At 38.5% G+C, this 144,179-nt stretch overlaps 2 protein-coding genes across 4 annotated transcripts; one reads left to right on the forward strand and one right to left on the reverse strand.

Annotated features, from left to right (window-relative positions):
- The first annotated feature begins 44,948 nt into the window (after positions 1-44,948).
- Positions 44,949-48,507, forward strand: LOC139688229 (serine/threonine-protein phosphatase 2A catalytic subunit alpha isoform). The gene has a single exon (XM_071585676.1). The coding sequence runs from the start codon at positions 45,103-45,105 to the stop codon at positions 46,030-46,032; it is 930 nt and encodes a 309-aa protein (XP_071441777.1). The 5' UTR covers positions 44,949-45,102; the 3' UTR covers positions 46,033-48,507.
- A 21-nt stretch (positions 48,508-48,528) lies between these two features.
- Positions 48,529-103,687, reverse strand: LOC139688228 (fatty acyl-CoA reductase wat-like). Of its 3 annotated transcripts, XM_071585674.1 has the most exons (10): positions 77,260-77,314; positions 77,034-77,154; positions 72,513-72,893; positions 60,628-60,876; positions 58,795-58,940; positions 55,153-55,262; positions 54,106-54,364; positions 51,373-51,684; positions 51,019-51,276; positions 48,529-49,139 (listed from the first exon to the last, which is right to left on the reverse strand). In XM_071585674.1, exons 3-10 carry the CDS (start codon positions 72,813-72,815, stop codon positions 49,040-49,042), a joined length of 1,737 nt encoding a protein of 578 aa, XP_071441775.1. In that variant the 5' UTR covers positions 72,816-72,893; positions 77,034-77,154; positions 77,260-77,314; the 3' UTR covers positions 48,529-49,039. The 3 variants fall into 3 exon arrangements, with proteins under 3 accessions (XP_071441775.1, XP_071441776.1, XP_071441774.1); XM_071585675.1 differs by lacking the exons at positions 77,034-77,154; positions 77,260-77,314 and adding an exon at positions 75,939-75,959 and having other exon boundaries at positions 48,531-49,139; XM_071585673.1 differs by lacking the exons at positions 77,034-77,154; positions 77,260-77,314 and adding an exon at positions 103,567-103,687 and having other exon boundaries at positions 48,532-49,139.
- Positions 103,688-144,179: the final 40,492 nt, after the last annotated feature.

Genomic DNA, 144,179 nt, shown 5'->3' on the forward strand with positions numbered 1-144,179 from the left:
CATCCGATAACAGAACAATATCCAAATAATGCGGGAACATTGTTATAAAAATGGGTCCATCCAAGATGCATGCAGGACACAATCACAAAACACATGAACACTACGCACCAACACCAATTTTAAAGGGAATAATTTCAGGGCTGGGCGACATTCTCGCGGTCGAGAATGAAAAATGACCTCGTCTCGGAAACTATAAGGAGTGAAAACGGAAGTGTTGCGCTGATCAGTTTCAAGTTTAATACGATCAGATCGGTTTTAAACGACCACAATTTCCCGAATAATGCCGAACGATAACGACACCAATCAAATATCACGCTAACAGTTGGGAACATAACAACTCCCGCCACAGAAATCAGTTTATAATGATTTGGGTTCACATCGTCGCCTTTTCTGTGGAGTATATTAAGCTTAGTTTCGATATATTATTGATTTTCATGTAATTATTTCATGTTTGATTGATATGCTATGGATTTGCATGCCACCTGACTCTTTATATCTGCACATGTATAATAATGATAATTATTACACGCACATGTAGCGACTTGAAGAGTAAGATGTGCTGCGGATGGATATAAATATTCGTCCTTTCCTCGGACGATCCAGAATCATAAAAGTCATCAATCAAAGTCAATGTCGTTCCAAGCGGATTTCATTTACTTGTGTATATTTGTTGCTTACATATGTATTTGTATGTATGAAAGTTAAATTAATTTTTGTACGTCTATATGGGTGTGCCTTAGCATGATTTTAGTTGGTACTGCATGTAGTGGCACTCTATTTTTTACTGTTAGTATTCATCTACATCTACACATCTACATAATACCCCGCAAGCCGCCGTAAGGAAGTGTAGCGGGTGGTGTTAGGTCACCACCCGTTAAAGGGAAAATAAGCACACTCAAAACCAACACATTCATGCAAATCCATACCCACAGTGGCGTATACATTCACGCAAAATTACTTTCATTTTACACGCATGCAAATACATATACTGTCATCTAACAAACAATTGCACCTTAGGATGCAGTAAGAAATTTATTCAACAACGTGCATGCCGGAGTCAGAAGAGCAAGAAAGTGAAACTCCACTACCACATGAACACGCAACACACAACGGTCTCCTCCTCAAGGATAATATTGTTCTAGCACTCCCCCCCCATTCCGCGGCCACACGTCCATGCGGCGGCTTGCGTGGTATCTACATCTACATAATACCCGCAAGCCACCGCAGGGGGGTATGGCGGGGGGTGTTTGGTCACTACCCATTAAAGAGAATAAAACCACAGGCAAAAGCAACATATTCATGCAGATATACACCTACAGAGGCGTATATATTCATGCGAAAATCTTTTTGACTTACACTCATGCAAATACATATGATATCAACTAACATACACCTGCACATGCACCTACGGAAGTAGTAGAAATCTATTCAATAACGGGTATATTAGAATTGAAAAGTAAGAAGGGGAAATTCTGCTTTCACATGGACATGCAACTCATGGTCTCCGCCCTCAAAGTAGGGAATGCGCTACACTGCTAGAGGTAGTGGAGGCGGCCCCTCAACAGAGAGAGCCAAAGTAAAGAAGTCCGAAAACAACAAAGTAGGGCAAGCGATGCTGCAACTAGCACTGAATTCTCCAATAGCAGTCCCATGCGGTTATGCGGGAAGGGTTTTTGACAAAACAACAAGAGGTTAGGAAATGCGCATGCCTGCATTAGAGTAAAACTAATTATTCCCTTGAAGCCGTGGATGGGAAGTGGAGGGTAGCTATCTCTATCCGTAGAGTTGCTATCCCGTATTGTCCGTTTGCCATACCAATTTTATTAGGCGTTTGTGGAGAAGTTTGTGTCAAATATCTTTGAGGATTAATACCAATGTTGCCCGTTTCTTCTCGTATATGGTTATTAATGATTATATCTCCGCTAGCCGCACTGATATTGGATTTCCTCGAAGTGCAATACCTACAGGTATACCTGTATGTTTTTTTGATTCTGCAGCAATGTAGAAGTTTATGGCTTAACATTGCAATTTCGAAAATTTACATTGAATTCCCTATTATTTTGCCTACTCTCTAACCTACAAAGCATGCTTAACTCTCGAAGCGTGTTCTTGTAACCTACGCGCTACCAACTGCGATGCCTCGACATTATAATGGACCACGGAGCGATTTAGGGGTAACAGAGACGAGGAGAGGAGAGGTATTGTGTAGGAATAGGTAGATGCAGACCAGAAAATACATGAATACCGGGAATTGAAAATGTAAGGATTTAGTTGAAATAGACGGTTTTTAGTGAGACAAAATTATGGCTTCTTTTTCTGCTCAAAGTGGGCAGTGGAATGTAATTCCTAGTGCCGTCACTTTCCCGCTAAGAGAATTTCCCGCGTGACCCATTGTAGCGCGCTCGCGCGTAAGGTAGCCAATTCCGTCTCTTTACCAGCGACACATTCACAACTATAGTGTTGATAGCTTCTAACCATCGACCATTTAGTCAGTGGTGATCGTTTTACATAGGTCAGGAAATTTCACGAATACGATAGCATTCTTTGTTACTTTGGAATAAGAGATTAACGTTTTTATCAAAGATCTAAGTCCCTCCCGAAGTTTGCGGGAACCATTGTTCGACGTGTGGACTCCGCACCGCTCCGCGTTATTCGTTGATGAAAGCGAAGACCGGAACCGCTCCAGGCTATACGTTGATGGAAGCGAAAACCGGAATCTGTTGAAACCTGTTTGCACCGTGTTGATGGTTAACGAAGTTGAAAGTCCAAACGAGTGTGACGGGACATCTCGCTTTCAGTGATTACGCGGAGGAATTTAATTCGTTTGTATGCACATACTTCGATCACTGATAATTGAGAGTGACGCCACACTGTTATGTTCTTCATAAAAATTTCCTTCAAACTTCAGACCACTTCAGGATCACCCCCGCAGAGAGGGGAGAGTTGTGGAAGGGGAGAGCTTGAATATACAAAAAAGGCGATTAGGGAGTGTTTTAGGATGCACTACGTTCGATGCTATTTCATTCCTACTTGGTAATGTGGGAAGGCATTTGCTGATAAAACATAAGAGATCAGTGTAGCGTATGCATATTAATAAAACTGCTTACTTCTTTTTCGTATAAAAAAGAACTAAATGATTGCGTAAAATAAATACTTGTTTGGTTTAAGTCTTGCCATAGTAGGCATGCATATAAATTTGCACGTTATTTGAGATTTTTAGGGACTATTTTTTCCCTTTACCCTTCCTCTCCCATATTCCCCCGTGCCCGTGCTCATCCCTCCTGGTACTTGCACCCCCTGCCACACACCTTTTTGGTGGATTACGGGGTATTTATGTAATATAATATAATCTACGTAATACCCCGCAAGCCGCCGCAAGGGTATGCGGCGGGGTGTGTTAGGTCACCACCCGTAAAAGGAAACCAAATCACATGAAAAATCAACACATCCATAAAAACCTATGCCCACAGTGCAAAAATCCTTTCATTTTACACACATAAAAATACATATACTATCATTTAACAAACAATTGCACCTTAGGAAGAAGTAAAAATGTATCCAATAACATGTAAGCTAGCTAGCGTCAAATTATAATACACGTGAGCTAGCATGTAAGCTAGCTCACGTGCATTATAATTTGACGATGGCATCAAAATAATCGTATTCATCAGTTGACTTGAAGGAAATAATTAAGTTACCAGCTTACAGTGCATAAATTTCTACTGGTTTGCAGACAGGGTCAGTGCGAGCGTTAAGGAAACGAAAATTTGACCATGGGATTTATGGGGACGAGGAGGTCAAAATAGCAGAGATGAATGCCCGTATCGAGTAGTAAATTTTTATTTACGCATCTGTAGTTTGTCAATTTCGACAAGAGTTTTAAGACTTGGAGCGTAAATGTATTGACTCTCTAAAGTGGAGAAATAATGTTTGCTGCTTCCAGACGAAATGCCTGTCGCAAATGCATCTGCATTTTACTTCATGTCTTGCAGAAGGGCGGCACGTAGTATGACGACCATATTTTCGTCTAACAGATGACTTGCTTATTTAAATTATTTTGCAACTCGCGGGTACAAACCCAAGTGAGGTTGTTGTGCAGTTTCGATTGTTTCCAGCGATATTTTGGCATTATGCACCCTAGGATCCGTACCTAATTGCTCGTCTCTTTTAATTCCGATGCTGATCAAATTACTCATTTACTCAACATACGCACAGAAACCTTGCCCTATGACCTATATATATACGACCTATACGATACGATAAACGATACGATACGATATACGACCTATTTTGGGAGAGCGGGTAATCTGAATGGTGCGGTGGGTAACGTACTGGACCCGGGTTCGAATTCTGGAGACGACATAAATTTTTCAGCGGTATCCCGATCCCTACTTGAGATGCTTTGTAGATAGCACTTTGAGTGAGTACGACGTCCGTCGGATGGGACGTTAAACTGCGGACCCCTTGGCACCTTTCGACAAGAGCAGGCTAATGCCGACGGCGGGCTTCTCTCCACCTTTCCTTTCCCATCCATCCCTAATGGCGCAAATTACCTTAGCTGTCGGTCGCCTCCCACAAAAACTACGAGTAGGACTGAATTACATCGAGTGCATGGCATCCTAAAACACTCTCTAGCCGCCTTTTGTGTATATTTAAGTTTCCAGTTCCATCCCTCGACCCTCTCCGCGGGAGTGATACCGCTAGCGGTCCACTGCCAACAGCAGGATGCCACATTTTCTTCCTGTGATATCAGGGGTGAGGAGCTCAAGTTGCATGACCTTATGTAAATAGAAGTCTCACCTTCTTGCTTTCCAGTTTTGCATGAACAGTCTTAATTTGGTGCCGGTCTATCTTATAAGTAGAGGATGTTAAATTTTATTTCCTCCTATTTAATATGCCCGAGAACTCCTGTGCTGGTTATTTGTAACACTTATTTAAAACTAATTTTTCCACTAGCATATCTATAGACTTGTAAACCTACATTAGTATTTTTTTTCTTTTCCTTACCCTTTTACACATTAATTCTCCCTCATCCCTTACGCTTTCCATCTGGTGCTTGCACCCACTGCCACTCACCTTTTTGGTGGATTTGTGTAGAAGTAGATGAAGAATCACGCCCTGCACACATTTTTGCGCACTGCCGTCTCTGAACCGCCTCCGCTCACGCCGCCCAAAAACCTTCTTTCCTTTACTTTCTAGGTACCTCATTTTTATATTATTATTCATTGTATTCACAATACCCATGGCGTCCCATGAATATGAAAATGAATGCGTGAGAGGTCAAAGGGCGGTAGGCGTCGTGGTGGGCGGGAGAACTCTCAGGGGTGGTGTTGGAGCGGAGACTGAGGGCTTTTGAGGGCTGAGGACACTGACATTTCCGACCCACGTCGCCCAAGGGAAGGGCCACCGCTGAGTGCGTCGACGAACTACAGGATGCCGCGTCACCCCTCTGCGCCTCCCTGGTCACAAAATTAACGCCCGTCGTCTGATTAAAAAAACACTCGTTGCGCGGTATGGGCGTTCTTAGTCCTCCTAGTTAGGAGGGTTATAATAGCCACGTTCTAGGGTGACCCGTGACTGCGATGATCGCTCTCGTCGGTGGGCGGGCCCCTTAGATTGATTGCTGCGGGCATTCTGATAGAAGGGATTGGGAAGCACATCCTTGGTATTTGCGGGATTTTATTGGTAAAAAACCTTGACTCACAGTACTGTATGTCCTTTTGAAAAGGCGGAAGGAGTACTGGTTAATACAGGTCCAGGATTGCTGCTTAAGCTCTTTTACTCAGTATTCGGGCACTCAAGTACGAGAAATAAGGTTTATACAATGACATAAAAGTATTCTACTTGAATCTGTAGTGAAGTAATGGAAGTAACAAACATTACATTATCGTATTTGGTTATATCACAAACGTAAATCAGGAGGGTCAATTAGAAGTATTTGGTGGTTTAATAGAGTGCAATCGTGCATATGTCGATACCTCGTACATGGTACACTGACAGACATCGCTAGGATGTGTGGCAGGGGGTGTTTACACACCAGACTACATTCGATACAAAATAATTTTCACCCCTAACGCGATCGGATAGGTATTCTGAGCCACTATCTTTCACGCAAAAAATGGCGTCATAAATCTATCTGTTCTACACTTGAATCTCTCTAATTTTATTGACGTGATCTCTTTTACCGTATTAAAGTTTTGTCTAATAAGACATTTTCCACATCACCGCTCAAGAAAAATCCTTCCAATTAATGCAAGAGATTCAATCTCTAATTTAACCTTCGCTCCTTGAGTTATTCCCAAACTAGCTCCTTTGATAATTTTAATACACTACTTAGTTTATCATAACAACGTTTCACGAATATAGCTCCTCTATACAGCGGCAAACCCATTTAGACAATCAATTCAACTTCATGAGGATTCCATGTCCTAGCAGCATATTCTAAATGAGACCTAACCAGCGAAAGATAACATTGCTATCAATAATAATAATTCGACATTGTTAAGTAAATTACTCCCATTTACCAGTTTTGACCCCTTAATAATATGGAACATAGCCCACACGATGTCTTCAATCATTAATGTGTGGATGAAATCTTCTTGGTTTTTTAAATCAGGCTACTTACTCTATTCCGCTGAAGGCAGGTTTCAAAGGGGGAATTTTGGAGCGATTTTCCAGCCATCTAACTAGACTGCCCTCGACGAAACACGTGATGGAGAGACAACATCAGACGACAACGATATGAATGAATAAATACTATTTAAATGCTATTCTCATTTTATGGATCGTTTACAGAACGATGTTGAATTTATCCACTGAGAAAGGATACGTGTACATCTACACAATACCCCGCAAGCAGCCGCAAGGGTATGTGGCGGGGGATGTTAAGTCACCAGCCGCGCATGCACAATCGCAATAATGTCACCTCTACACAAATATTAGTTTGATCATTCCCTCGAAAAATTTTAAATATGCGAAAGAAAGTACTTACATGCAATAATATTTGATAACAGGATACGGCCATTAAAATCTTGCGGTATAACTATTAAAAAGATGCGTCTACTAAATAAAAAAAATAATATACAGGAAAGAACATGTAGGATACCGATAAAAAAATACATTACCAATTCTACTCATCTCCTTCACGCCTGTGGTCCTATCTATTTTTATGGTTTATCGTACGAGGAATCGTACGACATTTCAAATCTACCCGTCCTACGATCTATCTCCCTAATTTTACGTTGGTGGTCTGATCTACCATAGTAAGTTGGGACCTGTAATATGTTTTTAACATGCTTAAAACGTACCTATTATGTCGTTGAAATTGTAATTCTTCCTAAGTCTCTACTAAGGAAGTCTCTACATTAGTGCAACATGTATAAACGACTCTCAATATCGAATATACGCGACCTTGGGTGACAACTCGCTGAGAGGAAAACAATTTTATAGGAGGTCCCCAAAGATTAATAGCTCCGTGAATTCATCACCGGGGAGGGGGGGTTGAGTAATCGACATCGGAGCACTGAATAATTCTGCAAAATGGCGAACGTGTCATGATGTATGAGTCGTGACTGAAAAAGGATCTTGACGCTTTCATTCGAAGGCGGTAATCTATTATTATCACCACTTAATCATCAATTTATTTGATGCGATTTTGTCTGCCATTTGTTACAGTTTTTATTTATGACTTTTTTGCTGTTTGTCGAAGGTAATTTACCTTGCGCTCTTTTTAAATACAACCCAAGATTGACTCGACGCCACCCAGATCTTCACCACCCAGATATAGTCTGAGACCAACCAGATCTTCTATCTGCGAACCTTTTTGTGTCTAAAAATGTCTTCTCTTCGGCGTCTGTCAATATTAATTCAATGTATCTCGTGCGGAGGCTTCATCTATGGCAATCTCCAGTCGCAATTCCCTCGACGACTATCTCCATCAGGCCATTGCGTCTGTTCATGAGTCTTTTGAGGTAAACACATAGAGAATCAAATAATGTACCTAAGTCAACGCTCTTCGACTGACTGGATGTAAATTTGTTTGCCTGTAACGTATCAAACGTTTCACGAGGTTCTGAAGTACTTTCATACCAACTCAATTCGTTTTTACCTACATTATTTCCTTCACCAATTCTTTATCTTCTTTCTCCCTTTATTGTGTTAAAATATATTATCATCCTCATGGCACGTCTTCTCTCAGCTAACACTGGTTCTTCTATCTTTACCCCCGACATCCCCAATTAATTTCAATATCTCTTCTATCTACGTTTTCTGCCTTCCGCGAATTATCTTCTACTCCAACTTCCTCCCCTACCTAGCTATGCAAGAACCTTCTGAGTTTGTTTTCCTCTCCAATCAGCTTGCATTCACTATTAAACTCCATAATCAAAGTTCAAAGTATCCAAACTAGGCTCATTCCCTGTCTTCGCGTGCCAAATATATGAACCGTACAAGCCTCGTTCCACGTCAAGTTCTTGACTAATGTTTTCTATATGTTCTTATAATCGTACCTAGTTCTCTCATTGACCCGTACTATGCGTTTATAAATGAATGACTTGCAAATTAATGCTTGATAATTAGCTAATCTAACGTAGAGATCAACAATAAATTTAATTCTTACTTGTTCCGGCCTATCCGTGCCTCTTAAGCGATTTCTTCGGAGAGTAAGATAATGGTAGAGGAATAACGGACAGTCTACTATTACTTTCCTGCTTAATCAGATTCTATTTCCAAAATTCTTAATTTTGCAGCCTTAAGGTAGATTTTAATAAGCCGCTAATCCATCCTGTACAAACTCCTATCCATTCACTCCTATTTTTTTTCAAAATTTCGTTCACTTTTTTTCTCAACTCGGTCAAACGCCTTTTCGACATCCATGAAGGAAACAAAAGGCTTCCTTCGTTCTGTATTCCTTCCTTTTAATGTTATCATTTCTGGTGATTTTATGGCATTGCGTATTTCCCTCCTTATCCCAAGCTGAAACTGGTCTCCCCCTTAATGATCGTTTGCCCTCATTGCCAATCTCCTGGTGATTATTCCTACCGTTATCTTTTCCACGAGAGAAACTAAACTTATCAGAATAGAGTCTATGCTGTATTATTCTTATGTGACGCTGCATTTTTAATTGAGGTAATGAGATTAAAATTAGTCGAACTAAACCTTCTGGCCGAAATAAATGGCTCGATGAAATGCAGAAAAAGCAATTCTTCCGTTTTAACTAACACTTTCATTATTTCTGTGACGATATTATTTCAACTCCCTCGTTCGCCTTGATTTCCCATCAGGAATTTTTTTACCATGCATCTAGTATTGATGGATAAGAATCATTCTATGGAGCATGAAATTCCATTTATGTGTCTGCGTGTTATGTTATATTACCATAAAGTTCATAATAGTATTCTCTCCAACTTCCACGAATCATTTTCTTTTTCATTCACAACCGGTCCTTTCTCGTATCGGGCATAATTTTACGTTTTATTGTAGCTGCCGATTCTTCCATAATTTGCTCTTGTTTAACGAGGCAATGGGTTCTCGCTTACATATTTCCAATTTACGGCAGTGATGTCTCAATCACCTTTCTTATATGGTAGATATCAATCGTTCGTCATTCTTAGCCGTTTCCATTTCTCCTATAGTATTCTTTCCCACCCGATTTTCAGGCTCTTACGAACAACTATTTTTCAAATACTCTTATCTGGTATCATAAACTTGTTCCTAGTTATTTTCGTATTTAGGTTGCCACAGTTTACTCTGAATCAGTTTCATCCCCCTCAAGGTCGTACTCTTTCAATCTCCTTATCTTCTTTAAGAATTTTCACCGCTAACACTTGGTGTCTTTTTCATTTGCGTACTCATCAAAGCTTTGGCATTCAAATAACACGCTCTCTTCACCAACTTGGAGTTTTCTAAATTAAAGTTTCTACTAATAAAAAAATCATCCGAATTTAGACCCTGAAGAGAAAAGTCGCGTGAATCGTTGGCGTTGTTCCAATAATTTTTCTAACCACATTTTATATTTAGTGAAAATTTCCTGTTTACTGAAGAATATTTGTAGGTAACAACTTACTGTGACAATTTTCGGTCTAGGTATTACTATTAGGATCTTCATCTAGTTAATGAGTCGGTTCACCGTTATTATTAATTTTTCTTAAACCATACTCCACTAACTCTCCCCCATGTCTCCCTTCACTAACAACTGTATTAATAACCCGTTATTATCACGGATTTTTTCTACAAACTTCTGGGCTGATTGATGATTACTCGGGAAAAAACTGGAATGAGATAATACATTTATTCATTTTACATTCCTTGTAAATTTTATGAAAGGCTATTAACTGATACCTCGTCGAGGGAAATTTCCAAAGTTGAGTCAGTATGTCAACTTATTAACGACAACGCGTTTATCTCATGTAGGTTCTCAATCTTAGAGGAAATGGAATCATAGGTCTCTGGCAAAAATTAGGAAAAATCGAAAAAGTCAAATTGATTACCCCGAAGGTTGGTTTTTTGATTGTTAAGGATAGAACTAATATGGAACCAAACCCTATGGCGAGAGGAAAAACCCAAATGTGAATCATTAAATAATCTGTGACTTATATATATATAAATATAAATATATATATAATATAAATATATATATATATATATTACTTCTATATTACTTCTATATCTTCCGATGAAGACGGAGTGATTCCGTCGAAATATCAAGAAATAACGTGTGATTGTTTTTCTTTTTTTTTTGTGTTTCTATATTGTGTGTTACTGTGTATTGTACTACTCGGAACTTCCGTGTTACGTCTACAAAAGCATATATATATATATATATATATATATATATATATATATATATATATATATATATATATATATATATATATATATATATATATATATATATATTACACATACATACATACATAATGTACACCAAGACGGCAGTAGCGAACAAAAGCACAGAGAAACACACAAAAATGAAACATACGTATTTCGAATTTTCGGTGGGAAGAAATTTCTCTGAGGAGAGGAGGAACGGAGTTTCTTCTCTCCCTTAGAGAGAGTTACATTATTATTCACATCCGTGAGACTTTCATTCAAATTATATATATATATATATATATATATATATATATATATATATATATATATATATATATATATATATAGAGGAAGAGCGAGCACGATTCCCCTGGTATCCCACTGGGCAGCGTGGCCAGAAGGTGGAGGTCAGAGTTTCGTTGACTTCGCAGTACTATTAGTGGAAGTTGGAGCAAGACTACAACTAAGATGAGCTGAAAAGACTCCTGCGCGCATTGCCATTTAGTTGGAATTGCCATCAGGCGGGAGTTTTCGACCTTGACGCCTAATTTTCCGAAAATTTACTTTGGGAATCCTCTGGTTTAGAAACCCTTCCGTTTAACACCAAGACAAACTTATATTACCACGGAGTTAAAAGTTTCTTGTGGAAATAATATCAACTGTATAAAAGCAGATAAGCTGTAAAAACATATAAACTCGCTCAATCATCGGAATCATGGTCTGGAACAGAAAAGGAATTCCGAAATTCAAAATAATGCCATTAAAACGTATGTTATATTTAAAATATAACTGGCATGCATTCCCGGCTTTTGTATTCCTAGCTATTTCTCGAGATTTTCTCATTATTCAGGTTAGATCCATGATTTCAGCGTGTATTTCGATTATCGATCTGATCATCGTTTTCGGGAATTCTGAGCGGCTTACAAACAAAATGGCGGTTAAATGAAAGACCTTACCCGAGAGATAAACCGGGAAATATTCACCGCAGTCGTACTTTTCTCTGGGTGTAACGAGTATCGGGGTGGATTGGAGTGTCATGTGGGGAGTGGAATCAAGAGAACCGAGATTTTTATTGAGTTGTACGGTAAATAATACGCGAGAATGACGATAGGAAAGTGAATGTTTAAGACAATGTCATACGTCAATTTCAATCTTTCATTGTAATAAAAAATGAAAGATTGTTTTTCGGTCTGTGTGTAAACATGTTGAGTGGGTGAATGATCGAACATTTTTCACATCGAAAATCAGTCGTTAAGAATTCTACAAAATAAATTAATATTTTCTAATAATTCTGACGCCCCCTTGCCATTTATTTTCATTTTCTAATACATCTCCTTTAGTCCATGGATTTTTAAATTTTTCGAATATAAATCGCTCCATACATTTCTTCACAGTTATCAATAAATAATTTAATTTTTTCGTGGCATTGTATTTTTTCTTATCTCCTAGTCCACAATTCTTAAACGTCTGTCTATTTTCCATTCACCCACTACAGCGCTCTAATCTTATACAAATGTTAAGTTTCATATCTAGGTTCACTCGAGGTAAAAATTATTTCAACTAATATTATACAAATGCACACATGGCTGCATAGACGAATTGGAATCATTCTACTATTCCGAAGAAGGGAAATGAGACTAGTGGGAATATTTAAAGAAATAATGCGTTTAATAAAGAAGCGTTTGTAAACAAGGGAGATGGATGACTGAAATTGATGTTTGGATCACTGTCATTTTGTGAAATCCTGTTCTACATACCCAATTTATCATACGTTCCCAATTAGTTAAGCATTAGTTTAAGTTGCGGTAAGCGGGTTTATTTACCACCATATCAAGATATGAACTAGTTCATATAGTGATTACGGCACCACTAGCCTTGAATTAACCCTAATTTAAATTTATGAGCAACTCATTTAAAATCCTGGTAATAATTAAATGAGTTATATTTCGTTGCATTTGACCTAAATATAGATTTACAAACTTTCAATCCTTATACATTTCTCTTTATTCACTATATGTGTGGTAGAATCGACATTTTAATTCGATTGACTATTCATATTTTAATTGTTTCCACCATATGAATCCATATAAACTTGGTTTTATTCAATTTCAAAGATTTATAGACCAAATATTTGAAGGTATTTCAAGCAAACGATGGAAAATACTTTCAGCTGCGCATACTGAGTTTAGCGAAATTGATTTACTTATGAATACGGACGAACTTCCTTAAATGTAACTGAAAAATGTAAAACGTGTACGGGTTTGAACTCGAGTCACTAATTCAAACTTTACTACACGTATCTGTTAATTGTACTTTTACGTCTGTTGCAAATGTCCACTCAACCTGGGTCTTAGTTTTGTCATGAGAGTGGGACAAATGAGAAAATGGACTTTCAGATTTATTTATCATTTATGGATTTAGAAGGGGAAATTTAACTCGAGAAACTACAAAGTTTTAACGATAATGGAATGTGTGCAATGAGAAGAATTCTGTAGAAACGGAAGAGTTGCCAAAGGGTGTGATCAAATTCAATGCGGCAGAAAACAAATCCTATGCCAGAAACGAACATATTGATTGGAAGTGGGATTGGAAAGGCATCATCGATTTATCTGAGAACCTTTTTGCCAGAATCAAGCCAGGAAGGAAATGTTAATTGAACGGCGAAAGTGGCGGTAGGAACTTGGCACTTTGGACGGCACTTAAGAGTGTAAAGAGTACGAGCACTTGAAGAATATAATGGTGAGGAAAAAATGCAAATTATCACATCCCAATGGTTCTGACGGATATTCTCTATTTTTCACGGAAACTCCGAGGATCATAAATATACTAATGCTCCTGTTCGTTGAACAAAACTCACACTTTTAATTTTCACATTGGATAAAATATGAGTCGTTCATGGTCAAGGTAATTTGTAAGTGACATAAGGTATGAAAAACATTTATCCGATTAATTAAGCCCAGTGTGAAAATTAACTTCTTCTTTTTCTTCAAACGTGAAAAATATAAATATAAATGTGATGTTTTTTCGCCAATTACTCCAACCTTTGTGAACGCAATACTAACCAATGAAGTAGACAGAGCTCGTTTACATGGCAATTAACTTTGAAAATCTATGTTATATCCGTTTAGCCCCAGGTGAGTTAACTTCTTCAAAATAAAATCCTCGGCGCCTCGCACCACTGTCCTTGAAACTGGTCACTAATTGGTCAAGGCTGGTACCATGCCAAGGTAGTTTCACGAATGGCGCATAGGAAAGTCTACCTCATGGATCACGCATGCCATTATATATTTTGATAATTTGGTGAAAAATGTTATATATGTGGTAATATAAACATTGTTAATCCACTCCTTTCATAATTTCTTCTTATATCTACTCAATACCCCGCAAGCCGCCGCAAGGGCGTGTGCCGCGGGGTATGATTCAATCCACGTCAAGTGTTACGTGCATTGGTCTTAAAACATACATATTTATATATTCTCCTTCGGGCACTCTCACTTAGTATTGGGCGAACTCTACCATTACCTATTAAATCGACCTTCGGGTTGATAACTGTGGTTTATGGTTAACATATATATGTATGTGCATACATATATTATATATATAAATATATATAATATATGTATGTATATATGTATATATATATATATATATATATATATATATATATATATATATATATATATGTGTGTGTGTATATATATTTTATTTATTAGGTAATCTGCCGGTTAAGGTAGGTTTTTGGATGGACACAGCTACTAAATAATTATTTTGTGACTCCTATTAAAACACAATACTGATACACACACACACACACAAATATATTTTTATATATATCCACCATATCTAGATATATTATCAACTATCACTATCCCATTGGTCTTGATCTCGATCCCTACTTGAGGTGCTTTGTGGAGGGCACTTTGAGGGAGTACGCCGTCCGTCGTATGGGACGTTAAACTGCGGACCCCTTGGCGCCTTTCGTAAAGAGTAGGCTAATGCCGACGCCGGGTTTCTCTCCACCCTTCATCCTTTCCTGTCCATCCCCTATGGCGCAAATGACCTTAGCTGTCGGTCGCCTCCCCTCAAAACTACTACTACTCTTGATTTCGAGTTTAGATATTTTAGTCTTACTCAAAAAAATAGCCATGAGTGACCAAGTAATGAAGTAATGGTTATCATGCTAGGCATGCTGTACACAATCGGAAATATCATTGATTTGCGTGGCAGGATTAACATTAGCAGTTTGATAAACGGTCGAATTGAATCATTTTTAATTTTTTTGCAATTGAATCAGTATTTTAAGTCTCGAGGGATTTTTCCACCACAGATGGAATAGTGTCATTTAACCCGACCATTTTAAATAGACAGATAAAATCAGCGATTTTCATCAAGTCCGAGGGTGAAGGGTGTTTGACAAGCCACATAAGGACCTTGGAGGTCTAGGCTTCTTGGGGCCGCGGAAGTAACCGAATAGAATTGATTAAAATTTTAAAAATATAGAATGTGGCCCAAAAGCTACTAAACCTGTTTTCGATAAGAGACAAAAAAACAAAATTATCCCAGCGCATTCAGTCAAATTTCGCCATTGTCGATTCATCCCAACCCTTTATAGAAACCTTACAAGGTGTTCCTTTTTGAACGGCGTTAATCCTCTTGGGGGAATAGGTGAGTGCCGTGCGAAGGCGTACATTTTTTAATGGCGGCCTCGTTTTCTTTACCTCAGTGGATTGAGTTAGCATTCTTTATTTTATTTTAAATGAAGAAATAATGCGTAGACGTAGGTGAAGAGAGAAGTCTAGGAATGAAACATGCAAGAAGAGGGGGAAATTAATCTGATACATGCCTAGTTTGGTGAAAAAAAGTGTTGAAAAATCCATAGATTTGTAGAAGAAAAAAAATAGAAGGAAGGCCTAGAATGTTTAGCGAGAAACAGCTGATGGAAGATATAAGCTCAAGAAAATACAATGGAATGGTATCCAGGGAGCTTGGAGATCTACAACAAACCAAACTAATCGGTTTTAGAACCAATAGTGATGATTTTAGTAAACTGATTTACCAATTATAATTGTACCATAGTATTATAACTTGGGCATAAAGGCTTTAACCATACGATCTGGAAATATTAGCATTAAAATATTTGTCCAGTTTGCCATCAAGATTGCCCGACGACTCAATTTCAGATGTCCAAATCATTCAGATGGGAAATGCGAATCCAAGGATTCCGTTCTCTAAGTCCAAAAGGCTTTTATTGGATCAACTACATCCAAGCAACACCGTCCGCTTTGTGCTCTTTAGATCCATTCTGTTCGAATTTTTATCACTGTATTATTAGCGTCAATATTTTCCGATCCTCCGGCCTTATGCGGGACTAGGCGATCGATGTTTCATTTGAAGTCATATAATTGAACCCGAATTGATAAGGAATTTAACTGTGTAAAAATCATTCACCAATTATTACTACACCATAAAATTCTCACAATTCTGCGAGAATCAGTTGATGACTTCGTGATACATTACTGTTGCGTTTATTCTTTCGTGGCAAATGTTCATCTACATCCACATAATACCCCGCAAGGGCGTGTGGCGGGGGGTGTAAGGTCACCAACCGTAAAAAGGAACAATGCCACATGCAAAACAACAACGTGGAAAATTACACCCCCTGCAGCGCACACAATCATGCAAAAATCTCTTCATCCAATACTCATGCAAACATATATGCCATAGATCAACAAACAACTGCACCCCAGGATGCAGCACGAAAACCATCCAACAACACGCAAGCCAGGACACAACAAGCAAGAATGTGAAACACCACTACCACATGAACATGCACCACAAAACACTCTACCTCCCGAGGAGACTGTAAAAGGCAGGGAATGCGACCCAACGTCGTAGGTACCAGGAATTTTCCCCGGGGGATTGAAAGGGAGACTTACAAACAGATGAACAGAAAGCTAATGAGGTCATTCGGAAAGAATGGGATATGATAACAAAACACACGAGGTTAGTGGAAGAGCATGCATTTAAGTAGAACTAATTATTCCCTAGACGCTGAGAGTGGCAAGTGGAATTTTTGCTATCTATTACCCTGCAGTTGCTATCCCGTATTGTCCGTGGGAAGAAGGAGTCCTTGAGGCGGCTAGTCCTGGCATCTACTATATTTCCCGAATTTTATATGCATGATCCAAGCGACCAATGTATGTTGGAGTACGAATAATTTGCGAGACCTCGGTGCTGAAACATGCGGATCTGAATTTATTTAATAATTTCAATCTTGCATTGAATCGTCTCTCTTCTAATGATTCCCACCCCAACTCCATGAGCATTTCGGTGACGCTTTGCGTTTTATCGTAAGAATTTTTTACAAAACGGGTTGCCCGGCGTTGAACCTTCTCAACTTCCCGAATGAGGCCTTTTTCACTCGGATCCCACACGCTACATGCGTATTCTAAATGAGGCTCTACAAGAGCTTGGTAACAACGTTCCTTGACCTTCGAGTCACTTTTGCCGGCAATGCGTCCAATAAATGCCAAATGTTTATATGCTTGACCGCAGACTTTACGTATGTGAGTCCCCCAAGATAAGTCTTTTGTGAATGTAACACCTAGGTGTTTTACCGTATCAACTCCTGCTAGGTCAACTCCAGCTAATTTGTAAGCGAATCTGTTGATCTTTTAAAGAAATTTACCACCGAACATTTATTATAATTTAGTGTCAATCCCCAGTTAGAACACCATTTAGTAATGCAATATAAATCCTGTGCCAGAATATAACGATCCTCATCCCCAGATATCTCCCGATAGATCACTGTGTCATCCGCGAACATCCTAATTTTACTTTTCACTTCTCGGTTTAAATCGTTAACAAAAATCAAGAAAAGCAACGGCCCGATTACACTTCCCTGAGGTACCCCCGACGTGACTCAAACGCTGTCGGAACTAGCGCCATCAAGGACTACCCTCTGATCCTGCTCTGAAAGAAAATCTTTAACCCAATTTATTGCGCCCTTGTTTATACCCGCGACCTTTAATTTATGAATGAGTTTACCATGGGGAACCTTATCAAATGCCTTTTGAAAATCTAAGAAGATCGCATCCACTTGCCTACCTCTCTCACCCGATAAAAGTAAGTCATGAATAAATAATCCTAATTGGGTTTCGCAGGAGCGGGTTTTCCTGAATCCGTGTTGATTGTTACTTAAAAAGTTAATGCTATCAAGATGTCTCATTATTGAACTGACAATTATGTGCTCTAAGATTTTGCAACAGATAGAAATGAGAGATATAGGTCTATAATTACTGGCGTCCTCCTTGTCGCCACTTTTAAAAATAGGCGTTATTTACGCAGTTTTCTAAATCTTAGGCACTTTGCATTCTGTGAGGGATTTGTTAATTATAAATTCAAGGTACGGGGCAATGTTTGGAGTTAAATGTTTTATCACCCTATCTGGTATATTTTCGGGACCCGGGGATTTTTAATCCCCGGGATTGATGATTGATAATGTTCATATACTGGGTAGCTTTTCGTGCTAATCGTATGTCTCATCATCCTCGTATCCATATTTTTTTTCGAAAGGGTCCGGAACCCTTAAATATTCTGATTGTCTGGCTCTATTGTCGTACTACATTAACTGCATACATTACGGTATCTGCGGTACATGGCCCAATTTTTAGGCAATGCTGAACTCTATTACATGCGCATTGGTTTATGTTACTCAATCAAATGTAAAATTATGAAAATTGAAAGCAGTAAAATAACTCAGGATGTAAAGTAACTTAAAAAGTATTAATAACTGCAAGAGTCACGCACAGATATCCATTCATTCAATGCAATCTATTCATTGAAATGTAGCTTTTGGATGGTCCCTAACGGCTAATTTCTATACGTCAATATTTCCTTCATTCACTTTTTTGCCTTTTTCGGATTTCCCTCCTGGGAATTCCTCTCTTCGTCCAAAATCTCGGCGTTTGTATTCCTCTCCGTCCAAATAATTTTCTCCATCTCATTCTCTTGCCTCAAAGACCAGGTTTCAGACCCACAAGCCGTTACGCTCCATATTAAAGATTTTAATACAATTTTTAAGTTCAACCTAATACATATTTATGCTGATTACATCTTTGGTGCAGTAGACCACCAATTACAAGTGTAGACACCCACTCGCACACACACTACTACACTACCAGCGCCCAGTGCGAGACCGTAATCTTCATCGTATAAGCAAATCCGGAGTTGATATGTTCGAAAACACATTCAGAAAAACGTTTCAGCACTGCTAATGGGATGGAAAAATTTTCCCTTACTATTCTCTTTTTTCTTATTGTTACCTTACAAAGGAAATAGAAATTTATAAATACTACTCAGCCTTAATATAATGCAAGTTATTTATTTGACCCTGTCGAAATTGTTTAAAGTTGAAATCCAAAACATTATTGCTATGAAATAATCACAACTTACTTAATTTCAGAGATCGGGCCATCAACAAGTCTCAAACCTTGAAACCAGTCTGCCTTCTGAGCTGACACAAGGTAGGAAGCCCACCATCTCATCTGTTAATTTTGCGGATATTTGAGATCTCATAGGTACACAGACATTACGTGATGTTCAACTTACGAAGGATACACGTGTTAAATTATTTCTGCCGAAAAGGAAGGGAGCAGAGGTATCACTATTGAAAAATCAATGGATTAATTCATTCAAACCCAACAGCTATTAAACCGGGGAATAATTATTTAAATGCCAGTGTGTACAATAAATTAATATATCTCGTGCACGCTCGCAGTCAGAAACACCATGATTACTCGTACTTGTACATGCATTTTAGAATATTCCTCATTGTCAGAGTAATGGGTTCGTCCTTTGAAAACATAACGAGGAGAATGATGTCATTACGATTTCTTACGGTGTGGGGGGGGGGGGGTAGCAAGGGATGAGGTTGAGGGGGAAACTTAGGCATGGTTTATTATTGCATCATTTCCGCCATTATTCACGAAGAAGGAATTTTCATTTTCCTTGATCCCAAAAAAAAGGTATTGTAAAAACAACAATGATGAAAACGTCTTTTTAGAATTATCTAACTATAAATCAATCCGTCAAAAGGGAATCGAAATGTTCGTTTCATTCCACCGTATGTATTATGATAGGCTCATTGAAGCCTAACTAAAATTTAAAAAATATGTCATTCATGGTGGAGTAATTTTTTATTTCAAAATTCGTATTATAAGTAATGAATGGATGATCTTAATGAAAAATGGATGTCATTACTAAAGACGCTTTTTCTTTTCATATTGAAAAATGAATCCCAATGTAATTTATTATGATTTATTAAATTACTATTAAACGACTCGTATTCATTGATTTTTAAGTAAAGGGAGAAGGAATGGATTAATATTTTATGGATTCTTACAGAGGGAGGTGTGAAAAAAGGGTCAAAAATTATATTGCATAATTTAAGGACCGTCACCAACAAACAGCATGTGCATTATTACGAAACCTAACAAAAACACGCACACAAGTTTTTTGTCCCCTCGGCTACAGTCCCATCAGCCTCCAGTTAAAAAGCTGTGTGGTTTCGCCGAATATGCAGGGTCCGTACAATAAGTATCGGGACTGGTTCAAAAAATCAAAATTTATTGCATTTATCATTACAATTGCTTAATAATCTTCAAATTACATTCCTCCTGTATCGATACACTTAGTTTTTCGCGTCTGCCAATCGTCAAAAGCCCGCAGGAAGTCGGTTTCCGGAAGTTTCAGTGTTGAGAGCCTTTGTCGTCGCCGCTTGAACCGCCTCGATGGAATCGAACCGATATCTTTTGAGCTCCTTTTGAGCTATCCTTTGAGGTAATAACGTTGTCGAGAAAATCTTCATCTACCTGGACGCTGTCCAACATTTCTTGCGAAATTTCCACCCGCGACAGTTTTTGTCCCTCGCTCAAGACTTTCGGTACCAGCTTCCCTCACACTTTCCTTATCGCAAGATCCTCTGTTGCAATGGTATGGACGGTTCCAACTGAAAGGCCGGACTCCTCACTGATAAGGGTGATGGTTCAACGCCTATCAGAGTCCGAAATTTTGGTCACTTTGACCACCTGAGCATCGGTTCAAGCGGTCGTCTGGCGTCCGACGCGGTGCTCGTCTTCGACGAGCTCTCGGCCTTCCTTAAACATTTTGTGCCACTCAAAAACTCCTCTGTGACTTAAGGCATCATTCCCATAAGCCTGTTTAATGAGTTCAAGGGTCTCCGACGCGGAAGTCCCGAGTTCAACGCAAAACTTCACAGCGTAGCGTTGCTCGCCGGTGCGCTCCATGCTGGCGTGACGACAACACAAACAATCACACGTCACAAAAATCCACCTCCTGTCTCAACGCATGCTCATAGGCGACTGAACTAAAGTGCGCCTGAGTGGTGGGGGATCCCTCTACCGAGCCGACCGGTCGGGCCCCCATCCACGCTCCGTCGAGGTTACAGCGAACCAGTCACGATACTTATTTTACGGACCTTGTATATGGTAATGGTTTTCTTTTTATGAGTGCACTCTCGCAAAAACGAATAATTTGGAGCGCCAGCCGGTTAAAGCGAGACATTTTTACGTATCAGGTAGTTTTGCATGCGTCAATTTTCGACAAATGACATAAAATCTTTACTATTTCCAGCAGACGGTGGTTGGATAAAAAAATCACGAATATATAATCGAATCTTTAGGATATGCCATCATTACGTTTCTGGATATTCACGAGTTGAATTTAGAATGGGCGGATATAGCCATACGAGGTACCTGTAATAATGACCAGCGTGGGAAGCTTGAAATGAATTCGAAGTGTGCATAGCTGGCAACGGAATAGAGACAAGAAGCATTCTATTTTAAGATGCTTCTTTTCTCTTGTCTTAACTGGTGATTAAATTAGTTAAATTATTAGGAATAAACTACAAGAAAGTATATTTGAGAGAAGTCGAGTCATTATAACTAGGACTTGATAAAGAATAAAGTTTATAGGATAAACGAGCAAGGTTATCAATTGCGTGTTCAACATGGTATATAAGACAAAAAAATCAAGTCTAAAAAATTATATAGGCCAAATATTGAATACAGAGTAATCCTCGGCCCTAAGTATAATTTTTATAAACGTGATTAACTGAGATGACCTCTTAGATAGCCTATTTTGATCACGCGTGACAGAAATAGCCTACCATTTACGATACCTGCCCCGATATCGTATGAAAAAATTGCGAATTAATACCTGTTCGTTAAAAAAATTGTTAAAAATTTAAGGTCCAAAATGTAAAGGTTTAATAGAGATATAAATGTCTGAAATATTGGTCAAAAAATGAATTTTTATGTCTAATACATGTCCGCAACGCTACGTCAGCCCCACCCCATTTTGTCCCCAGAGGGTTTTTATTGTTTTAATAAATTATCGTATGACTTTCTAATTATTTTAAAAGCTCGGCGGTTTATCTCTTCTGTGTCCTATATTGAAAGCAAACTGCGTAACACTGTCTCTCTTTCCCGTTAAAATTCACGGGTCGGAAAGTATTTTAATATCTCTCGATTAGTACGTTTTTTCCATTTTTATGTCCTTCATTTTTCTCGTGTATTCCTTTGTTAGATTCTCTGCTTCTGTTTGACTTGATGGGTATTAATTTTCACATCACGCTTTGAAGAACTGTGGCATAAGGCTTCACCCTCTATTCTCTATAACTCGATATTTACAGTTTCTTCGGGTCCTGTGAAAGGCGAGACCGCCATTCACCAAGCCCATTTTCTCAACCCGTAAAGAACGCAAGTCCTGAAATCCAAAAGTATCCCTCCCAACCTTGGTTTCGTTATCGACACTGACAAATGGACAGAGGAGGAAGCATTAAGGCACGGGTAATTGAAATCACTTCCCTGGTAATTGAAATTAATTCCCTAGGACATTACAGCAGTAAACATTTCCTCTCTTCGAAATGCGATGAAATTGCACTCGAGGATTGCCAATAACAAAGTCGTACAACGTTCGGGCTCTTCTTGCGGTTACCCGGGACGCACTTTTCACGTGAAATTGTGCATTATATATAGTAGGTATATAGTAGTAATAAGTAGAATAAATCGGGGAAAAGTTCATTGTAAATCAAAGTACAAATTATTAAATTCTTCAAAAAGGCGCTCTAGTGCATCGAAACACCGATACCAGTGGTTGCTGGGTTGCATTGATGGAAAACTCATTCAGACACCTAGTCACGGCCTCTTTGAGCGAATCCCTTGTTCCAGAATGATTACCTTTCAAGCTCTTATTAATTCAATAAGAAGTCCGGCGGTAGGGTGGCTTAGGCGGCGTTGTCGTGGTGCATCCAGAAGCTCTTTTGACCTAGAAAACTCTGATATGGAATCTCCGTAAAGGCCATGAATGACTTTTCTTAAGTTATTCACGTCAATTTCGTTGAGTGTTTTATTATGATGCTCCTAGAATTAATTTTACTCGAACAGAAGTAAATTAAATGGATTACTTACAATATTTGCATTTCAGAGAAAAGAGAGAGGGCAGACATTAGTAATTGGCATTTGGCATGATTGTTGGGTAATACGTTTCTGTTACGTGAACACTCTCTCGTCTATCTTTGATGTGATAACTTCAACTCTTAGTCTACCGTCACGTACGCGGCCAACTGTTTCATTAGACATGCCGGAGCGTTGGGAGATGAGGGGCGATAAACCATAGCAATTTATCCTTATCTTTTAAAGAAAATAAAACTGACGGAGAGTATTAACGATGGAAAAGTATTCCTCTAAAAAACTCGTACGATATACCGTGTAATGCTTAGACGATTAAGAATTCAGCGCGCTAACCCGGATCATGGCACGTAAGGAAAAAGATTGTCCAAAATTTGGCATAATGTAATGATCACTCATATTCAAGTCCAAATCTCAATAACTTATAACTATTACGATTTCTCGGGGACAATGGGCGACTAACGTGGACGCAACGTTTTCCAGAGATAGGTTAATATATTTAAAAATATGCAGCTATAAAATCGGTGCATCGGTAGCAGAAAAGAGCGCACAGAAGAGGACCGTAATGTGATAGATAGGGACTTTAAATGTTAAAACTTGCCAATGCTAACAGCACTAGGTATGGCAGGAGATTAGAGAATTTTGTTGGAAAAAGTACATAAAAAGTAGGAAAAACTGATGCAATGTATATAGAGAGTTAATGGAATGTTGAAACAAAGGGGTGAACTTCGCTTCGAACTTCGTGATGTAAAAGGTGGAAAATAATAAGTATGTGAAATGTAATGAAGAGGATAAGTACGTGGATCAGTACGTGAAGTTGAATAGTTTGTTTTATTTCACAGGGTATATATTTGGTGATGTTTGAGGCAGGACATGGATTCACAAGTGTTTCTAGATCCGTCACCTTGACCTTGACCGGTGGACTGTACCTATTGATGATGCTCATCCATCTAAATAGAAACATAGGTAACGTTCTTTCATGACTGGTTTCAATTTCTGTTCCTAGATGTCTTTTTGAAGATTAAAACGATAGTTTTTATCAACATTTTGTTCAGCCAACTGGATGTACACAGGATGCGGCAACATAACTTCCTTTTTTGAAAGCGTTTTGCGTTTGAAAAAAGGAAGTAATATCACCTTACCCTGTATGAAGCAACAGGTGTATTATGACAGCATTTCTGTTGTAAACCATAAAAAAACACCTTAATTAGTCTGCTAGTAGGAGGGTCGAGGAAGATGTTTAAATTCATTCTTATACTTTACGTAAATAATGTAAATATGGCAGCCACGGCGTTGTAGCTCACTTTTATTCCTTTGCTTTCGTGTTTCTTTTATTGTTTGCGGAAGTAAAACATGTTAGCCTAACCACCTTAAATAGCATTACGGCATAAGTTCACTGGTGAGTGACTAAAGGCAAAATGAATATGCACGCGTTTAAATGTGTTCGGTATCTTGAACTAATTACAATCCAAGATAATAGAAAAGAAATACGTCATGCATTTATAAAAAATATGGGATTAATGAGAACGATTATAAGGCTTGTGTAAAGAGTTTCGAAAACAATTTTTTCGAGACGTGACTGTGCGTCGCAGAGCCCTCGCATCGCGCAGGCTCGGTTGTGGGGGATCTGATCTTCAACACGCGCCAAGCGCCAATCGCCGGCGGGCGTCCATTCAGACTAGATCGTAGTTTCAGTGGACCCCTGTCGAGTGAATCGGCGCAAGCGGAAAATGCAGCCTACGATTGACAAGCGGCACGCCATTAAATTATGTGTTGGACAGGAAAAATTGGGTAAGAAGTCGTTGATAATGACTTTTAAAGTGTTCAAGAATGAAAGTATGTCACAAACTGAAGTTTTTAAGTGACAAAAGCTCTTTAAAGATGGCCAAAAGAGTGAGGAGGACGAATCCCGTGCTTCGTCAAGCTAAGACAACGTGTGCGTTCTGAAAAGTGCTGAGTTCAGTCTTTTTCTTAGCAGTATTTAAATTTGGCTGACTCTCGAGTAAGAGGCTGACATTAAAAACTATTAAAGAAATTCCGTACAACATTGTCTTGGCTGGGTCATCAGAATGAATGTCTTCAAGGATAATTTTTAATTCAATTTGGTCCACGGGATCCCTTATCTTTCCAATTTGGTGGCGAGGTTTTTTTGTTCTCATGCAAAACCCTGACACACATGCACAGACAAGTAAATATATTTTAACCTCCCGTACTGTGGATCCCCATCCCATGGTAAAAGACGCGGTTGTGGCCAAATGAACATGCATTTGTGTATTTTTCAGCAAATATGGCCACATGCACGCTGCGATACAGCACAATTACAAAGCCTAATAGTTAATCTACTCCCTAGACAACGAGAAATCCAGCTGTTATGCTCAAAGATTCCTCGTGTGCTTTTTTAAAAAAAATAAACTCATTCACAATCGGAAGCGAAAAATTTTACTTTTTCCTCGAAAAACAAAATTTTGCTCTGGCTGCATTTTTGCACATTTGCACCTTTTCCTTCTGGGAATAAGTTTCATTTACGTTTATGCTAGCTTGTAACCAGTACATGAAATCATAGCAGATTTGAATTCTCACTGCAATAGCCATCCAAAATGGCAGTTTACATTAGAGAAATGCGTGTCTTGACCTGGGTAGAGGGACCTTGATTTAAACCGGCCTGGAGGTTGCACCACGGTCTTGGTACACCACTCTCCCCACTGGATACCGGACATGTTCATGCCCCTTTTATAATATTATTCATATTTTTAAAACTGAATCGGTAAGGAATTGACAGTGTGATGCATATGCATTACTCAAACCCGGAAGGACCAAACAAAGATATTCTAAGAAATTTTTTATGCTTTGGTTTCTTGCACATTATGAGAGTGTTGCACTCACGGGCACAATCCAGTCCTTGGCTTAGCTTCTGGAAAATTACTCGTCTTTAAAAAAAATATATAAATTGCTCGCGGTCATTACATCAGATTATAATTTCTTTCCATTCTGCGATTCACTATATTATAAGTGGTCACGTGTAATTTTTTGCCTTCGATCGATCACTTTATTAAAATGCACGCCTCAAGAATCGAGGCCAAATAAACTCCAGGGATGAATTAACTAAATAAGGCCATAGTAATTTTCTAGTGATTACAATTCAGTAGCTAATTGCGATGCATGAACAGTGTGAAACGGGATATCTCATATGCAACGCAGCTGAAAATAATAATTATTATTTTACTGATATGGACAAATTACGCCATGCAAGTCCATCTTATGAATTTCTGATGGTGATGAAGCTTATGAAAAATATTTTCCTGTTCATGAACGAATTATTATTATTTGGCTAGTTTTTTATGATCTCTAACAATTGCATATTGCGGTCATTGTCATTAATTTGAGAAAATGAGGCATCCATGATTCAATATTTTCCTGGGTTTTTATTCAAGAGACCCTGATATCGACGTAGAAATCATGTACACTCGAGTTTGGTCTTTTATATGGCGAAAACTACGCAGCAGATTTCAAAATAGATTGCATCAACTTTCAGCTCATTCTATTCTGCGTACTTTTTGTGAAAAATATTTTTCCGTAGATCAAAATGAACAATGTTCATCTCAAAAGAAATTGACGTGATTTTCATCTTCTGGTAATTTGAAAACGACATGCAGATGATGTCGAAATAACATGTTTTCCAAGCCACTAGTAGCGATGTCTCATTTAAGTCGATTAGAATACCGACAAAATCGCTCAACCGGAATGAAATTCTAATATTATTTCGTTTTTATTGATTAATTATAGCTATAAATATTTCAGTTCGTTAGTTTTACGAGCTTTTGTCTAAACTCTGTAACCTTCTCTTACTGGCTCTGAACAATGCGCTCTTCTACCAAGTTCACTGATATCTTTCTCGTCTCCACCCCCCTTCCTTTTCCAAACCGTTCATTTTTTTCTCTTATGTCTTTTCGGTTCTTTTAATTAACTCAGCACATCCACACGACCCTAGCGCTCTCTTTCTTCTTTCACACACACGTCTTTAGCCGGGGCATCCAATTCACATCCTTTCATAGCCCACTCATTCCTCACACTTTCTCATGAGTTTTCGTTGGCTTATGCGTAACTTAATTTTTCATATAATCGATTTAGTAAGAAAAACATCTCTATCGGCATTCGTAAGGCTCTTGCTCTTATCATTTATTCTACCATCATTCGTGAGCATTACGCCAAGGTGTGAAAAACCATCCATTCTTTAAATTACATTGCTGATTAACATCAGTATGCAGTCGTTCTTCAAACCTCTGCTAAATCGAATGTCACGCCTTTCTTTTTGTACGCGTTTACCTTCAATTCCATTCTCACTGCTGCCTCGACGAAGATATTCAGTGCTTCTTGCAAATCTATTATGCTCTCTTCTCCCTAGACTGCCTCGCTGCGATGTATAAGGCCAAGTACATTGTCACTCGAATCCTTACGCTTACCTTATCCTTGCATTCATTTATTACATATTCATCAATAGACACATTGAACAACCATGGTGATGTTACGCATACTGGTTACACGCCAAGTTTTATTTCAAAGCAATCACTCAAGACGTCATTCACTCTTTCATCGCTTTACCATTTTCATGAATCGGTTTTTATAGCATTCAATAACTGGTCATACACTCTGTATCTTATCAATAACTTCCACTCCTATCCTCGATAAAAACCTATCATAAGTATTCTCCAATTCGACTTGACCGAAATGCACGGTAAATTTATTTTAAGCGTTCATGTATTTCTACATTACTTCCTGGATTGCAAACTGACGATGCATATCCCAAAGGCACCTCTTATTTCCGTCGTGTCCTTGACTAGTGCTCTCAGTCTCTTATCATTTTCAGCAGAATCAATCAGACTCTCAGAAACATTCCATAGTTTTAAATGAATATTTGTATGCCTGTTTATGCATCTATGCATTCGAGACAAACGATCCAATTCCATGCCCACTCTCGCATTATTGTTTCCTAAATCAGATTGCCTGAATACACTTGGGGATCATGAAATGGCCCTGGTATTTTTTCAGAGACATCTCAGCGATGTTATTACCCTTTTACATATCCCATTGTTTTGTTTTTTACGAGGATCACATTCATTCGAAAATTTCCCAGAACAAGAGAGAAAAATTTGCTCTGGAACTCATATTTTAAGTTCCCGGACTCGCCACTCACGGACAATAACCTTCGCACTCCGATCGCCGATGTTGAAAAGGGACACGAGCAACCCCAACAGGACACCAGTTCGCATTTCCTTGAATGAACCCTAGCCCTCACAGTCAGAATCAATCCGAAAAAGTTACTGACTTGCTTACAGACGTGAACTCCTTGGTCATCATCCTTTACAATGCACAATATTGAACATTGTACAATAAAACTGCACGTTCACGTTTCATTCAAAGGGGACATCCATTTTTCTCGTAATTAATTCATCCACACGCACCAATTTCCTTTCTATACACGACTCTCCATTCTATCCAATACCAGAAACCATCGTCCAGGTATGTTCTAGTTATCTTCATGGCCCCCTTCAAGCAACAACGATGGTGTGTGGCAGAGGGTGATTACTCATCAGGGATGCAACATAAAACATTAATTTTTTCTTAAATTTTAGCTATAACATACATTATATGTATGTATGTGTGTATATATATATATATATATATATATATATATATATATATATATATATATATATATATATGTATATATATATACTGCAATACAAATAATTTAATTATGATGATTACTACAGTTACTTGCACCACGTTATCTAATTGAACTATACTTCTTTACACACTAGAAAGTAGGGTAATAAGGAGGAACTTAACTGAAGATAGATGAGATAAAGACAGCATACTAGGCTAGGAGTACTTAGAATGAAAAAAGAAATATACTCCCATCTCCTACCGCGATCGAATATTATTATTCTGATCCTTTACTGTTCGTAGGAAAAGTTATACCCTCTAATTTTACTTACATGGTCTCTGCTACAGTAGCACGATCTGGCTAATAATAAATAACTGAAGAGGCATCCTTCTATTTTACGCTAGCCATTTAATCTGTAATATAACCTGCGTTAAGTGAGCAATGCTCGACCTAGTTCTTCTAATAATTTTGATACGCAGTTCAGTTTATCAAAATATCGTTTCAATAAACGCTATCTCATGTCGCACGCTTCGCTGTCTCTTGATGTCCACCAATCTCAAACGATCTCTGCCACCTATTATGACGCCTGCCACCCGACACTTGCCGTTGACATTGAAGGAGATTGGATTATGACTTGCCGGGTCTATGTGCCACCTTAGTTCATGTCATAACAAGGAGTAATTAAAGCAATTTTAACACTCAATCACACATAGTTCGTAAACAGAAATGAGGTAGTTTGCCTCAAACCCATACAGACTTTAAGCACTCTGAGGTTATTACGAGAATTTGTTATTAAATTTTGAAATGTCCTTTAAAACTTATTTTGTGCTCCTTTCGGAGCGACGATTTCCGAAACTATGCTACATATCTCGGCTTTCTTTCCCAACAAACTAATAATTAGAATGTTTTAACAATTTCGGGTGGTAGCTGATACATGTATGTTAACAAAGTTCATAGGTCATAATAAATGGCGCAAATGATATCACTTTTTCGTGAGAAGTACATGTATTTCTGCAACACTAATCCATTATCCTTGTGGACATACTTCACTGCCATAAGATCATGCATAAACTCTTGGATTTTCAATGTGAATTTCTATTGGTACTAACGTGTTAAGATCCTGCTTTATCATAATCATCTGCTAGAGTTTACTTTAGACCACAAATTCAGCAAATTTTATCAAGTTTTAAGTTAAGTTAAATATACTTAACATCTCGATACAACTTAGAGTGATGAATCCATACAAGTAATGATCAAGTATGCTAGGGAAACCAGCTTTCGTAGCGTGTATGCCAAGTGCAGAATTTCCTTCTAATGGTTATGACGCTCTACAGGTCAATTGTGGCACATTTTCCTCAGCATGCCGCAAGCGGAACCAAATCCTAGTATTAACCCAGGCCAGATTTTTACTATCCTAAACAATCTAGTAATCATACTACCTTGATTTCCAGGATATCTTTGCACTATCCCTACCTTTATGAGGTTAATGCATATTCGTTTGATTCCATAGCTTGCATTAGTAAGACCCTGGAACCCGTAGTTTCTTGAAGATTATATACGTGTTGACATCTCTCAACGTTCCCTCCCTAGAATTTGTGTTCTGTCATCCTTTAAGTAAAGTACAATCTTTAAATCAAGTGAAAGAAATTATTTACACTACGTATGCAAACATTTCACCAATTAACAATTTGTATTAGGATTAACTTTATTTTCAAAAAATTCGAATTACCATGGTCGGAGGTTGGTATTTTTACCCTCATGAAAAGTCCCGAGGGAGAAAAGGATTCGTTATATAAGTTATATCGTCAGTAAATCATTTCTGTGACTTCACCCTTTAATTCAATTTCATTGCAGATGGTCGGTTTTAGATTCAAATGATGCGTACCCGATTTTTTGAGTCATATACGTAATCTTCGGGCTTCGATGAACTTTCAACTCCGAATTAATCATGAAAAAGCGGTCCTTGAAAATCTGTAGTGCTCTCTGCTCTTTACGCTGCATCACTGGGATATACATGGTCAATAGATGGTCGACTACATTGCAACTCGACTGTTTACGCTTACCTTATCCTTGCATTAATTTACATGTACGTTTACACAAATACCCCACGACCCATCAAAAAAGTGCGTGGCAGGGGGTGCAAGCACCAGGTGGAAAGGGTACGATAATTAGGAGGGGAAGGGGATTTAAGGAGGAAGGGAAATGGGGGAAAACTTTTCACTTAAAATCCCTGAAAAGGAAGTACATAGTGGTGCAAACATTAGTAAATATGTTTGCGGCACACTTAGTTTTAAACAGTTGTTAATTTTACCCACTACAGTTGTTGTCAGATATAATAAAAATGAACGACAACTGCCGCCATACTAAGACAGGTCTTGCAGAACTGCAAAGCAAGAAGGGGGAAACTTTATTGACCTGCGGCCAGGCAATTTGAGCTCCATCTCTCTGACGCCACTGGTAGAAAATGTACCACCCTGCTATTGACAGCGGACGGCGTGAGCCCGCGCGTTGGCGGGGACCGCTACTCGAATGGGAAAGAGAAAAGATACTGTAATTATGCATTCATAAGCTCGACTTACTTTAATATTTAATTTATTAAGTTAGGTTATTTATGAGGGGGAATATTCTTGAAAGAGAATGAATTCTATAGCATGATAGATAGATAGATTGATAGTCGTCTTTATTTTGGGGCGACATTGAGACTATGGAGTCTCTTCTACCACCTATCCCCTCGTCACACATTTACAATATTAAACTTACTGATAAATTACATATATTATGCAAAAAAAGCTATTAAATTAATACATATAATAACTTAGGACTGATATACAGCTACACGATGCATTAGTTGCCAAGTTAATAAATAATTATAACGCAATATGTAGCTTACACACATACAAATACTATACATACATGCACATACCAATACACGATTCCTGGTTATATTTACAAACGGCAATGCAAAGTACAGGTAAGATGCTCCTGGGAAAGAAAAAAGAAGGATCTCGAAGTCTGTTTACAGCTGTATTTCCACTGGTTGGCTTGCTGGGAAATTAGTGATTTATGAAGTGCGCGCTTGAGTGATGGGAGAGATGGTGCATTAGTTCGTGTAACAGATAATAACTCATTCCACTGACGACATACTGCGACTGCAAATGACTGGTTGTATTTAGTTGTTCTGTGATGAGAGATAACGAGTTTATGATTACCTCTGGTATTTTGTTTGTGTGTTTTATCAAGGCTATTGAAGTCACTAGTAAAATACTGAGGGTTTATAATTTAGCATTTGATAGAGTAAGGATAGAATGTGGAGTTTCCTGCGAGAATCCAGAAATAGCCAGTTAATGTTATGAAAATATTATGTAATGTGATCTGTAATTTTTAAATTGTAAATGAAACGTATGTATGAGTTAAGTGCCCTTTGTAGTTTTACCGACAGCTCGTTTGAAAGGTCTTGATACGCTATGTCATCATAATCAAAGTGAGGAATGATGAGATAAGGAACTATCTGCTTTTTTAATGCAATGGGCATAACATAAAGATATTTCCTGAGGGTTCAGGGAACTCATATCTGAAAGATTGGATAAAAGGGACGGGTAAAATTTACTCATTCGGGGTAGGGTCTTTCTCTGCGGAACCTTTGGCTTCCCATAAAATTCTGTTGCCCGAAAAATAACACAGCTTGAAATCAAGGGTGCCCAGAAGCGTCACCCAGAATCGAACCCGGGCTTTCCAGCTAGTAACCAACGCTTTTCCCACTGGACTACCACGTCCCCAGCTCACTTTTTTGCGCCTCAGAGAAAACTAATAAAGAACTTGGGAAAATGATAACGCTCTTTACTTAACAGAAATGCTTGAAAAAATGTTGGTTAAAAGCAAAAATATTTATGCTGAATGAATATTTTAGTAATTCTACTTACATAGGCAGTAATCATTCAACGTGTGAGGTGGAATAGAACTGCTTAGATTATTTCGGTTGTGTTGAGTTACGAGAATAACGAGTCTCGTACAACTCATATCTGAAAGATTGGATAAAAATCCACTTGGAGCCAAGGACGATGCAAAAACAAAATAATTTGGCATATGTCAAAGATGTATTATGATGAAAATTTTAACGACGGAAATCAATACGTTTTCTATAGAAAGTTTCGGAACACACAAAAAATACCTAAGAATTATATTTGAAAATTGGAGTTTAGCAACTTAATGTTAGAATTACTCTTTAAGTAAATCTTGAAAATGTTATACACGAAAATACTGCTCAGGTTAGGCTGGCAATAATATAGCGACTTTATTGGGACGGCATTGAGTCTAAATAGTCCCTCCTTCCACATAACCCCGAAAGGTTTGAGAATGTGAATTGCCCACGTCAATGGGCCAACTTTTACGTTCCTTCATCTACCATTCTTCAAAATACCTATCTAAACCAACAATCCGTTAGATTCCTGTGGATAAATGGGTGACCATTGAAGAATAAAAAATACATTTCCGGCAAATCTTTGACGAAAGCATAGGCTAAAGTATCCCGGTTGATTCCAGAGATGGACTCATCAGCTGACTTGGAAACGGGTTCACCAAGGAGAACGCGTCCTAGTCACCCGCAAAGAAGCACGATTCACATCAGATCACCCCTTCTTCGGTTCCGCCGAACCAGTCTTCGATTTAAATGCGCGTGGTTGTTTGAAGCCCACGTGTGCGGAGAGGCGCGGCTTCCGCGAAGAGAAAGCCATCGTCGGCGGGAATACGGAACAACTTCAACTCGGAGTCGACATCTATTGACGCTACTCTCAATCGCGAAATCTTACGCTGCGGCAAAGAACAATCGCGATTAAATCTGGAGTACATTTCACCTGTTCAACGCCAATTAAACTATTGCAACTGTCGTAAAAGCTCTGGCGCAGTTGATAATATGATTTGGAGACTCCGTCCTCAGAAATTTTCGAACCCATCGCTGGGAGTCGAGAGGGCAGATTAGGGTAGAGAGATCCTTTCCAGTCGCTCCCAACAGATTTGCATCGAGAAGTTGGGTAATTCAACATTGCCTGGAATCCGGTTATGACTCAACTGAAATATGAGGTACAAGTTCACGCAAGGACGAAGAGTAAAGAATTATCATTTGCATTTGAACATTTGTGTGAATGTGTATGGCCTTTGCGAAATAGATTTGTTCTCCTACCTTAACACTATTCGTAGATCCTTCCTTTTCCTTTTGGTCATTTCATTTTGCTCCCTCCATTTCTTTTTCCCTTCTGCTTCCGCGCAGTTCTTTGCCAGAGATTTTTCGTAGATTCTCTACCTCCAATTTATTTCTAATTGAATCTTTCCCGGCATTTTGCCTTACTAAGAATTGTGTTTTTGGACTTCACTGAGAATTAAGTTCTTTGCAATGTATTTATTTTCGTATCAGACGAGACAGACTCTCTTCAGGTACCTATTTGTTCTAGAAGCAGCTGTTCATATTGGTAGAATAATTTGCCTACAGCGTTACGGAATAGTTTATGCGATTGTCATGGAGAACCAGGTTCGTATACTTCACATATGACATTCCTCTCCTTCCAACGCCTCTTTCTTCTTTATTTTACCCTAAGGTATGCACTGCCATAAATCATATCTTTTTTCCTCATGATGTTACCAAGTATCGAAGCTAGCTCTCTCTCTTTCTACTTCCCTAAATGTAATCAATTACGATGCAAATGATGAGTTATACCATAAACCTGATGCTTAACAAACTTGTGTGGCGAAAGAATGAAGCAGTGAAACCACAAGGTAAACAAGAATAAAACCATGTATTAAGCGAACGGTAACTACAGCCGTATGAATATTATGGGAAGAATAAACCCCAGCCGTACTTTTACAAATGGGCAAAGGATATGGTGAGGGAAATTAGATTACGTGTGATTGGCGGGCCGCTGGCGCAGAGGTAATTCTCTCGCAAGCCCTGCCTGGTGAGTACTTGATGAGGGCGAGGGTCAATGCTATCTAGTACACCTTAGCCAGAGCGTTTGTTTCATCATTTTTTGATTTAATCGTTTTCAGTTCTAACCCCCCCCCCAACATAATTTTATTTTTATTTAATTTGAGTTATTTATTTATTTTTTTCTTTCCTCTCTAATCCCCTCACCATATCCTTTGCCCATTTGTAAGGGTACGGCAGGGGGTTGATTCTTCCCACAGTAAGAATAAAACTAAGTAAAGGTTCGCAGTCGAAGTAAAGAAAATAACTTGCAAATAGCGTTATGGAAGACGATATAATAAGCGGACGAGCTTGTCTATGTTAACAGAAGATCACCGACGAAGGAGCAAGAATTAGAGGTGGAGGCAATGTAATAGGGTGGGCAATAAAGGCTTTCTGTCAGAAGAAACAACTAAGTCGGCCAATGGTAAAAGCCTTAACGGAAACAATTAATTCATACAATATTAAATATGGAGATATCCCATCATGGTTGAGAGTCTTAGGCGATATTAGCGGGAAAACAAAGAAGTTTAGAGGGTATAGGGAAGGGTAGTGCCAAAGAAGAAAGGGGAAACTAAAATGTATATGAACCGAGTGGCAAATGAAGAATTACAGCGAATAATGGACGAAGAAAAGATACTGACTGGACATATTCTTAGACAGTTCACTAGTTCACTATTAACCGTGATTTATGGAACCATAGAGGAGAATTACAGAGGAAATTAAGGTTTAAAATTCAAGGATATAGCAAAAAACAAGGTTGAAAATGTCCAATAATGAAAAGCAGGTTATTTTAAGACCACGAGTTCGAGACATTCTGAAAGAATAAAGAAGTTGACCGACGAAAGGATAGCTTAGAGAGCTAATAAAAGCTAATCGGTGGATTTAAGCCGTGATGATGGTGACGAACATTTTTTTACATTATATTACATGGTACCCTGCAAGCCACCGCTAGGGGGTGTGGTAGGGGGTGATTATACACGGAGATACCTTTGTCACCTTTGACAAGGCTTACATTAATACAGCGATTCACCTTTCTATTTAAGTCAACCCTGGTTTCTAAGAAACGTATTCTCTTCATTTAGATGATCAGTTTATGTAATAGGTTTTTATACGTGTGACAATAACATGAAAGCGTGAAAGGGAATATAGCATCTGTAGAAAAAAGAGCACTGGATGCTTTAAAAATGAGGTGCTTCATGAGAATGATGAATATCAGACGGACAGATGAATAATCGGTAAAGAGCTTCCGCAAAGATTTGAAGGAAGAAAGGAAGAAGTCCAGCGATAAATCTGAAAATAAAATGACTAACATGTCGGACACGTTTTCATCTACATCTACACAGTACCTCGCAAGCCGCTGCAAGGTAGTGTGGTGGGGGCTGTTAAGACAATACGACCCCTTTCATGTATTAATATTCACATTTACATAAATAAATAAAGCACAGACGTAAAAACATTTGCATTTGCACACTTACATTCCCATCTGCGCCATAGTATTTTCATCTACTTCTATTCATTACACCACAAGCCGTCGCAAGGACGTTTGGCTGAGGGTGTTAGACCACCTAACACCCCGTGATCCACTTAAAGAGCCCTTGGAAGGGGGGCGACCGGGCAGCCTTCATGAAATACCCGTTACACTCATTGTAATTAATATATATATATATATATATATATATATATATATCACTCCATTGACTACACAAAGAAAACAAATAATGTAACCCATTACGAAGGGCGGGCTCACATGCAACGTAGTCACTAATTATCAGGTAGCCTTATAATCATGTAGGACGGAAAATTCACAAATAAATTGAATCTGCAAATTTATTTACTTGTAGAAATATCCGTCATCCTTCGGATAAGTCCGGGGTCATTTCAGAAGGTAACTTACGTTTTGCAATAAAATGTGAACCTAATAACAAGGCAAAGCTTTGTTATATAAATTTGAAATGCACATTCTTAAATTCTTTTTCTACATATTTGCTATTCAAATTGAGACATTTATCATAACGACACCCAAGCTTTTCAATTCCGTCTCTGAAAAAATCTGTCGCCTTACATGTTAACCACTTGTTTACACCGGCAAGTCATTGTCACTGTACAAGTCACTGTCAAAGCGCTGTGTTGCAGGCATCGCCGGGAAGAGGTAAATCGGCGATTTCCACGAATTTTTTCGTTGATTTTCACCGTCAGTTCATCTGTCACAAGGCTAGGCTGACCACTGCAGTCCTCATCGTGAACGTTGGTGCGGCCATATTTAAACTGAATGCACCACTGCCTCTCTTAGCCTATTTCATTCACTTTTTTGACCGACTAACAATTTAAGAAGGCATATTTTACATATATGTTTTTTAGATATAAAATTGGTCAAATAAATGTCTAAATGCAGGTATAATCATAGTATCTATCAAATTACAAGGAATTTTTGAAGATTTATATGCATTGAGGATGTAGCCCAGTGGAAGCAGTATTTAATTAGTCAGGAGAAGTATTGCTGAGAATCCTTATTCATGGCATTCATTTTTTATTCAATTGGTAAGGATATGTGAATAGGTCTGTGACTAAAATTGATCCGTGAAACTTGGACAATGATCATGAAACTTTATTACCAAACTCATTGAACAGGTTCAGACTGAATGCTATATCTCTCCTTTTCCCTGCTACAAGTGGCCAGATACTAGCTACATTTATGGATACATGTCCAGGACATACGTGGATTGGAATATATCTATGATAAGAAAGAAATGATGTTCGCAGATAACAAAAATAATGATAAAAATGTCAAAATCAGGGGAAACTATAATGTATTATCTCCAAATGAGACTTTTAAATTTATGATTTGCATGAAAAAATTGAATTCATTGTATTTTATGTAGAGCAATGAATAAACCTATAGAAGAGCAAGTAATAAACGTCAAGTTTTCTGGATATTCAAAGGATGACATCAATGGATACCCATACTCTGGATATCCAGAGATTCTTGACATGAATATTCACCAAATAGGGATGTTTTGAACATCTGGATGTAGCGCACTCCACAAGAATGAAGAACAATACAAGGCATTAGATACGTACTGAGAGAAGACTGCACCATGTTTCTATCTAATGGCACCATATTTACCCTTTGAAACAGTAACCATATTTACGCATGTGTAACAGTGTAATCATACCAATTATCATACCACTCAGTAACCAATATTAAAGATATTAAGCATGAGCATATATTCCTTTTGGGAAATAAGTATTAAAGGTTGCTAGTAAAAATTTTCAAATAGAATACTTTATTCAGAATATGAACCAAAATATTAAACTCCATGGATTTAATTCACATGGTATGAAAATCTTAGCATTCTTTAAAAGCAACAACTCATCTGCCTCAATGATGGTTACTCATGAAGTTGAAACAAAGTAAACTGTTAGTGAGGCATCTCTGGAATTATTTTCATAGTTATCCATTTCTTTATGGATATTAATCTTTATAAAGGTTTATGAAAGGATGACAGATTTGCCTTCCTATTGGGGAGAAGAGGACTGTAAACTCTGAGCAAACCATCTGGTATTAAACTTTATGCATTAATGAAATATACAGATACATCAGTATAAATAGTAATTATGGAATATTTCTTCTTAAAACTGCTAAAATTAAAGGGAAATATAAAAGTACTCAGTAATGAATCTATATTCACAGTCAAAAGTTATTACTCACGTGTATGAAATTGACAAAATACCTTTAATTTGTTAAATTAAGTATAATTATATTTGTTATTCTTTAAACAATATACCTAGAGTTATTCCAGTGGTAGGTCATACTGAGTGGGAAAATCAAAATCATAGGCACAATAAAAATAATTTTGCTAATGCCTAAATATGCAACAACTTTTAAACTCAACAACCCATCAAAACAGATTGCAAATTCATCGTAGTTTTCCCTTCTGAATTCTAATTGAGATTTCTGTTTGCATCTACAATTCGATGGAAACTTCCATGTGATAAACAGAACAAAAATAAAGAAATTATGGAATCTTTCAGAATACACAGCTGAGATGATTATTATTGAAATTCTAGCTGTTTAGGAAGTTTTTGTGTGAACATAGCTCAAACAATGGTATGACAATGCCTTTGTTTGCCTCTCTCACCTAAACACAACCTGCCATCCAACACTACAATTAACCCAGCTTCAATTCCAAATACTTCCTTCCTCCCTTCATAACATCCAATATGCTTATCCTCCTCGTATCCGTACCCATTCTTTTCTAGCCTTACATTGTCCCATCTTTCACAGTCTTCAACAAGCTCTTGTTAATCAAAAAACTCTGCATCCATTGGATTGAAAAACCTTGCCTCTATTGGATTGGTCTCAGCAGTTCCATCTCTTACCCCCACCATGCCTGGCACCTGCTTGTTCAGTTTCCTTTCCATCCATTCAATATTCTATCCTCTTTCATAACCACATTTGAAAGACCTCCAATGTATGCTTTTATCTTGCTTTAATGACAAATATTTTCAGTACTGTACAAAATCATGGTCCATGCCAAGGTTTTGAGGAGTCTTTTCTTAACATCCTTATACAACATCCCTGTCATAACTTCCCTCCTCTTTGTGAAACCTTATTTGTCTTATGCATTCTTCATCACATGTCTTTAGTGCTTTGACCATTTTGGATTCTCCATCCCCAACTCACACCTGAGCAGTCTGTGACGTGTACAGATTGTGGGTAAGTCTCCTATCCCTCCAATTTACTCATACTTTCTGTAATGCAATCATTGATTCTACCAATTAATTCTATAGATCACTTTTGAAATTTACAAAACTGACAAATTAATCCTGATTGTATTCTATATGCCTCTCTATTAGTGATCTCATTATTGCTATGGCATCACACGTGCCTTTGGCCTTCCTAAACCCGGATTGATCATTCCCCAAGTAATTATTTGCCCTCCTCTTCATGCTTATATTGGTGATCCTGAGGAACCACTTTTGCTGAATGGGAAATCAAACTTGTTGTTCTGTAGACCTCACATATGGCTGCCTTTCCCTTTTTTGGGAATTGGCAAAACCCTTAGCAGTAACTATTTTGAAGACATTTTCTTACAAAATTCCTTCCTCATAAATTCTCATAATTAGTCCATAAAAAGAGCTAAGATAGGAATTGTGACATTATACGACATAGCATTCACATGAATAATTTAACCAGAAATATAAGCATATTTAGCGTGCAATTAAAATATACAAGTAAGAATAAACAAACTTCAATAAAATTTAGCTCAGGCATAAGATATTAATTTTTTGATTGAGGCATGAAACTACTTCCATGTTACGAAATGTAATGTTTTAAAGAATTTTGTTTCATTCACCATGGGTGGATGAATAGGCAAGTTTGCATAAAATGAATTTCATTACCCTTCAGGGTGAAACCTACATTTGGACTTCCTATTAATTAGAAATAATGATAATTAAAATGAATTTGAGCAAAAGTTTCATGATTTTCTGACTAAACATTAAAAATTAGCGAACATCATAGCAGTAACAGATTATTGAAATAAGCAAGTAAATATATCCTTGTAAATGAAGTATGACTTTGTGATCCTGATTTTGAAACATGTTATTGCCAATCCACATTTAGATACAGTGGCTAACAGTGATCCAGAACACTGGATTGATTGATTGCTGGATGAAAGTCACATTAAAAGAGTTTTTGCATTATTTTACATGGTGCTGTGTAAAATCCTCCAAAACTGAATTCAAATGAACTCAAAACTTCAAAACAAATGAATTCAAAACATAAACCAAACTATGGTTGGTAAAATTCGATGAAGATGCATTATTTCTTCATTGATATTGAATTTTTTCCTATCAAAGATCATGGTTCGATACAGAGCAGGGCAATCATGAACAGGGCATGCATGAACAACAAAAAAACAAAAATAGTATTTTTATATTTAAAAAACTTTATGCCAATACTTTATTGCATTTATAGTAATCACCAATGCTCCAAAATCCATTCTGAAATAAATATCATTTTACCAGAACAAAACTCCATTTCTAAATGTTGATTTAATGATATTGGTAGTTTGCCAAAATTATAGATGAAAAATTATGTCACTTTGAAAAACTCAGCCCTCAGCACTCTTCCTTTATTTTGCCCCTGCTAACTTTATTTTATTTCCAAACTTTAAAAAAATTATTCAGAAAAAAATGTATTAAAAAAATAGCCGTTTTCCAATTTTTGGTAACCTTGTGATTTACCAGCGTTTATTTTTAATATGATTATTAGAGACAGTACAATTTCCGAAGCTAGAAGATTAAATATATGACGATTTATTAGGTTTAATATTTTACAGTAACATTTCAGTAAACATTCCCTGTATTCCCAAAAATTCAGGGAATTCCCGGCCACCGGGGGGGGATGGACAGGAAAGGATGAAGGGTTGAGAGAAACCCGGCGTCAGCATTAGCCTACTCTTTACGAAAGGCGCCAAGGGGTCCGCAGCTTAACGTCCCATCCGACGGACGGCGTACTCACTCGAAGTGCCCTCCACAAAGTACCTCAAGTAGGGATCGAGATACCACTGAAAAATATTCAACACCGCCGGGATTTGAACCCGGGCCCTCTGGGTGGGAAGCCAGTACGATAGCCACCGCACAAATGCCGATCCTAGCAATTCGTAGACTGCGCTTTATTCAACAATAGCTAAATAATCTATTTCAATACTTTCCTTAATACTTGTCACCACTTATTTTGTTTTTTTCATTGGCTAATATAATAAACATAATGTTTATGATATATTTTAACAGGATTATTGAGTGGAAAATATCTTGAAATGAAATGAAAAGAAATTATAGACTGTAATTCCACACATTTTATTTAAAAACCCGACGCAAAGTTTCGACGTTGAACGTCATCGTCAGGTGATCCTCATAGAAGCTAGCTTGGTATATATGTATACTTTCTGATCGAGGGAGGGGGGTTGGTCAGAGAGGGAGGGTGGTGGGGTAAAAATAGAATGGTTAGAGGTGTCACTTTGTGGAAGCGATTCATATCGGAAAAGAAAATACTTTGTCGTTCCACATACATCAATGTATGTGGAACAACAACGTATTTTCTTTACCGAGGGGTAAAAAGGTTTAAATGTAGGTGTGACGGAAAGAGAATAAAAAATAAAATCTTTCGGTGTCAAGCGTTGACTTGGAAGAGTGGTAGGTCTAGGAATTGGGAGTGGGAGGGATACAGAATTCTTTTATCCTTTCTTTAAATTTTCGTCTTGTTTGCCCAATATCGTACTTCGTGTTACATTTCAAGCACTTTAATTCATACTTTCCACTCCTCTCGTTTTTGGGAACTTTGTCTTTATTGTGAGAGATCAGGTTCTTAAGGCATGAACCACGGTAAAAGTCACATTTAATTTTCTCTTTAGGTAAAATCTTGATTGCTTTTTGAAAAATAATCCCTAGGTTGAGCATTTGTCGCCATTTGGCAGTGAAAAATATCTATTTTTGTGTTTAATCTATTTTAAAAGTAATTCATCAATCTTCTTAACTTATATTATTTTAAATATATAATTTTTTAGTGGCAGTCGTCGCCGAATCAAATCCGAGTGGATCTGCAGGATTACTGGTAGGAGGCAACGACTCTCAGTCAAGTAATAGTGATTATGATGATTCCAGAGCTATTTCTCGAGTACCTTGAAACCTACAAATATAATCAAATTACATTATTCATTTGATTAGTGAATGTAAACCCATACTGGTAAAAGATATTGATAAAAGCATTAAATGAAATGATTCGGCTATGGTTCGGAATAAAGTGCGATTTATAAATATAATGTTTTCAAAAGGTAAACATAAAATACGTTAAATATACGTTTTTAACTAAATAATCCCGGGAACATATATTAAACTAATTTTTTATTGTATAAGGTACTTTAAATAATAGTATTTGCACACTATATTTGGTAAATCAGAATTTATATTTGTAATTCACAACCCTCAAAACCTATCTATGCCAATTTTCGTGAGAATTGTCCAAACATCATTTTGCAAATTATTTTTGCGAAAAACATTTTTTGAAAGTTAATTAAGATTCGGTACTACTAATAAAAAATACGACTTTTATCTACGTTTGCTTTACAAGTACAATATTCAGCCATGTTTACATAAAAATTTGCAGTTACTACGATTTTCACACTACTTTTGGCAAATCGGAATTCGGGTTCGTAATGAGGACCCTTAAAACTTAAGAAATCAATTTTCATCCAAATTGCAAAATATTTTATTGAGATTTGTGAAGAAAATGCAAATTAATTTTGCAAAAACAATTGTGCAAATATGAGTTATCGTTCGGTATTATCAGTTAAGAATACGACTTTTCCATCTATGTTTAAAAAATACGACTTTTCTATCTATGTTTAATTTATATGAACACAATATTCAGAAATTTTTGCATAAAAATGCAAAAAAATGCGGCGGGCCGCTCCAACCGCCTTCGTCACCTGGGAAACGCCGCCACTAGGAATGCACCATGACGTCAGGCGCTGGGTCATACCCTCACGGTATGCCCTCTCCCGCAATGGGAAGATCACATGTTTGACGTTACTGCTGTCTATGTATCACTAGAATCCCCCCTGCCCCCACTAACGGTTCCTTCTGGGTGATGCCCTCCCAGGGGAGAGCACCCATAGTTAGTTTTAGTTATTTTAGTACCCTCCAAGCCACCGCTAGGGTATGTGGCAGGGGGTAAATATACACGAGACTTATTTTGACCCAAATACGACCCAACCACAGTCGGACATTGTTATTCTGTTCTCTTATCGTTCGAGGAAAATATGGCATCTTAAATCTATCTGTTCAACACTTAATCTCTCTAATTTTATTGACATGATCTCTCCTACCGTATTACGACGGGGACAATAATACACTTTCAACATCATTTCTAAAGGGAAATCCTTCCAATTTAAACATATCGTGAGAACCTTTTGGCAGTTACCCATATGATTAAATCAACCAGCAAGACACATTTTTAAAGGATGAATCTTAATATTTATATCCTTATAAATTATGTTTTGATAAGTTAAGTTGATGAAGTGTAAGCTCCACAATTTTCCTCATTATGGTTCATTTCTTTGTTTGGTCTTCCGAATGTAGGTTAGTAATTAAACTCTGATAAAAGATTATGATTGAAAATTTAAAGAAATAACTTCTTGCTAGAAATCAAAATAAGGCATAAAAGATATATAATGAGTATTATGATCGGTAAAATGAAATCAAAATAAGGCATAAAAGATATATAATGAGTATTATGATCGGATACGCCTGTGACAACAAATTTTATTATGATCGGTTTTGGAACATTGAGGATGGCGATAGAGGGACAACCATTGGGCAAGTAAGGAAAAGGCAGGAAAATGAAACACATGTTGGATGGAACTAAGGGAAGAAAGAATTATGTGGAAAGAAGAATGGTTTGTTGTAATTCGAAATTTTAAGCTGTGTTTTCCTAGGAGAGACAAAGAAATTCGTCGCTTTCAATCTCTGTCCATCCAAAACGTACCTTAAATGGTTGAATGCAAAAAATAACAATTTTTTGCTCTGCACTCAAACTATGAAAGAAGTTCCTTCATGACCTTATTTATCAAAATTTTGTATTGCTTTTTAGAAGACGTTATTAAGCATGATTAATTCCTAATAATCACTGTCGTTTATCGTATATGTGATGTATATCACCTCAGGTTTTCATCGTAATTATTTTCAACTAGCACATTACAACAAATATATTTTTTATTGAAAGAGTATGAAAAGTAATACGTGAACAGTTTTTCCAGTAATTAATTATCAGAATAATTTTAATTTTGAATTTTATCAATGGATGTTTAATAAAAATCAATGAAAAATGAGCAAGAACGATATAAATGTCTATTTTGAATACACCGCCCGCTCTACTTAGTTACCAAAATGTCCGGTAATAAGATTGATGACGCCATCGTATAGCTATTAAAGCTACTAAAACTTGCGACGCGATAATAAACGCCAGTGATGATCGTGATGAACGTTGTTGAACGTTTTCGTCTACTCTTTCTGATTCGCCGTAGTGTCAAGGGCTTGAGTCATCTCAAGTAAGATTAGTGAGTTTCAGTCGGAAGGAATTCTAGTAGGAGTTAAGACGACATAAAACTTAGAAAATGGAGGAGAAATCGCCTGTAAAAGAACTTGACCAATGGATTGAGCAGTTAAATGATTGTAAACAACTGGCGGAAATTCAAGTGAAGATTTTGTGCGACAAAGCAAAAGAAATATTGTCTAAGGAGTCTAACGTTCAAGAAGTAAAGTGTCCAGTGACTGTGTGCGGGGATGTGCATGGGCAGTTCCATGATTTGATGGAACTTTTTCGAATAGGTGGTCGGTCACCAGACACTAATTACCTGTTTATGGGAGATTACGTTGACAGAGGTTACTATTCAGTCGAAACGGTTACCCTTTTGGTGGCACTTAAGGTACGATTTAAACAAAGAATCACCATACTTAGAGGAAATCATGAATCCCGGCAAATTACTCAGGTTTATGGGTTTTACGACGAATGCTTACGAAAGTATGGTAATGCCAATGTGTGGAAATATTTCACCGATTTGTTTGATTACTTACCCCTCACGGCTTTAGTAGACTCGCAGATATTTTGTCTGCATGGGGGTCTATCTCCATCGATAGACACCCTTGATCATATTAGAGCTTTAGATAGACTGCAAGAAGTTCCTCATGAGGGCCCAATGTGTGACTTACTTTGGTCTGATCCAGATGACCGAGGAGGCTGGGGAATATCCCCTCGAGGAGCTGGTTATACTTTTGGGCAAGACATATCTGCTACCTTCAACCATTCGAATGGCCTCGCTCTTGTGTCAAGGGCTCATCAGTTGGTGATGGAAGGATTCAATTGGTGCCATGAAAAAAATGTTGTGACCATATTTTCCGCTCCCAACTATTGTTACCGATGTGGGAATCAAGCGGCTATTATGGAACTTGATGATACTTTGAAGTATTACTTTCTTCAGTTTGATCCCGCTCCAAGAAGAGGAGAACCACACGTCACCCAGAGGACCCCGGATTACTTCTTGTAAATGGAAGTACTGCTCTTTCTTCCCTGGTGTATGAGGCAACATATGATGGAAGCGGTTAAGGTGAAATCGAAAGTTATTATTGGACTGAGGAATACTGTTATGAACGAAAGAGCTCGCCCATGCTTTGGTAGGATTGCCATTGTTTTCTTCCAACTGTAATGCCTTTTATAGGCAGCCTACCTCTGTTGAGCTTGATGATAATTACTGTTTTCACTAAAATATTCCTATTTTCATCAATTTAGTCATCGGTTTAATGCTCGTGTGAAACGGTTTCACCATAGCTGAAGCATAAGGACTGATTGGCATTATTTGGCTATAAACCTAATACTTTTAAAGATATTTTATAAAGTAATTGGGAGTGCTTCTAGTGATACTGATAAATAGCACTTTCTGGGGCTGCCAAAACTGTATTTAAATAATGATAAGGAGTCATGATTTTGTATTTGTCGACACAAGTAGATAAGGATAATAGTATTTATAGTAACATATTCATCTCTCAGTCGCATTGTGTGTGCAGTAGGATTCATCATTTATTGAAATAGATTGTTTGTTAAATGTAAAGAAATCCCAAGCGTAACTGTTCTGATTTCCTTGTTAAACTTCGTGAAAACATCTTGTGAATATGTGGACCCAAATACTAGTAAATACGAATTAATGAAAACGAAGTATTTCATTCTGTCTACATGTCATGTTATCGCACGTGCGTTTAATCAATAGCATTGTGGCATAAAGTTTGGAAGTGAATTCTTTTTGTTGTGATTACTTATTTATGATATTTTCATCACCTTCCCTGGCGTTTTTAATTCCATACCTGCATTTTTCCATCTAATTGGAGCCCTATTTGTTTTGTCTATTTCTGGAGGGAAAGCCATTAGTAATCTATTCTGTAATTATATTTTGTATGCTTCATGGAAGCCACCCACGTTTTCTACGATTTTGTAATTGTTTTTGTGGGTAATATGTTGAGTGTAATCCTGAAGAGCAACATTTAGACAGTTAATCGCAGGTGCATGAAGAAGATTTATCTGTAATATTTACAAAATTAAAAACAAGCATTTATTAATTTAAGAGTTAATTTGCCAAATATTTAAAGTTAAGTGAATTTGGACAACCAAGCTGTTGCACCTGGAAAATCTAAGGGTTTTCGTTTGTTCAAAACAGTATAAATTCACTATTTCAGCATCATAATAGTTTGTTTGATACATGAAATCATAAACATGGGGTTCATTAGAGTGAGTAATGCATCATTTTTGCCGAATGATATGACGTTAGAAGGTCCCTTGCAGTTGAATGCATATAATTGAAAATTGTGTTATTTCCAATTTAATTTTGAATTTTTGGTTCATATGTACTGAGGAGTAAATTATCAATATGTTTTGCATGAATATTTAGCAGTGATAATTGAATTTTTATTTGCGGAAAATATTAACATAAACTGGCCAGGTATGCGATAAAAACAAGTATTTTGTGGTTTTTTTGGCATGCACTATTGCTTATCTAGCTACATGTAAGGCGAGATCTGCTCCCATGTAGATTTTATGTGCTGGTTTGAATTTCTTAATTTTTATCTTAGTTTAAGATTACATTTTCTGTGGTTAAGTCCTCCAACGTGAGGTCAAGATTGAACCAGTTTTATATTAATTTAATATTTTGGGTGTGTATCAAAACTTGCCTATGTGCGTCTTTGAAATAACAAGATATTCACTTGGCTAATGGCTAAAGCCTCAAATGGCTTTTGAGTAAGAGAATTTTAAGCAAATCCTCGCCAAATGTAAGAAAAGGTACAATGTACCATACAATGGTTCAGAAAACATGCTCCTAAAGATGCGCAGATTTGAATAAGTAAAAGAGCACATCAAATTTGTTTTCCAATTTTTATGATTGGTGTTCAGATTATTTGATCATTTTGTCAACCAAAACTAGGGAATGTTTTAATGAAAATTAAGTAGGTCAAGGGATTTCCAGTGTGATGACATCAGTATTTTGGTTTGAATGCCCTAGTCATTAGGTTGTCCTTCCATCTAGTGTATGAATTCATATTATTATTATGTTGGTTGAAATCAAACGTGTGTGGAGAAAGGCTTTCACACTAGGTTATATTTAGTGTTGATTATTGAGTGTACTGATGCTTCCCTGCAGTTATTTGATTTTTCAATGTTGCATATTTTTGCTGCTTAGTAGGGTACAATGGATTAATGCATAAAATTTAAAATTGCTTTGTTTTTTCCTCCAAATGCAATTTACATTATGTTGAATTTATTGATATCCAATGTTGTTTTTGACACTTCTAATGTTTGGCAATGCATATCTCTTGTGTGAATTTCCAATGCTGGTCAAGCAAGGAGGAGTGTATTCTTTTGTCATTTTGCATTGATTCTAAGACCTCCTGTTAGCTTGCAGGTTAAATGTCATGATCGAATGCATTCCAATATTTTCATCTTCCATAACTGTTGTATTCACTTGGTGTTTATTATTTAATTACAATTAACAATTAAAATTATTATAAAATACACACCCTCCTCATATTTATTTATATAATTAGTGATATGTACACACTTGGTCTAAGAATAGGCCATATACACAAAGTATGATTTGTATTCTCAGATGAAGCTAATTACATGAAACTAATAAGTTTAAATAGGAACCTCCAGAAAGGGTAGCAATACATTGACCATAAATAAAACCATTTCTCAAAAATACAATAATACTTGGATGAAAAATGGAATTATTATTTGAAACTGGATGAGCAGTTCCTGCAGTGTAATTAGCATATTTTGGACGTTGCCAATGAAGTCTTCATTTCACTCCTATAAGCCTTTTGATGTTACATCATGATTTTATTGTATTGATGCATTTAGCTTCTTTCAGATATTCTTTTAAATATGATCTTCCTTATTGTATTGTCCCTGCATGTGTATGAGTTCAAATCCCTGCCAACTCATCTTAGAGTTGAATTTGTATTAAGGTGCATGAAAATCATACTCTTGATGAACATTTTAAGGTGGCTTCAATAAATATATGCTGCGACTGTTGACACTGCAAACCACAGGCATCTTATCACTAGGACACCGAAAACACACTGGATCAGTCGGTGCATGTAGTAAAACCTGTTTTTAGTAGAAAAAAATGTAATAAGCAACACATTTATGGTTCTGTTAAATCTGAACACTCAATGGAACTCGGGAATTACCCTATTTTCTAGTCTTGGGCAACATATTTCTTTTTATCGGGAGAATTAACGGAATACATTAGCATTTTTTTCACAAAAAAACTTTATTTTAAACAAATTGAGTAGTTTCAGGGGTAATGTGGTGGAATTTGAACATAACGAAGACCAGATAGGAACATTTTTCCACTTTTTAAGTTTAACTCTATGACTGGGTTTTGATGTATTACATTATCTTCAGAACTGAAACATTGAATGCATCGAAACCCGGTTGTGCAATTAAAGTTATCTTTTGAAAAATTATAACTAACTGTTCTTTATTAACTTTATTATACCTTATAGCAGTATAATAAAAAAAATTTTGAGTGAAAAATTACTAAGTTTATTTTATTCAGTGATCATGGATTTCCACATAGTAGAGCCTCAAACCATTTAATGCATGGAAAGAATTAAGTTTATCGTGGGAATAGCATTTTCAAATGTTACAAATAAAAAAAAATTGTATTAGCCACATGATTACAGCTGTTTTCATGTTTCCAGGTGTAGTAGAGTAAAATGAATTGAATATTTGAAATGTTTCTGGTATAAAATTTCAACCACAAGGCTCTCGGAGTTCATTCTGGCTTAAAGTAGTGTCAATAGTGAAGTGCCCAAGGTGGAGTCCATGTTATGTTATTTAAGATTGCTTATTATGATCAGGATGCTAAAATTATACTCTTTCTGGGTTAGTAAGCAAATTTAGTCCCATTAAAATTTCATCTTGAGACTTGGAAGCAGAAACTATCTGTTGATAAAATGTGTTTTTGTTGTCATAAGTGTGTCTTGAAGTAGAGGAATTCGATGCTTAGAATTTATTCTGTCTGAAGCACATCACTATTTCATTTTGCGCAAGATACTAGCTCTTGGTTTAATTTTTATTTTGAACTTTTTAGATCAATATTTCTACTACTCACTGTAAGAGTGTTTTAAATTATTGTCCTTAGATAAAAAATATTTTGAACCTTATCTAACTAATTCAAGTCATTGCTTGGACATTTAACTTCGTTTGCTGAGTAACTCTCTCTCTTGAAGAATGTGCTATGCTTAACAGCTATTTATTGTATACTTGGATCTACCCAGAACTTATTATTCAAATTGTATGTTCTCAAATATGATTATCGCGTGCTGTATCTCTGCATGCATAACATTTACGGGTACTGCATTTTTATTGGGAAATCGCAGGTCAAGCTTATTTTGTAATGTGTGATGGTCTTCCCGAGTAGAATCACTGAAATGCTAGAATTAGGACATCATCAGGCTGATGCATTCTTGTACTTGCATTCTTCTGCTTGTATTCTTGTTCTTGTGCATAATTAGAATTTTATTTAATTCTTCCTATTTTGTCTGTTTTTAATCTTTGATTTTTAACAATATTACTACAGGAAGCATTTTGAGTGAAGGCTTTAAAGAGATGGTTGATTTTAGTTCATATCTTCCTCAAAACAGTCGCCTAACTGAACCTCGGAGATTAAGTTAAATCCCTTGAACTTGCCCAGGCATATAATATTTTCTAAGGTACTGTCTGGTGGTGAAATTTCAAATCAGATACTGTAGAATGCTCTCACTCACATACTCCAGTTTGACATTGTAAGGTTGTTAGTTTTGCAAAATAACATTACTTAAATCTAGGCTAAATCAAAATATTATGCTGTGAATGGGTCAGGGACTTCCCTTCCTTTTCATGGGGTAAATTTAACCTCCTTGGTCAGTGTTCCGTCCTGTTCATTACTAATTGCAGTAAGTCATTACATAATATGTGCTAGTTTATGACATTAGCTTACCTCTTCCACCTCTTTCTTGCCTCCGGAAGGGTACTCAAATCGTCTTTCACGAGATATACTCTGAGGCCAAGTATGTGCTTCTGAAAGTAGTTATCCCAGTCCATTTTGTTCATGTCGAATTGAAACATCTGTTGGTCCATGGGATCTAACCTGTTCCATAGGTCCACTACATTTGCATTGTTAAATTTCCATGACTGTGTACTGAAGTACGCTATAACTTTTGAAAATTTGTTAATTTTTTGGTATATCTTGAGTAGCCTGAAAAGTGGAAGAGGTATAGTGGAGAAATTATAAATATTCATGGTTAGCAGTTATTTCAGACTGGATGCATTTTATAACAAATAATCATCTTACTTTGGGCGTTTCCCAATGGCATATCCAACCATATCAACGATAAGTGCTGGCAGTAGATGAAGGAAGAGGACATAAAGGGAGTGAATGAAGTAGCTTTTGTTCAGGGTAAGGGTGTAGTACCAAATGGAGCGCATTGAAGGTGTTTGCATGCCATACTTGGTATTGAGGTCCATGAATTGTCCCCACGTAATTGGCCTCTGAGCTGATGACACATAATTGTAGATTTTAATTTCTTTTTCTTTGGTTCCTTCGTTTAATTCACGAGTTGTTCTGGTGTTAATTATGTTTTCTTCCATTTCTGTTTTACTCTCACTGAAATAAAAGGGTATAATTGATCATAAATATTTTATGATCTTATTCAATTCAATTTGCTGTGAACACTTTAATGATCAACTTGATCTTTAGAAAATGAGGTACCGGATGGACAAAATTACGATTCATACCAATGTTATCATTTCATTTAGAAAAATAATTTGTGAGCAACATTGTGAACTTCAACTGCAGGCCTGTCAGTTGCTTTATGATTGGGGAGAAGTTAGTCATTTAGATTTTCTCTTTCAGTGGCCATTTTTGTTGCTTCTTGGGGCAAAATGCATTTCAGAGTTTTAAAACCATCAAAATCAATTAGACTTTCAAATATTATAATTTGGAGGATTCCCATTCTATTTTCATTAAGAACTGAAGTAATGTATAAAATAGTGGTGTGCTATAATTAGTGAACTGATTCGAAACATTCTCCATAATTCATAAATATTACTCCTGAAGTAAATATAAAATTTTACCACTCATATATGTGCATCTCTCTTTCGGCAGTGAAGTTATAGGAAAGATGACATGTAGTATTTTAGTTTTTACAATGGCAAATGATACTTCTGCCTTGCCTGGGGCTGGGGAGGAAATTATGTTTACCTTCCTGTAGAAATTTACATAATGTATTGCAGACACTAAGCCTGTCCAAATGGCTGCAGTCTGTACTGATGCAATCAGTAGACCTTGCAGACTTGATGATGGTATTTACAATTATCTTTGTACAATTCTGTAGCTGCTTAAATGAACTCTAGGCCAATGAAATAGGTTTTGTGGTCTGTTGTTAGAGATTGCCCCCATAGAAGTGTACAAGTTAGTTAATTCTTCTGACCCTCTTACATCAATGTAGGATTTCCACATGCATTACAATTTAGACTACCAGATGCCCTAATAAAATTCTTCAGTTTAAAAAATAAAGTTTTATTTTAGACAATTTAAATACACTCTCAACTAGTGAGTGCAATTACTGTGCAGACAGTGTCTTACCACTGTGATCCTTAAATCACCCTTTATAATTCATTTGATTAATGATGAAAAGTTTAGTCATTGCCTCAATTAAATTACACGCTCAGCATACTTAAGATTTTTCTGTCAATGTTTCAGAAATGGTCAAATGTGGATGTCATTGATGGTGTATACAATCATCAAGTTATATTTTGGAAGATAAAAAAAGTGTTTGTTCAAAGAAAAGCACAAGATATACTTGATTAGTAAACAAAGTTACAACAGTCACTGGTGAATTGGAATTTGAATTACCTCTATTCATGATTCTGAATGGAACATCATTTTATGGCAAAATAGGACTAAGATTAAATGGGCAGGCCATCAATTTAATTTTTAAGGTACATTTCAATCAATCATAAGAAAACTTAGGTAATGAGATGCTCGAGAAATAGAAAGGCTAAGGCAAACATTAACATTGGGAGGCAAACCAGGGCAGTTTATCTATTTGGGAAGTCTTTTGGAGGAGGGTGGGCAGAGTAGTAGAGACATTTAAAGAATTTTTTTACATAATGGTTGAAAGAAAGATGTGATTTAATGACAGGAACCTTAAATACATATGCAAAGAAAAGACCAGTAAAAACTTTAGTATGGGACTTAGTTTTGTATGTTTCCGAAACCTGTTAGTTGATATAAGAGTATAAGGATTAATTCAAGGCTTTTGAGTTGTGGATGTGAATAAAAAAGGGAAAATTGAATGGATGAAAATGGAATCAAATGATGAAGTTACATGCATGGTTGAGTAGAAAGGCTGCTGTTGGGAAAAATTCAAAGAAGGTATGGCTAGTGGATGTGGTAGATACTGAGAGGCAATGGAATGCCGAAAACACAGAGGGGGGAATTCTGGGAAAGTGAGGTAGAGAAGGAAATAAATAGCCATTTAGGGTGGTGGGAAGTTTACAGAGCTAAAGAATTGCAAGCAGTTATTGTAACACAGGCTTTAAGGGTATTTTTGTGTCATGTTAGTTAGGGCTTATGAGTTTAATAGCGTGTTGTGCCAAGGTCCATCAAAAGTGTTTCCTCAACCAGTAGACTACTGCTAATAATAATGTTTTAAAGCACCAGAAGGTACCATTACTGATTTTTTTCAACATTTAAATACGAGTGGCCATAGCTGAAGGGGAATGTGTAAAAAGAATTCAGATGCAATGCAGTTGGTTTCTTTATTTATGGCATTCTAAAGGAGCTGAATTATGTAACAATGTCAATTTTTATGGTATGCCATAAATATTACTGGCCAATTTATTTTTACATCTGTATTAGGTGTTATAACTTTGGACAGGTAATGGAAAGGCAACATCTCAGCTCACTGTGATAGGGGCAAGAAGAGTATCATATATAAACAAATTACATGATTGTGAAATATATTAACTGGCTTTCAATTGACCCCATGTTATGCTTTCAATTAGGTGCAAAGTAACTTACCTGGGGATTATGTAATTAGGAGTGGTAACTTTTGGTTCAATAGGAATGATGGGCTTGAGATTTTGATACTCTTTAGCCGTTTCCCATGCAGCAGCTATGAGGGCTGCAACTGTCATGTCAACTGGTACCATATCAGCAACAATGTTTTTGTCACAGTGTAGGGTTCTGAGAACTCCAGTCCCTGCTCCAACAACAACTCCAGTGGGACCGTACAGATTGTCAATCCATCCTGACACAGGGTCACGCCAGGTGGCAATAACTGTAAACATAATTTTCAGTTTAAATAGAGATGATATTCGGCCTAGAAGCAAAACTGAATAACCTATTTAGGCCAAGATCCCCATGAAAAAAATTTATGCAAAACATATATGTAGAATACATTTATACAGTTATATTAACAGTGGAAATGTTTTATTTGGATCACTTGTATTCCCTATATCTCTTCAATTTTATACATGGAGACATTATTAAAATTGGTGTTGAACCATTTAAGTTAGTAGAATTCTGCATTCTCGGGTTTCACTGCGTTGTTTGATTCTGACAACAGTTTCGCTGAAGTTGCATTCGGCGTCTTCAGGTCAAAGATGAGGGACTTGGAATTTTGCCACCCTTATATAGGTGGTCCCATCTAGTTGCTGCTCGACGGGATGGGATTACACTTGGTGTCAAATTATGCCATAATATTTCATGAATCTTTTTTTTTTATATTTTGATTTATCTTTGTTTTCAAAAAATGACGCTTTCATAGCAGAATTTACATTTTATTAGTCTTATAAATAAATTTATTAAAATTATTTGTACACATTCATGTAAATGACAAAATATGTACTACTTCCCATTCCTTGGAATTACATAATCCAGAGAAATCATCATACTGATATAGCTGGGTGGTATCCACTACTACTTAACCTTGTTATAATGAATAGGAACAATTTTAAGATGAGGCTCAATGATTCTCCTTGGTGTGGAAGGTTGTTCAATCAGTATGCTTACACCTAAAAAATGTTCATCAGTGAGACAGATAATATTAATGTATCAGAGACTTACTTATAGCTGGTCGAAATATTGTGATCGGTATATCTTTTGCGTAGGTCCTTATCATGTCCTCTGTTATTGCCTTTGTGAAGGTATAGGTGTTTGGCCATTTGCCCAGCATCCTGAAAGATCAGAGTGAAATATGTGCATTATAAACTGGATCAAATTGTGTACTTTATATCTAAACTATTCATGCACAATTATGGTTTAATGAGCTTCCATGCCATAGACACGAGGAGTAAATGCTGAGATAGATATTTCAAGAATCTAACCATATTAGACGTAAATCAGGTTCATATATCAACTCTTTTTGTATCAACTGAGGCTGGTGATCATCTTTAATTTAAAAAAAAAGTTATGGGGGTTACATCTACTGGAGCCACCACAGTGGATTAAGGGGTAGAGTACCCTTGTGGAGAGCCTTTGTCATTAGAGCTAACTAAATTTATGGAGAGATAACTCCCAAAAACAAACCCCCAGTACAGCTGGGTTAGTGTTTGGGCAGTCCCATGAACAGCACACCACCTGGTCATAGGTTCATGTATTTATTGACCACATGTGAATACCCATGAGGGAGAGAATGGGAACCAGGCTCCTCTTCTGGTGCCCACAAGAGATTTCAGATGCCTGATATGGATCAGGGAACAGTTTCCCTCTTCAAAATGGGAAAAAAATTTTTGTTGAACAACTAATAGAATTTTGAAAATTATCAAAATAAGTCAACATTTACAAAAATTCACATGTAAGTCAAAATTTGCATTTTCTGGATATCTCAGGGACTATAAGGGTTCGAGACTTTGATCTTATTTTTATCTTTAATCTCTTGAGGTCTTTCAGGAATTACAATAGAATTCAAATATTACTTAAAGGCTGAGCAAAATATTACTTATTAGGTTGAAAATTTTCAATTTTTTCCTAAGTTTTGGGTTACTTTTAATCTTTAAAGAGAGATGGAATCAGTTGAATAAATTTGCCGTTCTGAACCTCTCTTTGGTTAGTTCTACTATTTAATTTTATCTCTGACCTGTGGTGCATACAGCTTCTGAAATTAATCATCAAAAGTTTGAAAAATGCACATGAGTAACATTTTAAAACTGTTTACTTATTATTCAATAATACTTGAATGAGTGACTGTGTCTAGAATGCTTACAATGTGCTCAGGCCACATATGTTGATGGTATTCACCTCATGATAAGAAATTTTTAAAAAGCCCAAGGACCTTGAAGGTCCTCCAAAGCATATGGCAGAAGGGACCATTGTGAAATTGCTTTGTCCAAAAGCAGTTGTAAGATCCTGAAACATACTGATCTCTTATGCATTTTTCATAGAGTAGTCTTATCTACATCCACTTTTGATATTGTAATCTCACTGCATCGAACATTAGGGTGAGGTTGTCAATCTCCAAAGGCACCTGAAGAGCAAAGATGGCAATTATTTGGAAACACTTACAAGGAAAACTTACTTGCAAATACTGAATGTTACTGCATTTCTATCGGCTATGACTTTCAGGATATGGGGCCAAAATGCTCACCAATGCTAAAGTCCTTTCACAGTTCTGTCAGTGTGTTACACACATGAAGGGTCTTACCATGGTTACTATTATGTGCAACTACAATACTCGCCATTCTTATGAAATTTAAATTAAAGGTCTTAAGTTGCCACATCATGATGCAGTCTCTCATGTGTGAATAAGGTTTTGTCCTTGGTAAGTAAAAATGTTGTTTTAGCGATTATCATTCGATGATTACCTTTCTTATAAAAATCTGATATGATAAAGTTTCTAAATTTCCATGAGCACTTGTCTTAGTTGACTATTGGGAAAATATGCATGTAGTTACTGGAAGACCTAGGTGAAGCATTTTCTTATGAGTCATGGAAATACCATTGAAATACATTAACATGTGGCATTTATGTTGTTGATCATATCTTAAAAGGATAATTCATATATGCATAAGGGGTAACAAGGCCCATGTTTCAAATTTTCATTTAAATTGATTTTTCATTTGATGACTCATGGAAGGAAATAGGGTAGTCATTACCTATTCAATGTTGATTCATGTCACTGTGTTCCCTTGTGTTTCGCAAGTCTTTGACTTGTTCCCATGAATTCAGACATGTCGGTATTCCATAACCAATATGAATCTACATCATATTAAATGTTTAACAGACTCTGGCAATAATTCTCAGCGTCTTCTCTAGAAGTAAGTGCAATTATGCGCCAGTTGACATGTTTGTTGCAATGTGTGTTTGTAGTACGTAGTGCAGCTGGTAGGTTTTATCCAGAGGGAGCTGGACCAATTTTTTTCCACATTTCGTGAGATATTACCACCAAAAGTAAATGATGTTTTTCAGCCGCACAACTAGTCATGGTTAATTTATAGATCACAGTTAACAATGATATTTCTGTTTTCTGCCTAATGACATTAAAAGTAAATCTAAAAAAACCTGGTAAAGTTTGTCCTTTGCTATAATTTTAAGTTTTTCTTGCAATAACCAAATAAAAATAATTTACTTTTTTGAACTTAGATAAATTGATTGGAGAAATTCTCAGATTCTCCACGAGGGTTTTCATTTATTTCATTTTTAACTGTTATCTGTGGTTTCCAAAGCACAAGTCCTCTGAAAGCTCCTGATCAATACTTGGTCTAAAAATTCTGTTACTTAATTTGAATCGCATTCCTTTCTGCCTCCCCGAGCCATAATTACCTCCCCTTCCACCGCAACTTGTTCCCACCCTTAATCCTAAAACCATGAAGTTTATTCGGTCATGCTTGGCTGTCATCATATTGCCTTATTGCTCTCAGGCGACGAGGTGCTGCAGAATCTTGCCGCCTGATTTCTCATTTAGTCTTCACTCTACCTTCTCATCCCTTCTTGACAAACTCTACCCAGACAGGGGCTGCCAATTTCATTCAGTATACATAAGCCCCAGACTATATCACTGCATGGCAAGATTGCATTTTGTCCAGCAGCCCTAGGAAAACTGTATGACTAAGTGTAGAAATGTTTATTTGCTTTCATCATGTGACTTTAAGTGTTATTTAGCCATAGAAGAGAATTTTCTTTCGGAAAAACAAGTGAGTGATGGAACTATGTTAGCTCTAATGAATGAGCCACCACTGGTAATGTGGGTTGACATTTGATGAAAGATTAATTTTGTTTGTAATGTACCACACAGAGAGAGACTGATAGGACAAATATGTAATTAAACAAGAGTAAAAAAATTACTCTGACTTACCAGTATATGAAATTTGTATCTTACCAGTTACATTCCAGTACAGGCTGAGATACCATTATCACCCAAAATAGATTGATATTTCAAAATTACCTTATCTATCCTGGCCAATTTATTAGTTTTGTTTGATGTTAAATACTGATTTAACTCATGCGGCCACAAATGTGGAAGTAAACTCGAGCAATACTAAAGGCAAAATACTCTACTACCGCATTTGTGTACATATATTTTACAAAGCAGAATTTCTCACTCATGAAGGATGGCCAGGAGGTTAGAAGTTTTTGCAAATCGTTTATGTACAACTCAAAACTGCTGTTTCAATTGAAGGATTCGGAATAACTATTACGATTCATTTCATGTCTTTCATTCATCATACAAACATGCATTTTAGTAAATTGTTTCATTATGAAACTACTTACATGGGTGTGATTGCATCCAAGTAGCGATCATCTAGACAATCCACACATTGCATAAGTTTTGTGTAATTCATTGGAGGATCATAAAACCTTTCCTCAATTTGCTGCTTGTTGCAGTTTGAGTAAGCCGTGGAGATGTGGACTACTGACTGAAATAAGAGATTTAGTCTGTGAAATGAAATGAATTATGAAATATCCATGTAATGGACTTAAAATTTATGGAATTACCTTAGAAATGCATTGCTGTGAGGCATTTCTATCGTGTCCTATAGAAAGGATACACCTAAAACTGTCACCAGAAGTTGAGCCACTTTGAAACTTTTTGCATTATTAAATGCTGCCAATTCCGCAGGTAATAGGGTACTTTTTGCACATCTTAAGTCTTAGGTATGACTTCAGATCGTCACATAAACTTCTATCAGAAAAACATGTCAAGTTCATTTGTATCATTTACAGGATTTATTTCTTATGCAAAACTATATTGGATGTAATGTGCTTACAAACTATAGAGACATTTCATAAGAAAGGAAAATGAATGAACTTTCTTAATTTTATCATTAAATATTTTTTGATTAAAATTCCATATTCATAGTCAAAACAACATATTCCAAAATTATTTAGAATCTAGTGCTATTAGAAAAGCATCCCCATATCAACCCAAACAACTATTGAAGAATATTCGGGGAAAAATGCCCAAAAATAATTAACTGATAAATCAATTGGCATTCAGGTATTCATCCACATATTTCTCTATTTATTTACCCATGTTGATGGCATTTATTTTTTATTTCTTTATATTTCACCGAATTATGAGCTATTTATTATTATAGATGCATTATGTTTTACTTTCTTAGCATGTGTGGAGATAGAGCAAGAAAAGCAAGGGCAGCCAGGGAAATAGCCCATAGTCAATATATCAAATGAAAACAGTTTTAGTGTAATGGAAAATGAACTGGATATGTTGAAGTATTGAGATTCTATACAATTTATGTTGAAGTAGCAATTTTTGTCATTGAGACTGCATGGCTATATTGTAAAAGGTGTACATTTTCACTTTTTATTCCTTGGCAATGATTGGTCATCTAACCCATCCATGATTTAATAAATGAAGAATCTTCTAGAAAAAACTCACTTAAACTTCTGGCATTGACTAATTCATTTGCCAATTGATACCTGATGGTCCTACAAAAGCATTTGATTATTAACTCCCTTACAGAAAGAGCACGCAAAAGTATGTCGATCTAACATTTGTAATTGGAGACACTGGTCTCATTTATGTTTTGTTGGGGCGTCTCTATTTTGTTGCCGATTAGTGGGAAAATCCAGTACCCAGTATTTCTGCTCCTGGACCATGAGAAGTAACTCTATATTCATAGTTTAATAGTTAAGGTAGGCATATATATATATATATATATATATATATATATATATATATATATATATATATATATATATATATATATATATATATATATATATATATATATATATATATCTTCATTATTTCCATCATCCTATATTAAGTCATAAATATCTTTTGTAGAGTTTTTGGATTATTCCTTGAAGTCAAACATTATTGCTCAATATATTGAATAATACTATTAGAAAATTATTATTCATATAAATATGAATGCAGGAATAATTGAGTGAATTGAAATTAAATATCTTTTTCGGGACTAAATTAAATGCAATGAAATATTAACACGAGATCAATTATTTTATCATGGTAGAGCTAAAGGGATTGAATTTATTGTACACATATTTTCAAGAAAAACGAGTCCTTTTTCATATAATGAAGGGGAATACAGTTCCTGTTACAAAATGAATTTGACTCACCTTTAACTGTTTCATTTCATGACAGAGGTCCAGGAGATCTCTAGTTCCATTTATATTTATACCAACAGCCTGTCGAAGCTTCTCATCGAATCGTACTGTGGCTGCTGCATGGAAAATAACTCCAACTTTTTGGCACAACAGCTCCCGATCTGCTTTAGATAATCCTAATCCTGGCAGTAAACAGTCTCCATTCACTGGGGTCAGTTTCTCGGTGAACTTTGGTCGTTGTGAACGAAGTTTATCAAATAGCTGGAATGAAAGAGCAAATCCATTTATTATTATCTGATGCCAACAAAAGAAATTGTCATGCTAAGGGTATTGAGCCATAAAAATATGCATGTAAGGTCTATATATTCTGAAGTATGTGGAGGATAAATTATGTCATCCAAGTTGAAATATGCAGTAACTACTGTGCTGAAATCTATAATTAAATTCCCATGAGGGAGAGGAGTGAGGATTATGACCTAGCTATGTTGCAGAGGTATTGTGACAGGCCTTTTAATGGAAAAATATCATCATCGTATTTATTATGTATACATAATAAACATAATATTGGAACATTGGAACAAGTAGGGGCATTGGATGGAATGGAGGCAGATGGTACATGGAATTGAAAAAGGGTTGGTTCCACTGTGGGGCGTCGTGAGTGTCATATTTGGTGAGGCTTAGAAATGTAATGGTAGTTAGTGAGTTTGTCCATCAAAAAATTACCTTCATTGGTAGACTACCTTTAATAACAATAATAATATTATTAATCTAGGCCTTAATCTACCAGCTCAGGGGAGGTTCATGGTGGTCTCTGTATTTGTAGTCACATGTTTTGTAGATTTGGAGAAGGCATCCAACAGAGTAAACTGTGCAAAATTAGTGAATATTTGCAAAATGTAGGAGTATACTGGAGGGATAGACAACTTATTGAGAACCTGTACATGTCTCAAATTTCACTGTGATGAATGGAGAGGCAGGATGGGCATGCCTAGGTAGGGGAGTAAGACAGAGATGCCCATTATCAACTGTTCTATTGACAATATATGTAGTGATAATGGTTGGCAAGGGGAAGGGTTGGAGGCTAGTGTGAAAGTAGGTTGGGAATTTTTCAAACAATTTAGAATTGTTGTTGATCAAATATTAGTTAATCAGTCAGCCAAAGGGTTGCGTTCACTTAGTATGTTGCAGAATCAGTATGATGGATAGGTATGGGATGAGAATTAATCATAAGAAAACAAAGGTAACGAGATGCTAAAGAAATGGAAGGCTTAAATTAACATTAAAGTTGGGGAAGATAAAGTGGAACATGTAGAAGACTTCATATATTTAGGAAGTTTTAGAGGAATGTGCGCTGAGTAATAGAGTAATAGGAATGTTCAAGGAAGAATTAAATAGATAAGAAAGCTTTTAAATAGAGGTGGTAGTTGATGACAGTCATCTTTGGTAAACATGCAAAGAAAAGACTGATGAAAACTTTAATGTGGAACATAGTGTTATATGTCTAGGAAAGTTGTTAATTGAGGCTGGAAGATCATTTTAAATTGAAGGTAAATGGAGAAGAATTTTTTTCAATTTTTACATATCAAATACTTGAAAATACAACAATTAAAAGACATTATGTCAAGGTATTCTACAGGTTAAATACAAGTTTATTTTGAGTGGAAAAACCAGGATTGAAGCTTTCAGCATAAATAGTCATAACAAAGTTTTAGTCGTACGAACATGAGCTAGACTATCCTGGCAGTAGCTGGAGGTGCCAAAATTATGTGGTCACTTGGACCATTGCCAAAACTGTCTTGGAAAAGTTCTATTAAAATGGATAAAATGGCTTTAGGTTCGATATAAATGTCTATAAAAATTTTCTTAGCAGACATTTACCTATTTATGTGATACATAATTAGTCGACTTAAAATACATAATTTAAAAAATTGAAATCAACACTTGCTAGATGTAAGAGTAAAAATTAATGTATGCCCATCATGGTCCAATTTAATGTTTATGATTAAAAATACAAAAGTACCCAAAAATTTTGATTGGACAGAAGGGTAGCCAAAATATTTTCCGGTAAGTCTGGATCTTTGTAAATAATTGATTCATGGTTTCAAAATCTTTCATTCTTTTTATTCACAAGTAAATACAACACTATTGCTTTTCCTCAGTGACCCTACTCTGTATCATTTTTTATTTCACATGTATTCCTTTACTCACCTCAGAATCCAGACCAAACTCAAAAAGTTTTGGGTTCATCTGGAATGAAGTGACTGTGAAGTAGTTTTCATATCTGAAGTTGACGTGGTTGTAAGGCATAAGGAAACCAGAGCGGAATATTGCGGTAGGGCAGTAATACATCGATAGAGGTTGGTACAACCTTATCTTTTAAGCCAATCCTCTTTTTTTGCTATACATTTCCCAGGAAGGAGTAATGGTAGATTTTTCCTGCAACGGTTTCAGACTAATTCCCGTCTGACAAAGCTTTTAAATATCATTGCATATAATTAGAAATGTAGGCTCATGGGATGATATCTTTTAGAAGGCGATACCAATGCCCCAACCCCTGGGGCATGGATCACGAATTTTTGTGCAACCACCATCAGCTGTTCCTCCGTGGCATGGTTTGCGGTATCGGATCTTGACCCTAATGGTTCATGGTAGCTTCATGAATCCAGTTTTCTCATGAAGTTTCAACAACAGTGATACAATCTTCTATATCCATCTCGTTGACAGCGATAGCAATAGCGCACGCATGTCACGAATATTCACTATCTCCTATCGCTCCTTACTATTCGCGCCTCTGGTAACCTGCTGTGCATCTTGGTGCTCGGAATTGGGAGGCAAGCTGTTGTTTTTCTTTCCTCCCGCGAGATGGCATTTCACTGAGTCGCGTGTGGTACTAATGGCAATAGCTGAGAGACGTGGAAAAGGAAAAATATTTCTCACCCTTGACTCCGGAAAACGGATCAACTTAAAACATTCGCCGATATTTTTTGTTTCTATAAAAGAGCAATTGACTAATCAGTTGTAGGCATGTTCTGAGGAATAGAGCTGCTATTAGTCATAGGGTAGCCACCATACTTTTCGTATGCATCTCAACTGGTTTTAAATTTCCCCTTACCCGCCTCACATTTTTGACTATTTTGAACTACTATTATCGGTGAAATGAAAGCTAGAACCATAGAGATTTTATTATTACTATAAAACGACTCATAAGAATTACATACACATGCGGTGCGTCGTTTTGTTAATCGTTGCAAAATATATTACTTGTGACATTTTTACGGGTAAAACTGTGAATCCTTAGGTCAAAAAAGTGAAGAGAGATGACCTAAAAATTGTTGTGGTGGCAAAATTGTTGTCAAGTTTAAGGGGGAAGGCTGTGCAATTGTTTGCCTTTATTTCTATCTCTTGTTCATTATTTTCACAACAGTTAAAGTTAATATATTCACCTGGAATAAATTAGCTGAAATAACCATTTCATGACTACCCAATTGCGATTTGGATGTTCTGACCAAAGTACGAGAGTCCGAGCCTTACCAGGCGTCACAATTTCCACCTGCCTCTGTGACACGCACGGGACCTGTTGCGCCCTCTTTATTGCACGTATTTCTAACCCTTTTGTTATTGCGCCGAGCATAGAGTTTATAGAAAAAGTCGAGTGTCCGTGGCTTCACCCGCAAATTCGACCACCCCGTGGTCGAAGGTTACCCACGTCACGTAATATATAGTAGTTGGTGCAGGCCAGGCTTGGGCAACCCAAACAAATATGCAAGGTTTTAACAATTTAATGATACGATAGTATGGAAGCTTGATGTATATGGTTGTGATTGTAAATTTAAGCGAATGTATGGATGGAAAATATGTCAACACTTTCAGATATATCCGACGGGAGCCATTATTAATGGGGGTAGAGGCAACTTTAAAAGTTACCTATCATAGCGCCGACATGCTTTAAGTAAAATGGATGGCCTGCAAAGCCAAACGTTTGAGCCGATAGGGAAAATACAGCGTGTTAAATGAAAGTGCTTAGTTGGAACCCAATTGAAAAGTAATTCCGGTGCGCCACCGCTCCAACCCATCCGTGCCAAGTGGACCTCGCTTAATTAGAAGAATGCAAGAAAAAAATCCCATATCCCAACCCGTTCGTGTCTGGAAAGCCTTCACGTAATTTGCAATAATTCCTTCTCTGAATCCCGTCCGTACACAAAACGACTGCTGATCGCAACGTAAAATTTAATTTACAGTTTTCCTATTTGGGTAGTCTAGTTTCATAATTGATTCTTTGGAAACGAAATGATGTGATAAACAATTGATGCGTTTTCCCGACGATTCAGTTGACTGATGTTCCTAGTTTTGGTGCAAAATCACTTTTATACGAGTACGTTTGCAATTCCGTAACCGCCGCGCAAAGCATACTAATCACTTTCCACTATCGATGTCGCCTCTCTCCCCTTATCTCTGAGAATCGATGGGCAGTACCTTTTCTGCTTCTGTGGGAATATCTCTCCCACAAAACAATTGTAATCCTCCACTCTCATTTCGACTCATGAGTGTCTTGCTGGAGAGAGCAGCTGAACGCCGAACCGGTCGAAAATGTCTCTTAGGTGTGTTCCGGAGTTAAGTGTTTTCACTCGTAAGCTCCGGGCAGCATGACTTTGGGGGTTTTAGAGCTTCCTTTTATTCAAGGACGACTCAGTGATTTATGTCGGCCGAATTTCTACGCTTTCATCATATAAAAACTGCATCATTTCGGCCCTTCCCCATTTCTGAGCTCCGACTGTCAGAATGTGACGAGTTAATTAGTTGGCCTTATGCGCGCGAGTCAAGAAGATAGGTGTCCCGCGCCTCCTGAAAGACCTGAAGCCGAGTCATTCCTTCCATTAGGTACGCTCTGACCACCTCTCCGAAACCAAGTAATGATGCCCGGGAAGTGAAGCTTTGAGGAAGGGCAGTCCAAATGACGCGTTGTGTTCCGGGCGATGGAAGCCTAATCTTCGCTTTGGTCTTTCGCTTTGAACTTCAGTATTAAGTTGCAGTGGGTCCGTTAGTCCAAGGGTAGAGCGTTGGTCTACTGACCGGAGGGCCCAGGTTTAATTCCCGGGCAAGCCTCTCTGGGTACAGCTTCACCCAAGCTATGCGATTTTTCGGGTACCAGATCTTCCTGGGAAACCATAACCGGCACAGGGAATGGAACTGGCCCCCCTACCCTGATGTGTGAATTTCACACGCCGTCGGGCTTAGTACTGAGTGAACTCTACCATCACCTACCAAACCGACCGTCGGGTGGATTACTGTGTGTATGGTTTTATTAAGTTGCAGTAAATTTATTCTAATCCATTTAAACAGTTTCTCCTTATTTAGAATGTAGCTCGGGGTCTATTTATTCCTAAGCCAATTAAGTGAAAGAGATAGAATATTATGCACCTTTTGATTAATCATGTTCATCAGTTAATTTCTTAAACTATGATGCGCGATCGTGCGTCATAGTTCGAAAAAAATCGTGATATTTCATTCTAAATAATAGCTGAGTAGCTATTTTTTGCGAGTATAATCGAAAAACCCAATATTATATAGAGATTATTCTATGAATAGGGACTCCACGAGTGTATCTCATGTATACTGTCCAGGAAACTTTAAGTCATTGAAGGACAATTGACTATTTCGCAGCGACAAAATTATTTCATTTCTAGGAAGTACTCATACATAGCCTGTTTCATAATTTTTGAGCGATAGATTCATATTTCCACGAAGATACCTGCTGGACCCTCCATTAGTACACATTATGCCATTAATATCCCAGTTATCAACCCAAATATATTTTTTATATGCGTATAAAATCACGGTCATTAACCCGGAGGTCGGGTCGGTAATCCAACGCCCTACCCCCTGCACTATAGCGTCATGGCTCTCAGGAAACGCGAGTACCAGGAAAAACTATCGAACAATGAAATCTTCAAACCATGAACCCGATACACTCCTCTCCCTAATCCAACCAGCCCAAAATACCCTTACCTAATCACTACTTTATTCCTTGGAACCAACACAATTAAATATATAATCCGTGACCTCTTCACAATTATTCATATCAGTCACTCCACATCACCTTTAATGCAACATATGTATGTATGTATGCACATATATATATATATATATATATATATATATATATATATATATATATATATATATATATACACACACACATACATACACATCCCTCCCATGACTACAACCTTGACGTGGTGGAAGGGCTTGTGCGTTCCGATGATCCCTAGAGCTGTGCTGGCGGGAGTAATAACAATTGCTCGTGGTAGGGTCACCCATGCCAGATAGGTCGAAGGTTAAGAGCCAGACGAAAGGTAGTCCACGCAGCGTCTGTTCCTCAGTGGGGCGGTTGCAATGGCGTCTGACCCCAGTGGGGCGGCCAGTAAGTGATGGTGTCACGTTAAAAACACTATTGAGGAAGGCAACGGGAAACCACCTCAATTATCATTCCCAAGATTTAAATAATGGATACTACAGAGAATATGAGTCCTGGCAACTACAGGGCTCGGCCCAATCGGCCGTGTGTCGTGGCCGGCAGCGGGGGAAGCAAGACTTCCGCGGTCGTCATTCCACGAAACCCTTGCAAGAGAAAACTGACAGCAGCAGGACAGAAGACGCAGGAGAAGATGACCGAAGTAGTTAGAATAGGAACGTGGAATGTTTGGACAGTGGTGAGGACAGGGAAACTGGAGAATGTTAAGCGAGAGATGGAAAGGGGGATTATAAGTATTTTACTTCTATGCGAGGTAAGATTGAAGGATAGCGGGGACTACTGGAGTGATAATTATAGAATAATATACAGCGGCGGGGACGAGAGCCAACGAGGGGTTGCCATAGTATTAAATAAAGAGGCAGGATGAGGCGTAGCCAACATATATCAGGCAACGGATAGAATATTACTAGAAGAGATAAAAGCAGAACTGACGAACTTGGTTATTATTCAGGTTTTCACGCCATCGAGCAACCATGCGGAGTAAGAGGTCGATAGGATATAGGATCAGGTAGAGGACATAATCGCGTGTGTTCCCGCTGGGAAACACTTGATAGTGATGGGGGATTGGAATGTGACGGTAGGCGAAGGAAAAGATGGTGATGAGGTGGGGGACTACGGTTTAGGCACGAGGAATGACCGCGGGGAGAATGCAGTTGAGTTCTGCAGGAGACATGGGTTAGTCATCACCAACACTTGGTTTAGACACCACAAAAGGCGCAGGTATACATGGAAAATCCCAGGTGACTCAGAAAGGTTTCAGTTAGATTATATTCTGATTAGACATAGGTTAGGGAAGAGTGTGATGAATTCGCAAAGCTACCCGGGAGCGGATGCGGACTCTGACAACAATTTATTTGTTATGTAATGTGGCGTCCGTTTCAAAAAGATAAGGTAGGGGCGGTGGGTTAGAAAATGGAATGTAGAAGCTTTAAATGGATTGGCAAGGAAGGAGTACCAGCAGGCTTTAGAGAAAATCATGGAGAATGGTAAAGAGCTGAGTATTATCGAAGAAAATGAGAATGTATTAAGAAAGGGTTACCCAAAGCCGCAAAAGACCCTATTGGAACCGTTAACGCGAAAAGGACTCGGAAACCAGGGATCACGGATGAGATGATTACAAAGATGGACAAGATGAGAAAATGGAAAAATGTAAACACAGAGTTAGGAAAATGAAGTACAAAGAGTTAAATAATAAATTGAGGCGGGCATCAAATAAAGCAAAAGAAGCATGGAGGAAGACGCAGTGCGAGGATTCGGAAAGTTTGCAGAGGAAGGGTGCAATTAGGGTCCTATACAGCAAGGTTAAATCACCATCGGGAAGTAAGAAGGGAAAATCTATGGTAAAAGTTAGAGATAAGGCGGTTAAGATAATAGTTGATAAAGGAAAGATCCAAGAAAGATGGAAGGAATATGTAGAAGAACTGTATAGTAAAGAACTTAGACCAACAATGTTAGACATAGAAAATGAACATGACGTTGATGAAGATAGCTTAGGTCCAGGCATACTCGACAATGAGATAGAAAGGGTATTACGGGAGATGAAACTAAATAAGGTCGTGGGGGTGGATAACATTCCTGCGGAACTACTAAAAGGTATTTGGGCTGATTCGTAGTATCTATGAGGAAGGAATCTGGCCGGAAGACTTTGTGAGATCAGTTTTAGTTCCTATTCCGAAAAAGGTAAAGGCTACATCATGTGAGGACTACAGGACGATAAGTTTGATATCCCACGCAGCTAAAGTTGTTCTCAGGATCATAAGCAAAAGGATAGAGAGTAGGGCAAATGATTAGTACATTGCGGAAAATAGGAACTGAATGGAGGGAAAGGAGGCTAATCCGCAACCTGTACATGTCTCAGACTGCTCAAGTGCGAATGGGGAACGGGGAGTCCGGATGGGCAGTGTTAGGAAGAGGTGTAAGGCAGGGTTGCCCAATATCACCGTTGACTTTCAACGTATATGTGGAGGAAATTATTAGAGGCATGGGAAGAACTCGAGGTAGGAAAGAAGGTCTGTAGGGAATTCGTAAAATCAGTTGGGTTTGCTGATGACCAAGCTTTAGTCTTTCAGTCAGCCAAGGGGTTGTAAGCATTGCTTAGTGAATTGGAAATTCAGTGCGACAGATATGGGATGAGAATCAACAGTAATAAAGCAAAGGTTATGCGATTTACCAGAAAGAAAAAGGCTAAGCTAAACGTTAAAAGAGGAGGGGAAAAACTAGAGCAGGTAGAACAGTTTACGTATCTCGGAAGTGTTTTGGACCAACACAGTCAAAGTAGTAGGGACGCAAGGAGAAGAATTGCGCTAGGCAAAGAGGCTTTCACAAGGAGGAGGGAGTTGATGACAGGGACTTTGAGTAAGGATATTAAGAAAAGACTCGTAAAAACATTGATATGGAGCGTAGCTATGTGCGGCGCGGAAACGTGGTCATTGAAGCAGGAGGATAGACTTAGTTTGGAGGCTTTTGAAATGTGGGTGTGGAGAAGAATGGAGTAGGTGAAATGGATCGAGAAGAAAAGAAATGAGGAGGTACTTGGTATGGTTGACGAAGAGAGGGGTTTGTTGGAAGAAATCCTATGGAGGCAGGAAAGGTGGATGAAGGGGGTGTTGACCGGCAGTGGGATGTTGAAGACTGTAATAGATGGGAGAATGTTAGGCAAACGTGGAAAGGGCAGGAACAAGATAGGGATGTTGGACGGGATAAAGGGAAGAAGAAAGTACTCAGTGATGAAGAATGACCTGATGTTGAGTAGGTTGCTGGATTGTGTTTTGTTAGGATTCACAAAATTTATTTGGTTGTTGTGTCCATCCAAAAACCTACCTTAACCGGTAGACAACCAAATAATAATAGTAATACACACACACATATATATGTGTATATATATATATATATATATATATATATATATATATATATATATATATATATATATATATACACACACACACACACACACACACACACATATATAACTCTCTGTACCCTATTGCTTTCATTCGTCATGGCGAGATACAAGCTTGTGGTCATGCCTCAATACGAGCACCGAATGGCAAACCCATCTGGAACACATCCGGATGCAAACGGGTCGTTGGCTGGGGCCAACGAGTTGGGTGCATCACGCGTCCATCACTTAAAATGAGAGAGAGGGATGGGGAAGGTATTAGGTTGCATCTTACTCTGGTAGTGTAACTTCCATCATTGCGCCAACGATCGTGTTACTGCCGTAGGGCGTTTTAGTTGCTCGGGCGCTGTGTAACTTTAGTTTGGAGGTTGCTCACTATAATATTCCAGGATTTCTCATTTTAAGGGCACAGATATTTACGGCGTTCAGATGTACTCAGGTGACTTGTTCCAAGGCACGTTTGAATATAAAATAATTTTCGCGAGCTGAGAGAGCATCATACGATTGTTGTTAATCGGTGAATTTTCATTTAACCTTAAGAGGCGGTGTTGCATTATATAACCTGTTTTTCATGGCGATGATGTCGCTTTTGTTATCGCACAAGTACAATGGGCCAAATGTTCTCGCCCACAGTATGAATCCCAAGTATGATAATTTAGTATGTCCGCCCCTGTGGATCTTCAAGGTCACCAATGCTAATAAGCAATGACAACGCTAATTAAGGAAGGTAATTGCATGCCTTTGCTCAGGTAAGAGACATTTTTGAGCCGTTAACGGAGTATACTATATTTCTCATCAATTGCCCTCCGTACGACTATTGAGGATCTTGGAAGTTCCCAAATATTAAAGTTTAGGGAGAAAGCCGATCGGATACTTAACGTTAGAGACTTGGCTAGAGTCGGTTTGATAGGCGAGGGTAGAGCTCATGTAATTCTAAGCCCTTGGGCTAAAAATGAATTTTCAGCATCATTGCTTAAGAGACATCCTTCCAATTTATGCAAAAGATTTAATCTGTAATTTAACTTTCGCTCCGCAAGTGATTTCTAGCCTAGCTTCTCTAATAATTTTGATACGCTACTCACTTTATCATAGCAACGTTTTACAAATCTGCCTCGTCTACATTGCACGCGATCCAATACCGCAATCAATCCAACTTTATGAGGGTCCCATATACTAGCAGCATATTCTAAATGAGGCCTAAAAAGCGAAAAATAACATTTCTCTTCAACCTTTTCATCACATTTACCCAGTAATCTTCTATGAATTCCTAATTTTTTTGTAAGCTTGTCCACATATTCCCCGTATGTGTTACACCCTGAAGAGATGAGCGAGGGTAACGCTTACGAGTAGGTATTTAATTGAGTCTACACATTCCATTTCGGTGTTCATGTTCGGCTGATAGATACACAATCAAAAGAAGAAACTTGAAAAGTCGCTTCTTATATTTTCTCGGAGATTGCACGTCCCACAAGTTGCCCTCTTCTCAAACTTCACCGAGGCTTTTGAGGGTTAACTGACGCTCGCTGACTGTGACTTGTTGATTTCCTGTCAAAACACTTGACGCGCGCATTATCGCCGTCTCCTGATTCCTCTCGTGACTGCCGCTGGTATGAACTGTTTCTCGTCGACTTCGAAACTGACCGTTGATGGGTTAGGGCAGCGGTCGTTTACCGTTCGAAGTTGACGGATTCCTGGACTTACTTTTGGAATCCCCAGACCTTAAATTTGATTTTTACTAACAATTTGTAAAATCATCAATAATCTCCATTTTAGCAAAAAGTAAAAATAATTGTGAAGGGACCGTCAAAAATCTACCTTTCATTGGTTGAATTTTTTGAGCAAAGACGAAACATCTTGAAAATAGATGTCGTAAAAGTTACGTTTTACTGATATGAAATGGCCATGACTCATTAAATAATAAAAAAATCATTTAAGCTTCGGAGGACGTGGTAGTTAAGTGAGTAGAATGTGTGTTATATGTGGTAGAATGTGAACGTGTGTTAAAATCCTTTACTTGCACATATTATGGGTATTCACCTGGGCACCCTCGGCTTCACCCAAGCTGAGAATTGTTTTCGGCAATCAGATCTTCCTGGGAAACCATAGACAGCACTTGGCAAAGCACTAGACACCCTCACTTAAACCGTTAATATGCGAATTTCTCACGCTGCTTGGCTTTAGTACTAAATGAACTCTACCCACACCTACCAAAACGGCCTTCGGGTTGATAAATGTGGCTGGAATTAAAGCTTGTTCTATTATAACAGATTCATATTGTGTAATATTGGTTTCTGGTCTTAAGGAATGAATTTGCAAGCCGAGAGTGGTCCACGGAATACCCGTTGGTGACCACCTGAGTGGGAGGCCACGCGTCGCTTCCACCTCCCGCTCAAACCGACTGCTCTAATTTGTCCAGCGGGACGCTCAAAACTGTCTGCTTCTAGCGTGTGGGTGGATACTCACGGGATCTTCGAAGAGCTCGTCGAAGCGCCGCTCAATGTCCTTGCCTTTCTTGGCCCGTATAAGCACGTAGATTCGGCTCGTGTCCGGACATGACCGCAGGAGCTTCTCGATGAGAACCTTGCCCATGAACCCCGTGGCGCCCGTGACGAACACTCTCTGTCCGGCGAAGAACTCCTGGATGGGGCTCCGGGCGACGGCGTCGCACTCCATGGCTGGAGAATTCCCGGCGTCCACTGAATCGTACTCGGGGACTCCCTTGGCCCCGGCGGTGGTGTTACCTCCTTGGCCCAACCCCATTTCCATCACTTGCACGTGTGCTTCGTGGTGGCGCCCAAGTGACGCTTGCAATGCTCTCAGGCCTCCCAAGCCCGCTGCGAACTCCTGCCGGTGCGAAAGAAAGAGAGAGAGACTTGTTAGTAAACGAGTCGGAATGCGTGCTGACAAATGTTATTCTCAAGCGAACACCAACTTCTCCTACTCCGGAGGAGTGGAAGGGGGAAGAGGACGTTCTTTTTTCGATTCCGAAAATGATTCGCGTCCCACGTTTACGCTCTGGGTGTGACGAACCAAGTTATGCAAGTGAGGAAAATATGAAAACAAGTGTATCCTCTCTGGTGGCTGAGTAATGGAGGAATAGAACGAGGTGGAATACCTAGGTTTATATTAGGACTTAGTCCAAGATCCTGCTTCTCTTTAGCAATGATTTTTAAAATGTGTCAATACCCCCATCGTACTGCGATATGATCATGTCAATAGAATTCGAAGGATCAAATGCAGAACAGATAGATTTAAGATGTCATTCTTCCCACGAGCGATAGTGAATGATAATAATATAAAGTTTGTCGGACAGTGCTTGGAGGGAAAGGTGTCTGGTATATAATAACCCCCTGCCACACACTCTAGGAATGGCTCGCAGGGTAACAAATAAAACTTATGAAAAAAAACACAAATCACAAGCTTCAAGTTAAATATTAATTCATTTACATAAGGGTAGTAGTAATATTGGGATTAGGGGAAGACGGCTGAGTTAATGTTCGCCATCGGGGGTAGGTGGCTAATTTTGCTAGCGATAGGATATTTAGGGAATAGGAGGAGAAGGATGGAAAAAAAACCTGGCGTCGGCATTAGCATGCTCTTTTTTATTGTTTATTCAATACCTCGCGAGCTACCACTAGGGTGTGGGGCAGGGGGTGATTACACACCAATCTACCCTTGACCCAAAACACTTTTCCCTCCTACAGTAGTCGGGCAAAAGTTATTTCACTCTGATAACTTATAAAAAATAATATTTTTGTTATTTAATTATTTAATGAAAGGCGCCCAAGGGTCAATTAATTTAACAACCCATCCGACGGACGGTCGCTCCATTCATGTATCGAAACTAGACGTGCTCGATAGTGATACCTTGCCAGTGGATTGTTTGAGAAGAGTGTGCACAATCACCGCTTCGTTGTGGGATATCACGCCAGTCGATTTGACATCGCAGGGCACCGTATCGAATTTCGCATGGTGGAATTACGATGTAGCGTAAATTTTACAATCGATAAATTCGCAATATCGCCCAGCTCTACTATTTCAAGGGACAAGTTGTGATGAAAAATAACTAATATGAAACTCAAATGTATGATGAAACTAAAATTAATTATTTTTACCTTGTCGACCTGTGGTTTCGCCTGAATAAAACTGAGATATCAGTTTGAACTGTGCTAATATAACAACTCCATGCAGAAGTTTTGTCATGCTTCTAGAGACGGAATTAATGTTTCCAAACCGTAAAGCTGGATTGTTTGACATTACCGGAACATTTGTACGCGGGCATTAGTTGAGAAATCATTTACGTAGGTAATGAGTGAGAGCATACCGTTAAGTGTAGAGTGGATGAACAATTAAGTCGATGATTGCATTAGTGCCTCGTAGAGGGTAAGATTTCTATGGTATGATCCCAAATGGGAGGGTTTCTATGGTACTACCACCTTCGATTTATTCAAAGTGAAGAATATGCAGAGTGATTTAAACATGACCTTCGTTCAAATTAAGTAAAGAGATTCCCTTGAGTCCTCAATAAGTTGACGACTTCGGTATTTGTTCATGTTCTGCGTTGTGTGTAGACTCAAATACTTTCTAATTAGGACGCCGCTTCTTATTTTGCTGCTTTCAGAATTTATGTATCATATTATGCTGCATTATAATATTTTTTTTGTAATTCGCTAATTCTCATAGTCACTGCGTTAAAAGCTCAACCTTTTACCACGCCTCGAATTAATGTTTTTTTTTATTGAATCATCTCTCTTCTGAAAATACGATTTTTTTAAATTGTGACCACAATTAAAGCAATGTTTATCCATGAAATTGAGAGAGTAAACTCGACAAAAAACTAATGTGGTTGTATTTGTAGGGAGGATGGGAAAAATGATTGCAAAATGAGTGCGAAAAGCTACATGATTGAACAAATGGATTATTTTGTATAACTCAGCAGAAAAATTGAAGATGTGTGCTGCGCTGGTTTGGTCATGTTGAGAGATGGTATGGGAGTCAAAATCACTACACTGATTAATGGGAGAATTGTTAATGGTTTTCGAGGAAGAGGTAGATCAAGAAAAGCAAGTGGAAGAGACTTTCAAGAAGATGTATATTAAGGAGAGGTCACAGGGACATAATATCATATATGAAACATGATGATGGAATAAATTGGTAAACTGGAGGGTCATTGCTAAAATAAAGTCAAATCTAATAAATGCTGACTTTACCCATCCCTAAGGGGAGTGTATGTACGTACAGGTGTGTGTGTGTCGTCAGACCGGAATCACAAAGATCAAAACGCGCCAAGTCGCCTTCCCTGGATTATGATGCGAAAAGAAGATTCTGGGATTCGGAAGATTATACGCCACCAAAGAGGCTGCGGCATGCGTTGATACCAGATTTGTTGACGTCAATCACGGAAGAGCGTTTTTTCGTTTCACTCTTGACCGAGAGTACAGAAAAACTGCCCTGATAATTGGTTCCCCTAAGGGCGGGGACACCTCTCCCGGGGATTCCCCTCGCTCTAGCGTCACGCACTCTCTTATATAATACCCCTTAGTATCCGGTTCCATTCGAAAGTCTCATTTTTTCTGTGAACACAGAGCAACAACAACGTAGTTGGAGGAACAGTGGACCACTTCGTCTGCTTGTTCGTCTTTCCGCCCTGAATTCCCGGAAAATACTTTATCGATTCGCTCGAAATTCCGAGGCCCACCCGATCGTTCACACTCTCATGTGGTCAGGATAAACGCTATCTCGTCTCTGATTGCCGATAAGGAGAAGTAACTGTTGTAGTCGATAATGAAGCGTTTGGTCCTGAATTCGCACATTTAAAAAAAACGGGTGAAATTATTTTGAAGACTGGTTTGTCAAGTTAGCACCGGGGGAGTATTCTTGACGACTTACGAGCTGGGGACTTGGCGTTTCCTCAGGATCTTCCACCAGGGTGAGGATTGACGTTTTAACTGCGCCGCGGCGTTTTTAGCAGTCAATGAAGGATCCTGGTGATTTTCTAACTTTCGCAGACGGGAATACTCTTTAATTTTCAGTCCTGAGTCCAATAAATACAATAAATGTCCTAAGTTCACTGTTTCAAATGGAGCTCGTTTCAACTGCCAAACCATAAGAGTCAGCGCATAATTTAACTGATCCTTCTGGCCCACCTGAACTATGAATTTTGGCCCGACAAGTCCCGTGCCTTCAGATTTGACCAATGTATTCGATGGCTTCTGGCTTAACTTTGTGGAAGTTCATGTTCATGGTATGAAGGACACAATTTATTTTTCCACTGTTCTTTATTTTGGTACTGCTAGTTTCAACGCTTAGGTCTCATTATCAGATACCTGATGGTACCAAGCTTACGGATTTGCCGAAGTCGATAAGATGAAAAAGTGTTCCGGAGGCACGGGCGAAGCTAGGTTTTCCTGCTGTCTGGAACATGGTGAGTGAGAATAGGTTTCACCATTCTTTCCTGGATCTTCCTTCACTTGACCAAAATCGTAAATTATCATGAATCAATAATCAGCCATAATATTAACCGATATTCATCGACTGTTGCCTTTCTTTTACATTTTTGTTGTAATTAACTTGGCAACTGGGCTAATGATGACTTTATTTTTGTAGGCGAAAGGCAAAAAATGGTCAAACAGGAAATTATCTGAGACTAAGCACTGATTGATACTAGTGGCACCTCCCGGGCCAGAAGGCTTCTGCAAATTGATTGTTAAAAAGGTGCTCTCGGTCAAAGGGACACTCGAGTTCACTGCCTTGGAGATGTTTGTCATCACACTGAATTGGAAGATTAAACCAAACGGATACTATTGAAATAAATAAAAGACTCCCGCACTGATGGATTCAGACCCTCCGCACTGATTGACGGTTTTCTCAATCGCCCGATACGTGATCGCAACAAACAAAACAGTTTTACCACCCCCACATTTGTGATGCACGGACATTTTTGCCGTATGCACTGCCCTAGTATGAACACTGTATTAAAAATACCTCCGCACGCCACAAAGCTGGGTGAGCAAGGTCCGGTGTTCCTAAGGCGCACCCATGCGATGTATCCTGAGAGATGTGTACCTGCACTTCCGTAGGCGTCAAGGCGGAGCACGGGGACGGACTAAAAGACCAAGAAGAAAGACTCTTGAACACGTCGGAAGAGTTCGAGGGTCACCTTGAACACGCGAAGAATGAGTGAGGGAGAAAGGTTGAAACGATACTTCACTGATGCTCAGGTGAACGGACAGCAACTCTGATAGTACGACACGCGTCAGGGGAACTGGTCGGGAAACGACTGACGGGCACCGCAGACGCTCGGGTCGAGGAAGGGACCCAACCCCCTCCGCGCCAATCCTTCACCCCCCCACCCCCTCGCGCACACCAACTCGGAAGCTGCGCCAAAGGTTGGCCATCAAACTCGCGAAACCTTGGAGGGCGCAGGCGAGGGGGGGCTTGGGAAGAGAGATGGTAGCGATGGTATCGTATAGCACTCCTGGGGGGCGGAAAAGGAGGAGGAAGGAGGGATAGAAAAAAACGGACCCATTTGGAAACGAATTAGGGACGCCGAAGGCCAGGACCACAAACCGGTTACCACTTCGCCTTCCCGTCTCTCTCTTCTATTTTCCGCCGCGACTCCGCATGGGGTTCCCTTATAAAGGAAAAAAAGAAATGACTCGCGCCGAAGTTGAAACCTTACGACCATGGGGATGAACTGGAATACGGGGGGCGTGTAGCTAGTGTCCATATAGCATTTTGCCCTACGTGTAAGCCGCCGTCCCTCTGATTTTTCCGCATTCTACGAAGGCTTCTGATATCCGGAAGGCCGCAAGGTATATTTTCATCGGCAACCATTCCGATGAAATATGCAAGCTCTCCTCCGAGAAGATGTCGAACCGACGGAGTCAGTTGGTTATCGAAACATTTCGAACACAACTTTGGAATTATGCTATTTTTTTCTTGGGATGGATTGGAATTTCACGGCTCACGCGGATTGATGTTGTGTGTACTAATGGTTTGAAAAGTTGGCGAGTCACCCAACAATGGGAGTTGATTCTGAATTTCCGATTATTCAATTCTTTGTGGAATTGATGAGAGATTTGTTCGGTTTAAATAAATTCCATTTGGATGCGAAACGCATTAGCAAAAGTGTGTACAGAAATAGTTTCGTCTGAAGAGCCACGATGCTTTACTGAGAGATATTACTTATTAAAAGTACGATAGCAAGTAAACTCTTTGCAGCGTCGAAGCACGATGTCGCTGCTACCATGAAGCATTCCTGATGAAGGGTGAGAATTAAAGGAAACTGTGACCAACCCGATATATGATAAGTTATCAGCCGGAATCATTAGTACTGACCCGCGGAAGAGATTTCAATTGCCTACGCATCGACGCCCAATGTGACGGACACTGTGGGACGTTGTTTGTGGATGAATAATATTTTCACTCTCCTTTGTTCCAAAGCCGACCGACCTCAGTGTATTACGAATCCAACGAAGTTATGATCGCCTCCGAGAATATTTTAGGGACCAGCATTTGAATATTTACGTTCATTTATTTTTAAATCCTTAGTAATTAACCCGAAGGTTGAATGGATAGGTGAGGGTGGTGTTCACATAATGCTAAGCCCTCACAAGACGTATGACTGGCACATTAGAAGGGTGATGAGGGGGTCAGTTCATTTCCTTATACCGCCTTTGATTTTTCAGTAGTATCTAGTATCCGAAGAATCTCACAGCTCGAATGAAACCGAGGGTGCCCGGAGGCGTCACCAGGAATCGAATCCCGGCTCTCTAATCAGTAGCCTAGCGCCCTACCCACAGGACTACCATGCTCCATTATGATAAAAAAAACCAATGAATTCTCATGTGACAACATCCCTGCGTAGGAAATACATTTGTTTAGTTTAAACGTGTCGTGGTGTATTCAATAAAAAATTAACTTCGTGTTCTAACGCTCCATTTAACTCGGGAAGCGCCCTTAGGTAGTCACTTTCTCACGTCAGTATCAAAGGCATTATCAAAAGCAATATCAAAAGCGGTATAAAGACCGTTCCTTAATGAACATGTAGATATAGGGAGGACAGATCGATTAGTGGGTGGGGTAGGGAAAGAATCATTCGAACATAAATAACGAGGAGAAGTAGGATGACAAGTAAAGCAAGGGAAACGAGCGTGAAGAGAAAAAAAAATCAAATGGGAAGAGAACTGGTTTGGAAGGTTGGAATGAGAAATGAGTAGCGAAGTTTTATCCTGAACTATTCCATATAAAAATAACGACATTGCCAAAATATGTTTCTCGATTCGGAATTCCGGGTGCTCATAAAATATTCTGCTTAAAAATTTTTGCTCAATCATGTCTCAGGAAGCTCACAAGAGGTCGTCCAGATTTGTTCGGATGTGTTCGCGGATAGGGAGCGTGCATGTGGAAATTGATTCAGAGCCTCTGACGCCTATGATTGAATGACCTTCCCAAGAGCCTCAAGGTTTTTGCTCCTGCTCACCTGATAGTAGGTCATTTAATTGTCTTCCCCACCTTCTTGCACGTATTCTTCGACGCAATATGTCTAATTTCAAACCCACTCTATGGTGTGGAGAATTCCACCGGTTTTACTAGTAATTTAAACTCATTTAACTCCTTCTGTAAAACATTGAGTTGATAATCTTTGATTTAAAAAATAATTTTGTTACCTCAGTTAAAGTAAAAGAGGTTCTGGTTCTCCTGGTTGACTTTGTATAAAACGAGAGTTGTTGTGATCCCAATGCTAACGAGTTTGAGAAACGCTTGAAAATCTCTGCATTCTTCATTATCGTTTTTCTTATTATTGGCGTGTGATAACAAAATAGCACTCCTTCTGGTCACTGATTCTAAATGCGTTTTGGACTAGTAGCGCGTAGCTAGAAAACTTCCAAGTGAGGCATTTTTAGTTTACCAACCAATATAGCTGTGTAATATTTAATTCCATAAACAAAAAAAAACGGTGAAAGCATTTCTATACGTGTATACGAGCTGAAATCATTTGATAAATTTTCGTTCTACAAAGAGAGCTGAAGATCAAACTACACGCACTAATTTAAAGACGGCAGATCGGGGGACAAAAGGTGCTCCAAATTAGTTCCGGATATTGATTTTCAATTTCACAAAAGCCAAAAAATATTCCGCAAGAGGAGGAAAGGCAGTGCACTAGTCATTACACCAACCAGAACCCCTAAAGAGGCTTTTAGCTCTACAGGAATTAAAATTGATTCTAGCTTCTATTATTTTTGTCGTCAAAGTGGGTTTAAAAATTTAATTATACTTAGATTTGACCATTACTGTTACAAAAATGAAGATTCTCATTTTTCGAAAAAATTATCGTTTACATTATTTCCAAGAACAACTTTAATCAACATCGTACCCACAAGCTAGCACTATTGGATGCAATTACCTTTTTATATTTTCAAAAAAGCCTAATAATTTCCGTACGACCTGTTACATACCGCATCGATTTAAAGGAGATCATTAATGAACTATTGGATAAGAGGTTCCCGCTGTAAGTCATTCCACGCACTTCTCTGATGTTCACCGTAACTAAAAAAATGGGGGGGGGGGCAAAATCACCATACGTAGGTTGTTTACGAGTATAAAACTATATTTCTGAACTACGTGCCTCAAAAGAAAAATATAATTTTTGCGTTTTAATATACGAGCTCGTAAGCAGCAAAATTGCTTATCAGTTCACTTGAGAGGAATCGGGTTGGTGCGGTGGTTAGGCTACTGGCTTCCCACCCGTGGAGCCTGGTTCTGAATTCCGGCGGTGGCAATGGTATCTCAATTCCCTCTTGAGTAGCGTGTGGTGAGTGGAGTAACCATCCGTTTGTTGGATAGGATATTGAATTGTGTGACCCTTTGGGCCTATTCCCTTAAGAGTGATTTGATGCCGGATCTGGTTTCTCCTGTTCCCCGTTAATCCAACCCCTATCACTAATGGCGCAAATGATCTCAGCTGTTGTAAGCTGTTGATTTGATATCCTCCCCGGATAAGTACTACTACAAATTCACTTCATTATATTACTTCAATGAACAGGAGAAAATTGGTATGCTTATTTATTTGTCTTACTCTGTCTGTTTCTTTGCATGTATGTACATCGGGTTAATTGGCAGAAAATTCAAATCTTAAATCTTAAAACATTTAAAATTATTTGAAAATTTGGAAAATTTTCAAAATATTAAAAAAATTGGCATTTTTTTATTAACAATATTTTTAATGTTACTAAATCTTAATGAATTATTTCTTTCCTGATGATTTTTTGAAAAAATATCTATAAATCGCATGTTTTCAGAGTGCTGTGAAATATAGACACAACCCTTCGGGAAGAAGAAATTGCTTTACGAGTACTTTGCTACGTGATAACACGTCAAGGCATTTAGCACTCGACGAATCCCTGTCCGTTCTACCAAACCTGTTTTCTTCCAATTTGAATGATAATAATTGTACTTTCGTTTCCCTTGCTTGAATTATCGCCCTCCCTCTTTGTTGTTAAATGAATTCACAGGATTACTTCTCCTTTTTCCAGCCCCTTCCCCCTTCTCTTTCTCATTTTAAAGAAGTGGTCGCTTTGATCTTCGTTGACCTTGGCGATAATGCAACGAAACCTGTTCATGTTTCATTTGAATATGTAAATATTAAAAAGAGGATTTTCGGAACTTTCAGTACGAGTCTGTCTGGATGGTTGGTTTTGGTTTCATTTCAGAATTTAATGCTTGGAAAACGTTTTAGAACCTAAGCGATTCAGGTTCTCTTCAATCAAAATGAAGAGTACCAATTATCACTGCAGTGTTAGGATCTGTGTTTTTGCGAAAATGAAAACGGCCGTCAGTTTTGGTGCGTCAGAATTGCTGCGGAAAAACGCGTAGTCTATCAGGGACTGTGCAAACGAAAACTGGTTTCAGAAAGATTTTTCAATGCCCAGATTCAAAAATTACTGAAAAAATCCGCCAGACAATCCATGACAAAAAACAGAATGAAGGAGAAAAGACGATCGAGAAAGAGTTTCTTCAGATACGTGCTGTATCATCAAAGTATTACACCTATTTCTTAGGTAGGCTTTGGAAGGTTCTTAATGGCAAGTATCGTGGGAACTTCCCATGTCTTTCTTCTTCTTAACTTCCACTTGTCTTCATGGCGCCTCAAAGGCCCACTGTCTTCCTTCTTTCTTTTCTTTCCCAGCGATATATCACCACCTTTAACATAACAATACGTTTCAATACTTCCTCTGCCAAATTTCTCTGCGGGTTTCGTATTTTCCCCGGCAACTTCCTCTCTTTGCCCACCCTGTTGGAGAGTTTGTTTTCCTTTCTTTCGAACGAACATACATGCAAGGTACCCTGAAAGCCACCGCTAGGGCGTGCGGCAGGGGTTAATTTATTTATTAATCAGACTTCTTTTGACAAAAAATACTTGCCCCCTCTAGCGCGGTCGGATAGCTATTCTGGATCTTTCATGAGAAAAATGACATCTTAAATCCATCAGTTATACTCTAAACCTCTCCAATTTTATTGAAATGATCTCTTTTGCCGTATTAAATACTAATAATAATACATTTCTACATTATCGCTTTAGAAAAATTCATCCAGTTGATGAAATTGATTTAGTCTGCAATTTAACCTTCGCTCAGTGAGTGATTCCCAACCTATCTCCAAAAATAATTTTGATACGCTACTCAGTTTATCATCACAACGTTTCACAATTATTGCTCATCTACCCTGCGCGCGATCTGATTCTGCAATCAATTCAACTCCATATACTGGCTCATTATTCTTGCCTTGCCTCTTGCCCACACTTACATGTATAGAATTTTGCCAAAGTGAATGTGATATCTTTCCCTCGCCCACGATCTAGTGAATCAACCGGTTATTTTGTAAATTTATTCCAGCCTGGAAAACAAATGAAGTGGGTTTGGCGCGGATAAAATTCATTGGGGGTTTGGGATTTAGTGACTAGACTGTTCTCGGTGGGACAAAGTGGCTTCGCCGGTCGAAAACCTCTCGACTTGTTGGAAAAATAATCTGTTGCCAATTAAAATCAGGACGAGAGGAATCTTACTCAGGAGGGTATTAAAGAGTTTTACAAAAACGCGAACGTCGGCAAGGCAGAGGACTCAAAGGGTCCCTGCAGCTGGTGTGACAGTCAAACCTACTCTATGGGTATTCATTCTAAACTGACAATCGTCGAACGTCCCACACGTTTTGGGTAGTAAGTCCCGACAGGAAGCTCGTCTTGATGGTTCGCATTTGATGCCAGTTTTTGAAAGAATTTAATGTTCTTTTTTGCCTTGGTCGGTTTTGTTTTAACCGCGAGAACAATTGTATGTGCATATCATGCATCTGAGTTCTTAAGGCGTCCACTAGAAGTGTTCCCCATAGAAATATACGCCTGAAACCGACTTAAGAATAAGGAATATGTAACTCGGGAGGAACTTGTTTTTTTTAGCTAGAATGTGACTCCTCCGTATTTAAAATTATTCATCCCTCTAGTTATTAAGAAGAAAAACGTTCGCATTGATTATATTTCTCTTTGAAACTGGAAGCATGTTTCGGGAGGCCGGAAATGACTAAGATTGGTTTTTGTTTAAAAAATAGAGGAATTTAACTCACTATAACGAGCAGAATATTATCTATCCACTTGCTCAGTTAAATTGCAATGTTAATGTTTCCTGAAATTTTGTTTTAAAAATAGTTGATTTTAGATTTAGTGCTAGACTATTTCGCAGTTTCGCAAATTTTCTCTTCGTTGCACTCAATTATCCTCATAGCCTCTCCAAATACTTTTGGCTTCCTTATTGACATGCGCAATACTAGATATCGCGACTTATTTGAAAAAAAAACTTTGAGATAAGTACTTACGGAGTGAGATAAACATATTTGTGATATTTTCTTAAACGGGAAGCGTTGAAAAGAAGGTATTAATTCTTTCATTTTGATTTGTGTATGTCATCGTGTTGGTTAAAAGGATTTATTTAATTCAAATTAAAAAAAAAGATCAAAATGTTTAACTGAGATTGAATCAGTATTGAGGAGAGACTGATTGATGGTCCGAATGAGTCTCAAGTGTGGAATGCTTAAAACATCGAGGGGAGTGCATTTCTTAGAGAAACATAAATGGATGTAAGTTGAAAAGCTCACCCAGTCGTGGGTGGAGGCAGGAAATCGGAGCCCCTCCTGTTCCATCATATCTTTTCCTTCGGACATGAGTTAACGCCTCACTGTCCTCCGAACAAGTCGTATCATCTAGTCGTTAGGGGAGACAGATGGCATAGTTAATTCGCGTGATTATAGGGACAGGTGGGTAATTTGGTCGAGTTTGGGGATTTTCAGAGGATGAGATGAAACTCGGCGTCGTCATGCATTATGCAGAGGATGGCATTCGTTTCGGAACCATAACGACATTCTTTTTGACTCGTGTGACCGGTCCCGTGGGGAGGCGTCCTCAACGGTCCGAGGGTGGATGTAAGTATGAAATTACGTGCGTGCGGGGAAAACTCGCCTCGAACTGCCCATAAATTCCATTTTCACGTTTGATGATTCGACCCCATTTAATAAGGAAGGTTGATAAATATTTAGGGATCATTATTTTGTGCGTTGCGGCGAAAATACCCATTGTTCCCAACTCTATGTGTTACTTGATGATGTTAGCTCAAATAACAAAAATTTGTTCAGAGTAAATAAATAAGATTCAACCGCGTAAACCTATATGTTTTCGAGTGTTTTGTTTTTGTCACTCCTTAAGTAAGAAATAAGTGGAATAAAAAATACCACAGAGTCATGACCTTTGATTGGGTCGATCCACGCATGATTATGGATTGGACATTTTACTTGAATTTCATTGTCTCGATAAGAAACATCAAGGGAGAGAAAACTTTCCAATTTTATATTGTGAAGGATTAGTTTATTTTCTTGTTATTCAAAATGAACATTGGTCACGATGGAAAATTTGTGGGATTTGAAATACCGAATTGGAAATAAATTGGTCTGCCAGAGGGTTAGAGGGAAGCGTGGCGAGCCATCAATGAATGTGCGTTATAACCTTTGATCAGGAAGTGTGATGGTGCCAGCCTGTCTTTCGTCGGGTTAGTAATCGCTTGCTTAGCATGATCCAGCGGAGAAACGGTCCCTATTGGATTTCCGACTGGATGACCTAGTGGGCGGGAGGAAATTTAATCGGATCGGCACTCCCAGAATAAAAACATTTAAATTCCTGTGGAAGGCTTCCGCTTTGATCCAAGGGAAGGCCTTTGCCACCACGGAGCCACCGCCTGATTTTTGGAGGGACACTTCCCACACCCTTGCGACCAGTTGTCTACAGTTAAGTCCTAGGTTTCAGTGGCCCATTGTCGAGCGGATAAACATATAGTATAATATAGCCTAGTCGCACAACTTTAAATGTACCTTTAAACCAGTGAACTGTGACCTCCCGAGTCACATCCATCCACTCCGAATGATTGTTTTTATTATGAATGTAGTTATCTTTTGCACAGAATTTCGAATGGATGGAGTTTTTAAATAGTTTGTCCTAAGAAATTTCGGGGTTAGTAGATAAATTTATTTGCATGACCGATCCCTACCTTGACAATAGAATTTTTTTCGTAAAATTCACCAAAAAAACCTAGTTATGAAAACGATCTATCAAGTTAGGGTTGCCAACGGTGAAGCTTTAATTTTAAACACTGGTTTCTTTAAAAAAATACTTAAAGTTTACCGATAGCAATATTAATCGTTAAGAGTAATTTAATTAGTCAACTTGCTGAAAGAGCGTATTTAGTCGGATAAAATAATAAAAAACTGGATAACTGTGGGGAAGGGTTTGATAAATTTATAATCTTTAGTTTTTTGCCCTTCAGTCTTGTTGCCTGATGTGTTTTCCGCCCCCTCATAATGATATCCCCTTCCCCACTATGTCGCGGGGAAAGTTAAGGTGCAGTTGATAATGGACTACGTAGGCCAGGTAGCAACAATTTACCTTAATCTCGTATTTCAGAGTCCTTCAGCTCCAACGCCTGATTTGACCTTCTCAAAACATTGGCCGTGAAGCTGTTTTGATTAACAGGACATTTGGACGGTCGATGTATTGGAATGTCAAAAACTTGACCCACCGTAGTTTTGGTTGACCTTCACACTCTAGTTTGACGTCCTTTCGGATCATAGCTCTTTATAGTTTTCAGGGAATTAAGCCTTCAATTTTCTCGTAGCCGATTAATTCCATAGCAGGTAGTTCTCAACATTGAAATGCCCTGTTTTTTTTAGTAAAAAAAATACTTACTGTAAATTGGCTCGAATGTCATAAATGCAGCAAGTTTGTCGCATTTTTTCTATCGTCACCATATTTGCCGTGGCTTTGTTAATATTTCGAAACCAAACTTCCCATTGTCTGCATAATTTATTGTGATCATTTCCGTATTTTGAGCGTCAGTAAATTTTGGTCGTTTTTGATGCGTCCGCTTGTATGTAAACCAAATCTTAGAATTATTCCCCCTGTTTCATTCGCGCTCGTTGGTAGAAAAAAGTAGTAATGTTGTTAAGAACAGTTCATTGCAAAATGGTAGTTGTGCCAACTTCAATGCTAAATATCCATATTAACCAATGTGAGATGAGAGTTGTACACGGAAGCCAAAACTTGTGATTCTGATCCTGTGTTGGATTGAGAAGCATAAAGTTTCATAATTATGACTTAAGTGTTTCCTATGTTTATTTCATTTGCTGATGATGTAGTTACTGTTTGTGAAATACGGATGCTGTTGGATGTTAGAGAAGGCTGGGATAACTTATGGTGCCATTTGTATGAATAGCAAAGTATGGTCCAATGGATGTTCTACCTGGAATATAATATGGCGTCAATGAGTCTCTTTCGAAAGTGTGCCTAAGAAGCAAGTCCTAAATAGAAGTAATGCTTTTGTCAAAATAAATTAGGTCACATGATAGCTCTGTGTACTCTTACGGCACTGTGTTTTAAGTGCTAGAGCAGTGTTCACTTTTTTGTTTAGCGATAGTGAGAATCGCAATTTATAATTCTATCTTTATGTATTTTTTCCTCATTTACTTAAAATCCATCTTCATTTCGAGTGAGACCTACGCAAATTTCAGGAAAATAACATTCAATCAATATTTTTTGTCTAAACATTTTCAGGAAACCTTTCTGTATATTAACAAGTTTTTTGCTACAATTTTAAGCTTGAGGTCGACTTGCTTGAAGTCGACACAAATTTAGTTTGGACAATCCTGCTGAATTTCAGTGAATTTGGAAGGAAATTCTAGGCAATTTAGTAAGCCGAACAGAGGTAACGTGTTAAAGCCCTAAGATCTTCCCAAGGTTTAAGAATCGACGGAATTAATTCTTTAGAAATTGGAAGTGCGAAATTGATGCGATAATTATAAGACGGAAGTCTCATGGCTAAAAATCGATTGTACATTCATCTGCTTGATTACATATTTTCGTTATTTTCGTCCGATACAGAACGAATAATATTTGGCGTTGAGGGTAAAGAGATGGCAACCGCCTTTGGCATCTCAAATCAATCGAACAACAAAGATACTAGTGTCACGGCTCATCTTTGAATACACACGTCCAAGATGGCTATGAAAGGTCCCCCAAAGGTTTTGTAGCAATTATCGCGAGGGGTAATGAGAGCAAGTAGGAGAGGAAAGTATTCATTTCCCAAGTGCAATAGTAAACCTTATGCTGGCTTGTGCACAATACGCATGATAATGCTGTAGAATAGCCAATAACCTCTCTCCTGGGATTCGCACACGTTTTAGACTCTTCATCTAGCCTTTCTCACCTTTCATGAAAACTCTGCCAAGTTTGTTATCTCCGGCGTAAATTTATGGAATTTGCATAATATATTGAAATGAAATTATTGACATTGTGATTCCACACTCTTTATTTAAAAATAGGACCCAGGTTTTGACGTAGAACGTCATAATCAGGTGTATACTCTGCCAAGTTATTATCCTCTCCCTTTAGATGAGCCACATCTAAAAAAAGTCGAGTGTCAATGGTGCAAGTTTCCTACTATTTCAATGAAGTTAGTTCTCACGTCAGTGAATGGGAATCTCGATCTGAAATTACGTCATTCGAAACATTTTATCGGAGAGAAGATTGGCAGTGCTTTTCAAGATCCTTTCCAAATGGAAGAAAATCATATTGAATGGATGATCACAGAATTTGTCTACTAAAAACTACACAAAAATGGCACGGGAAGTACTTTTCACATCTTCTTTCACTTCGCACGAGGCTCAAGGTCAGTTATTTCGTTTGAGAACGAGACTTTATTCGAGTCGAGGCAAGTGTGTGGTGGATCCGTTTGAGAGTCGCTGCGCGGTTAAGAACGTGCAATTGATCTTTGGAGTCGTCGATGCTGTTCATCGGGTTTCATAACCTAACATGCGCTGAAAGATAGACAATGTAGAGTCGCTAGAAGGAGCGTAGGAAAATATTTTTTTAGTGTTGCAACGATGAAAATGGCGATAAAACTACAGCAGGCCAAAGATTATTCTATAATCGTAAATTTCGGAAGTTACCTTATTTGAGTTAATAAATTTATGGCGTTTATGGAACACCCCATTTTAAATCTTTTTCTTCATTGATGGACATTGTGTTCATTTAGAAGGTGATGTCAAACGATAAAACTACTTATTAACTTCCGTGGCAGTGCTTATAAAGATCATTTATTTGTTTTCATTACCGGGGATTCGTAAAGGTGACTCCATATAGCGAAAAACATTTTTTAACCTGATAGCTGCAAAGTTTAAATGGAAGAAGAAGAAAGTTCCTGCGTCCCCGCTCAGGGAATTTAGTTCCAGAAACCAACTTATTGAGCACCATAATCGATTGAGTGGATTCCAAACAGAAAGAACGCTGTTCTGGACGTCCCTGGGTTATCTGGAATCAGTGGAATATGTCTAAAGAGCGATATAATGGACACCGATTGAAGGACCATTTAAGTTATTTTACTGCCGATTAATTTTTATTTGCTTCAGAAGAATTAAGTGTTGAAACTCGACCGAAAGAGAGCCTTATCGCATGAAAAATCGTTTTGTTTCGGTGAAATCGCCTATGCAGGTTTCAAAGATATCACGAGATCTATCCAGCGTTGAGTAATTTTGCATTTTTATAAGTCACTAACGGAGAAGGCTTTGCATACGTGTGTTCTGTTAGTTGTGCGTGAGATGAGAGTTTGCTTTTGGTTTATTAGATAAGTGCTAGCGAAACAGATTTGATTATAGCGATTTATTGCCTTAGTAGACTGAAAACAATTTAACTCATGATTAAAATATGTCCTTTTTTCAGATGGTAGGTTTCGAGCCCACAGTCTTTCGGAGTTAGTCGCCAATTACCTTGACTAACCTGTCTCACTTACCTTGCCTGTGCATATTTTTAGGCCAAAGTAATTTTCATTTCCGTTTTTATTGATTTTAAGATAATTATGATTGGTACCCGACCACGAGGACTTAGTAATTTTCTGCGGGCAAGCGCGTGTTATTTTCTCGGCCTCCGAGCGGATTGAGTTCAATGTCGTCGCCGCTTTAACCAAATTTTACACATTGCTGGTTAAATAACATTGTAACGATTTCCAACATTTTCTCATGAACACGCAGAAAAATGCATTTAGAAGAAGGAACCACCCGGAGGCGAGTACCTCGTGTGTGTGTATTAGTACTTATAAAAATATTTCATATTTGTTTATAGTGATATTCCTCAGTATTTGGAAGAAGAGTTAAAAGACCAAAAATTTACTTGTGTTTCGTTTTCTTTTTTGTCTTTGTTCCTGCTATATGTCATGCTCTCAATCCATCATATAGATATATTTACAGTATAAATTAAAAAAATTAAATACATGTGTGTTTTAATAAATAATGTATAAATTATATATATATATATATATATATATATTTCTACCCCTTCTTCCTTTGCCTTTCTCCCCGATACCATGGTCTTCAACATCTCATTATCCGTCAGAATTCTCTGCATCCATCTTTCCTGCCTCCCTTGTATTTTTCCCAAAAATCCCTTCTCTCCTACACCATGCCTAGCACTTCATCGTTTGTTCTCCTTTCTGTAAATTTCAACCTTTCCATCCTCCACACCCACATTTCACAAGCCTTTAATCGCTACCAATTATTTTGATTCAATGATCATGTTTCCGCACCATAAAAAAACCACAAGTCATATCAAAGTTTTGATGGCCCGTTTCTTACCGTCCTTACTCATGGTCCCTGTTATCAAAATCCTTCTTGTGATAGCTTCTTTCTTTTCGCAAGTCTTCTCTTTATGTCCCTACTACTTCAGCTTTTTTTTCCGAAACACTTCCTATACAGTGTTCAACCTGGCAGCTTATGAACTCCCATTTTAACATTTGGATTAGCTTTCCTCTTTCTCGAAAACCTTATAGCCTTTGTTTTTTCATTTAATCATATCCCATGCCTATCGCATTGTCTTTCCATAGGGCTCAAAAGTTGTTACAGCTCAATTGGTAATTTCCTACTGACAATTTCCATCTCTGGTTCTTCTCATACCTATTTTACCTTTTCCTCTACATATACGATGAATAACACAGGTGAACATGGACATCCCTGTCATATCCCGCTTCCTAACACTACCTATTCCGACTCTCCATCTGCCACTGGCACCTTTTTGTTTTTTCTTTTAGCTTAGGACGGCTCCGTTAGACGAAGCTCAACGTATCGTACAATAAAGGTTCATTTTGTGGAAAAGTGCTAGATGGTTACTTAACCGTGGGTTAGTATGTTAATTTAATAGTTTAAAAATTTTTACCAACCAAGTATCACAGAATAAAATAAGTGTTAAGCATTGCAGAATCAAGGTATTAATAAATAAACGTAGAGTTTAAATGTTTCATCTTCAGAATCGCCAAAATCTAGCAGCCTGTTCCCTCACAAAGCTGGCAGGTGATGATAGAAATGTAGGAGGACGCGTGATACAGGAACACTCAGTCATAATGCAGCAAAGGTAGTGATTCCTCATTTAATATTAGTTCTTCTTTGTCTTTAAACGAATTCGGAAAAGTCGAATTTTTGGCAATCACTTGATCCGATACCGTATTACTGTAATGTAGATCCTTGCTGTTTTCTCATTTCAAAATAAGTTCTTGGAGTAATGTCATTACAGGAGGCCTTTACTTAAGCCCCTCTCTAAGAACCAGTTCTATTGGAGTGAATGAAATCGACCAATCAGAACTACGCTCTGACAACACGCGCAGCGATACGTAACTCTTTGAATGTCCATGTTTGATGATTCTGTTAGCCCATTACATGTACTTACCATGCTTATCTGCGTTTGAGTTCAGCCAAACTTAACGAATAGTTTATCGATTGTTGTCGCCGGCATAAAATTCCGCAATTTTCTTAATTTATTTAAACACTTAAATGCGGAGAAATTGTAACTTTGTAGTCCAATCATCCTCCTAACTCCTACTTAATGATTAGAGCGAATTTCAAATGCTTTTGAGCGAGTATTATACCTAAATTTTCACTCTCCACGTAGTCGTTACATCTCGCTTTCGGCGAAATTATAATAGGTTTAATGGATGAAACATGAAAATAGATGCAAAAAGTATTAATTTTACGCATGTCCTTCCATAGTTATTAATGGCCAAAATAGTATCGTAGATATAATCTTTAAATTATCTTGTATAATTGTAAGTTTTGAACAGTATTTGAAAACATGGCTAATGTGACATTTGGTCAATGTGATACTTGGGCAACTCTAAAGAAAATAAATTAGCATTTTGCGCAGCGTATTTCACTTCATCTCACTATTGCTCCTTTCCTTTCTGAAGCCGTATATGAAGCCTATCCGTTTTCTCTATCACCATCAATTCTCCTTTTATCGTCACCTTCATTTAATTAATTAATTAATCAATTAATTTTATTTTTCTGTCTTCTTATAATTCCTATCAACAGTTACTCTCTTTCCAAAACTTCTACGTTTGTCATGCACTCTATCGAACAGCTTATAATTTCATTTCATTTTAATACCCGTATTTCAAAGGTTCTAGACCAAACTTATCTCCTTTGGTTGGAAACCAACTTTCTAAACTATGAATTGCTCAATTAGCCACTGTTTTCGTTATTTTCCAGTTATTAAAACGCAGCGTGTTGCAACTTTGCTGAGCTGCAATTGAGCTGACTCCGGATATTCATTTTGTTGCTTACTTCACGCTACCGAATGGGCTCTTTGAGTCAAGAATGTATATACTCGCTGTACGCAGAGCAAGCTTACGACCTTTAGAAGTCTTTCTATGGAGCCGTAAAGCCTTTTTTTAAAATCTTTATTTCTCCTTTTTGTGTATATGTCTTCATCCTCGGAGATCGGTAATAGATAAGTCACGCATGAATGCTGAATTGTGCAATTTGAAGATTTAGTTACCTACTTGTCGCTCTCGCTCTTAAGAAAGAACTGGTATCAGAATTCTCTGCCGTAAATTGTGAACAATTTTCTCATTAGTGAAATATTTAATTGCGCTAAACACGAACATTCATATCCTGTATGATCGTACGACATTAAAATCACGAGCGGATATAAACTAATACCTAAAAAATGGCTGTATTACTCGTGTCTATATTTTTTCTCCACTTTAGCACGATCAATATTTTACGTGATAGTTATCGATTTTGTTATGCATTGATTATTTGGACATTTCCCGATACCTTTTGCATTGGAGAGGTTCAATCGAAAATTACGTTCGAAAACCGTTCTAATGCTCATGGGTGGACGGAAAACGTTCTGTTTCGCGAAGTGATTATAGAGATCGACCAAAGAGCACCTTCTGCTAGTATATTTTCGGGAGATATTACCATTCGCCGTTTTTATGTACAGCGCATACGAAAAACTACATATTTCGTTTTGAAAATGCTGTATAAATTAGATGATAAAAATAGTATTAAACATATGTTTTGAATTCCCTAATTCTCTAGAGAAAACGATCTTCACTGTATCCAATTTTGTAGCTGGCCACTGAGCTCACGATGAATCACCTACCACAAACTGCATTTCCCATTACTAATCTATGGATGCCCATTTCAACGAGGAAACCTAATGCGTTATCATGACAGTCCAAAGCACATTTAATGGGGTATCTGTGTTGCCAATTGCCGAAAACTTGGATAGACTCTTTTGGTATTAAAACTGTTATTGCTTTCGCTGTTGTAAAAGATTGCAAGTTCATTTATATCAAGGTCTATTTTCACATAGGGTTTCGCCAATGTCATAAAAATGTCACTTCGCGCCGAGCCGCGTAGACACTGGTTAAATAATAAATGTATTCCGTCACTCAATGATTAGCGCATCATGGTAAATTGAGCAAAACGTTCGACTACTGACCGAAGGCTCCGAGGCCCTTTGTCCCTAGACGCCTTGGGGTAGCCCCGTATTAAATTTAAGTGGTGAAATTTTCTGTACACTAGAGTTGAAATATTATTATATTGTAGCAGGGTTGTAGTCGAGGACATTCAAGAGATGGATAATAATCATTGAAACAAATATGAATTCCAAAAATATTATTTTTTACTGTTCCCCATGACAAATTTTATTAGGAGGATGCGAGAAGATGTTTGTATCATAATCTTTTACAATTAAAAACTAGACGTGCAAAATTTATTCAGATATGACCATATGTTTTCAAATTGGACGCTTGATAATTATGATAGTAGTATAATAGTTAACTTGCGGTGCCAAATGTGTCAATCACCATGGGGAGTCGTCATACCTATATTCAAATTCCAGATTAAACTAAACCCATTTTGGACTTTTGACCGATTTCTTTTGATTTATCGTTTCAGTTTCACCCTATGTTCATTATTCAAATAAAATTCTTAATTGTCGTCCACAATATTTATCCGGCCAGTTTCATAGTCATAGCTTAAGTTTCAAGGTGCGTAAGTAGCAAAGAAACAACGCTTTGAATTTTAAATTGATCAGATAGCATAGGGCGTGGAGAGGGGTAAGTGGTTTAATTGGAACAGTGTATTGTGCATTGTTCTGTCGAGTTAAACTGCAGTAATTTTAAGCTATCAATCTTCATTTGTTCGTCCTTCCCTGCAGAATATCATGGCCTTCGTGAATGAACTAGCTTTCAATATTTTCTGTACACTTTGTGATTACTGAGGGCAAAAAGGAAATTGATCAAGCCTTAACAGTCTTGTTAGCCTTTGAGAAAAATATCTCATCAAACTGAAGGACTCATTTAGATTATGACTGCGTAGTTATGTCCTGGTATTAGAATGATTCATGCATCAGACTTGCTTTCGGTTCTCTTCTTTAGCTTCCGAGTCCATAATTTATCTTACCACTGTGGACCCGCGTGGTTACACGCTCTTTTGTTTCAGGATCTCCATTAAAATCATTAGTTTTTATTGTATCATCGGCAGTTCTGTATACCTCATGGATGAAACGTTAAACCATCCGAGAAAGGTATTTCCTAAGGCATCAGCAACGGATCTCACGACCTGGGCAACACACAATTTTTAATCCTGAGGATCACTGACTTGAATTTTGTTAAAAAGATACAAATATCCGTAAAATCATAGTCATACCTGTAAAAGTACCATTTTATCAATATGAGATGGTAATTACGCTTGTTTTCATTATAAAAACATCATTAAGCTTGTTAAATTGTAAAAAATTTATTAGCGTGATACTTTTTTAGTGCTCGTTTGAACATTCTCTGCGGACCAACAAAATGTTCTCGCGGGCTGACAATCAATGACCACTGTACCTGTAAGAGGTTGATTACGTTTCTTTAAAAGCTTACTCCGAAGTCTTGGGTTAGGTTTCAACCTCGTTCCGGTCATCTGTATGCTTACTTAAATTTTTCCGCAGAGAAATGTTCAAGCTGATACTTATGGTGAAAGTGTGAAAGATGTAATAGTAGTCATATCCGATAAATGAGTTAGCGCTAATACACCCATAACGGAAAAGTTACCCTTGATTCGTGACTTGCTAGGGAGAATTATTTTAGAACAAGAGAGAGAGAGAGGGCTTTGGGTTTCTTGACATATTTTGGAAATAATTCTCGAATTCAGACTGATTCCTCCTCTGAGGGATCGTCAAATTATTTATCGAACTAATTTTTAAATCTCTCTGAAGTTTTATCTCGTTTTCAAACCATCACTGTACATTATTTGTGAGTAGTTTAACGATCCCTTTTTACTGAAAAAAAAATTTCTCTCTTGACCAGAAATCAGAAACATATTGAGGTTGATTTGCATGTACCCAGGCATGGTTATCGTTCAATGATCTGCATATGAACGCAGGCACAAGGATTAAACCCATCCCTACGAAGAACACTGTCCAAATTTCTCCGTGCCAAGTGCACTATCCTCACTCGCATGCATGTTACATATGAGCGTTTGTGTTGGGAGTCCGTTCGTGACCTGTCGTGAGGTTTTTACTGGGAAAGATTTTAGTTCAAAAAATAATAATCTTAGATGTGAGCAAGCATTTAGTCGAAACATATATTTGAATCCATGTAATGAGGGGTGGATAATGAAAATATGAAAAGAGAATATCGGCAGAAGGGCAAAATATAGTTTTATACAAGAGTATGTAAGATTGTATTGACAATTTGGATCAAATTTTATGAAGACCAGTCATGGTTATTAGAAGAAGTTGTCATGAACAATTTAAAACATAAGACACAATTTCATAGCTCTTACTTTATGCACATGGACGAGGTCCATCCGTCTCCTGAAGGCATTAACTTAAAAATGAGTGGACCTGATCATCAATAGAGGAAGACCAAAATGGAATTCGCATAGCACTTATTGGACTGCATGGTGGAATGATAAATGAAAGGAACGCTAACTTTGGAAGAGACATGAACGAAAGAAAAAAAGCAAAATGATCTTTGTATTGATACATTTATTTGATTTTGGATTTATTTCAAAACGTTAACCTACAGTAGAAAACCCCTTTACTTTTTTTTCTGCGGTTCAATGATACTGCAAAAAAACCCAGGGATAGGTAATCATATTTACGTATGCGCTGAAGCTTAAGGACTAGACCAGAAATTCATCTTATCCAAGTTTGTTCATCATGAAGCTAATGGTATTACCGCTGGAGTTTGTACTTTATCGATAAAAGTCGTTCTAAAAGCCTTTAGAGATTTTAACTGAACGCACAAAATTTTGACCTCAGTATGTAGCATGACTTCGGGCAGTATTTGTTTGTCTACCCTCGTACGCAAGCTCTTTACTTCCACGTGAAAGTTGAAAAAATAAATGTTACGGGCCGTTACTTGGTCGAATGAGTTGAATGAATTTTTTCATGTATTATGGTGAAAGAAATAAACTGAGAAATCCTACAAAGCAATAAAATCTGTTATATTACCGATTTTGCAAGTTAAATACTTTACATTTGCGAGCTACCTTCAAACATTTGATGCATCGACGAAGTAATTAACTTAGTGACCTTTCAGACAATTTTAAATGAAAACCGTGAGTTCTTCATGTCTTTACAGTTGACAGATACCTAGCAACTCATAAACAACATTTACTACTCACTAATTTATAAACGACATTTTTTTCATTCTGCAACCTTAGTTTAAACATATACTACATTGGTGTAAAATCTAACCGTGTATCACTTGAAAAAACTTGGTTTTGCATTGTGTTCACTGTTATCAGGTACAGTTATCAAAATATTTTAAATATTTTGTGTGTATCTGGCGAAATCGACGGCCTTATCAGAAATATATGCGATGTTGAACTTTGCTAGTGTAACATTTTCATCATTGTGGGAGCTACTCTCACAAGTTGTTACCATTTGTTGATGTTCAGCGGAAAAAAAAATTCTACACAGGTGAAAATTGCCTTTTGGGAAATGTACTCGTAGTACCTAATTATAGAAGCATATTTGATATCTATGGAATCCTGGTGGAGTAGAGAGTGTCATGATAAGTTTACGAAAATGTTCGTCAGCACATTGCAAACCTCTTCTGTATTTTCGTGGCCTGTCGATGAGTTTTTATTAAAGCGTTGTTCAAAACGTCTACGACTAGAGGGCTCGAAATTATTCTAAATAGGTACACAATAAAATTTGTTGAGGTTTAAACTGTAAACTACTATGATTTTTATAAAGCGAAAACTAAAATTAGTTAGATAGAAAGTAACATAAAAAACCCCAGTGATTTTCATATTTTATTGTATTATTCCAGTGAACATACGTACGTACTCCGTTTCCACCTCTAAATAATTAGACGGAATGAATTTATCCTTATTGAAATCACTATTCCAGAAAAAAAATTGCGAGAGGTAATTAAAATAATGGGACGCAGAAAAATATGAATGGTTGCTTTTTTTCCATAAATATCAACTGAAATTCGAATAATTTTCCCATGAAGAAATAGGAAGTGAACATGAGGCTTCGAAGGTTTAGATTAACACTTGTTGAAACAAGAAGGATAAAATTTTTTTCAATGAATTCAGAATGGAAATTGCTAATTTCTCCCTGTTTACGGGATGTCCTTCCGTTGGAAAATGAAAAAGTGATACTTTCGACCCAGAAAAATTATCATGCAAAAATATGCACTTCATAGTTTGATTGTGTTATTTGAACCATTGGTTGCCACAGAAATAGCTTTCCTTCTATTAGTTATCGCCGACAGCCCATAAGTTTTAAAAAACGACTTTACCGACAGTTACATTATCCGGCATATATCAGTAAAAAATCGATTTTTTTATTTCATGGCTTTTTTGAACGTAAGAACGACATATCAGTAGTTATGCAACTGATCTACCAACTTCTAATGGGGATAGATTTTCTTCCAGGTGTGCTTTCTATCTTGTCTATGCTATCTGCTGTAATGGTTGGGTCGGAATTGAGTGAGCTGTATCGATTTTAAGGCTGTCTAGAGTTTAAGACCAGATTAAAATGTGAAGATATAATAAGTTCGGCTGATGGCTGAATAGTTCCGTGTTCAAATTCAGATGAGGGCATACGCTTCACCCAAACCGTGTGAATTTCCGTGTTCCTGGAAATCACTGAAAACCGCAGGTGGCACAGGAAGAGGAACAGCCAGCACCCTGAGCGCGTGACTTCCAGCATGGTACTCAAAACGTATTGAGTGCATTTGAAACCTAACATTGGGTTTATTTCTGGATTTCGTTTTTATAATGATCTGAACTAAAACGTTTTGGTAGTGCCACCATCGAAAAATGAAATACTTGGGACGAGCTGCGCAATAACTCCCAATACCAAGGGTCTGGATTTAAACCCCTGTGATGACGGATCTATGCGATGGTTCACTTCGTACTATTTGGGTGGCACAATTTGGTTGAGCACCTACTTCAAGTTCAATAATAGCCACCTCGGATGAGAGATGACCTGTGGTCTTCATCCCCGGCTATAACAACCTACTTGTGGCTTGCAGGGTACTAAAAATATGAAATATAATATCATGGTTTTCACCGGCAGGGATTTTATCTGTTTTATTTTCACCCTCTAGCAGTCTGATCTACCCCTAAAAATCCACAACTTTGCCCAAATCTACGCTGATTGAGAGCATAGCCTCGATATTCGATCTTATGCCCCCTATTGTTCGCATTTTATGAAAATAGCGTGAATTAATTCATCAATCGTTCATTTTATGAAAAATTTACATTCGCATTTCATGAAAATCGATTAATTTGTCCAAAATTCTTTCATTGTTAACACATAACGCGTTTCGAAGTTGTAAACATCATTTCTATGGGTTCCTACTGAAAACAGTACTCTCCTCATTTATCCCTCATAAATACTCATATCCCATTGAAGATATGTATACGACCTTCCCATGAAATAATAATACTCTTCCGTATGGCTTTGAGTCTTACAAACCCATGGAAATATGAGGAGCACGCATGGCATATGATTGACACATAAGTTACTACGTTGTTACAGCAAGTGACAAATAATCCTAAAATTTAATCTTATTTTACCAATCTGAATTACTCCTACGTACATATTTTCATGCCTTTCCCTTTCATTTTATTTTTTAATTAATTGAGGAAGTGGTGAGGAAAGAATTCTTAAGAAAGAGTTTATAGTGTAAATATATCGCTTGTTGTACCCCGTCCTTTTCCCTCTTTAACGTTGAGATTAACTACTTTCAAAACAATTCCGGTTCCCATGCATTATTTTTATCTCAAAACGAATTTACTCGCTCTTGCCAGCTGTTTATATGACATTTGTGGTATTGTTTTATGCAAAAATTTAGAACCCATGGTGGAGAGGAATTGTTCATCCCTTCCCACCATATAATTCGCCTCTGATACTTTGAAAACGATAAAGTGGATGCTATCTCCTTCACCCTACTCAATTCTGGAGGAATTTTCCTGTAAAATGGCGGTATAGTAGTTAGGGAGAATGAAATATTATGAGAAATAATTTATTTCTCTTGAGGTTTTCTCACTCTACAAAAATTCAAATGCTATCAGTCCCGTGATTCGTATGTTTCGAAGCATGAATTGATGATGACATCACATCCGAAAGGACGTGGCGGAGCCAAAAACCGCGATTGAATTCAGATTGAGGTGAAAGGTTACACCGAAGTTTCCGTACTCCACGCATACAATGCTTTCAGTTGTTTTCCATATTCTTTCGCCGCATTGTGTGCATTGTCGATGTTGACCACATCCTTTGAAGGATGAGGAGAGAACAATGACGAGCAAAGCTTGACCCGTTGGTCAATGGGATTCTTCCCGCATCGACGTGGGAAACATGAGCTAAGGGGAACAAAATCAGTTGACATTGCATTGTGATTATGTTAAAGATTCAAAACTTAAAGATTACCCTGCAAAGTTTTCCTCGTCAAACTCATCTCCACCCAAAGTTGCGTTCCGACAATTGGGATTAGACCAAGAAGCATCTGGTTCTTGACATTAAAAACATTCAACTCAATCTCAATCCGATTTCTTGAAAATATTTATGATGGAATGAAAATTTCTCTAAATCGCTTTCGTATCGCCTGGATCAGGCAAAGCCGAAAGAAAGATGATCGAACTCTTGTTTGATAATTAAAAAAAATAGATGGGGGAATTCACTCATCAATTGCAAGCGACGATCAAATCAGGTGACTCTAATTAAATTTGCCAATCAGGTCACTACGCGGTATTGAGAGAAAGGGAGAAGCATCATTAGGTTCCTGGAGCCATTATATTCCGACATTTGATTACGTTGTGAAAAATTTCACTTCAAAATGAAAATCTTATCTGAACGAAAAAAAATCGATCTCTGTACATTTTATAACTAATTTTTTTCTTACTAATGCAATATTAACCGAAAAAATCTCGCTCTTCATCAACTACATCAATTCAACTCTCGCTAGGATTCAACTGTAGAAACTTTTCACGCAAATTGTACTCATCCAAAGATTTTTTACACCCTATGCATACGGCCACTAGATTTTAGGGTATTTTATGTGGCTAAAATACCCTTAATTCTTGTAAGGTAAAGGATTTATTCGTGATAATTATTCATTTTGTGGCAAATGTGGTTTTTCCCAGTGAGCTTAAGTGGTAGCATGGCAGGAATGGGATGAAAAATATGAGATTCTGAAGTCATATACACATGCAGATCACTTTAAATCGCGATCGAATTTGCGGACATTCCATTTTTTACTGTAAACGCTTTCTTTGATAAGGCGCGGAAATTTTCCAAAAATATCTTAAATTTTATTCGCGCGAGATGAAGAAATCTTAATGTTAAGTAGGTGGTGCATTTTCATGAGTACATTCTGGTATGGTGAGTCCTTTACTCCAAGGTGCTGTTTGCCATCTACGCAAGATACAAACCTTGCAGTCGGCTGAAGAACGCCATCGGCGCGTGTTTTTTTAATATTTAAAAAACCGACGAATGATCTTCCGAGGTACTTATCGTCGTTATAAAAATTCTGCCAATCTCAATCGATATAAATTATTTAAAAGGATTAAGTTGCTCTGGAGTTGGTAGGCTTGAGTTAATTGGAGGAGTTAATTTACATCCGGATGCGTACAAGGGAGCCTGAGGTTAAGAGAAACATTATTCTCTGTCCATTAAACTATGCTGTCACCATTATATGCGAACCTAAAAAGGCTGCTGTCTTAACCTAAAAGTAGTGTTAGGTAAATTAAAAGAGGTTTGCAAGTTGTTACATCAAGGCTGGCCGTAACTCCGCTGATTATACGCGGGGAGATATTCAAAGCGAAGAGAAGGCGAACGTTCGCAAAACGATTATCCCTAATCATTTATCGTACAAATAAAAATAATGGGCTACCTAGGCCTTGGAGAATATAACCTGTATTCACTCTTGGACCTCAGCAAAGGTCGCCAAGGTCGAATTAAAGATTGCCAAAATAATTTTCTGAATGTTCTTTGGCAAGTTAAGAGGAGATTCTCGATTTTCTCTACCTGCTCAATCTGTGACACTTTGTATGGCTAATTGTAAAAGCAGAATCTCACTCTTTAGCGGCATATCTAAGCTTATTTTCAACGTCTATTTGCTCAATCGATACGATATTATGAAATATTACTCCGATTAACTCTCAGTGTGCGGTTAAGTGACTCAGAGCACCTTACTGTTGAACGCAGATGTGGAAGCAAAGAACTTTGCACGTTCATGGAGCGTAAAAAGATGTCTTCGTTGAAAGATTGAAGTTCGTTTCATGTAAACCGTAAAGAGGCAATTTCCTTCTATTTACCACCGCTACCATCGATTTAGCTAATAACCATAAACAGTCTCATAAAGAAACGATGGATTGGAGAACTAATGAACACAATGTCCTTGATTTTATTATTCATGCGAATATAAATTCTTTGATTTGACTTAATTTTTTTACTTTCTAATTAAGATTGTCACTTCCAAACGTATTTTTGTACAGATCATTTTTACTATCTTTGACTCAATTGCCCTTCTCTGTGACAATTTTTCATAAATATCATACAAGTATTTAAATATTACTTTTATAATTAGAATTTATTTGTTACGAAGGGGTCCTTATTTTGACACATTTTGAATCGTGAAGAAAGCTGTGGAATTTCCTTTGATGACGTTTTCTATATCAAATAAAAGGAGTGAATTATATGATGATAATGTATCAGACCTCAGGGTAAACTGAAAATTTACTAAAATTTCTATATATGTCGTTTCAATTTACATATTTATGTTCATTTAGACACGTGGACTTGTTCCAGAATATTTGGTTGATACAGTAATATTATTTCAGTTATTCGTGAAAATTTTGACAAAATATTGACAACTTTGGAAGTTTCGTCACATCTTTAAACACTTGTGCAATTATGTCGCATTATTCTTTTAGAGAATGGGGATTGGAATTATAGTTCTACTTCTCCTCTCTCCGCGCCTTGATCTTTCCCTTCGCCCGCATAGACTCACACTTTTACTCAATCAAGGATAGCCAAACCAGTTGTCCCTGGTCTGATGATTTCACGTCGCGATCACAACCAGGAAATCCATACATGCGGAAAAATTTATCTGAGACATTGGAAATACACACGCAGTGGAAACTTCTAATTATCCGGGAGGGGAATTTTTTTGTATTGGCAAGGGGAGCTTTACGAAATGAAAACGTTTTTTGCAATTATTGAGCATCCTAGCTTCTGCAGTATCAGGACTTTTACTTTTAATTTCAAGAAGAGATATTTAAAAATGAATTTTCGGGCACGCATTTATCCCTCTGTGAATAAAAATTAGGATATACAATCTATATTAGTGTGAAAGTGAAGACTGAAATTAAAGCATTTATTTCCAGCCTAGAGATACTCTTTAAATGATTTTAGGAAATTTTTGTTGGAACTTAACAAAATTGAATGTGTGGTAAAAGTTTCAAATAATTTCATTGGGATTCTCTTTTCTTCACCGTCTGTATCGTTCCGATTATTTAGGCCACTATTCAAGAAAATATAATATTGCTAAGGAAAAAGTGAGATTCAGGTTCGAAACTTGTTTTTCCAACATTTTATTCCTATGCCAATTACAAAACTACTCTACGGAGTGAGTTTTAAATTGATCCATGGGAAGATGTTTCACACTCGCGAAACATTCAAACGGGCACGCTTCCCGAAAGGATCATCCTGGTGGGACATGCGAATATCGGAAGTAAATGATTACACCACTCTTGTTCGAGCCACACAATCCTCGAAGAATCTCAACCGAGCTTAAATCTTCTCACGTCACGTCTAGCGTCGGTAGATTCGTACGAACAAGTCCTTCTTCGGTGGTACATGCGGAAACCTTATGGGAGTGCACCAAAGTTCGACCTAGAACCCATTCGATTCCGAAAATACTTTCAAGAGTCCGAAAGGGTACGCCGGCGAGGATTTTGAGTTTGTCAAAAAAATATAAACTCAAGGGAAGTAAATTTTCACTCGGTCGGTATTCCTCAAGGCATTTCATGGGCTTCCTCGATAATCCTCCACTGCGGGGGCGTCTCACTAGTTCCCCACCTTTCCTTTCTCTCTCTTTTAAAAACTTCTTAATTTTATATGCGGAACTTCTTCACATACCTCTGGTCTTCTCCAGTGGGTAGATGAAGAGGGGGGAAATGGATGATCTCTCTACTCCCTGCACACACTCCCTCTCTCTTGTTGTCACAGGGCACAAGTCACAAGTCTTCTCATCCACCACACTGTCGCCTTATAGAATAGCGTTTTTTTATGGGGCACTGGCTTTATATAAAGCATGGCCATCAAGGTGATCTTCCCCAACCGTCCCCCTCAACTCTCCCGCCCCTTCGGGCCCCCACACCATCCGAACGTCCCTGTCTTGCCGACTTCCCCCTCCGCCGGACTCGGCACCCCGCCGACTCTTCGCCCCCTCCCACGCCGTTCTCCTCGTTCCCCTCCCCAGCTGCGACCGCCCCTCCCTCCCTGAACTTCCCCCGCCTCCTTCTCTTGCTCTGCGAACTTCCCAACCACCTTTTGCGCTCACTCATTATTGTAGTTCCGCCACTTCCTCTCCGCCTACTCAATGGCTCTATCTCTTTCTCTCTCTCTCGGAACGAGAGATCCATGCCCCGGGCGGATATCAGCGAAAAAAGAAGATATTTCTCGCTCTCTCTAAGTTATGCCTCTCTGATCACCCTCAGCTTCACCAAAGCTCTGTGATTTTGCGTGTACCAGATCTTCCTGGGAAACCATAGGGGGTACACGGAAAGGAACTAGCGCCTCTAACCATACATGTGAATTTCATACGCCATCGAAGTTAGTACTGGGTGAACCCTTTTGCCTGTCATCTGTCATTCATTCCCATTGCCTTAACAGGCCCATGAAGTTTCATTACGTTAGCATAATCAAAATTACGAGTACACTCCGCATATGACAAATACGATGTTTTTAGCTTATTTTTCAAGTTTCTCGGAGGGAGGAACGACGAGAAAAATTTCGTTTGTGCTTTTATGGAATTCGTGGCTTCCATACTCCCCTCGCACGCAAACTTCAGCGTCTCATAATTATGATGCCACATAGCTTGAAAGCATCGCTCTAGTACGACATCACTCTCGTAAACACAGAAATAGAAGATTTAGGGCGAAAACAAAAGGGAAAGGAGATTGCAGTCAACTTTCCTGGTTTGGTTCGCGTGAATTCGCTTTCAGTTGAAGGATAAGCGTTGGGGTTCCGTGAAAGCAAATATATATGCGATATTTGTCCTCTCGGTCATTTACCCAAGTAACGGACTTGATTGTGAGAAGGTCGGACTCGAGCATGTCGCCACGGGCCAACAGCAGAAGTGGAGAGTAGTTTCCAACGACATCAGAAAAACGAGAAATTTCAACGGCTGCAAATGAGAGATTTCAACGCCTGCAAATTTGAGCTAAATTATTGGTGTGAGTAATTCACGTGTATTTTAGCGTCCCTTTTCTTGCCGAGGTTCATGTGCGGACTGTTCAATTTGTTATTTTGAATATACTAATTTTTATTCGGCTCTATGCAGTGGAATTCCATGATTATAACAGGGTAAACACTACACTTTGCGTTTTCACACATGGACTTATTACATGGAAAAGTAATGTTTTTACCCTTGTATGTTATTTTGAGGTTTAAAGAAAACAATACCCTAATGGCAAGCCTAGTGAATTTTAAAACTTTCAGCGAATGCAAGGGTTTTAGCGTTTTTTATCATAATCATTAGCAATTGATGCTCGAGCCTAAATAACCATTGATATAGACATTTGTAATTTTTAGCTCACATTTAGTGGACAAGGGCCTCGCCGTAGGCAGACTCTAATTGTTTAGTGCCAGAAACACCTTGTCTAGAGAGGCTTATAAGGGTTTCAGGGGCTCACGGGCCATACATCAGCCGATAATATTTTGGAGGAATATATTAAGGTAGTATTGTTCCTCCGCGGGTAAAACTGGTGTAACTAGAATTGTCTGTCCAAATTTTTATTGCATCTTTGCCCTAGTCAAAAGAACTTCCCTTCTAGGGAACATGGTATTTATATTAGTGTCCTCTGTTTTATTGGCATTCTCCTAACTATTTTGTTACTGTCAACCCTCAGTAAGTTTGACGTTGGCAATTGAGTTGAAAGAACAGAGCGACGATTACTAGCAAAATTTCCACCATATTAAGTTACTCCCCTATTCCCTTTCGTAATGAGTGCTATAAAGAATGTTTTGTTGACCCTACTTTAAAACACATCTAAAATATTACACAAAAGTGAGCTCAGAACTAGCAAACTTCATGAAGAATGCATTTGGAAATTTATGTTGATATTTACATTTGCGAGACGGTATGTTTCTGTTTCTTAGTCATTGTAGCCCTGACCTGAGTTATCCGTCACTAAGACTGAAATCTAAAGATTTTTTGATATAATATCCAATTAATGCTTCTTTATAAGTTCTTCCTCTTTATGAGTTCTTGATACTTCCATTTCAGTGTGGTTAAGGGTAAATTATAATAATAATATAATATATAATATAATCAGTATAGTGGGTCGCGGTAGTCCAATGGGTAGAGCGTTGGGCTGCTGACCGGAGGGTCTGGGGTTCGATTCCCGGCACTCTGGGAACCTGCAGCTCCACCCAAGCCAAAGTGATTTTTCGGGTACCAGGTCTTCCTGGGAAACCATAACCGGCACAGGGAAAGGAACTGGCCCCCCTACCCTGATGTGTGAATTTTCACACGGCGTATAGGGCTTAGTACTGGGTGATCTTTACCATCACCTACTAAACCGACCTTCGGGTTGATTACTGTGTTTATGTTTTTATAATCAGTATAATAAAATATCCATTATTAGGCAAAATGACTAAATCTTCATAACATTTATTGGAGAAATATCCAACAGTAGTAACTTTTAATGAGCTTTGACGCACAAAAGCTGATATATGTTTACAATAAATCATAAATTACTCAGACGGAATTTCGATGGTCTAGTCGGTGTGCCGTCGGTGTCGGTCGGAGTCGATGTAAATTACTTGGAAACTATTTGTTTCATTTTATTGCCAGTTTTCCGACTGCCATCATTTCCGAAAATACTACTTTTCAACAACCTTTATAAGCGTAAAAATACTAGGTATGACCTCGAAATAATAATTCTGTCCTTTGAATCTCATTTTTTCGGCTGGACAAAAAAAATAGCCGATTCCTGTGTAACGGTGCTCAGCTGACATAATCATCACTAATAAGGAATAACAAATGTTACTTTTACGTTCTTCCTTAAGGCTGTGCCTATATGAATCCACCTTTCAAATCAACTCACTGCAGCGGAATTTTTCCTCCTGATGTAGCAATGCTCCACTTTGTCCCATAAGTTTTATCCGGATAAGTAATCTGGATGCCTTTGTTACAAGTTTAGTATGTTTCAAATTTCATGTCTTGGATGGAATTTCTCTAAATAATTGATTGTGAAAAGATATCTCGAATTTTATGTCCATTATGCGAAGCATGTATCATGTAAATACATTTCATGGAGAATTGATGAAAATTGAAGAACTGATGAAAAAGGGTCACAAGGTTTCAACTTGAAATAATAGGATTAAGCTTTGCTTTTCATCATTTCAGAGCGAACAAACCCATTTTTAGGACTTGCTTATATCCTACGACAGATGTCGTACTTTTCCGCGATATTTAATTACAGACACCAACGAAAATCTCCCTTTCCACTTTAAACTTCCACTACTATACATTTAGTGCTGTTTGCTTTGTGTTCCTCGTAAAATATTTGTAAAATGCCTGTTTTCTGATTTAATTTACGAATTGTTGAGGCTTATATTCATCATCAATACTTCAATCCTAGGATTGGTTTACTCTAGCCCGCCATTCTACTCTATTTAATGCCAATTCCCTCAATCCCTGATACCTTCTCTGTTTTACGTCCTTTTTAATTTGTCCGATGCACATGTCTCTTGGACTTCCTCATGGAATCTTCCCTTCTATATTTCCTTCTATCATATTCCTAATCAATCCATTGTGCCTCAATGTGTGTCCAATAATCTGTTTCTTCTTTGCCGTCGAGTTCTTCATATGGTCCTATCCTCCTCTGCTCTTCTATATACTTCCTCGTTCGTTACTTTGTCTGTCCATTTAATCTTCGGCGTTCTCCTCCAGCACCATGTTTCAAAGGCTTCTATTCATCGTTGGTCCTCTTTTCCAATGTTATAAATATCTAACCTATAGAGCGTCATGCTCCAAATGAAAGTCTTTAAAAATTGCATCCTTGTTTCCAGACTCAGATTTTTTGAACCTAGTAGTTGCCTCTTCTTCATAAATGCGTTCTTAGCTTGGGCTTTGCTTCGTTTGATGTCGAGCTTCTTCCACCACATGTTATGCTGCTGCCCAGGTAGATGAAGGATTCCACTTGCTCTAGTTTCAACCCTCGATGATTCTTCTCTCTACCACAAACAAGGATTTTAGTTTTCTTCTTGCTGATGTTCATATTATATTCCCCCAGCACTTGACAATAGTATTTAGAGTTGCCTGCAGGCCCCTTCGTGTTTCCGCTACTACTGTGATGACATCCGCAAACCGGAGCATGTTGATTTCTTCTCCATTTACCTGGACTCCTTTAAAACCGGATTCTTGTGTTTCTTGTATGGCCTCCTCCGTGTACACGTTGAATATTGCTGGTGAGAGGTTGCATTCTACTCGAACTCCATTGTTTATTTTGGATTCTATTTTCTTCCATTTTTCATTTGCATAGTTGCAACCTGATTATTTGAAGGATATGGAAAATTATTATTTCCTGATAGTCCAATCCAAGCGCTTCTATCATCTTGGATATTTTGTTCCATTCGACGCTATCAAAGGCCTTCTCAGGGTCCACGCATATCACGTATTATTATTTTACGTGTCTAATTTTTTCGGCCAGAACTCTCAATCTGAGTATTGTCCCGGTTTTTCCTGAACCCAAATTGGTTTTCTGAGAGGTTTTTTCTTCTATCCTTCTTCGTATTTATCTATGTGCGGTTTCTTCGGTAATGCAAACATTATATTTTCCTCGAAGTCTTTTGGTATCTTTCCGCTGTCGTAGCTATCTTTGATTTTTCCATTGAGGGTATCATTCTCTTTGACCCCGAGTGCCTTGATTATTATCTCCGTTTATTTTGTCAACTCTTGGTACCTTTTTGTTTCTTAGGTCTAATATCTGCGGACCCGGATTGTCTTTACCTATCATGCTTTTATCTTTACTGAAGCCATCTTCTAGTGGTTTTGGAGCTTGATAGAGTACTTCAAGGTATTATTTCAATCTATTCCTTATGTCATCATCACCTATTAGTATTTTTCCATTAGCGGCTTGGATGTTTTGCGATTTTGTTTTTCTTTCCCCGAATCGCCTCTTCACTAGTTTATAAGCCATCTCGCCATTTATTTCCCCTTCTCATGCTGTCGTTCATTTCCTCGCCACAGCTTTCTATCCATTCTTCCTTTGCCTTCTTGCGCTCTCTTATGACCTGGTTTTGCAACTGTTTATAGAGGTTTCTTTCACTCTCATTTCTTGGATTCTTGTATTTTCTTCTTTCGTTTATGGGACCTCTAATTTTAGCTTTTATCCATAGCTTCTTAGATATGTTTACCTTACTCACAAGGGGATCATCACAAATTTACATGAAAAAAGCAAATTTCGTTGAGGCAAATAATGTTTTCTATCCGACTTTCGGCGGCTCTGATTTACATTCAGTACCTTTTGCTCGGTGTGCACTACGTCCTGTTTAATCCAACCAAATAAACATAGGTGAAAATAAATTTGTCGCACTCATCAAAACTTTCCCCCCACGACAGTGAGTTGTCATGGCAGTCGATTTGTTTATTCTCTCACGCCCGAGTTGTCCAGGCAGGCGGTCGGGTAAAGGGGTTTGGCATTCTTCCCGATCGTGATCCCAACTTTTTCAGAGTCACTAATTGGGGAGGGTTACGGAATATTTTTTCAACCCCGGTAGATGTACATGATCCATAGGCCTTCAATGAAAGTGAAACTTATTTCAATGTGAATTCATGACATCTTTGTCCTAGTGAAATGAATCATGACCAGATAGAGTAAGAATCAAAAGTTACAACGGATAAAAAAATATTTTGTGACGCTAAAAAAAAGTTGTGTAATGTTTCTGGGTGATATAACGTAAAGCGTTTACGGGAAATCGTTGGCAGAACGTAAAAAAGTGGAAAACTTCAGCCGGTACAGGGCAAAGAACTAAACTTCTTGGCCAAAATTCGTGAACTCAACAGGTAACATGTCTTGCTGTTAACAGCTAGTAAGCCCATCACTTATCAAACCAAACTTCGGCTTGAAGGCTGCGGCGGAAAAACAAAAAAATAAAAACAAATCTCTCTCTTTATTTAAGGAGTAGCTAGCACATCTTTCGCAGAGGACCAAAATATTGTAAATGAGTCATTTGGAATTTCTAATTCACCCAAAATATTACAAGCTTAAAATTAATGTCATGACACCATTAAAATTCGTGCACGGTACTAACATTTTTGACGATAACCTTTTAATTTTTCTGCTGCACCTTTTGGAGGAAAACTATTATAATATGATGCCATTGGCTTTTTGGAAAATCTTGGAAAAAGTTTGTGTATTATGCCCCTCCTAACGCCGTACGTAATGTGTTTTACAGGCGTCCGTCGCGGTTTTAGTCTGAAATTCCGCCATTCTCCGAGTCAAACCGCGGATTTTTAACTACGCTTACGGTATATTTAGAATTTTGCCGCGCTTTGTCTGGCAGCCTGTCCCTTCAAATTCGTGGCTACGCAAATCTCCAAAGCAGGACTAGACGTCCGGTGGCGATTGCGGAATAGCTGCTTTTGTCATCAACCATTGATATCAGCCGAGCAAAATGTATTGCTCTACGTACGTGCATATTTTTAGATTACCCGAAATCAGCGGAAACTAGCTTACAAAGTTGGTAGAGTGAGCCTATCTCATGCTTTATCCGAATGTAAAGGAACTTTTAAGAAAATGTTGAAATTAAAAAGGAATGAACTCTTTTTGCTTCGTAAAAATGGTGCTTGTTGTGCGATTTACGGTGAACCCAAGGATAATTATATTTTCAGGCGTCTTCCTGCCACCATAAAAAGTATGGAGGACAAATGGAAAAAATATATATGCAAAGGAGGATCAACGCTTGGTGGGAGTGGACTCAGAAGTCTACGAATATCTATATATATATATATATATATATATATATATATATATATATATATATATATATATATATATATATATGTATATATATAACGGTTGTACGGAAAAACTCACAAGAGCGGCACAATAATGGCCTGACACAATATAACACAAATAGAATAGAATAGCAACATTTAAAAGGACACTCACACGGTAAATTGTTCGAGCTTTCGGCCCTCTCAGAGGCCTTCTTCAAGAGAGACTGAAAATATGCTGTTGCTGTGGAGAGGGGGAAGAGGTATGGGCGGGGAGGGGAGGGGTGGAGGGAATGCTGGGAGGGAAATTAAAGGTGGCGGTTAAGGGTGGGAATTTTGAAAGAACGGAAAGCTAATACCTGTAAGTAGGCGGATTCACGAGTTCTCACCTCTATATTGGTGGCTGAATCCGCCTACATATTAGCTTTGTTCTTTCAAAATTACCATAAACACAGTAATCAACCCGAAGGTCGGTTTAGTAGGTGATGGTAGAGATCACCCAGTACTAAGCCCTATACGGTGTGTGAAATTCACACATCAGGGTAGGGGGGCCAGTGTCGGAAGTCCCTTTCCCTGTGCCGGTTCCCAGGAAGACCTGGTACCCGAAAAATCACTTTAGCTTGGGTGGAGCTGCAGGTGCCCAGAGTGCCTTGCCCGGGAATCGAACCCGGGACCCTCTGGTCAGCAGTCCAACGCTCCACCCACTGGACTACCACGATAAAACTTGGACAGCAACAAAACACATAAAAAGAACACTCACGTTATTTCTTAATAATTTCGACGGAATTTAGCTGCGTCTTCCTCGGAAGAAACAGTAGTACTCACTGAAGACAACAGGTAAAACAAGAGTACTACTGTTTCTTCCGAGGAAGACAGCTAAATTCCGTCGAAATTATTAAAGTGTGACGTGTGAGTGCTCTTTTTATGTGTTCTTATATTGTTTGTTGCTGTCCAAGTTTTTTATTCAACATTTCCATGTTACTTCGACTAAATCATATATATATATATATATATATATATATATATATATATATATATATATATATATATATATATATATATATATATATATATATTAGGTAATCTACCGGTTAAGGTAGGTTTTTGGATGGACATAACTACCAAACAAATATTTTATTACTCCTAACAAAGCACAAAATCCATCATCCTTCTCTATATCAGGTCCCTCTTCATCTCTGAGTACTTTCTTCCTCCCTTCATCCCGTCCAACATCCCTATCCTGTTCCTTCCCTTTCCTCTTTTGCCCAACATTCTACCCTCTATCACTGTCTTCCACATCCCGCTGCCGGTCAATACTCCCTTCAGCCACTTTTCCTGCCTCCATAGAATTGCTCCCAACAAACCCCTCTCTTCGCCCACCATACCAAGTTCTTCCTCCCTTTTTTTTTCTTCTCTGTCCATTTCACCTTCTCCATTCTTCTCCACACCCACATTTCAAAAGCCTCCAGTCTACGTCTCTCCTCCTGCTTCAATGACCACGTTTCCGCGCCGTACATAGCTACGCTCCATATCAAAGTTTTTACGAGTCTTTTCTTAACATCCTTACTCAAAGTCCCTGTCATCAACTCCCTCCTCCTTGTGAAAGCCTCTTTGCCTAGCGCAATTCTTCTCCTTAGTCCCTACTACTTTGACCGTTTTAGTCCAAAACACTACCGAGATACGTAATCTGTTCTACCTGCTCTAGTTTTTGCCCTCCTATTTTAATGTTAAGCTTAGCCTTTTTCTTTCTAGAGAATCGCATAACCTTTGTTTTCTTAATATTGGTTCTCATCCCATACCTGTCGCACTGAATTTCCAATTCACTCAGCAATGCTTGCAGCCCCTTGGCTGACTGACAAACTAAAGCTTGGTCATCAGCAAACCTAACTGATTTTACGAATTCCCCGCCAACTTTCATTCCTACCTCCAGTTCTCCCCATGCCTCTTTGATCATTTCCTCTGCATACAGGTTGAACAGCAACGGTGATAATGGGCAACCCTGCCTTACACCCCTTCCTAACACTGCCCATCCCGACTCCCCGTTTCCCACTCGCACCTGAGCAGTCTGAGACATGTACAGGTTGCGGATTAGCCTCCTCTCCCTCAATCTATTCCTATTTTCTGCAGAATACTCATTAGTTTTTCCCAATTCACTCTATCAAACGCTTTTTCGAAATCTACGAAACAGGCAAATACCTCGTGGTTGTGTTCTATATTCCTCTCGATTAATAATCTCATTATTGCAATGGCATCATGCGTACCTCTCCCCTTCCTAAACCCAAACAGATCATCCCCTAAGTAATCATTTGCCTTACTCTCTATCCTTTTGTTTATGATCCTGAGAACAACTTTAGCTGCGTGGGATAACAAACTAATTGTCCTATAGTCCTCACATGACGTGGCCTTTACCTTTTTCGGAATAGGAACTAAAACTGATCTCACAAAGTCTTCCGGCCAGATTCCCTCCTCATAAATACTACGTATCAGCCCATATAGCCTCTTCCTCCCACATTTTCCAAAGCATTTTAAAAGTTCCACGGGAATGTTATCTACCCCTACGGCCTGATTTAGTTTCATCTCCCTTAATGCCCTTTCTATCTCATTTTCTAATATGCCTGGACCTAAGCTGTCTTCCTCTATGTCATTTTCTTTTTCAATGTCTAACTTTGTTGGTCTGAGTTCTTTACTATACAGTTCTTCTATATACTCCTTCCATCTCTCTTGGATCTTTCCTGCGTCAACTATTACCTTACCCGCCTTATCTCTAACTATTAGCATAGCTCTTCCTTTCTTACTTCCAGATAACGATTTAACTTTCCTGTACAGCGCACCGATTTCACCCTTCCTCTGCATACTTTCCATATCCTCGCACTGCGTCTTCCACCATGCTTCTTTTGCTTTATTTGTTGCCCGCCTCAATTTATTGTTCAATTCTTTGTACTTCATCTTGCCTAATTCTGTATTTATATTCTTCCATTTTCGCCGCTCATCCATCTTTGTAATCATCTCATCCGTGATCCATGGTTTCCTAGTCCTTTTAGAATTAACGGTTCCAATAGTGTCTTTTGCGGCTTTAGACAACCCTTTCTTGATCATTTCCCATTTTTCTTCGATAGTACTACGCCCTTTACCATCCTCCATGAATTTCTCTACCGCCTGTTTGTATTCCTTCCTTTTCAACCCATTTAATGCTTCTACATTCTATTTTCTAACTCGCCGCCCCTGCCTTATCTTTTTGAAACGTACGCTACATTTCATAACAACTAAATTGTGGTCTGAGTCCGCATCCGCTCCCGGGAAGCTGTGGGAATTTATCACACTGTTCCTAAACCTGTGTCTAACCAGGATATAATCTAGCTGATATCTTCCTGAGTCACCTGGCATTTTCCATGTATACCTGCATCTTTTATGGTGTCTGAACCAAGTGTTGGTGATGACTAACCCCTGTCTCCTTCAGAACTCAACTGCTTTCTCCCCGCGGTCATTCCTCGTGCCTAAACCGTAGTCCCCCACCTCATCACCATCTTTTCCTTCGCCTACCGTCACATTCCAATCCCCCATCACTATCAAATGTTTCCCTGCGGGAACACACGCGATTATGTCCTCTACCTAATCCTATATCCTATCGACCTCTTACTCCGCATGGTTGCTCGATGGCGTGAAAACCTGAATAATAACCAAGTTCGTCGGTTCTGCTTTTATCTCTTCTAGTAATATTCTATCCGTTGCCTGATATATGTTGGCTACGCCTCATCCTGCCTCTTTATTTAATATTATGGCAACCCCTCGTTGGCTCTCTTCCCCGCCGCTGTATATTATTCTATAATTATCACTCCAGTAGTCCCCGCTATCCTTCAATCTTACCTCGCATAGACCTAAAATATCGATATTTCCCCTTTCCATCTCTCGCTTAACATTCTCCAATTTCCCTGTCCTCATCATTGTCCTAACATTCCACGTTCCTATTCTAACTAATTTGGTCTTCTTCTCCTGCGTCTTCTGTCCTGCTGCTGCTGGTTTTCCATTGCAAGGGTTTCGTGAGATGACGACAGCGGAAGCCTTGCCTACCCCGCTGCCGGGCACGACACACGGCCGATTGGGCCGAGCCCCGTGGTTGCCAGGACTCAAAATATCTCTATTGTCCATCATATTGTTCTTGGTAATGATAATTGAGGTGGTTTCCCGTTGCCTTCCTAAATAGTGTTTTTAACGTGACACCATCACTTACTGGCCGCCCCACTGGGGTCAGACGCCATTGCAGCCGCCTCACTGAGGAACAGACGCTGCGTGGACTACCTTTCGTCTGGCTCCTAACCTTCGACCTATCTGGCATGGGTGACCCTACCAGGAGCAATTGTTATTACTCCCGCCAGCACAGCTCTAGGGGTCATCGGAACGCACAAGCCCTTCCACCACGTCAAGGTTGTAGTCCGGGGAGGGATATATATATATATATATATATATATATATATATATATATATATATATATATATATATATATATATATATATATACCTGTGTGTGTGTTTATGTATAAAGAAATATTTTGGGGCCGTCCAAGACCCACAATAATCAGTAGAACATCCATGAAGTAGATTAACATTTGTCCTTGTGTCTTTATCGCAAGACCCTGCCTTCAATTTTCCTTTCCCCTCTGCTCGGAACAAGAGATGCACGTGGGCACGCATATTTATGACGTCCGTGCTGCGAAGCACTACTGCACTCGATTGAGTCCAGTTTTGGAATCCGACCGCGAGGCGAATTCCTCCTGTGTCCCCGAGGCGTGTGACTCTTGCGCGTCGTCGCTCCAGGCGTGGCGTCGCCGGTGAGGAAATGGCACGAGAAGCGCTCGGTCCGAGCCGGCCGTGGACGAGCGACCCGTACGGCGGGCGTCCCCGCATGGGGCCCTCGGAGGGTTCGGGTTCGCTGCCCGGGAGGTGGGAAGGTTAAGGGAGGTAGGTGAACGAGGGCGATCCTCCAAGGGCCAGAGCTCTCTGCCGGTCGGTCGCTGATCGCGTTCGGGGAAATGGACGCGGACGCCCTATCGTGAAATTATTTTCTGTTTCGGCGGCAGAGCGATTTTTCGTGCCTAATTTGTTTTAGTGTTCATTTTATAATGCTTTCCAGTCACTTTTATTTTATTTCTTTATCGTTTAACTAAATAAGTACTTGCTTCAGATGCACTGCTACTAAATGTACCGATATTGATAGTAGCGATTATCTAAACTGTCTTGCCACCGTCGGAGAGATTTGGTAGATAAATGTATGGCAATACAACCATGGGGATGGACCCGAAGGTTGGTTTGATAGATGAAGTCACCTGTCGCAAAGCTTTTATACGGCGTGTGAAATTTATATGCGAGTGAGTTTGAGCGAATGGGTGAAAACGTGCGTTCATTCGTTTGGATATTTTGTATTCATCTTTATTATTGACGGGTCAGTGGCATAGGAGGAATCCTTGCAAACCCTGAACTAGTGAGAGAGTACCATTCACAAAGGTCTAACACACCCGAGTGATTGAGTGACTGCGAACGTAAACTTGGGCATTTTCAGTTTTTGATTTTTATTTCAATTTGTTTTTCATTCCTGTGTGAGCACAACGGGTCCCTGGCATAGGAGATATCCTTGCAAACCCCGAGTGTGTGTTTGAATGCGATTCACGAGAGTGACTGCTATATCTTAACACACCCTAATGATCGAGTGGTTGCAAGTTTGTTCCTTTTTTATTAATTTTTGATTGTTTGCGAGTTGATTGAGGTACACGTGGCTCACTGTTTCCCAAACACACCCAAGTGACCTAGTGTGTGTTTTCTACCTCCCCGCTTAAACAAACCTAGTTCCAATATTTTGTTGTTCCAAACCTAGTTTTAAATTAAAATTAGATACTATATTCAATGCTGTGGAATTCCATCCTTGTCGGTTCAAAATGAACTTTACCGCGTTGATTCGGGAGCCGTGTCAATGTAACAATAGCATTTAATTATTTGTTGCTTTGTAGATGTAACAGAGGTCCTACTCCCTCGTCTCTGCCCAAGTGCGAATCAATTTCGAGTGTCCAATATTTCCCAACTGCTACATCTACCAATTATTACCCAGCCTTTTAAACTCTTGCTCGTGAAGATGGAAATTCAAAGCAGCCGCAGGGTTGTGGGAATTTGGGCTCTGTTTTAAGGAGGTGGGAATTCTGCGGACGTAGGCAAAACTTGGAATTTCCGAGGAACTTAACGGCTTACGTTTTGGCAAATTTGTTATTTTGAACTAGCGAGAAAATGGTCGGAAAATTGACCATTCCCTTTAGAGATGCACTCTCTTGAGTGTTTCTACGGCAAACTATTTGTAAAAATAATCCGAAAGATAAAAGAAAATTACTGTAGGATGTCGTTTGAAGCTAAATGTCATAAACAAATATCGTTTCGATCATTTAGCTTTTTCACTCGGGTGGCTACTTTTTAATTTACGTTCTGCTGGGTGTGTACATCTACACAATACCCTGCAAGCCACCACTAGGACGTGTGGCTGAGGACACTTGTCAGGACACCACCCGTTAAACAGAATTAAAGCTACTGAAAAGCAAACGAAAACATACCAATTTACACCCACACAGACGTGTATATTCTTACAAAACCAATTTTAACTCACACGCATGCAAATAAATATTCTACCAACTAACATACACATGCACCTATAAATGTACCAGATGTCTACGCAGAGTTTCATTTTGCCCTCGCTTGTAATTCGAATATGTACTATTTCTATTATGATTCCTGATTACCCAAGGAAAGACATATTTGCACATTGGAAGGCTCAGAAGTACCCGACCTGACCTAGAGAGAGCGGTATTGTTTGAAATATATCACTGTATTAGAAAGTACACAATCTATAAAGCATATGTTTCAAGTTTGAAGACACCACGTTGTTTAGTATTTGTTTGGCAGCCATCGATAGTGAGCGCTTTCAGTAAATTTGTGAAAATGGAGAAAATTGGTCATCGTTATGTGATGCAATACTTTTATTTGAATGGTCTCAGCCCAACCAATGTAAAAACTGAACTGGATTCTACTCTGGGTGAGGCTGCTCCTTCGTTTAGAACAGTAAAATTTTGGGTAGAAGATTTTAAACGAGGCCGTACGAGCTGTCAAGACGACCATCGCATTGGTCGATCAAATGAGGTGACGACTCCAGAAACGGAGAAGAAAATCAACAAAGTGATAGCGAATGATCGTCGACTGAAATTGCGCGAGCTAGGAGACATAGTAGGTATTTCAAAAAGTTCGGTATATCGCATATTAAATGAACATTTGGACATAAGAAAGCTGTGTGCAAGATGGGTGCTCACACTCGAGCAAAACCAGTGTCGTAAAGATGTTTCAATTGAGTGTTTAGCGAAGTTTCACAGCAAAAAAGCAGAATTTTTGCACCGTTTCATATTCATGAATGAAACATGGGTTCATCACTTCACACTCGAGACAAAAGAACAATCAAAAAATCGGATTCAAAAGGGAGAACTGACTCCAAAGAAGGCGAATACCGTTTCATCTGCAGGCAAGGTCAGGGCGTCAGTTTTTTGGGATGCGCGTGGGATAATTTTCATTGACTATCTTGAAAAAGGAAAAACTATCAACGGCGAGTATTATGCCAACTTATTGCAATGTTTGAGCGAAGAAATCAAGCAAAAGCGCCCAAATTTAGCTACGAAGAAAGTGTTATTTACAGATTGGTGGACATAGACATCTTGATGAAAGTATGCAATATGACATATGCAAGATAATAAATTTTAAGGAACTTTTAAGGCACTTCTTAATGGAGTTATTGTGGCTAATGTCTGTTATATGTTTCAAACCTAGGAATAACTTCATGACCTATACTCCTGAGAAATGATTATATTATTTCTATGATTTATTTACCCATGGCATTTTGACCGAAATTTTGAGTGCTTATTATTCTACTTCTGTCATATTCAATGATAAGAAGTAAACAAATTCGAATAAGAAATGTATCAGAAGAGGAGAAAAAAGATACTTGCGCGATTTTTCATTGGATGATTGACTACAGGTTTGCATATATGTTAAGTATTTTGGTGGCAAGTGAAAGTAATAATTTGCACACCAGGGTAATCATTACGTTAGCGAAAGGAGCGTTTGGTAAAAATGAAAAACTGAGGACAGTTACATAGACTGTAAACACCAAGAAAAGGCAGTGAAGACTTTATTAAAGACGGTAGTGCTCATGTTGATACGAAATCTGATCGCTTAGCCATGAAGTCAGCCTTAAGAGGCCTTGTGGGTGCGTCGACGGCGGAGGTCATTTTGCTTGGGTTAAGAAGCTTTTGAAAATGGAGAATAGTGTGGAGAATTGATAAGATGAGTTGGATTGAGAGAAAGTCAAGGGGCGACGTTTCACGGTTAGCGGATGCTGCGAGAGGAAGGTGCAACGCGAAATTCGAGGGAAGCAGGAGAGGGGGTGAAGGAGAGACGGCATGGTTGGTAACGGGATGTTCAATGCCGTGATAAAAGGGAGGATGATGGGTGAGGTGGGAAAGCGGATTTGGTGAACAGGCTTTTTAGACGCGTGCTTCGTATTGGAGGAGCTAAAAAATGATTTAATATAGCGAAAATGTGTTTAGGTGTCCATCTTAAGACCTACCTTTGTCCGGTTGCCTGGCATTAATAATAATTGAGGACACATGTTGAGGACGCTACTACTCAGTTTTTCATCACTGCAAGGTGATAGTCGTGACCGTTTTAGTAACTCCGTAGGTTAACTCGCTCGTCAGTTATCACAAAGACCACAGGTTCGAATTCCCTCTTCTGCCTGAGTATATCAATTCAATTTGATAGGTTTCGTCATCTTATTCCCTTGGGGCGGTATTTCGCCGTTCAGAACTCAAAATTTGTTAGTAAATTACAAAAAAATGGCAGAGAGAGGATTAACTGAAACTCGTTTGCTGAAATTCTCTATCGAGTTTTTTTCCATTTTAGATTGTTTTACGTACCTCACTTCAAATATCCCTCTCGGTACGATTGTAAATTTTAAGTTATACGGAATGAATGGATATACGTATATACTTGCCAGTGCAGTGATTGGAATCACCTGGTGCTTTCATGGCAGGGTTACTTTCACGTCTGTACACTTGTTGATTACTGGTTCGATTCCCTAGATGGGACTTCCTCCACTTAACCACTTAGGGATCCGTTGTTTGTGATCGTCCTTGTGATCATATTCATGTTTATATTCCGATGTAAATGGAAAAGACTAGGCTGTTTTCGGATTAGTGCTTAGCAAAAGATATAAACTCTGCTCCCGAGGGAAACCTGGGAATTTTACGGTCCTTATTTTAACTTACTTTTTCGATACTTTCGCTGGAAGGTACTTATTTATTATTTCCAAATGTCTGTAGGCAGCCAAAGGTGCGCTGAAAATATGTATGAAACAAACTTCCTTATTTTGGCTTTGTATGACTCATCAGTCTCACAAGAGTGACCCAAAACTGTCACAGCCAAGTTCCCAAGGACCATTGAATGCGTACTACGAGATGACCGCTTTTACCTCCATTTTCGGCGATTTCCTCGATTCTCGGCGCATCGGTGACTGACCAAAGACTTTTGAAAATAATAGTACACAGTGTAAGCTCTATGATAGCACGTGCCTCTCGATTTTTAAGCATCTCCCGTTGAAACTCGTGGCTGTAACGCTTTTTTGTTTATGTATACATTCTGCATCCTTCGACTCTTTGGTCCTCTCGTGTTGATTGTAAATTGATTGTCATTAATGATAGCCTTCGTTTACGGGATAATCTCGAAGCATGCGCAACGAACGTCCGAACTGACCTCAGTGCGAGCGTTCTGATGAGTTATTTTTAAGGAACTGGATTCAATAGCGGATGTCTTTTAATAATTAATTTCATAGAATTAATGTTTAAAATACTATGAAATTCATCGCTACACTTCCCTGTCACAAAGTGCTGTCGTTGAGTGGCTCTTTCTCCGTACAAGTTGGCAACGACGCTCCTACTGAATGCAAACCAAATCTTTCGAAATCCTAACACTAGTTGAGTGCCTGAGAATAAAAATGTTTAAATTAGGTAATTTTGTTCATAGATCGATGCCATTGAGGTTCAAAATTTAAATATAAAAGTATGCACTAAGGAATCAATATATATGACTAACTCTTTTTTGAAATATCCATCCATTCCTAAGTATTGATATTCGTTAAGGCATGTAAAACCATGCCATTTCCATCAGTGTCTGTCTGGTACTGGAGTATTTCATGGGAAGTTTCCCGTGGGATGTGTAAATATGCCAAGTTTTATTTTTCGTTAAACATTGATATTTTCAGTAGTTACCGACTTCCCAGATCACACATCTTTCTCAGGTTCCCTTTAAGCCTGACTTCCGCTTCTAATGGGCTGATACAGGCAGATAACTTTCTTTCGGAACATGTTTCTGCAATACCGTAAGAGAAAACTCTCCTTGAAAATGTGCAATCGAAAGGAAGATGGATTTCGTTTGTATAAACGCATTGCGTTCGATTAAAATTGCATAAAGTTCAAATAGGGTCAAAGAATAGAACAGGCTTGCATAATTAAGCAGCCCGCAGTCGTAAGAAGCCCTTGAATTTGCGTATTTTGCTCTTGAAGCAGATAACAATGAGGTTAGTCGAGAATGAAGACAATGCCACTTGAAGAAAAAGCAGTTATGTCGATCTTGGCTTGATCCTACCGGTATAAACTTCTTTGGTTTGGGGAGTAAGATGGGGGAAAACGGATTTGGTGAACAGGCCTTTTAGACAAGTGCTTCGAATTGGAGGAGCTGAAAAATGTTTTAATATAGCGCAAATGTGTTTAGGTGTCCATCTTAAGACCTACCTTTGTCCGGTGGCCTGGCATTTAAATTTAATTATAAATAGCAGTTTGAATAGGGATCAGTGTAAATCGAAAGACATGCGGTAAAGGAGTAAAAGCGTTCAGGGTTATCCAAGAGGGAGAATTCAACTTAGCATATGATCTTGGGAGATATATGGAGGAAGAATTTCCTTAAATTTTCCTATTTTTTAATTAGTTGTTAATAGAACACACATTTAAAACAAGCCTTCAATTGAATTGACTGACTGTCGTCTGTCCCGACCCATGTGTCTGTTAAAATTGGAATGATCGGGTAGTTTGGAGGGCAAGAGGAGGTTGATGATCTTCATGAATTATTATACGAGGGTCATCCGGAAAGTAGTACCCGTTCGTGCCGCATGAAGTGCTGACGACGCGAGTAGCCGCTGGACGAGGTCAGATAGCTTCAGTGGCTTGTCTGCCTTCTCTGAGCCAAGTTGCGTGACGCTAGCATTGCCTGTGTTGTTTCTGTGATTGTTTACAATGTTTAAAAAAATTGAGAACGCCGCCAGTTGTGAAGTGAGGGCAGTGATTAAATTCCTCAATGCAAGAAACGTTCGCCCATGTGATATTCATCGCCAATTAAAGGAGGTGTATGGAGACAATGTAATGGACGAGTCGTCTGTTCGGCGGTGGTGTCGCAACTTCAACATGGGGAGGGGGAACACACACGACGATGAGCGTTCGGGGAGACCGTCTGTCATTACAGACCAACTGGTGAGCTCAGTTGACGAATTCGTGAGGAACGATCGGCGCGTCACAATTGATGACATCTGTGAGCATTTTCCCAATGTTTCTCGAACAATTGTTCATGAAATTGTTAAACACCATCTGCATTATGCAAAAATTTGTGCAAGATGGGTCCCTCGCGTATCTCAATGAGCTGGCGGCGAAGGACTATGCAGCAGGAATACAGAAACTTGTCACACGTTATGACAAATGCCTTAATTTGCTTGGAGATTATGTTGAGAAGTAGTTTAAAGTATCCTCTTTCAAATAAAATTTTTTATGTTTGTTAATATTTACTTTTGTGTCTTTATTTCACGAACGGGTACTACTTTCCGGATGACCCTCGTACCTGTAGCTCCAGGACAAAAGTTACATTATAGTATTATGAAACGATCGAATATCTCAAAAGTGTGCTATACTCCAACGATCAACTTCCTATAAGAATTATCATGAAAAATTATGCGAGTCTAAATGGAATACAGTAGGCAGTAAAGGGAAATTATAATTGTTTTTTCCCTTTTAAAAACCTGGGCCCTAAAAGAATCGCCACCGATTAATGGCATGGTTTAATGTCATGAATAATATAAGCATAAATATATTTATTAAACATGAAAAGTGAATGCAATGTGTTTCACCAACGGCAGAGCACTGTTTAGACGATGGGTCTATTTGTGCCTTTTTATAGAATTATGTTTAATTTCATCTACTAATCTTTCCATACCCTTTTTTCGCCTTGTCGTTTCAATCCTGTGGTAATGTTTATCATTCTCTGGATTATTGGTCCTTGGGAATCTGTGGCTGGCATCTGTGTGGAGTTTTCTGCTCTCGCGGATTCGCGTCAGTTTTACCATCATCGTGATAAAGAAACAAGTGTCTATGAAACATCATCCGATGAATGAAATGATTCCTCCAATCTAAATCTTAATTGAGATTATATGTAAATTGAACAGAAGATACTAAGGTGTTTTGCCTTGCATTTGACAATTTCCCTCCCGTCAATGATGAAAAATATGTGCTTTTTGCAAGATACTTAAAGAATTAGTTTGTGAAATAATAAAATTGGAGTCTTGAAAACATTTGATTTACTTCAAAGAACTGAAAATAGGGAAGCGAAAAAAAAGTTTCGTTTCCAATTGAATTAACCATCAGAGATAAAAGAAATCGAACCGTCTGAGGTTTGTGCGTGAGAAAAGTGAAAACATCGGCCGTGATTAGTTTGTGACAATCATAACGGCGTAATTACGTTGAAATTTCCTTTCTATTTCAGTTTACATTTCATTTCCGTTCACATAACGACTTCAAACTTTCAATGGCTCATTTATAGCACTATGAATTCGTTGTGACTGAGGCTGTTAATAAAAATTTAATACTCAACTGTTCCTTGAGATTAGGGACGTAAAAACAGGATATGATGTCTTGAGTCAGAAATTCGTTTTCTAGTTTTGGGCGTTGGTTTAAGCTCGCACTGATCGAGATTAGGAATGCAGATATAAATGAGTAATGATCAAATATGATTTTTTCCATAGTGTCCTTCTCAAGGTGTAAGCATGCCCTGATTTCAGGCATATATCAATTAAATCGAGATTTAATGTAAGTTGATCAACTCTTGGTCCAGAGCTACGACGCGCGAAGAAAGGAATTTATGGTTTCTTATCTTGACTTAGTCTCTTATCCAGGGTTGAATTATACCCTTATTTGCCAAATCTCTTCGTAGAAAAAAACAACCAAATTATTTTTATTCACTCATTAAAATCCCTTCCCCCTCCCCACCTTAGAGATGCCCTAAATTTGATGCTGATACTTCCTTGATCTCCCCATAAATATTTTATCAGCATGGAAATTAGATTAGATTACCTTAAAGGAAAGCAGATTTAGGGGGACGCAAAGATTGGCGAGAGGGGAGGAGAGATGATTGCTGGAAGAAATAAAAAGGAAGAAAGAACGCAAAAAGATGGACAGAGAGAATTTTTATTGGTATTGACATGTTGCTGACTTTGGTAGAGGGGAGGATGTTATATAAACGAGTAAGGGGTAGAAATGGGTAGGCATGTTTGTCGTGATAATAAGAGGAAGGGAGTATGCGGATTTGAAGAGGAACTTGAACATTAGTATCATTTGTCTGGTTCTGCTTTTACAGTAGGTAAGAGTAAACTTATCTTTATTCTGTTTTTGTTATCAGCGTACATTCAAAACCCACCATAATCTTTATAATACCAATAGTAATTTTTCATTTTAAACGGATAACGGGTTCCAGTTTATATCGACATTTCTTTCACCCGTAATCTATTTTGGCTAGGGTTATTTGCCAAACTCCTTTAATTTCCCGGAAGGTTACTATAAGCGATTAATCATTATTTTAAAACCTTACTACCTTTACTTCCTTCTAATCTATCTCCCTTGGCCCGCCACTACGTTCCAATATAATCAACACCAGCTCTATTTGTACATCCTACCTGGCACGATCTCTATTATAAATTACAGATTCGGGTGTGATGCGGTGGAACTGTTCCATGATAACAGAGACGAAGGATATTACAATTTTCCACTCAATGAAGATTTGTTTCCGACTAGTTTCGATATACTACATCATTTTCTAGTCACGTTTCACGTCCCCTATTCTTCCCTCCTGTTGTTCGTTCAAACTCTACTTCTTCCTCCCGGTGACGACGTTTCGGTATCGATAGGGTCTTCTTTTATCTCTACCACTAAAATTATTTCAAAATTCTACTTTTAAAATTCTTACCTAGTTTCTCCTTAGTATTACTGTTACTCTGCATTGGTATTTTATCTCTTCCGCAAGATGTTAATCTGTAATTATCGATCCACATATCCCACCATTTTCCATCTTATCTTACACGGGCCTAGCTTAGCCTTCGCGCAAAACACCCAGCCCGGTGGACCGAGTCCCGAAGTTGACTTATTATCGTTAAAATATTTGTAGTAGACCATAAACAAAGTAATCAACCCGAAGGGTGGTTTGGTAGGTGGTGGTAGAGTTCACCCAGTGCTAAGCCCTAATCGATGTGTGAAATTCACACAACAGGGAAGGGGGCCAGTTCCTTTCCCAGTGCCGGTTATGGTTTCCCAGGAAGCCTTGGTGCCCGAAAAATCCCAGTTTACGTGGAGCTCAAGGTGCCCAGAGAGTACCGAACCCGGGCCCTCCGGATAGCAGTCCAACGCTCTATCTCTGGACTACCGCGACCCCCCATATGTGTCGTGTATGAAATAATTTTTGTGGTTTCCCTTAGCTTTTTTCATTAGTATTTTTGACGTGATACCGTTAATTAAAAGGTCGTGCCACTGAATGATACTTACGAGGCACCTTTATAGCCACGTCGATGTGAAACGGACGCTGGGAATGCTGCCATTCGTCTGGTTCGTCAGAGCACATAATTGTCAGTTCAATAATGATACACCTTGACAATATTAACTTTTTAATTGACAATCAACACGGATTCAGGAAAACCCGTTCCTGCGAAACCCAATTAGGATTATTTACACATGATTTACTTGTATCTGGTGAGAGAGGTAGGCAAGTGGATGCCATCTTCTTAGATTTTCAAAAGGCATTTGATAAGGTCCCACATGGTAAACTCATTCATAAATTAAAGGTCGCGGGTATAAACAAGGGCGCTATAAGTTGGGTTAAAGATTTTCTTTCAGAGCGGGAACAGAGGGTAGTCCTTGATGGCGCTAGTTCCGACAGCGTTCGAGTCACGTCGGGGGTACCTCAGGGAAGTGTGATCGGGCCGTTGCTTTTCTTGATTTTTGTTAACGATTTGAACCGCGAAGTGAAAAGTAAAATTAGGATGTTCGCGGATGACACGGTGATCTATCGGGAGATATCTGGGGATGAGGATCGTTTTATTCTAGCGCAGGATTTAGATTGCATTACTAAATGGTGTTCTAACTGGGGATTGACTCTAAATTATAATAAATGTTCAGTGGTAAATTTCTTTAAAAGATCAACGGGATTTGCTTACAAATTAGCTGGAGGTGACCTAGCAGTAGTTGATACGGTAAAATACCTAGGTGTCACATTCACTAAAGACTTAACTTGGGGGACTCACATACGTAAAGTCTGCGGTCAAGCAAATAAAAAATTGGGATTCATTAGACGCATTGTCGGCAAAAGTGACTCAAAGGTCAAGGAACGTTGTTACCACGCTCTTGTAAGGCCTCATTTAGAATACGCATGCAGCGTGTGGGACCCGAGTGAAAAAGGTCTCATTCGGGAAATTGAGAAGGTTCAACGCCGGGCAGCCCGTTTTGTAAAAAATTCCTACGATAAAACGCAAAGCGTTACCGAAATGCTCATGGATTTGGGGTGGGAATCATTAGAAGAGAGACGATTCAATGCAAGACTGAAATTATTAAATAAATTCAGATCCGCATGTTTCAGCACCGAGGTCTCGCAGATTATTCGTACTCCTACATACATTGGTCGCTTGGATCATGCATATAAAATTCGGGAAATATAGTAGATGCCAGGACTAGCCGACTCAAGGACTCCTTCTTCCCACGGACAATACGGGATAGCAACTGTAGGATTATAGATAGTAAAAATTCCACTTGCCACCCTCAGTGTCTAAAAAATAATTAGTTCTACTTAAATGCATGCTCCTCCACTAACCTTATGTGTTTTGTTATAATAACCCATTCTTTCCGCATGATATCATTCGTGTTCTGTTCATCTGTTTTTAAGTTTCCCTTTCAGTCCCTCTTCCCTCCCGGCGGGGGGAAATTCCTGCTACCTGCAACGTTGGGTCGAATTCCCTTCCTTTTACTGTCTCTTTGGGGGGTTGAGTGTTTTGTGGTGCATTTTCATGTGGTAGTGATGTTTCACATTCTTGCTTGTTGTGTCCTGGCTTGCGTGTTTTAGGATGGCTTTCGTGCTGTATCCTGGGGTGCAGTTTTTTGTTGTTTTGCGGTGTATGTGTTTGCATGAGTATTGGATGGAGGGAGTTTTGCATGAGTGTGTGCGCTGCTGGGGTGTAATTTTCCGTGTTGTTTTTTGCATGTGGTATTTTTCGTTTTTACGGTTGGTGACCTAACACCCCCCGCCACACGCCCTTGCGGCGGCTTGCGGGGTATTATGTAGATGTAGATGTAGATGTGTTCCTACCCTTCGACCCATCTGTTAAGGATACATCTACCAGGAACAACTATCATTGCCTCTTCCAGTTATAATATCTGGGTTGTCGGAAATAGTTGGCCCGCTCACCTCAATAAAGTATGCCGGCTGTTTATACTTATGTAAACTGATAAATGTACACTAAAATTTACACGTAAATTGTTAAAAAGAACAATATTGTAAATACGTCCGTCTTTTTGTTATCTTTATTCTCTTATCCCAACCAGTTCCTGGAATTAGATTTTTGGCGTTTTGCCAGCCTCTCAAATCTTCTCATTATGAAGTATAAATAAGACCCCACAAAGACTTCCTTATTGTTTGACTTATTTGTAATAGTATAGTATACATTATGATAAACCCCCACAGAAGTCGGTCTTGGTTAACATGAATTAAGTTTGTGGAATAAATATAAATTCGTTTACTTTTTCATTATGATAATATGAATGGAAAATTTTCATAGAAAATATAAAAAAAATGTTTCTATTTGACTCTACCAGTTAAACATTGTAAGTTTTAAAGGATTTTAATCATCAATGTCGATTAACACGATGATCAGTTAGGTACTGACAAAAGTTATGAATACAGCATACTTTTATATTCGTATAGCTAAACTCTTCAAACCGGTATAGGAATTTAAATGCTTGGACCCGACTCGCGGTATTTGATTTTCTTTAAATCTCTCCCTGTTGCGGCATTGCTGAAAATAACTTATATCTTTTTAAATATTTATTCTAAAATTGTCAAAAAACTGACCATATTTTAAATCGCTTATTCTATTTAGTAAAATGTTACGTACATAATTTTTCATTTTTTCACTTCTTTATTCGCCTTTAAGTTTCGAACCTCAGTTCTAAAAGTTCAGTTTTCTGTGATATAAACTGAAACAATCCTCTAAATATAGACTTGCATTGCAGTCGGGGCACCAGAACATTATATCCCTCCTTTTATCTCGTGCGGAGCACATCTAACATATTCTTTGAGACCTGGATTTCTTCCCAGTCGTCCGTATATTTTCAGCGAAGGGCCTCTCGACAAAACTTCCTCCTCACTTGAACTTGCACTATCACTTCCAATTCTCATTTCTCTTTCTTCGTCCAAATGTTCAACTAAATTCTCTATATTATCTGTACTCAAAAAAACTTATCCCACTTGGAATTACGGAGGTTATATAAAAGGCTTTAATATTTCTCTCTCTCAAGAGAGAAATCTAACAACTGAGACTATAGACGGTGGTGAGGCCTTTTGCCCCCGCAACTACAATGACGAACAAAAAGAAAGAATGATGCCCGAATGGTTCCTCATAGGGAGATCATATCAAACAATAAAGACGAACAGAACTTGAGGACAAAGCGTAAATGCAAATAACTCGCTTATTTCATAAGGACGCAATTGCTAGATGTATCTTCCTAATAGAGTGCCTTTTCATGTAGCCGAAACAGAACGATTAAGAAGACTCATTATCTAAGAGGCCAAGGGCAACTATAGATATTTAAACAATTCGATGGTGCAGTAGAAAAAAAAAATTCGAAACTGAGAGAGCGAAGCGGGACGTACAGCGTCGCAGATCCGCAACTGAGGCCTGACGACTGCGACGTATCACGTACTGAGACCCGCACCGTTTGGTTAAAAAGGGGTAATCAAATTCCATGAATGAGTTGAATACATGTGCAATGTACAATGTTCAGAACGGAAAATATCAATAAATACGATAGGTACTAATTTTCTTTTTAACTCTTACATTCAACTACCAATCCCGGATGAGCAGGGGTGTTTCAATAGACTACCTTGGCGCAACATTGTCGGTGTACTTCATTGTAGCGTTAATTCTTATTTGAGACTCCACGGCATTGTGAATTAAGCAAACTGAGCACTTATTCTAGCTATCGAAAGCTCTTTAGACACTATTTATAAATCAGACAGAATAGACTAAACGTTATGATAAATTTCCACCGAAACGGGGAATAATTCTATGCGTGTTACTTAATAAATGAATACCATTGGATCATTCTCCTTTCGTGAGCTTTCTTTTAATGACTGGTGTATAATTCTAGGGTATACCAGCGGTTATAACGGACTTATCTATGCGATGAAATTGCTAACTTCTCTCGGAATATTTTACCAATGTCGTTTTAAAATTCAGGCCATATATTCTGAATGTGACGGTTGACAACTTCTTCCAGTCAAGAAATTTATCAAATGGCAGCAAAAATTGAAGTTGATTCATCAAAGAAACTTGTATTTAAAGAAACATGAGTTATAAATTAACCGTTTACTTGCGATGATCATTATCTCATTCCTTCGAGGCGAATTCTACTTAAAATGATAAGAGCCTACTGGATTAAGAGAGGGGAGATAGAAGAACTCGAAAAACGAGAAAAATTATAAGAAATGTACAGAGCGTTTAAGACTCAGGTAATAAGAAAACCAAAGAAAACAAAAGAGGGAATGTTGACTTCAGACGGAAAGATGACGTCATGCATGGAAGAAAACAAGTATGGAAGACGTACGTAGACGAATTAAGCACGTACCGGCATGTCGTGCAATTCTGGTGCTGGAAGGTGAATGTGACTTTGATGAAGAGGACGAAGGGCCAAAGACGTTATGGAGTGAATTGGATAAGTCGTATCAAGACTTATGGGGAAAGAAATTATTGGGCTGTGAGTACTATCTGAGGCTTTGAAAGCATTAAGATGTATTAGAATGTATAGATTGACTAGTCTAGTTAATACGATCTATTGACCTGGGCATTGGACCTGAGCATTTTCTCGAGAAAATTTTAATTTTCTTATGAAAGAAGTTCCGTACAAAATGATGTAGAGGTTATCGGAAAATCAGTTTCATGTGACTTCAGAAAAGCGGTAAACAAGACTCTTACTTCGGAGAATAGAAAGGGAACTAGAACATATTATGGGTGGGCATCAGTTCTGATCTTGAAAAGGCAAAGGAACATGAGATGCGATTGGTGGTCTAAGGATTATTGGCGAAAAAAATTTAGATATGAATCGCGACCTGCATATCGCATATGTTTTGTCCATTATGGAAAGGCCAAAAACGGACTCAACTGTAGTGTTCTATTGAGGATTAAAGATATTTATTGTTATAGACTGGAATGATAGAAAAATAAGGAAATACACATATACAAAACAAATAGTGGTGGTAAGAGTAGAAAATGATAATACAGATGAGAAACTGGGAGGGGTGTCAGGCGAGGATACATAAAGAACAGACTAGGATGTGGGTAAGAGCCAAAGTGTTGGTCGCTAATTCTCTTCAATATTTGTGTTAGTAACCTATTGAGTCCTTAGAGGAAGAAAGAGGAGTTGTGGAGGGAGGAGAAAGAAAACAGACGATGAAATATAATGCAGATTACCAAGAATAATAGGCGGAATCAGAATAGGAGCAATAGTGTACAAGAGAGAGATTGGCTAGAGGTGTGAAAGAGTTCCGAACGAACATAATAAATATGGGAAAGACAAAATGATGAGAACAAGTAGGAATGAAGTAATTAATTCATTTAAGGTACAACTACTGAGCAAGCGAACTCATTTCAGTTTTCTGGGCAACTGTATCGAGGAAAAAAGAAAGAGGATGTCTTCGCGTGAGATAGAGAGTCGCTAATTTTTTTGCTTGGAGTGTGTGGTTTTATAGCAGTGAGACATGGACGGGTTAGAAGAATGATGAAAAGTATTTGAAAAATTCTCACATCCACAAATGTTTTGTACACTCAAATGAAATCTGTTGGCAGACAGTTCCACACAAGAAAAATGGTTCCATATTTACCTATGAATGACGGTATCTCCGTTACTGGACGTTGTTTACAGATTTGAAGAATTTCACGAGTAATAAGACAATTTTGAAAGTTCATTCATTTCGATGATCTTAACGTGAATATGCTATGATACCTGGCTTTTACTCGTGCGACAGAAAAACAGTTTAAGCGGTTAGCTATTTTTATTTATTTTTTAATGGCAGTAACAGCAATTTTTGTGATTGGATTGAAAGGCTATCAGCACAATCCCTCTCCATTTTGATTCAATCATTGGACACCAAATTGTTTTAAAAATGTAATATACTGCTGAAATGATAGTTTTCATTTTATCTACAGTCTAACGTAAACTAATTCCTGAATTATTTCCAAGGTAACTAATGGTTTCAAGTTAGTACCTTATTCCCCCGATCTATAAGAATACGGTCATGTTACATTTGGGGAATTTCTTGAGAAATGGATGTTTCTCCATTGACCTCTCAACATAGTATCGAGAATAACTTTAAACAAATTGGATTTAACCGTATTTTGAACTTAAAATTTACCTTTTTCGCAACGTCTGAAATATATTGCCTCTTTAACATGTGTCTACTTTTATCTTCCGCTAAAACTGATTCCCCTTGATCGAAGGTTATAAGGGAATACGCGGAAGAAATTCCAAATGACATTGTGGAAATTCTGAATGTTAAACCTTGAATTTTGGATAGGTTTTTTCTTGAAAGAGCTCGACATATCACGGCGTATTATTTTACAAGTGTTTTTTGTTAAATTTTGGAGTCAGGAAAACAATCTTTATCGGGTATGGATTGAGATATTTACGTATGATAGCGCAAAATGTAAACTCAAGATAAATGCCATTCTCGAAATGCATGCCCTTGTGCGCGAACTGAACTCAGCATGTCCGTGCTAAGGAAGAGATGGTCCGAGGTGTAGCTACTCACCGCCTCCACATCAAAAACGTATTTCACGTTGATCGAAGCATTAGAATCGGGAATAAATTATAAGATTGAATCCGAGAGAAAAAACAGAAAAGCTCCGCCATTTAGAATACTTTTAACATGAATATCGTCAGGCCGAATAGTATTCATATTTAAGTGACATTTTGGGTCATTTTACCTCAAGGAAAACTCAGGGAGTTGGTTTGAATATATCTTGATGCCCATGCATTAAGATCATTGCTAAGTTCACTGCAACTGAAAATCATTATAATAGCTACCCTAATGTTATACAATTATTCTTGAAGTCATCCGGTAGGTATCAACTTCTCTTCAAAAAGCCATCTAACATGACTGCAAGTCTGTCTTCAAATGCTTAAGTGATACTTTCGGTGTCTTTACAGAACTAACAGTTTAGAAAACGGTAAGACGCCTGTAATAATTTCCGATTTCGTTAAATGTCTTTTAAGAAGGTTATACAATTTAAACTCTTTCAAAAGTTTTGAAACTTATTTAATATTCACTCAAACGGAGTGATTTTCTAGATGAAATACAAATAATGTATATCGAATCATGAATTACTCGAACAGGATTCTTATTCTGGGGTTGTTGGAATAGGATTAATATGTCCTGGTTTTCATACTCCTTCGAGCTCGAGAGAAAATACCTGTCGGTCAAGGTGAAAAATGTTCTCATTTCACAAAAATAATGTTGTTCTCAGTAGTAAACGGAAGACGATCTCTCTACAATGAAGTGATTCAGATGAAATGAACGTGGAAAATCTACAGATGGAAATTAGGACTGTTAGCAAAATATAATGGGCAATGAGATGGCAAAGTAGTCCATGATTTTTTACGTGTATACCATTTTATAATGTACTAGCAGCTCTGCCCAGCTTCGCCGGACCAATTTATCCGTACAATCGTAAATGTATTTAAGTAATTCGTATAATAGGCCCTTATATGTGCGTGGGCAGTCTCTTCATCAATGTGTCGTCTCTTGGCAGAGGTGAATACGCAAATGATTTGGAAAAAGGCGATTTGATTTTGTCAGGTAGGGTGAACACTAAATTTGAAAAAAAACAAGCTGATGCGCTTTAAAAGTTAACGCTTATAAAAATTAGGTCGTATTACGAATTACGCCCATCAAATTTCGCCGTAAAGTTTACAGAAAAAAGATGCAATTTAAAGTTTTTATTTTTTTAAATCAATTTTAAATAGTACCACGCAAGCCACCACTATGATGTATGGCAGGGGTTGACTAGATTAATTTTGATTCAAATTACTTTTTCCCTCTAGAGCAGTCGGACAACGGTATTACTTATCATTCGTGGGGAAAATAATATCTTAATGTTATCTTTTATGGACTTAATCTCTTTGATTTTATTTACATTATCTCTCCTGCCGTAGTACAATGGAGCTAATATTACATTTTCAACTTTGAACTATTAAAAGTTGAGATGCGGTCCGCATCCAATAAGTGAACATCTTCCGCACCCTGAATAGAAGGTGCACTTCTAACGGGGTTTCATCCGCCGGAGAAAGTTGGTCGCCCAATGCCTCGGGGCGACGCGTCGTGCCGAAACGGACTTGTTATACCGCACAAAATGAACACAACTCCCATCGGTATTAGCTTTACATCATCCTCATCAATAGACTGCGATCCAGCGAAGGGACAGCCTGGCTCACTCCCTGTTCGAATCGAACTTAAGCCTCAGCCCCGCGTTTGTGGTGGACGTACCAGGTGGAGATTATCCAAGAAAAGTTCAAGGAATTCCATAAAGGAATCCTGCTCATTAATGTATGTTTTTTTATCCACCGTGAAGGGCGGATTGCTTCAGGATAGCCATGAAACAACTCCGTCGCCCTCGCCGCTCTTGTAAGCGAGAGTTGGTTCCCTTAGATGAGCGTCGGAAGGTCAGCAGTCAACATGGGATGTTTCACCCCCACTCGCCTTATCGCCCCGGCGGCTGCTTAAAGCGAGCGAACTTGCTGCGAGTCGTCCTCTACTCGGTCTACGACGAGCCTGACCCCACAATGAATCTACCCTGCATTGATGTATATCCTGACACATTCATACACTCTATCTCTCTCTCTCTCTGTCTTTCTCTTTCATTTAATCCAGCAGACCCTTGGGAGTTCGACAATGACAAGAAATAAAAATATGACATCGCGACTCTCCCTCCGAGTTCTCTGACCCTGTATCAAAGGAGGAATTGGCGTCCTCTGAGACGCCACTATTCTCTTCCTAAGGTGAGCGGTGCGTGTAACTGCGATTTTTCACCGCAAGTCGAGAGTGACACCCCGCTGGACTTTTTCCTTATCGTCAAATTTCCTTGACCACTATTTTGTTTTCACGTAAACACCCTTGAAATACTTGGAAAGTTTGGCATCAATGTTCTTTTCGGGTTCTCTATCATTGGGGCAAAATCATGATGTCATCATTAAAACCGTGACGTCAGTTGAAGTTAAGGAGAGTGGTGTGCTCTCTGTTCAGATAGATATACCATGCCCATAGCAACGTCTTTTGATTTATTGTCGCACTTAGATCGAAGTAGAATTTTTATACCATGTATACCGTACTTGCGTATACAGGTATGATGTGCATACGTAATGGTGATTTAACATAGCGGTAGAATTGAATAGGGTACGTCCGGATATTTATTAAGCATTATATAAATTATTAATAAATTGAATAACTGGTAATTTATGTAAATCACGTAGAGCACGCTAAATAATTTTAGTGTTGCCATCTATTCATCAAAGCTGACTGTATATTTGAAGACGCAGACACGATCTCTGTACTTAGTTGTATCGATTTGGCATTCGATTTGATAGAAATAATTCATACAGCATTAAACTCGCGTTTGTAATTGATACTATGCGTTATCACTTAATGGCGATTATTTTAAATTATTTCTCTAAATAGACGCGGCATATCGCTGAGCGTCAACTATTGAGGAGTGGACTTGTATGATCAATATTAATTGGATCGAACTACCCCGAGTCAACTAAAATTGGAAAGTGAATCTTATCTACACTTTCAAAAATATTGTCAACAAATTGGCAGAGGCTGAAACCGCTGAAACCAGTTCGAACAATCCTCGAGAATTGGATAATGTTTGGAGGATTTATTTATTTATTTAATCCTGAAGGAAAAATTGAGCGATAATTTTACTTTGTACAATGTAACAAGTTCGACGGCTTGGATGTGAGTCGAAGTAATCAATCTCATTTGCTAAGTATCGAACCCGTCCATGGCCGACAAGAAATCGTTCATTAGTACATGCATGATCTATCAGTTTACCTTGTCATACATACATACTGCAGCACGAGTGAATTCATTTAGTTGAACGCCGCTTTTAATCAAATGCATTTAAAAAAATCTCAATCGTTGATATTCTGAACCATCACGCTGTCCAAAATTGAAAATCCATCATCACTACACCACCAGTCGCAACCAACGTTGCGATACGAAGCCGTCCGAGGATCGCAAAAACACACAGATGATACTAGTTTCGGTCGTCAGTTCCCCTGGCTCGTTTCCCTCGCAAGGTTTAGTGCTCCGGGCAAGTCAGTTGAGATCTACGTTCGGTTCAATGAATTGCATCTCGGATGGTGCATTCACCTTCCCTCCCTCCCGTCATACATCTCCCCTCCAGCCGTCAGGGACCATACCCTAAAACCCCATCCTCTCCGTCACTCAGTGACCTTCCACTTCTCCCCTCGCTCACTACCCGCCAGCTAAGCCGAAGCTCAGACATGTCGGAATGACGTTTCCTCTGGGTTTCGAACTCCCTTGTATCCGCAATGTGCATGGAGGTGAGAGTGGTTTAGCAACTCTCGCCCGTGAGTGACGATTAGGTGTTCTTCCATTTTCCTCGCGTTACCTTACACGTCCATTTCCTTCAAATAATCCACCGGAGAAAAAAAGACACACATATGAGCAAGAGGTTCATTCTCTCATCACTGCTTGGCGTGCTTCCTCTCATTCCTGCTCCCGAGATCTGGAAATCGGTGATTTTGTCAGTGACCGGGAATCGATTGCGCGATTTTAAATTTGAACGTTCTATCGTAAGACCATTCAGCTTAGCCGTGAGCTTAAAGATTGAAAAATTTAGTGATCTAATGAAGCGACTTCGCATCTGTTTCACCCTGATGCGCTTATTGACTATGTCAAGGAACTGTGGGAATTCCGGAACAGTGATCTTAGTGAATCTACCGTCGTACTCACGAAGGCGCTAACTTCACCGTCTAAATATAATGCCATACTATAATAAATCATACATGTGTATATGCATTGTCTGGAAAGAGATAAAATTACGCTAATACTCGTATTCCACAAAACGCACTCAATACACTTCTAATGTAGGTACTTATATTATTCCATGAAATAATTCATGTCATATAACTTGACGTTTCCTTTTAATTCTCTGATTACCTCCAATGAGTGATTTTCCATGCCTTACCTTGAAAGATCAAGCAGATTATTATCTCTTTTATGACCTGTAAAGTAATCTTATAAACTGGTAAATTTCGTACTTGTTGGAAAAATTCAAGAAAGCAATGATCACTTTAGAACTAGCAGGCTCCTTCTGAATTTAATAAGCTAAATCCCATATTCTTAATTTACTTTGGGTATTTAAGTTAATTTGGGTATTTTTTGTATCCAAATCCGTGAGATGCTGCATAGGACATTGGAATGGCCCTAGTTTCATAGGGATGCAATGTTTCAACCCTACATCGGTTCCCATCCTCGAATGTCCATACTCTCATAACTTACAAGAGCTCATGGTCTAATGCTAGAAGAAGATCCAGTTAACCTTGAAGCTCATAAAATGGTAATATAACTTTTTAATTGCAAAACTTTGACGGAGTAGTTCTTATCAGATTTCATGAATGAAAATTGAATTATGCATGGTTATAAGATACCAGTAATTAGTAAGACACTAGTAATTTTAGTAATTATTTTGAATAATTATTACTTCTGTGAATATTATTTGAATATTATCACTACCTTTATAACATTAGTTTTAATCTGTCTTATGAGACGCTCTCGTTCATGTATTTTATGTCAGTTTACTGACAACGGTTCCTATAGTAGAATATCAATCACGTATCCATTTACATCGTGGAAAATGCGCAAAAGCTACCATTAGATCAACGATCCTGAAATAAATATCTACTGAAAATGCGCTGTTACTGCTTTCTGAAACATTCTATATGAATGCGACACCGGAATTAAAGTGAAATAATTAAGACTGCTAACAATCGCCCTTAAGCGAAGCTGGAAGAAAGTCTAGCGCTTATGGCAGTGAGACATTGACGGGTGAGGAGAATGGTGAAAATTATTGAAAAAGTTCGCGTTATTCTGGGAGAGATTTACACAATTTCAAGTACTGGATGTTCCAACTAATGTAAATATATTGATTCAATTTTTTCTTCACTTGCCGTATTTCATTTTGTGAACATGATCATATGTGTGACCCCTTTCCAAGACACTGACTCGCTCATATCTCGCATGCACCTTTTCCATGGCTGTCATCTCTTTTGCCCATCTTTACGAGTTAAAATATCCTCACCTAAAAGCAGTCAGAATTTTAACTAACCTTGTCCTTTCCAACATTTCTGCTCCTCACCAAGAGATAAGCGTGGAAATTTTGAATTTGTAATCGGTGGCTGTCTTCCGAGCAAACCTGTTCCCTGGAACTCTCTTGATTTCTTCGTGGGTCCTTGTGCTTGAGGTCTCCACATGACGTACTTCTATAAATTTCATCTCTGACCTCCATCGCCAATTCCTTCATTCCCTTCAGGACCGCCGGGCACGACTTTCATTAGACTTCAATGCCCCAGGGCGTGTGCAATTAGTTTGCCTCTTCTTCACATTTCTTCCTTACCTTCACTCCTTCTTATATGACTCTTTCGTTAGTCATTCCCTCAGTCCATTTGTTACTCGTGTATTTCTTCCTCAATTACATTTTCACTATCTCTTTTTATCTCGCCTTTCCTGCCTCCTCGGGTGATGGGAATTTAACTTTAGTTTATTGTGCTTATAGTAACTAGATACAGTTTCATTTTTAAAAATTCGGTCAATTTATGAAATCCCAAGATGAATCTTGCCCTTTCTTAATATTTTAGAATTTATGCCAATTTCATTTGGTTACTTGATTTCGGATAGTCAAAACTAGTATTCGCAGATGTGTGAGTGCGAATGGGTTGTAAATCCGCAATAACAGAGGTTCAACCGAAGAATGGTTTTTACGGGCTGGAATAAAACTCATCTCGTATAAAATTCACACGTTCGGTGCAGTGTAACCAGTAATATTTTCTTTGCCGCCAGCAGTTTCAGTATCCAGTGAATCACATCATTTTGATTTTCTCTAAGGTTATTCTAATTCACCACCCAGACGTAAACTCTTGCCTCAAATCAATAGCCGAATGCTCTACCGTCTGAGGATAGCACGCCATCTCTTTGCTCTGACATATTAGGATATATATATTTTTTATTATTTATTAGGTAATCTACCGGTTAAGGTAGGTTTTTGGATGAACATAATTACTAATTAAAAATAATTTGTGACCCCTAGCAAAACACAACATCCTACTCTGCATCAGGTCCCTTTTCAGCTCTGAGTACTTTCTTCCTCCCTTCATCCCGTCCAACATCCCTATCCTGTTCCTTCTCTTTCCTCGTTTGCCTAACATTCTCCACTCAATTACAGTCTTCAACATCCATACATATATATACATATTTTTGCTATGACATATTATAATAAATAATTAGGGAACAATCCCATCAAAAGTGCAACCAAGGGACAGTATAATATTTCTCGCACTTAATAGCTTACCCATGCTATTGTCGGAATGACGGAACGTGAGATGGTGGAAGAGGATATTTTGGTTGAACCAAAAAGAACTACATCTATTTTTATTAAAGTCATCCTCTTCCAAGTATTTTGAAACAGAAAAATGAAAAAAAGTATTCCGAAGAATAGAAGTTTCGGAGCGCAGCTGGGTTTGAAATTGTGAACGCATCAGAATATGCCTTGTTAGGCCTGCAGAAGGCCGGAAGGTAGAAAAGAAACCGATCTTCAAAACCTTTAGAGGCAGGAAGGACGATGGGAGAGTTTCGTCGATAGCGTCTGCCATACTTGCCCCGCCTCTCTCCCTTTCCATCTGCTTCACCCACCTCACCAAACCGGGAGAAGGTGAGGCTTCGACGAAACGTTTCGTGTTCGCGGGCCCGGGCGAGGCTGACGACCTTGTCCCAGACTCCTTGGATTCCTGCAGTCCGACGTTTAACTTCCTCCTCGCCCCCTCCTCCTGTGTCGTACCCCCCTCGATTTTATCTCTTCCGCCACTGTCGCTCGATCCCGACAAACGGTGGCGGTTTCCCGTTCGGACCCATCCACTCAACCGCGGCGGTAAGATGATGACTGGGGGGATTGGTGATGCGTGATGGCGATTTATATCGAGGTGGGGACGATAGATAGACTTAGCGATAATAATCGGAAATGTCGATCATTTGCGGATATATTGAGTGCGTCGAGCAAAATTGAGTTATCGAGAATATTGAGTAACATCAAACAAATAGTTCATATCGCAATGCTGCCCAAGTACCATATTGACAATATCATCAGTTAATCTATCGAAGATAGTTATAGAACCATAACATAGGTGTTCTTTTTATATTTTCCTTGTATATATAAAAAATATCGACATGTAGTCAGTATATCGTCATGCAAATTGCAGATATAATGGGGAAAGAGCTTCCTATGGGGGCCATGTGGAATATTTTTGGCTTAAATGAAATTCAAAATTAAATTATTTATCTGCCCGATACTTGTTTGGCTGGATGTGTGATTAAGTTCCTTCATTTAAAACTTTTCAGTGCCCGGCAAGTTCGTGATGAAATTATGGCTATTTATGGAAATGATATCCCGTCATATAACACAGTTTTGAGGTGGAAAATGAATTTTTAAACTGGCCACGTGTCCCTGACAGACGATCCGAGAAGTAGAAGACCATCTCTCATGGGCGATGCTTTCGCAGTGAAGAAAGTGGAGGCCTTTTTTGAGTTTCATATGGTACTCTGTGGGCCACCTGTAGGGTGTGTGGCAGGGGGTGATTACTCACCAGACTACCCGTAAGGCCGAAGAGCAATCATCCAAATGATCATGAATGGGACTGTTCTTAGTCACGGCAGTGTTTTGAAAATTATTCACGAAGAAATATACAAAAAGTCAGAAATATGTCAAAGGTGTCAGCACCAGGCGTGTCTGGGATCCACGACTACTGACTCCTTTAAAAAAAGCGAACACGACGCGACCTGCCAAGGAAGATGTTGAATCTTTTGGAGCAAGTAGAATAGGATTTTTTGGTCGCGTGGAAACAATGGACGAATCTTAGATCTATCAATATGATTCAGAGACCAAAGAGATGAGCAAGGAGTGGGAGCACAGCAACTCACCTCCTCCCCCCGTCCCAAAGAAGGCTAAGGTGTAGAAGTCTACAGGGAAGGTTATGCTGTCTGTTCTATGGAACTGTAGTTTAGTCATCTTAACAGACTACCTTGAGAAGGATCAAACCATCACTGGTGCCTATTGCTGCGCACTGCTAAACGCATTGCGTAATATTTTGTCAAAGAAACGGCGCGGTATGATCGCCAAAGGCATCCGTTTATTTGCCTACAGTGCACCTATTCACTCATCTAGAGGTGCAGTTGAGGAATCAAAGCAATGTGGATTTTAAATTTTTCCACATCTTCCCTATTCTCCCGATGTCGTCCCAAGTGACTTTTCCTTGTTCCCGGTACCCAAAAAAACCATTACGAGGTCGGAGGTTTGGCAACAGAAATGACGTCATTCAAGATGTGGAACAATTGTTTTCGACCCAATCTGAGGAATTCTACAATGATGTCCTTCGAAAGGTCAAGAAACGCCGGGAGGAATGTTTAACTAAGAATGATGACTATGCAGAGAAGTCTTAGGAATAACGGGTGAAAATAAAATTTCAATCTCGATGATTTTTAGTGATAATTAAAACTTTAATATATACCGTCTTGAAAGCACAAATGTTTCTAATTTAGCGCTGAAACGGAAAGAACAATATTCGCACGGAAATACATTGGTGAGAATAATGACAGCGATTAGTTAATGGATATTGACTGCGGAACCGATTGATGCGAGAAATAATTTTTTCTCTCTCTCGCATATTTCGAAGCGAATGAAAGAGGGAATATAACTCGCGACAAATTAAACTTCCCGAATGCCCATGAATCAACAATTACCCTAATAACTGGTGACCTAACATCCCTTGCAGCACGCCATATGACAGCTTGCAGGGTGCTTGCAGGCCTCGACCTTCGGATGAAAGAACACGCCGACGATTAACTTTCACACGAGGAGTATATTTCAATGCTCATAATCGATTTCGTACTCACTCTACCGTATATTCCTCTTCTCGTGTTTTCTCCACCTCACGCACGCAGGGCGCGATTCCGAAATAGTTCCCCCGCCCCCCCCCCCCCTCTGGCTTAAAGCCATCGAACGACCTTCATTCTGCCTCCTCTAAAATCATCGTAAATATTAAAAGTCTCGCTTCATATTTCGGACACTTCCTTATTGTCTGCAACGAACCCATAAATAACAGTACGAATGCCATTACTTATTTTTCAGTTCTGCATGACATGTCCTGTTTTGGTGGAGGCATGTCGTATACATGCTTTTGGTTCATTTTTATTCTATTTTTTCGCATAAAAAATGACTTATTTGTAAGGTGAATTAACTCTTGTTTTGAATTGGGTCTTCCTTCAGCATGGATATAGTACATGTTTTCACGTTATTTGAAAGTTTTTCAACAGATATTTTTCCCTTTTCACTTCCTCTCCCATATCTACATCTACATAATACCCCGCAAGCTGCCGCAAGGGCGTGTGGCGGCGAAGGTTAGGTCACCAACCGTAAAAAGGAACAATACCACATGCAAAACAACAACATGGAAAATTACACCCACAGCAGCGCACGCACTCATGCGAAAATCCCTTCATCCAACACTCATGAAAACACATATACCACAAACCAACAAAAAACTGCACCCCAGGATGCAGCACGAAAGCCGTCCAACAACACGCAAGCCAGGACACAACAAGCAAGAATGTGAAACACCACTACCACATGAACATGCACCACAAAACACTCTACCTCCCGAGGAGACTGTAAAAGGCAGGCATATCGTCATTTATCACTCACCTTTCCCACCTGGTGCTTGCATCCCCTGCCTCACCCCTTTTTCATGGATCTCGGGGTATTTATGTCGATGTTATTAAATTTAACTGATATGAACATTAACCACTTATAGCGTTTGTTCTATTCGATATTTGCCTCGAGTAGATAGGTTCCCTAATCCAAGAATAATATAATATAAAACATTGGAAGCTGAATTCCCTTACGGACACGAAAGCTGTACCGCTCACTTCGCTGGGAAACCTCAATTCCTCTCAGTGCAGAGGAGATCTCCACGTGTCGCCCAAGTTACCGGAAATGGAACTCGCCAACCTTCCCAACATTCCACCGTCGGGAACCCAACCGGGAACTCTGCGTGGGAAGGCAGCAAAGTGGCTCGGCGTAAATCCTGCCCCCTTACATCAGAGATTTTCTGTGTCTTTTAAGTTGCGTATGAAACCGGTTGTCGGTACGCACATGCCAATGGCAAGGCTAACGCACGATGCGGCCTGTATTTCCTCTAGCCCCGGGAACAGGAGGAGGTAGGTGATGGGGTTCACGGCCGGCGTAAGCGTCACACTATTCCCGACTCATGCAAGCGAGCTGGAAACACTTTCACCCTTTGGTTAGCTCTTTTGCCTCGAGACACGTGAAACAATATGATAAAAAGCATATTCTGGAATTTATCGTCCGACGATGACTTGTAACTTCGCGGCCGTCGATCAAAATCCCGAGTCATGTGCGACGCATAATGCTCGTAATAACGATCTCGGACTGCGAGGTCAGTTTCATTCTGAAGGACTGTTTCTGTTCGTTATAATAGGCCATGAAATGGACCGCGTACGTGTCAAACTTATACCATTCCTGCCACGCCCCGGATGGGGGAGAGTGCTGAGAGGCCAGGTTTTTACACACGAAGAGGGAAGGGGAACAAAAGATATAATTGTTCTCATTAGTATTAAACCCAACGATCTAGGGTGTAGTTTTGACGCACAAGGAAAACAAATTATACTAACCAGTATCATCATCATCCTCTTAAAAAAGCATTTCATGCGGTAATCCGTATTTTTCTCCACATTTGGTGCAAAAAAATATTTTACAAGAAGCTTGAATGTTACTGATGACATGAATGCGACCGTGTTCAACTTGGAATGACTTGAACGATTTTTTTTACCTTCACAGTTCTCGTTTAGGACCCAGTTTAAAAATTTCTAGGATACTTAATTCTGCAGAACGAATATGCGGTCTGAAAACACGCGCAGCTATACACAACTGTTTCAATGGCAATGTATATTGATTTTGCTGGTTCTTATCAAATCCTTGCGTCGATTGTTTACGATAGGGCACCTCAAAAATGAGAAAATCGTTAATCTATAACTTCCACTGACGCATTATCCCGCAAGGTCACGGTTACATCGAAATTTAAATGCCTCTAATCGACCATTATCGCAAAATTTTCACTCTTTCAGAGTTTTTTTTAAAACATTCGGCGAACTTATAATGACTATAGTAGTTGTAATATGGAAGTCATTGTGAAAGCTATTATTTTCACGCGCTTCCCTATTGCTTTTAGTGGCCAGCGTAGTGATTACTTCCATTAAAAATTACTAGACCATGTAAAAACCTCTTCAAATTTGTGATTTATTGTTTGGTATTATACCTACGCTTACATTTTAGGCGTTGGTTCAATTTTTCTGAACAAAGTTCGAAGGCATCAAGTGAAAATGGCTTCAGAGCCTTAGCTTTAACGAGTGTTGCTTGATATTAAAGTAAATATCCTCATTAACTTTATCGAACTTAACCACAATTCCACAATTTTACATATTTCCCACTGCCCTTTGTGCAGTTAAAAGCGTC

The sequence above is a fragment of the Hetaerina americana genome, unplaced genomic scaffold (genome assembly GCF_022747635.1).
Source record: "Hetaerina americana unplaced genomic scaffold, ioHetAmer1.1.p SCAF_2, whole genome shotgun sequence".
NCBI classification, from domain to species: Eukaryota; Metazoa; Arthropoda; class Insecta; order Odonata; family Calopterygidae; genus Hetaerina; species Hetaerina americana.

What these genes read in the sequence shown, in the direction of transcription:
- LOC139688229 (XM_071585676.1), top strand. Translation starts at nt 45,103, where the DNA reads ATGGAGGAGAAATCGCCTGTAAAAGAACTTGACCAATGGATTGAGCAG.
- LOC139688228 (XM_071585674.1), bottom strand. Translation starts at nt 72,815, where the DNA reads ATGGAAATGGGGTTGGGCCAAGGAGGTAACACCACCGCCGGGGCCAAG. An exon ending in AATATTTCGACCAGCTATAA is followed by an intron (nt 54,365 to 55,152) that starts GTAAGTCTCTGA and finishes TTATGTTTACAG; the next exon opens with TTATTGCCACCTGGCGTGAC. An exon ending in CCTAATTACATAATCCCCAG is followed by an intron (nt 51,685 to 54,105) that starts GTAAGTTACTTT and finishes CTTTTATTTCAG; the next exon opens with TGAGAGTAAAACAGAAATGG.